This window comes from Lonchura striata, chromosome 4, assembly GCF_050655825.1.
Source record: "Lonchura striata isolate lonStrDom1 chromosome 4, ASM5065582v1, whole genome shotgun sequence".
NCBI lineage: Eukaryota > Metazoa > Chordata > Aves > Passeriformes > Estrildidae > Lonchura > Lonchura striata.
In genome coordinates, this window is record NC_140706.1 from 17,603,908 (window position 1) to 17,748,086 (window position 144,179).

General features: G+C 37.3%; 3 long non-coding RNA genes across 5 annotated transcripts; 2 read left to right on the top strand and 1 right to left on the bottom strand.

The window, feature by feature from the left end:
- Nucleotides 1-15,423: 15,423 nt before the first annotated feature.
- On the bottom strand, nucleotides 15,424-58,106 carry LOC146767550 (uncharacterized). 3 transcript variants are annotated; one of them, XR_014954747.1, is made up of 8 exons: nucleotides 58,060-58,106; nucleotides 57,802-57,888; nucleotides 21,902-21,949; nucleotides 20,798-20,928; nucleotides 19,904-20,151; nucleotides 19,705-19,753; nucleotides 19,307-19,367; nucleotides 15,424-16,281 (listed from the first exon to the last, which is right to left on the bottom strand). It is a non-coding gene; the product is annotated as an uncharacterized LOC146767550 (long non-coding RNA). The 3 variants fall into 3 exon arrangements; XR_014954746.1 differs by having other exon boundaries at nucleotides 15,424-19,367; XR_014954745.1 differs by having other exon boundaries at nucleotides 15,424-20,151.
- LOC110484030 (uncharacterized) lies at nucleotides 52,564-85,537 on the top strand. The gene is made up of 3 exons (XR_014954748.1): nucleotides 52,564-59,416; nucleotides 77,703-77,793; nucleotides 79,691-85,537. It is a non-coding gene; the product is annotated as an uncharacterized LOC110484030 (long non-coding RNA).
- An 8,922-nt stretch (nucleotides 85,538-94,459) lies between these two features.
- LOC146767551 (uncharacterized) lies at nucleotides 94,460-101,756 on the top strand. Its single transcript, XR_014954749.1, has 2 exons — nucleotides 94,460-98,499; nucleotides 98,781-101,756. It is a non-coding gene; the product is annotated as an uncharacterized LOC146767551 (long non-coding RNA).
- The last annotated feature ends 42,423 nt before the right edge of the window (nucleotides 101,757-144,179 follow it).

A 144,179-nucleotide genomic window follows, 5' to 3' on the forward strand; every position in this document is an offset into this window, starting at 1 on the left:
GTGGTATGGCCAGCCTCATACTGGAGGTTGGGCAGACAGAGGTGCCTCCCAGGCTGTATCATCTATCCCACTCCAGCCACTCTCCGGGGCAGAGCCACAGCCAGCATGGGTGAGCTGCTGGTGAGGGGCCTGAACTGCACCTGCCTCTTACTTTCAAATCATGTCAGTCATTTCTTAAACATGATCCTGAGTTCCTCCACTGATGTGCTGCTTGGTTTCTACCTCAACATAAAGTGTCCTCAGAGCTCTCCTCTAACCTTACAGGGTGTCTAACTAAATAGCTTCCATTAGGTGTCTGATTTTAGATGATGAGGTTTAGATGAGTCTCATGCTAAGGCAACATTTTTTCTCTCCATGAGAAATGTGTAGTGGTTTTCTCCACAGCTTCTGGAGTGGGACTCATGGTTTTCCACTATGATACTTGCTCTATTTACCCATCTTCCTAAGGATCCATTTGTACCTTCCTTTCACCCAAAGTGGAATTACCAGGCCCCAATGGCCACCAATAAAACAGCTGTTAGCAATCAGGTTTATATGGATTGTAAAACTCTTGGGGAAAGACCTGGGGCAATGGAGGCTACCACTCCAGGCTGAGATGCCTCAGCTCTCTTTTTAGCATTTAGAAGCATCAGTCTACCTGGCTACAATGCATAATTCAATTAGCATTATGCCTTAAAATACCTGTCTGTTATACAAACTATTCTCTGTTTACTCCTGTGATCCCTTTATAGATGCATTTCCTATTGCCATCAGTCTACATCTTTTTATGTCATTTTACTTCTCTGCTAGAAGCCATATAATTCTTATCAGCTCCCATAGTACAACATCCAATCCTCCTTTATATTATGTGTTGCTATCAATATTCCATTCTTACATATTTTAATCTCAGCTGAGAATATAGTATCATCTTTACTTTGCTCTGATAAAGAAATGTTATATTTTGGTAAGAAAACTAGTCTGTAATCCACATGAATATACAAGAGATTTGTTTTCTGTATTGAAAAGTGGTCTTTTTTTACAATATCTTTAAATCAGAAAAGATATTATATTTTTTAACATATTTTTCCTTTAAAGGATTAATTTAGTGCTTGTGAAAGCTTCCACATTGACAGTTCTGAGAAAAGAAGCCTATTTAATTGGCCATGGAAGAGATAAGTAGCAGCAGCATAAGATTCCTAGACTACTTACACATTCACCTGAAAAAATCTGTGATCCTGCTTCCATTCAAGTCAATAGTAAAATTTCCTCAAACTGGTACTTCATTTGGCTTCTTAGTCTGCCCATGAAAATAATCCTTATGACAATGGTAGATGTGTTGTATTCTTAAAACTCTTCTCCAACTGGAGATACTGTGAGTTTGCTCTGAGAACTGAGCCTTTCATGCAGCCACCTCTATGGCTGCTATCAGTCTACACCAGGTTCACATCAGTGACATACAGAAGAGAGGGACTATAGCTCTTCCCTGCTCTCTCAAGTCCCCCTGATGATATTAAGATTGTGATGGTATTAACTGTGCATGATATATTACAAATCTCCTTCAGAGTCACATTTTAGCTCTAAAAGAAGCGAAAAACTTTATCAAAAAATAGATGTATGGTGTCTACCACTGTGGTTTGTAAATGTTATGCCCAGAAGAAATCTTATTTTATAAACAGATGGATCCTTTTTACTTGATTCACTAATGTTTTACAATTAACTAATTAACAGGTTTATTGCCAAAATTAGCAATAAAAAGTGTTAAGGAGTTTTGACCAAAGTGGTCTGGCAATTACATAGATACAAAACAATCTGTGTGATAGTTTGAGGCTAAACATTCCTCTGATCGGAATTTAACCTGCTGTTTTCAAATAAAAGTTGACAAATAGGAAACCAAACCCTGCAGATTTTCTCAAACGTTTCATATTTGAGAGCCTCAGCCTTAATTAGTATTAATTACAGGTAACACAACAAAAGTTTGAAGGGCTGATCATGCATTTTCTAGACAAACAAAGCTGTTTAATATCTTAACTTTGATAGGCTAGCTTCTTTCAGTCTCCTTTAATGATATAGTTCTGGGTCAGGAATCTGTGCTTTTTGTGCTATAAATAGTGTTTGGTTTTAAAGGGCACGGTATCATCTAGAAAAATATATCACAAAGGACATTTAAAATCTAATTATTTAATATTACTGGAGGTTAGTAAGAGAAGGGGGAATTATTGTAAAAATAGACTACTGACTTTTGAGTAATCAGTTGTATAATTCCTATGGAAAAATCCACTCCTTTCAACTTCACACCACAAAAATGTAAATTAACAAACCCTATATAACCAGAGTTTTAAAAGATCTTACTCATTTTGTAGATTTATCTCTAGGATTGTTTAATAGATGGGGATGAGTCACTCCTGACTATGAAGGTTTCAAAACAAAATATATACAAAAATACAAAAGTAAGTCATAGTCAACCCAGGAATAGCACTTAAGTATATCAAGCTGGTGTGTGTGTCCATATACGCACCAATTTAGTAATCACAGAATGGGTCAGATTGGAAGAGACTACAATGGCTTGGTTATCTGGTCCAACCTACCTACACAAATAGGATCATTCTAGAGCACACAGTACAGGATTGTGTCTGGGTGGTTCTTGACTATTTCCAATGAGGGAGACTCTACAACCTTTCTAGGCAACCTGTTCATGTGCAGTCACATGCACAGAAGTCTTCACTATGTTCAGGTGGAACTTCCTGTGCATCAGCTTCTGCCCACTGCCTCTTGTCCTGTTGCTTGGCAGCACTGAGCAGAGCCTGGCTCCATCCTCCTGCCACCCTCCCTTCAGATACTGACAGACATTGATGAGCTCCCCTCTCATTTGTGTCTTCTTGAGGCTGAACAGGCCCAGCTCCCTCAGCCTGTCCTTGTAACAGAGATGCTCCAGTCCCTTCAGCATCTTTGTTTCCCTCCTCTGGGCCTGTTCCAGGAGCTCCACGTCTCTCTTGTACTGAGGAGCCCAGAACTGGACACTGCACTCCTGCCTCTCACCAGGGCTGAGTAGAGGGGCAGGATCACCTCCCTCATCCTGCTGTCAAAGCTCTCCTAACGCACCCCAGGGTACCACTGGCACTCTTGGCCACAAGGGCACTGCTGGCTCATGGACACTTGGTGTCCACCAGGTCCTTCTTTGCAGAGCTCCCCTCCAGCAGTTTGGCCCCAAGCATGTGTTAGTCCCTGGAATTTATTGTTCCCCAGGTGCAGAATCCTGCACTTGCCTTTGATGAATTTCAAATGGTCCCTTCCTGCCCTTCTCTCCAACCTGCCCAGGTCCTCCTGAAGGATTGGCCAGCACTCAGGGGGATCAGCCCAAAGCTTCTACCCACTTTGTGTCATCAGTGAACTTGCTGAGGAGGCATCTGGACCTTCATCCAAGTAATAATTGATAAACAAGTTAAACAATGGTTTATTATCCTATCTGTTGTGACCTATTATGTTTTCTTATTGACATTGCATCTTGCACACTGTTTATATTTTTGTTTTGGATTAGATCTATCTTCTGAAGATAACACTTAAACTGAATTTGCATTCAATTTTTAGTGGAATGGAAAGAAAAGTAAGTATGTAACTCTGTTACCAAGAAAGGAAATTATAAAATTCCTTTTTCCAAAGAGTACAAGAATACATGCTATTACTTCCTCACAGTATCTAACAAAAAATTACAGCCTTGTTTAAATTTCTGGTAAGGAAAACTGTCCTTTAAGTGACCAGAAGAATAAAATAATAATTTTTGTTTTGAATAATGGTATAAAGGCTATATAAGATGGATTTGATTAGACATGGCTTATTATTTGTTTGAATGTGATATACATACTGGAAAGTTTGTTGGGACTGGGAAGGCTATTATACTTAGCTATTGTCTTAAATGAAAGTTAAGGTAATTTTTTTCCAATGACTGCATTTTATTTCATTGTTATGCTAATTTTTATTCATTTCAAAGGAACGGTTCCTTTTCTGACTCATAGTTATATGAATGAAATATAGACGTGCATTCAGTTTGGTTTTAATGATAGCCCTTAATTTTATATTTAACAGAGTCAATGTATTTGTTTATCTTACTCTGTATAGTAGCTTGCACTTTTTAAGAAGTTCATTTTATTATGGATTCAATTAATGAACTGAAGCATATTTGAAGTAATTTATTCACAATGAGCCTCTGTGTCTATCTGAGGACACTACAAGAGAGGTTATTAAGATTGGAGAAGTTTAGAATTGCTTCAGATTGTAGAAGTTTTCTTCCTTGAAGTTCCTACCATATACACTGGTCGGACTATTACACAAGGAGCAGATGTACTTAAAGGGAAAATCTCAGTTTATATCACTTTTTTTAATTGGTGGACGCTATCATTCCTTTAGAAAGGGGTGTTATAATAATCGAAACACTGAAAGACTTAAACATAGCAAAGCTAGTAGACAGTGCTATAACATACAATTTATCCTATTTGATACTTGTTAACTAGTGCAGTGATCCATGAAGAAGATTCTTAAAGTTTTGTGTCTGAGTTTAAATTAATGTTTTGGGAGTAGAGTCTATTAGTGTGTGCCACATAGCTAGCAATTCTTTGAATTCAACACAAACCATGGACAGGCTGGGGTTCACAAGGTGCCTAGTTATGGGTGTGGCTGGAACTCCTGCTTTCTTCCATGTTTTCATTACAATATGTCATTGAAACACAAGTTTGTAAGATGCTCCTTCTGTTTACCATATGTTTGATGTTCATGTCCCCAGGTGCAGGAGAAGACGGGGGGAAGAGAAATGGTACCTTAACAATATTACTACCTATTTCAAATATGAAATAAGAACATTCATAATTTTTCAATCTATTTGACCTTTAAGGATTAGCAAAGGATCCTCAGCACATCGGCATCTGTAGGGGCAGCTAATGAAGTCATATGGCAGTGCGGCCTATGGGGCTGTGCAGTGATTCCAAAAAACAGTAGAGATATTATGTGAATGAAACAGAAATCATAGAATGATGATCAGAGAATCAGAAAGAAGTAAGGGTTTGACCTTGAAGAGGTTTAAGAGCACATTCTGAACAGCTGTCTGGGACATAATTAGAGGCATTTTAACATCATAAGCCCTGAAGAATGCAAACCATTCTCTGTGCACACGGAAGAGCAAAAGATATTGCTTTTATAGCTGTGGCGCTTATGGTCAGAAGTGATATGAAATATTAGAAATGTGACAGTTTTATAATAATTTTATACTCACTGTAATAATTTTCATTTGCGGCTTTTTGCCAGTGAATCTCTGGAATGGCATTAAGTATTTCTCACTTCAGCTTACCCTGCAATATTGGTGTGTCTCTGTGGGCTTTCTTCTTTCACATATCTGTGTGCTTACAAGTTGCAAGCAAACAGGCATTAAGATGATGTCTGCTACTCGAGCTAAGAAAAAAAGGAGGAACAAGAGTTCCCAAAGACATTCTTTTAAGTGAAGAATACACTCCCAGATCTCCAGAAGTCTGTTAGAAAATCACAAGTGTGGTATTTAAAGCAAGAAAATAAGTCTTGTTGACTACTGCAAACTAATTATTGCCACAAAATGGAAAGATGAGAAGAAAATATGTAGATGAGGAAAATCAGCACATAATTTTTTTCTTCTTCTTCAAACTCTGAAGCAGTTTAATCAATATCCCCTGGACCACATGGAGGGCACATTGTAATTTAGCTTTTCTGTAAAACACAGGATGGACTATGTAATTCACCCTGTGGGTTCATCATGATGAAATTGAAAACCAGTGATACATTACACATGAATTTATCTTCTCCTGAGAAGTATGTATAGGTCCAGAGCAAAGAGAACTCCATGTAGAAGCGCTTTTATTAGTACCGGGGAAGTGCCACAGTTTGGCTGCTGGTTTATGACTGATAGCTTTGGCTGTCTGAATGCCTCTCTTCCTTTAGTTAGGGGATTGTTTCTCACAAGCTATCTGGTTCTGTATTTAAAATTCACTAATCAGTCTGATATATGACTGTAGACTTAAACAGACAAAACACCATGCACTATGCAATTAAAGTATTTGCTTTGTCTCCTTAGACAGTTACTTCTACATTAATTTAACATAAAATTCATCCTCTATATATGCAAACCAACTCTCCTTTTTATAATCGTTCTGATTATTTATCTTAATAATCATCATAGCACATGTAGTCTAGATCTGTCTGTTGGGAGAGATTACATTTATAAATGTCACATGCCTTTCCTTTCGGAGTATATGTGGCAAAGCTGTGCCCAAAACTATGCATGCAGCACAATAAATCCATGAGTCTCAACATTTCTGATCTCCCACCTGGTCAATTAACATTATTTAAACTTTCAGAGTTATCAGGTCTAGGGCTAAGGGTAAATATGGTGAAGTTAATATAAAATATTTCTTAGAGAGAGGTATAAACAGCTGGATGTCCATGCCTCAGTTGAACTGTGAAGTTTTGCAAGCAACTCAAAGCAGCATATGATACCTTAAAAGCTCTTATTCTGGGTTGGATAGTGGAAGCAATGGTTGCCATGTGTAGGATGAACTCATACTATCGTGTTCAGAAATTTGCCCATGGCTCTGACACAGAGGGGCCCAATTCTGTTTGGAGAAGGAAAGCCTTGCTTTTCACTCTCTCAAGAGCTGCTGCCTCACCCTGATGTGATACAATAAGTACATCTTGTGCCACTGGACTTCAAAGGCAATGGGACAGAAGCCCATCTCAGGCACAAAGCGGGGTCCCTGTGCCTGGGTCTGTGGCAATAGGAGCCATGGGGGCAGCCTTCAGCAAAGAGAGAGATTCTCAATCCTTCACTTCCCCAGATATGAAATTCAGCCATTTTATGTTATTGATTTTTTTGCATCAAAATTATACTGGAGATTTATATAACTGTTGTTGTCAAATATTTGTAAGAACTCACAGCTGCATCACATCATTCAAATGTTTACGGCATGCAGGCTGTACTGAGATGAAAGCTACTGCCTTCATTTCCACTCACTAGGAATCTCCAAATTGAGTCACTTCCCCAAAAGCTATAATGGATTCCTAAACTGCTAAATTAATCTGAAAGATACTGTAGAGTCTTGCATATAGATAATCTGCAACAAGTATACTATAACAACTGTGTAGTCCTCTGAGATGAGAAAGATCACTTACCTCCATCAGTTTTTTATTGTTCTCTGCTGATAAGGACCTTTACTACTGTTAGGGTGCTTCCCTTCTGTTTAAACAAGAATGAAGAAAGCTTATTTTAATCACTGAACAATACTTAGTTCTGCATAAAAATGTTCCATTTTTGTCATGTTTGTAATGCTTTGAGCTTAATGCCTCCGTGAAAGAGTAGCTGGTCTCAGTGCAGCTGTTTGTGACACTCAACAGAAAATTTTTGATTTCCTTTCATTTATTAATCTTTACATCTATGCTTTATACTGAATGCATAGCAGCATTTGTAGTTTTTATTTATGTCTGCATTACCCCCAACACTGATAGACATTGCTAATTAAAGATGTACAGCATTTATTTGATGCCATGAAAAATGCACTTACAATTTCCTGCCTTATAAAATGGAAGGGTAGAAAACATTGAACCACATTAAAGGCACCAGTAAGAGTTTGCCTCCTTCACACAGGTTTCTCACAGCACCAGAAGTAGGGGTAAAGTGCAGTATTTTTTCCCTGCATAAATGTTCTTCAGCATTTAATCTCTATTCAGAGTGAGGAATTTTCAGAGTAAAACGATCTTCAGTTAATTGTGTTGTTTTATGGTTTCAACTCACCTCCTACTAAAAAGGCTAACAGTTTCTGACTGCCTACTGACACTATTAACCAAAATTAAATAAATATTAGTTCAAACACTGTGCAAGTAAAGAACAGTAGATTTTGTGCCTGTATAGTGCTGCTTACATAAGCACTATGCTAACTACCTCACAGGCATTGATTAGCATGGTATCTGTGTAAGACACTCCAGATACAGACAGATTAATGAGCTCCTCTACATTTAACTGCCTTTGCCATTAATTGAGGTTCAGAGGAAAGGAGAGGAGAGGTATGCTCTGATACAAATCTATTTATTCTGTCAAATCTCATAAAACTTCAGTGCTTTATATTAAGGTTACTATGTACCAAAGGCAAGTAAAAGTACAATGGACTTGCTTTACTGTATTTTAGTCTGCCATATATTAGTGTATTTTAGTCTTCCATATATTTTTGCAATTCTAAATCTCTAGGCTTTTAGTAAAATGGAGTCTGAAGCTTGCTAAATTCTGGCTACATCAGTGAAAAAAAGGCAGACAGTATTATAGGTTACAATAATTTTGCTCCCTTTTACCCATTTCTAAGGTCTTATGGATTTGTGGTGTTCTGGTTTAGTTTTGCTGAGCTAAAAAATCAGTGCTAAAACTCAAATATATTCTTTAGATAATCTGTTTTATTTAGCCCCATGCACAACTCATCTGTTCTTCAAGAATGGAGAGAAACACAAGCAGTTTCCTTGACCCTTGAAACTTCACATCACTTTGTACCAAATAAGATCAGTCTCTTTTCTTCCACCTCACAACCTTTTTTCGTTAGGATTTTACTTGCAGCAGGCTAAGCTTAGATTCCAGGTCACTTCCTTTACTTCCAGGACAGAAGCTTGTAACTTTGTTTGAACTACTTGTATGCCCACTTCTCTCAGTTGCTGGTTCAATGACTTTATTCATAAAGCAGGTTAATTGCTTCCACTGTGGGTAAGAGGACAGCCATTGATGAAGTCACAATTAAAAATAGCAAGGATGAACTATCTGGGGAAAAGGTGTTTTGATTTACTGTTAGTGACAAAATAGCATCCTTTCTGGTATTCATTAAAGCTCAAAAATTCACTTTAAAAACAAATTTAAAAAGAATACCAGTAACTTGCTTTCAGAAGAAAATCCTAATTCTGGCAGGAATGAGCACATCCTTCAGACATAAACACTATCTGAATACCTGAAATTATTAGTTTGCCTTTTAATGCTGCTGTGATAAGCTATAAACATGATAACAGGCAACATTCATTTTTGAACACTAAAGAAACCGCTCCCGAAACATTTAGACATTGAAAATATGGGAAACTAAGTACAGGAAACCTTCTGTATTTCTACACCAAAATGCTTTGGGAGATGCAGATAATAATATTCAATAGATACCTGCCTAAATCCCATTGACAAAGAAAACTATCAGTTTTTTGGAAAGATGTCTCATTGATATTTACTGCTTTTTTGGACTGATCTCTTGGCTGAACCTTTTGTACAGATGAAATGAAGAAACAACATAGTCATTATGCTCCTTGTAACACTTCACAGTTAAGACTCTCCACAGACCTGTCCAGGAAAATCATGCAGTCTAATGAAAAGGGTTTGACTGTCACTTTGTTATCCAAGTACCTTTTCCATGCTTGAATTAACATTTATCACTAATCTGGAAAAATTTGGGCAGTGCAGGACCAAAGAGAGAAATGTATAAAATGTAACTTTTTAATTAAAAAAATCAAAATGTTGAGGAGTTATTTGTATTTTTTTCATAATATTTACTTCTAGAGGAACAACACCCCCTCAAACCTTTCAAGAGCAGAATCTATGAAAGGATTTGGTAGAATCAGTAAGATAATGCCTTAAAACTAGTATAAAAGGGAGTTGCTTAGAATAATAATCAAGGTTTTAAGAAGCATCTCATTTAAAGGGTGGAAAGGACTTCCTTCTTCTGAAATTAAATGGGAAAGCATTTGGCCTTCTGTTTCACAGAAAAGATGAAAGGTAAAATAAAATATCATTCTTTATTCTTAAATTGTGGTACGAGACTGAGATAATGTTCTTGATGTTTTGCCCTGGTCAATAATCCTCCTGGGGAGCATTTATTATGTTTAATATTGTAATGCAAAAAGGAAATTTTAGCTGTATTAACCATAATAATGCCTTATGTTCCTTCAAGAATAGTCTTTTGGCTTTAGGTTTGCAATCCCCCCTGCTATCTTCATCTGCTTGATCTGAACTTTTGGAGCCAAATTATCCTAAATAAAGATTTTTGACTAATGGAATGGACTTGATATTCCTGCTGTCATGGATAAGTGAGAAATTAGAAGGCTGCATGACTGCAGCTCTCATACCATGTCTAAAGGAGAAGACAGTAGGGATTGAGTTAAGCAAATTTAGGAGCTATATTTGAATTATGCAAGCTGCAAATCAGTAATAAATTGAACTGGCATTATTCAATTTTCTTTTAACTCATCCCTTTGGTTATTTGCTGCTAAACTGATGGCTTGGAGAGAGTGAAAGGAAAGTTTGTAAATATTTCAAATGTCCTCCTAAAGGTGCAACTCTGCCAAATACTGATGGCAGTTACAAAAGTCAAGTATATCACATTTCACAGCAAGAAAATAACAGGCCTCTCTCCTCCCCACTTTACATGTCATGCTCTTAAGATTTAGCAAAGTAAAATAAGTGCCCTGGAATCATTAACATCTGCTTCCCACAAATAATTGCTCTTAAGTCTGTTTTGAGAATTAACAGATGATAGATTTTTTTTCAATGAGGGGATTGTAAGGGTCAAAGAAGAAAGAAAGGCATAAAAGCTACTCAGGGACAGATCAGAGTAAGTATAAATGCAATGCTGCGAAATCTGATGAAAAAGGAGTATTTTTTCTCCCTCCTCTCGACTAGGAGTTGTATTAAATATATGTACACCTTGTGCATAACAAGGTCTGAGCTGTGGGCTTTGGCACTGAGACCCTTCTGCTGTATCCAAATTAGGACAGAGACATCCCCAGTTCAGACAGGGAAGAAAGCTGGTATTTCCCAGCTGACTGCAGTGTCCATCCCTGGGTTTTCCCCTGCTTTCAAAAACAATCCAGTGGGACAGCTGACATTGCAGACGACTTATCCTAATCTGCTTGTCTTCACACAGGAAGGAGAGAATCTGTTTCATGTCTGGCAGTGGCTGGTATTCCAAGGTTGCTTTCCCCAGCTCCTGCCCTGTGATGCAAGCAGAGATTGTCTCAGGGGGATGCCCTCTCTTCAAGTAATGTGGTGTGAGCTGGCTGAAGGCTTGGGAGGGGAGGGTTCATGTTCTTTATTTCTTTCTAGAACACATCATAAGAGAACTACATGTGCAGACAGCACTATCTCACATGGGACTGGTGTGCTTTAGCTACATCCCACAGAGAGTTGTTCACCAATAATGACCTGAGCTTCTAGGTTCTCCAGAAAGATGGAATTTTTTTAACCTATAAGCCACAGGGGTCTAATTAGACTTAACATAATTTAGGCTTATGACTTCCCTTGTGTGAAGATGTGACAATTGCACAATGCACAAGCACAAGCTCAGTACCAGAATACGTAGCAGATTTCTCTGCTGACCAGAGCAACTCTGGCATGTCACTTATCTCTCCTCTCTTCTGAGTCTGTTGTCCAAACCTTATCAGGAACAAACCCAAAATTGGAAACATGTACTGGCTCTTCTTATTTCAGAAAAGTTCCATTCCATTATTAAGAAACAGGCATCCTTATGTTTTGTCTAAAACAGTACTTGTCAGATTCTTGCTTTCCTTTGTCAATACTAGCCTAGAGTATTCCTGAAAATTCTTGAAGGAGTCACTCACTGCTACGGATTCAATTCTCAGAGACTCCACTGTAGATATTGAAAACGAGCCACTTACCAGAGTCATGTCCAGAAGAGACTTATTTCCCTCATTCCTCTTGCTGTGTCCAAGCTCTGTTAGCTACACATCATCCTTCAGACACCCGTTTGCCTGGCAGAAATGCATTTTTTCCTTGTGCTGATTTCCCAACAGAACTACAGTATTTTTATCAGCATCACCATGCACTTACAATTTAATTAAACCCAAAATTATGTAAATTATACTGACCAAGCTGGTTTTGCCAGAACTCAGTACCTGAGCCTCTGTAACAGAGGGTGCAGTGGAATCAGTTCTTTTCTCCTCTGATCCTTTGGCAGTAGGATACACTAGCATAAGGATGTGGAGACTTCAAAATAGAGAGAAGTGCACTGAGAATACAGGAGAAAGAATACAAAAAACTGTGGGGGAAAAAAGTGAAAGCTGACAAATTAGATTGTGAGGCCATTGGGCTTGCTATGTTTGTACAGGGTATGTTATTGGGGCAGTCAGGATATGAACAATAATGAGAATTTAGTTGATGAGATGCACAGTGGTTAGCTGAAGTAGTACCTTTTATTGATTTTTCAAACTATTTAATTCTTTCTTTTTAGCTTACTCAGATATCTATTTAGTTGGCATCTGTCTTAACTTCATATATCATTGTAACTGTTTTCTTCCCAGACTGACTGCTACTTAAGGGCTAATAGGAGGGATGCTCTGTTTTACTAGGCAATAATATGGTTCCTGCTTGAATCAATTACAAGGCTGAAGGGAACCTGATTATTGCCAGAGAAAATGGGGCATCCCTCCTATTGTGCTTAATATACTAGAAGTGAACCAATAAAGTTGATTTTTGGATACAAAGTTAATTACACTGAAAAATCAGCTGTAATCCATCTGATGAATACTGCTTTTAAACACGCAGAAGTATACTCATTTAGGCCTATTATTTCCTATTTGTAGGAATTAGGGTCTCTATAAAGTTAGCTGATCAATTTAATTTTAATTGTTCCCTTATTATGGAAAGAAGTATGGTATGGAGATGATACTCATATGCCCACCTCTTAAGGGTGTCCTGAGAATTAAACAGTTAATGCCTTTACAGCATTTTAACATTTAAAAGGAAATACAAGTGCTTTGCATTATTAAGTAATAATTAGTATTAAGCAGGAATAGCTAAAGAGAGGTTACAGATTGCTTCCTATGCCCTTTCCAATCCCATCTGCTCATTAGGAGGAATCCCACCCAGGGTGTAGAGAATGTCCTGCCTTAGGAAGACAATTTACATCTGTCTGCATTTGTTTCAGTAAATCAAGCCTTCTGGTTCTCCATTTTTCTACTCACAAGTGAAAGGGATGAGTTTACAGGCAATGCAAAATTGCACCTTTAAGCAAGGCTGTGTGTAGGCAAAACATATTCCTACAAGCCGCTAGAGGACATGGAACATGTTGGAAAATAGGCCAGCTGGCTGCCCATTTACTCTTTATGGACTTTCTCCCTTCTAAAATTGGGCCCTTGGTAATGCTGAGATTTTCTGTGATAGCCCTAAGCAATAAAAGCAGAAAGGATGACATTTGTGGTAAAAATCTACCAGTGGCAGGAAGGATACACTGCAATACCAGATTTCCTCAGCTCTCAGGTCCTTTATCTACTCTGGAAGAAAATTCCTAAGAAAAAAGAACTGGGTGTGCTTTAGGTATTTACATGTTCATAAACTTGTACTTCTGATTTGCAGTTCCTGAGCTCCATCCAGGAAGCAACAAGCACTCCTTGGCACAAACGTGGTAATGTGGAAATGTATGTCAGTTCTGATTAACAATCACCCATATGGGTTTGCACAAAAGGATCATGATGGACTCACAGGAATTTCATTGCCCATCCTCCTGTTTTTAAACCATAAACATGTGGAAGAGGGAAGTTGTTGTGTGGTAAAGATTAACAAGGAGGAAGCCATGATGGCATAATTACATCCTTTTACCCACAGGAGTCCTAACTTTGAGTGAGACTGTGTGACAATAACTCCATGTTAGTTTCTCTGGCTGAGAGTCTGCATTTTCATGTAATATTTTCATGTAACCTTTCCAGAAATTTGAAGGGAAATACAGCAATCTCCTGTGTTCCTGCCACATTTGTTTATATTACTTGAGCATAAGCTTGGTAACTTGGTAAATTCTGTAAGCAGTTTCAAAATGCTAAAATTGGTGGATAAGGCCACTCCACCCACAGAAAGCACCCACTGTCCCCTTCCAGGGAAGAGTTGTCCTGTTTCAAGACCCCATTTAAATAACATGTAGGTCAACATTATTCATTATGCTAAAGGTGAAACTCCATCCCTAATGAAAAGTGAGAACGGAGCTCCTGCTGCAGCCATGGAGGAAGGATGTTCCTTCCCAGGCTGTGCAGCCACACATGCTTTGCTCTCTGCTAGAACCATCCTGTCACCAGGACAGACCTTATCTGACTTGTTCTGCACAGAGGCAGCAGGGTTCAAGGTTGCTGTGTTGCATAGCCAAACCCTACCTGGCTGTTTGACTGGCAGAGAAATGAGGTGATACTTCCATGCAGGTTATTTTTAATGTGATCGGCTTTCCTTGAAAAAAATAGAAACAATCTAGTATGTTTAACTGTGGGTTAATTATATCTTCATTTTTGACTAGGGTTTATCCCATCCCCATTATATTTCTGTAACATATTTTGAATGAGCTTTCAATCCTGCCACATCAAGTGCTTTTTTAATGCAATTCTTCTGCTACTCAGAAATATTAGTAATTAAATTCTCTCAAATACGCTAGTGTAAAGCAGAGGGAGAACATCCCAATTCTATCAGCACTGGTGTTAATTATTTTAGGCAAGCTGTCATTTATGTTTTCTAAAGTGGATTTTGTTCTTGCAGTCAGGAACATTGCTTAGTGCAGAATTAATTAATCATTATAAATATAAAACCTGCAGTATCAGCTTCTGTGTTCAGTAAGGTTTCAAGAGGCAAGGTTGAAGGTGTCAATAGGCTGCTGTGGGGAATCATGGTTTTTTCATCTGATACAAGGACAATTAAATTATATGCCTAATCTTTACAGGAATATATATTTAAAGCATCATCACAAAATTTTAAAAGAAGAAAAATTTACAATTTATTGTGATTGGCAGCGTTTACTAATGCAATATTGTTTTAAAAATGCTGTATAAAACAAGATTAGTGAGGAAGAAATTGAAAAGCTAAGTTTACTATAAATTTGAAGAGTTATATTTAAAGGTGTCTTTCTCATTTTATTGCTTTGGAAAATGGTTGAGTCATTAATTTCCTTGCCATAGTACAAACACCAGCATAAAGATCTACAAGACCACAAAAATAAACAAATAATAATCCAACTTTGCCTAGAGCACACTGTGTATGAACTGAATGCCAGCACTTAAAACTATGGGGGTGGTTTTACTAGAAGAGGCCAAGCAAGTCTGACAGCTCAGAAAAACTGGAATTAATGATGAAATAAACTAAAAATTTAATCTTGATATTTGGTGTAAGAGATGTTTGCTTTTTCTTTACCTGCTCCCTTATTTTCCCCTCAGAAAGCAATTAAAGCATATTCATAATAAAAAAGGATGTGATTTCATTGTCCAAGACATGCACTGAATTTGCACCAGCAGAGAATTGGCTGATTATTTTCTCATACAGGGATCAAAAATGTGGTGTGTGGCCAGTAACTTTACTGAGTTTCTGACCATCATGTTGCATGTCTCATTATTTTACAATATGGATATGCTGGCATTTAATCTCCAAAAGCAATGGTTAATATGGAACTTTGAGGAGGGGAGGGAAATCAAATCTATCTAGAGATACCTGCTCAGAATCCTATGAAATACATGTTGACCTCCTGTTGAAAATGCACTCTGTGCTTTCCAAAGGCATTCTCTTTACATACATGTTGTGCTTGATTGAAAGGTATGGGTCTATCTGTGCAATAGATAGTATTAAATATGTAAGCTTCCTCAGTTTTATAGTTTATTGTAAAAGATATTATTTCATGATTTGTATTACTACAATTATGTTTGTAATGGGATTTTAATTGATTTTGAATCCAATTTAAAAATCCCTATTTTTAAAGCACACCTCAGCTGCTGCCACTTTGAATCTGTGCCAAGCTGGCAGACTGTAACTCATTGTGTCATCATTGAAATGTCTTGCTGCAGTGCTGGAGTTAGGGATTCAGAAATGATCTGCATTTAATACAGCCTCTTAACTTGCAGCCATTTCAGAACTTAGGAATGCAGAAATCTTCAATGAGCATGCTACTGACAGTCAGCAGGTATCTGGTAGGATTGTGTTGTTTTACTTACTCTTGACACTTGTTGAGCTGATAATCTTTTAAATATACTTTTATTAAGGACTACAATTATTTTCCTAATGCATGCATGGAGTTTGGTTTTTCCTCAAAACCTTATTTACCCAGATAAATCTAGGATTTGGAAGGCATGCAGTTGATCAAATACAATTCACAAACATCTTTCCTTGTCTTGGATACAGCATAAATCTACACCCAAACATCCACGTGACTTGAGGTGGGTAGAAATACCAATGATCATTCCTTCATTTGGGCTTCTTGTATCCACTCTGTTTATCTCTCATGAAGTTATTTTCTGACTCTCTTATACCTGTGATGATTAAAAACATGTAGAATTTCAGCTGGCATGTTTTAGATAATTATCTGTTGAGATAAGGTACCACTGTTATAAGATAAACAGTGGTTATTTTATACATTAAAAACCCTTCTTAGTATTTGAGATAATGTCACATAAGTTCATTTGACTACAAACAGGGGGTATTATTGCCCTCAGGCTGAAGCCAGAGCCTAACAAGCACTGAAAACTGTGGTTTGTCTTCCAAGATCATGTATATTCAGGTATTGCAGATGATCTTAGTTCATGTTTCAATCTGTGGAGTTTTCCAGAGCAAACTTTCCATTAACCCAGAAGATTCTAAAAGGTTAATTAATCACTGACTGGGTCTGAGGGAAATTGCAGCAAACTATTGCTCAAAAGTATTAAAGTGCTCTTTACAATTGGCTTCAGGCAATATTACCTAATCCCAGGAATGTCTTTAACCCTCAGGCAGGAGTTCATTGTGGTTGGCCTCAAGTGCAGTCAATAATCTGTATTTGCTATTAGGGCTCTGCTAGTAATTGAACTTTGGTTTAGTGGAAGAACCAACCATTTCAAAGAAAACCAACCAAACAAACAAAAGCCCAAACCATAACTACCTTTATTTTAGGTTCTATGTTTCTGTATCTTTTGAGAGCATTTTTGTTAACCACGAAGAAATGAACCTAGAAGAATGTTACCTACACTTGCTTCTTCTGAAAACAAGAATTTGATCTGCTTTCCTCCCTCCTTATAAGTGAGTGTTCTACCCACTAAGCATTGAGACATTGATTTTTTTTTTCCTTCTTGAAATTGTTCCACATTTCATAAAATGTTCAGACACCAATTAGTGCAGAAGCTGGTAGGTAACTACCAAGGTACACTTTTCTTCAGAGCTGTGCAGGTATTCACATAAATGAATGAAGACGATATCAAGCCAGATAATGAGTCAGCTCCAGGACTGGTATGGTTATGTCGGTGCAGGGCTGTGCCCAGGCTAATTAGCTCATTTGAAGAGAAGAGCTAATTAACTCTGGAAGAGCAGTGAGCAGCTGCTTCTTATATGCAGCTACTATTTCTGTTATTCACATCTGCAGTACCTGTGTAGTTCTGAGTCTACTGTGTAGACCTCTGGATGCAACACTCCTCACTGCAGACCATCCCTATGCTCTGAAAATGTACTATGTGGAGCTGCTTAACTCCAGTAAATTTGTGGTTGGTCTGTTTTTTTTGGTTCATCCCTTTCCCCATTTTACCTCTGCCTTTGTTTGTCATATATACTATAATATTCAAACCTGTTTAGCAGCAAAGATTATCCCTCTGAAATAAATTAAAAATATTTGGGGTATGAGAAACATGTGACAGAAGCCATAAAATTGTACAGACAAGAACAATTTCTAGTGACTCCTCTGTTTTGAATGATTGTTATTAAGAACTGCTTAGATGACATATCCTAACCATGTGGCAAGGCTGACAGGCACATGGGTAAATGCACATGTGACTTTTCTAGCAGATACTAATTGGAATTTCTCATTGAAAACTTGTCCTGCGTTTTCAAATAGCAGCACTATATAAAAGATGCAATTCTATTATTCTGCAGTTTAATTTTTTTTATATAAACTCTGAATACAGGCTAATACATCTTCTCTCCCCATGATACCCTGCAGTGTAACCCACTGAATAAAGAATAGCTCCCTATGCAATTGAGCATTATGTTATAACGAAGAGACTCAGTTATCAGATTATTAATATTTCTAAATGAAGCAATCATTCTGAAGCAAAAAAAGGAGAAATATTTCTCTCTATTTTATATTTGAATTAGGGTGTTTTCAATCCCATTATTATAAATTAGTTCAATAGAGCTTGCACAAAAGAGGTCCAGATAATAAAAAAACTGTTGAATTGTTACATATGTTAAGTTTCTGAGTACTATTGTTTGCCATAACTCACCTAAACAGGCAAGTGAGACATTTAGACACCTGATGGCAATCTTTCATTAAATTTGGTCAAGTATGATTTGTGCCTCATCCTGTATGACAATGTCTCAGACATAACAATACAATTTAGTTTTGTATAGGACTTCAGTCAAAAAAAACCCCACAAAGTCTTATGATGAGATGCATAAGGGAGAGATAACACTACTTGGATGTGGGTTCAGTGGTTCCCAGTATACAAAAAAATTACATTAGCTGAAAAAGTTAGAGGGGAAAACCCAGGAATTTTAAAGCAGCAAAGACAGTTATGCATTTTTGCAGCCAGCTGGAGTGAGAACAAACTGGAAAAAAGTGGCAAAGGGAGGAAAAGGTAAGTGAGGTTTATGTTGTGTTAAATGATGCAGCATAACCTAATGCCATGCATGAATTGTGTTACTTCAGAGACTTAAACAGATGCTGTTCACTATTTCTTAGGGCTGACTGGCCAGCTAGCCTGGCTTTCTTATTGCTATGCCAAGTGCAATAAACTTATTTTTGCAAAACAAATGTAGTCATCTGTGACAAATTCTACTTTCCTCACTATCTGTAGTCATCTTAAATGTACTAAACTTTGCATCAGCTCCATATTTGAGGTTAGGAGGAAGACAAGCTGAAGGAAATATGCGTTCAAACCCATTTGGTAGCTGATGTAATAAATAACAGTCGTAGTGTTTGTCAGTTTGTCAGTGTCAAAGACTCTGAAATACAGTTCTACAGAGCTGGACAAAAACCTATAGGAGGGAATTGTAGTTGTCAGTCCCCTTTGGTTCCTGATACAGTTTTGTGGCAGCCAAGGAGGGACACAGAGTTTTGACTCTCTAACTTCTTCTGGATGCAAGGATCATTTCTGCTCTTTCCCTTTGATGGGGGTTAGTTTAATAGTGCATCTGTCTTCCTTCTCTGTCTTCTGGAGAACCCCAACACAATTATTTACACTGGTTGCACTGAAGAGATACTTTATGTGCATCCAATTCTTCTGTCCCTGCCTGAAGGGCTCAAGCACAGCTGGTGAGGGGAGACAGATGGAGAAGGGCAGGTAAATTGTGAGACAGCCACGGTTTGCTCACCAGACAGTGGTTTCATCTTGACAACTGCCCAACTGTGGAAGCATATTGTGAGTGCCAGGGGCTGTGGCAACAGAGAAAAAGACTTTGATTAGTTTTCAGGAGGTAGAACAAGAACCTGGCACTCTTTTAATCCTGGAAATATTGTGTTGTCCTAGAAACAGCTTAAAGAAGGGATCCATTTAGTATTATAAATAAGTGTAAGCACAAATGGGTGCTTGGTCCTGGATAAATCTTAAAGTGACCCATTTATTCTAGAGGAGTCACTTTAGTGTGTTATGGATGTGAGACAAATTCAGTGAAAATTATTGCTTTCTGAAACATCTTTCTTTTTAGGGAAAAATGTTCCTTGGATTGGGCTAAAATCTGTAATTTTGAAAACCTTAAAAATAAACAACTACCTGACAGAGAGCAACCAGCCACTTCAATTACTTTGGAGTGACAGAATCCCTGTAGGAAGGAACAAAGGATCTCTCTCATTATTTTTGTACATATCCCTGACAGAAAACATTGACAAAAATCAAAGGGGTAAATTTTACCCTTCCTTCACAGTTCACCCACCACAGAGCATTACAGAGCTATTCAGCCACAAGGCAATACCTGGTTACTTGGGAAGTGCAGAGAGGATGCGAAGTGCCACCTCCTCTTCAGTGCTAGAAGCTGATATTCTTCATCCGTGACAGCTGGTGGGCAGTCAAGATGCAGTCAGACAGCCTTTGTGTTTGAATCCTCTTTGAGTGTTTATCTCTCAGATACAACATACATCAATCTTACCTTTCAAAGATTTCTTTTTTATCAGCATACTACCTCTTCATGAAAGTTATTTTATTTTATAGAAGATGAATGAACTGTGTTGAATAGACAAGCAAACAAACAAATCAAATACTGGTTTTTACTTTCACCATTGCCTCAGAAAAAAGGTTCCTTATGGTAATGATGTAAAAATGTGCTAATGCCAAATTAATGTCTCTACATTCAAATCTATTTAGCACTAGAAAAATTGAAAGCAGGTCCGAAAATTCCTAAAATTGTGCTAATAATTGAAATAGGACATTCAGCTTCTGCTCCAAGAAATGCTCCTTGAGCAATACACTGGTCTGAGGATAAGGGCTGGAATATATAAATTTAACCCTTAAAAGAACAGAGTTTAAAAGGCTATAGATAATGGTTTTCCAAACATTGTCTTGAGCTCTTCTTTTAATCCCCATGGGATTGAAATAAAACTGTGTTTATCCATGTAAGCAATACTCCTTTCCACAACAAGTGAGTATATTCTCCCCACCCACTTGCCCTCCGAAAGGTTATAATCTGCCCTTACCCCAAATAAATTTGAAAAATCGGAATGAATGCCAAAGGAGATGACATAGGTCATACTGAGGAAACAAATAATGAATGAGTAACCACCTAATGGATATATATTAGTCTTCCAACTCTGGTGTGTTTTGGAAGTAGATTTCCAACAAACTTTTACTAGATAGGCCACTTCCCACTCACCTTCTAGTGACATTTACTGTCCAATCAACATTTTCCTGTAAACGTGTCAGCTGTAGTGGCTTTTTGTTGCGGGTGTAGCTTAACCCCAGCCAGAAGTCCCACGCAGCCGCTGGCTCACCCCCTGTGAGAGACTGAAATATTAAAGATTAATGACTCAAACAATTGTCCATTTGCAAAAGCAGCAGGTGCTTTGCTGAGGCCAGGTTTGCACACACACCTCCCCGAGCTGAAGGGGATAGAAGGTTTCTGGACGTGGTGAAACCTCAGCTCTGCATGAGAACAGCCCAGGAGCAGAGGGGGCGCGCGCATCCACCACCAGAGGTTGGCCATAACAAACCGACCTTTGTTAGCAACAGCTGAGTTTTGAGCCAGATAAGGGAAGAAGCCAATAAGAAGGTCTTGAAGGTGGGATAGTGCTTTTTATTGTGCCTGTAGCTTCCTTAACACAACTGGTTCAGGTGTAAAACTCTTGGGGAAGGTATTGGGTCATTCACACATAGGCCTAAAGTTCTTTAGGGGGCATAACTGGCTCAGCTATACTGATATGAGAGACAATTGTCTTGTGTTAGGTGTCATAAACCATCAAAGACCCCTGAAGCTTCCCCAGACTTATTTCTGGAGCCTCCCACCAGGGGACTACACGTGATCCACAGCATTAGATCAGAGAGTGTAAAACTCCCCCGCCAGAGGAGGTGCCTGGGCCTTCCCTGAGCATATATTAATCCACTGAAACTTGTTTTTTGTAGTCTCCCCCACCCTCAGTGGATCAAGACTGGGCAACATTCCAATCAATAGACACCAAAATTGCAACAATCAAGTCTCATCTGGACCAATCCATGGGTGATGATACCTTTCTACTCTTATCCTTTCTTTCTCTTTCTTTCTTTTCCTTGTAAATTTTCTTAAGTGTTATTTTTATGTTTTTATATTGCTATATTTCTACAGATGGTAACCAAACTGACTACATACTTCCTTTCCATTGCAACCAAATTGTTCTGAAATAAACCTTCCATATAGATATTTATAAACTCTGGTCATTTAGCATTGTTTCACTCTAATTTGCCCCAAGGGATCTATTATTAGCAAGAACCTTAGTTAACCCACCTTCAGGGGCAGGTCATGCTTCCCCAGCCAGCATGATCAGGAAGAGAACTGGAAGGGTGAAAGTCAAAAAACTCATGAGTTGAGATAAAGACAACTTAGTAAGAAAAGCAAAAGCCACACATGCAAACAAAGCAAAACAAGGAATTCATTTACCACTTCCATGGACAGGCAGGTGTTTAGCTGTCCCTGGGACAGCCAAGCCCCTCCATGCACAATGGTGACTTGGGAGGACAAATGCCATCACACTAAAAGTCCCTCCTTCCTCCTCTCATTTTGCACACTGAGCATGTTGCCACATGGTCTGTGCCAGACTGGAAAGGTTGACTTCTCAGGACATTCTGGGATGCCTGTGGAGCATGGCAGGGAGCAGCTTGGGCCTTGGCCTGCCAAGGTGGTGAACTGCCCCCCATCCCAACACCCCTGGAGCTTGTATCCCAGCCTGGCAGAGCTGCCAGTCTTTGGCACACCACAGACAGGGCCAACCCCACTCCTGAGAGGCCGAGTGACGAGAAGTCCCGCCTAGAGGGTGGGCCCACAGAGGCCATTGGGTATTTAAAGCTGAGCATTAGTTGACTGTGTCCTGATCCTACCCTCTGCTGGAGGGTGTGTCTGATCCATGCTGGAACCCAGGAGTTGGTAGCTATCTATGTGTGTTTCTTATCTTTCTCTCCTTCTCTCTTTCTTCTTCTAATTCCCTTTTATTGGAACATTTTGGGTAACTTAACATCAAACAGCTTTGTACTTTGCTAAGTTGAATGGGCCAAATTAATACTGTGTGAAGTGTTTTCTGTTAATTGGATGTTGTGCTAAAGCTTTTGCCAAAGTTCCTTGATTTTCTATATTTTGCTAGTAAAATAATTTTGACCTCTTGAGAACATCTGATCTGTGTTTGTTTGGTCCATTTAACCACAAGTACCTTGTGTTTAAAGGACCTTAGTCAACCCCTTATGTTTAAATGTTGGGGCTTTAGAGTCTGGACTATCCCTTTGGTGAGTTGGGGTGCCTATCCTGACTCCAAGCTGTGTCTACTCCAAGCTTCCTTTGCCAACAGGGCAGTATAAAAAGCAGAAAAGTCCTTAGCTTTGTAAACACTGCTCAGCAATAACAAAAACATCTCTATGCTATCAACCCTGGGCTCAGCATAGATCCAAAACATAGGCCCATACCAGCCACTGTGAACAAAATTAGCTCTACCCTAGCCAGCACACATGGTGAAAGTGATAACGGTTGCTTAACTACAAGCTTACCTTTTAATGGGAAAGCAAATTTTTGAAATATTAGAAATGCAAACAAGACGTGGACAATTTGGTCTTTCCTCATTATCCCCTTTAATATGATCCCCTGATTGATTTTGGTACTGTCAGAAATCTTCCTCACCTTTGCTTACCTAGTGTTTCAAAGCAGCTCTGGACTAGTCTTCTTCCTATTAAACTTAATGTGTCAATAGTGAACTCTTTCTTTTCACCATCACACTCTTCAAGGATTAGGTAAGTAAAAAAACAGTCATTAGAAGAATTATGTAATTCCATATACCAGCTACAGGTCTATGGATTAATGATTATTAAATTAAAACACTTATGCAGACTGTGTGAGTGGAACTGCATTGAGGACTGTAGCAGAGATCTAATCTGCTTTTTTAAACTTTCCTTTGTATTTTTGTGTTGCTGTTGTTTTTATCCTAAAAGATTTAATTTATACAAAGTTTAAAAGCTGTTTAAAACATTGGAAATCCAAACCTGCTGCTTTCAGGAAAATTTCTTTCAGATTTTCCCTGCAGAGTTCCCCTTTCTTTGATGTTTGACAGGGACTTAAAACCTGGGATAGAGTGACCCATATAGGAAGAAAGAAAATAGGGACACTACATTTTTTCTAGAAAAACTGGGCTATCTGGTCATCTCATTTGTTACCAAAAATAATATCTTCTGAGAATGAGATCTGTGGGTACAGCGATTTGATGATTTCTTAACAGTGAGAGTAAAACAGACTCTGTTAGATAAAAGTTGATCTAAATTCCTTTTGTAGGTAGGAATTTTCAATTTTTGAACAAGAAATTGTTATTTTTGCTTACTAAATATACACTAAAAATAGATTCCTTTAAAAAAAAGGAAAAGCTCATTCATGTACTTAGCATCATATATTATTAGTTATAATAAACCCAGATACATTGAGCCCCTCCAACATTAACATTATGTGCTTCCCAGCTATATACCTTCTTTAAACCTGTTGAAAAAACCTCCACAAAAGGTTTATTTTATAGTCTGTTGGTCTGCTGAAATAGAGTGTTTTATAGACAGAGAGCAAATCCTTTTCATGGGCCATACATAATCAGGCAGAGATACATTAATGATGAGAACATGAAACATAACCATGTCAACTCTGAAGGAGAATGTCATTACAATAAAATATATCAGTGAATAAGGTTCACAAGTACACTACAAAAGCTTGAAAGATAAGGCTGAAATCTGAACTCTTTCTAAAGGATGATGTATAGAAAGAGGGGATTCTCTTACATTCTTAAAATGGGAAGATTTTGAAATTAGTATTTAGGGAAAACAATGCGTCATTAAAACCATGTTGTTTTGAGCAAGTTTTATTATTGGTGGGAAAGATTCCATGTGTAGGTAATTTTAAAGCATTTTCACTCTGACATCAGAAGTAATGTAATCTCTGATCCTTGCATCACCAAACACTTTACTGCCAGGGGATGGTTCACAAAACATTGTTTCACAGCTTCATCACTGCATAACACAACTGCTTACTGAGCTCCATAGTGTTTGGTCTGAGGCCCAACTTTATTCTTTCCAAGGTTCTGTCTTAGCACGGTCACATCAGATTCAGTCAACTATAAATGTTCCTTAGCTTCTTGAGTGCCCCCCTTACTGTTTCTTGACAGGTTTGTTGCTCCAGGGACACCAACACCAATTTGCAGATTGCCAGTGAAACAGCAATAATTTCCATGATACTTTTGCCTCCTTTGCCCACTTCCACATTCCCTGTTGTACTGCAGCAAATAACACCCAGAGGATGTCCCGTTGTCATCTTATTTCCTAGCATCAATCTCCCCTTTCTTTCACTCTATTTGTAGTACTCAAACCAACATCCAGCTCAGCCCTCACAATCTCCAGCCATTTCTGTATTTCCTTTCCATCTGTAAGGTACAATGTAACTAAACCTTGTTTGCAGAAGGCGCTGAAGGACGTTTTCAGCAGCATACTATCTTCAATTCTTAAGTTCTCAGCAAGGATTTCCATTTTCTTACTGTTAATTAGATATAATCAAGACAGCAGTGGTTTCAGGTGATAGCTTCAGTCTTTGATTAAATGTGATAGATCACATTGTTTTGCTAACTGGCTTCAAAGCCTCTTGTTTGTTTTGTTTCCAAATGTTTCTTCAGGGCTCTGCACATGCATGACACGCGGTTCATGGTCTGACTGCTGTCTCTTCTCTCTGCTGCTAAATCAATTTATGGTCAGTTTGTTATAGATGTGCTTTTTTCATATTTGTACTCGTGTTACTAATGTTCTGGACCATGGAAATGAAATTCAGTAACCAAAGTTACCAAAGTGGCCTTTTGAAGGAACCTTAATTTTGTTAGCTCAGGAGGAGTATGGAATTTGAGCCATGCTGAGATAACATCACACAGTAGGTCACACCCAAGGGCTGCCATTATCTCTCAGGGACACGCGCTCCTTGGGTGTCTTATTAATTATAGTTAATTGCATGGAAATTAATGAGCTTTTTCAGTGGCTACTGGGCTACTCTACAGCTGTGAGAAAAACTACATTAACTTTGATTTTTGTTTCTTATTCTTTGAACAGTTAAATGCTTTCAGTTTATCTCTGCTCTTCTAGTGTATAATTATTTCATAATTTTTATTGCTTCCCAACACCACTGCTATGTGTGCTTTCAGTAAGAAATTTTCTCCACTATTTTTATTACATATAATCTATGCCTAGGAAAGGAAATTTGCCTCATTTACCTTAAAATTCCCCTTGATTTGAGAAAGGTTTAAGAGCCATTTGCAAGTATAAACGTCTTAGGGACGTTTATACATGATTCTCCATGGTCTCCAGTTCTTATTTAGACAACATCCAGACAGCAAAGCTATCTATAATAAAATATCTAAAGAGGATCATGATGTTGCTGATAATTAACTTCAGAATTCTGGTTAAACAGCTATATCAAAAAACCTAGTATCTTCCTGAAACTAAAGCACTAATGTTAGAGAACATGGGTTATTTCAATGCTGGAAGTGAAAAACACAAACAAGAACCTGTATTTCTGAAGGAATTTGGTAGCTTGGGAACAGATATTTAGGTTTTCATTTGGCTTGACAGATCTTGGTCCCTTTTGGATATTTCTCTATTCTGTATGATAAACTCATGTATTCCATATTCATGGACCTGTAATATTTACTAAACAAATTTAACATTCAAGGCATTTCTATTTTTGATAACCTTTTTGTTGAATATAGAGTGGAGCTGATTTTGTGGAGTAACTGTAAGAAGCTGAAAGACATGATGAATGAATTGAGAAAAACTTGCTGTGAAGGAATAAGGATGATGCTGTGCTATCACTGCTGAGTGTTATTCATTATACACTATAAGCAGTGCTGCAGAATATTTAGTGGTGAGTACTTACAAAGCTCAGTATATCTTAAAAGCCCAGAGGAATTAATTAGGCCTTAAATAACCCCTGTTAATTTTTAGCACATACTAGTCATCTTTCCACTGACAAGATTTTACAAAAATACCCTTTTCTCAAGCCTTCCAAATATTTCCAACATCATAATGAACCCCATTTCTAAAATCAGTATCTTTTCATGGAAAACACAATGTTGAACACTTGAAAGCTCTAATGGAGCCTATATTCCTATAAAATTTATTCTTTGTAATAATATGGTCTTAAAGTTATGACTCATAAAAACATCATTTTATTGAAAATACAAAAAGTGAAAAGTTTTAAATGAGCATACAAAAATGAACTTAAGACATTAAGTACTTATTCAGTACTATATAAAGTTTGATATCATTTTCAAAACAATTGCAGGCTTGATGCAGAAGAAGGAAAGAAGAGAAGTTATAACAAAGTTCAGTTTACTTTTGAATTAATGTTGGTGATTCCAAGTACAGCTGTATTTGATGACGTTTAACTTTTTCAGTTTGAACAGAATAAAAATATTAAGAGCAAAAATTTGCATAAAACTTTAAATTTATCACTCATATACTTCAAAATGGCTGTTTCAAACTCATCTCTTCAGTTATTTAAGATATAACTTAAGGCAGTACCCACAGGAAGCAGACCTTTTAACAGCAGACACTAATCTAAGAGACAAAGGCCCTAAAACAATCCAACAGTTGCAAGATGAATTTTGACAAAAATAAGTCTGGCACACTTTTTTTATGAGTGAAAATGTTCAGCTGCTGCAGAAAGATACTAAAAGATAGATTCTCTAGTCTATAGGCCTTTAAATCAGTATAAATTATCTTTTTTAAAGGAATCCTATAGTCAAAACAGTTGCTGAATACATAAAGTTTTGATGTTCTACCCCATGTTAACTGCAAAAGTATCATAATAGCCCATTCTGGGCTTAGAAAATATTAATTCATGCATCTTGACCTACTTCAGAGGAAATTTTTACCAAATGAAACTTTTCTTTGTAAATTTTTAATATTTCATTAGAATTTCATCATTCTAGGCCACTGGATGCTGGTGAGCTGGTGACTGATAAATTACTTCCTGCAGATTAAATTAGCTGTGGCATACTCTTCTGGAAGTCACTAAATTTACCATGGGTCAAAAATGTCTCAAAGACTTCTTTCACAAACCAGCAGCATGACTAACTTTGTCATACAGGTCTAGAACAGATGTTTTTAATTCAAGAACCTAAATGATGCATAAGGATGTGTTTCTGTAGCCACTGGATCTGGAACTAGATTATCTTGAAGGTCCCTTCCAACCTGGGCGTGGGGGGCAGAGAACTATATCAACAGAACAGGGCCTGACCTACACCCTACCACACATTCCAAGAACCCAAGATGTCTTGGAACAGACTCCCTTTTCCAGTCCTGACAATATCTTCCCATTTTATCTTGACCTCAGGAACAAGTGCACTGTATTTATTTTATCCCTTCCTTTGCATCTGTTTGAATCCCATGTTTCAGAGTCATCATAACATGTTGGTCTGTAAAGACAGCATCATGTGAGCTATGTGGCCTATAACAGAAGCTTTAAATATGAAGTTTTAAATGTGACCTATAAGGAAAAGCAGTATTTGTCTCATTTTCTTGGAAGCACTTTCAACTTTTTAAATGTGACAGTGTGGTATAATGATGTAGTTGAGAATGGTGGTACCCTGATACCTGTCCCTTACAAAAGGCTGTAGTTCTTCAGCCACATGCTTTTTATGCCTCATTGGGATGTCTTGGAATGTCCTGGCTGCCAGGGTATAGTGGACACTGCTGGACTTAGTGAAAATTTGTGTAGAAAAACATCATTCTTCATTGAATAGGAGTTTCCTGATTGCAAAAACCTATAATCAGATGAGCTCCCCACCCTAGGTGTCTTGCAGAACAAAAGCAGTTTTTAATTATTTTATACCAAGTGAGGCATAAGACCAGGTTGAAGGTGTTTTATTTCCTCCATTTTGACCTCATTATCAGGTGGGAAAATTCTAAACATCATGTTTCTGGTTTGCAATAGATACGAAAATTTGTCACAAGACATGCCAGAGAGGACATATTCAGTGCAAGGTGTAGGATGTATTTTGAATTAATGCTGGAGCAAAGTACCCAGAATTTGATCCCTAAGAGGAGATTAATTGGGCTGGTTATTTGAAATTATGTTGTTATGAGAAAATGTACATAGGTGTGAAGAGAAGGTTTGCATCATTACAGGACTTTTAGACTTAAAGATACAATTGGAAAAATATTTTTTGATACTCAAAGAATTGCAGAATGGTTTGGGCTGGAAGGGACCTTGAGGATCATCTAATTCCAAATCCTATGCCATGAGCAGGAACACCTATTGCTAGACCAGTTTGCTCAGAACCACATCCAACCTGGCCTTCAACAATGGAGCATCCACAGCTTCTCTGGGCAACCTGCTGGAGTGTCTCACAACCCACACTGAAATCCACACCCTTTTCCTATGGAGGACCCCAAAACTGAGTGCAGCACTGCTGGTGGGTCTGAGCAGAGCAGAGGGGCAGAATCCCTTCCCCCACCCTGCTGCTCATTCTGCTTTTGGTGCATCCTGAACATGCTTGTCCTTCTGGGCTGTGAAGTGCACATTACTGGCACATGTCCAGCCTCTCATCCACCAAACCCCCCAAGGAATATGAAAGATAAATCCTTTCTTCACAAGTAATTTTCATGCAGTACTGGTCACACTGGTGTGTGATAGAAAGACCTCTTTATGGACAAGTAGCTCTTACAGGAGATAGTATTTATAACTGCCTATTGACAACATAGAATGTTCTATAATGACAATGCCTAGAATTGGCTTTTCCTTTCTTAAACCATCATTGTATTGAACCATGTAACCAGAAAATCACAATGCAGTGATCTTCCTCTATGCTAATCCTTCTGTGGGAGCTTAATGACTTGTCTGCTCATCTTGGAGATAATAAACTCCACAATGGAAGCAGTAGCTCCCTTGGTGACTTTGCATAAATCATTATTGGTAAAAGTGAAAGAAAACCTATATACAGAAAGTAAGAAGCAAGATAGCTCACATTTTTTATATTAATTATAATAGGCTTTAAAGCATCTGTAATCCAGTGAATAAATAGATTAAAAGCAAAAAATGTAAATATTATCCCAAAGTACAATCAATAAGATCCCCTACATACTCAGTGAAGTCATTTAATATTTCAGAATGATCGACCTTCATAAACAAAACCATACTATGTGCTTGTAAATACCAGCATGTTGTTCAAGGACCAGAGATAATACAACACATGGTAGAAAGAAACAGACTTTAACAGTTCAATAACTGAAAACTGAGGTGCCTTTAAAAGTTTATCTTACAGAAAAAATAATGGGAAGTCTGAGCCTTTTTAAGTAGGAGACTTGAACACCATGGATTATAGGTTTGTGATTCACAAACTGTCTGTAGAAAATGGCGCTGAGGATATGTCCTGGTTTTCCCAGAGAAAACATTTCTGTAATTAATAGAGCAAATGCAGCAGAAAGAGCACCGTATTCTCTCTGTAAGTAAGAGCTCACAGCCTGTAGAGACATTTACTCTGGTGTGTGAGTTGTGAATTCTTGAACCTTGATTCACCCTGGATTTGAACAGCAGAAAAAAATTGTCTGCAACTTTATTTTTTAAACACAAGAATGAGAAAAAGAGTGTGAAGAGTAAATGGGTCTATTCTTTTTCTTGTGCTACTGGCTGATTTAGTCCTGCATTCCTCAAAATTAATAAAGATATCAAAATTTTGGTCTTGTGTACCTTTATTCTTTAAAAGGGGAGAGGAAACAAACTGCGCACAGAGAAAGTAATACAGGTATGTTTAGACAGGGTTGTTCTTAGCCTTTGCTCCCCTTATGTTCTGTTATAATCTTGTTGAAATTTATTAAATTAGAGTATAAGCCCTTCAGGGCCTGGTCTGTATCTTCAGTAGTGGTTACACAGAGGTAGGGCTTTAAGCCGAAGAGGAAGAAACAGAAAAAGCAAGCAGGAATAGAAAGAGCCTGGGCTTAAAAAAGGAAGTATAATGGATTCTTTTAATACTCTTCTAGTTAGTACTTTAGGGAGCTAAACAGCAAGTTTGATTTGTATTGGCATATTTGCAGCACTTGCATCTTTTATCAAAGACATGACGATGTCAAAAAAGATAGAAGAAATATTAATACAATTCTGAATTATGCAATGAATTTACTTTGGATTCCTTTGCAAAAAAGCCTCTCTTCCTAATGATTCCTATTCTTCTCTTGTGTAAAAATAATTAGGAAATAATTTTTTGCAGGTGCTGTAGGTGATTTGCTTCACTTCATATAAATGTGTAACTTATATGCTGCCTCTTGTTAATGGCTTGAGTAAAATTACTTTTTATTAGAAATGGTGATCTAATCTTAAACAGTCACTTGACAAATTATGTAAAAAGGATGCAAAGCTGCTGAAGCATTTCCCTGGATGGCTGACTGCTTTAGGCTGGGTGAGAGGGCAGCAGGGAGACCCAGCCCTAGGGCAGCCCTTCAGGCAGGCAGATAATCTTCACGTCTTTAACTGAAGCTTCCCCAAGTAGTCAAGGGTTCAGTATGTTGTACATAGTACACTAACACATTCTTATTCTGAGGAATATAAATATGCTTCAGGAAACAAAATTACTCTGTCTCCAAATGCATATTGTGTATCCTGACATGAAGACCAGAAGTTTTCTCTTTACTAACTGCTGTGCATGAAGTTCAATAGGTTTAGTGGCAGAAGAGAAAAACATTCATGAGGAGTATTACTAATATAGAGAGGGATTTTTTAATTGGAATTGAATTTTGAAATAATTAATCATCTTAATTTTACTCAAAATATATCTGCAAAGTCACAAAGTTGCAAAATATATCTACAAAGTTACATTACATATAGACTGAAAGAATTCCCAAGTGTACAAAGCACTTGCTTTTCTCTTGAGTGAATTGTAATGAGTTGTAGTGCACTCAGTAACTATATCTGGAGAACATACCTAAAAAGTTATGTATCACACTGGATAGTCTGTTCTTCCTTTGAATTTATTAAAGGTTATTTTACACAGTGAGTAATGCCTAAAAATATTTGTTGCCTAACTAATTGCTGCGTGCAATGAGTAATTTAAAGACTGAATACTTCCTGTGGATACTCACTCCACACTTCTTGTGGCATCCATTTTTGATTCATGTGTTTGTAATATCCAAAGGCAAAATTTATATCCAAAGAATTGAGTTTCCCAAAATGGCTTTGATTTATTTTCCTCATTTATATTGCCTTTGCATTTGATGTGTGCCAGGCCATTATGGAAGGGCTGTGGAGGTAACCTCTCTATGAAATGCACAAAAGCAAATATCCCACAAACTGCTCTTCAGAGAAGACCTGTTCAGACTGAAACTCTTTTGAGACATATCCCAGGAATAAGGAGCCATCTCTGCAGGACTTTTTTTTTTTTCCTAATTTCTTTTTTTTTTTTTTAATGAAGAAGGCTGAGGAATCAGGAAACCTAAATAGGAAAGATTTTGTAATTCAGTTATCCTCTACAGTTCATTTCTAAATTATGAAATGTGAGACAGATGATAAATATCTTCAAATATTTGATAAATGCATAAAAATGCAACTACCTAATTCCAATTATTATAATTACCAGAGCAAGCCTGTATTTAAAAATAAGTTATCTGTGGTGCAAAATGAAGCAGGCAGACATGTAATCAATCACTCTATCTTGAGTCTGTTCTACCTCTGTGCACACACAGGGCTGAGAGAGGCAGTTCTCTGCATATAGCTTTGCATGTCATAGCACATGGATAAGGTCTGCCTCAAGGACATTCTGTAACCATAAATTGGCATTCTTAAACCCTTCTAGGACTTGACTTCCATGAACAAATGACAGCTTTTTAACTTTAACTTTTAAAAATTCTCATTAGGTACAATTGCAATGTTTTTCCAACAGCTCCTTAACCATTGCAACAGAGATGTAAAGGATGTGGGCCATTATACTGCTATGAAGTCAAAAAGCTGCCATGGAAAGGGACTTGTAGCACCTGGTATCATTTAGCAAAATTTCCTCTGCATTCTCCTCATTGTTAATCATTTTAAGTAGCACACTGATTATTTTATCTAGTGTTATGTTGGTAATAGGCTGGATTTAAGCCTTTAAAATATTGACAGCCAAAAAACACCTTTGCAAAATGCTAAATTTTGCCTTAAAGACATAGTGACCAAAAAATGTATGTTGATACTTGAGCTAAACACAAATGGAGTTTTAAGAGATGAGGAAAAGGTGATTCCACAGCTTGAAAAGTTTTTTATTGTATTCCAAAGACTTGCTACAAACAGCACAGGTGATGTCTTTTTTAGGAATGCTTCTTATTGTTAAAAAAAAATCCTTTATAATAAAAATGTTGAGAAGTATAAATATGAGTTACTACTGCCGTTCAAATGCATTGGACCTTAAAAACCCAAGGAACAGTTTCCTCAATATAGAGATTCTGTGGTAACCTTAATAAACAGTCACATAAGGATTTTTTTAAGTCTAGGCAATTCACATGTTTCTTAGCTATCTGTAAATATTTAACCTTTAGTTTTGTGTTTTACAACATATTCACAGTATCCATCTACTAATACATGAATTCTAGAAAATTACTGATTTATGCAATAATAGAAAACCAGTTGGGTTTATTTACAGCTGCATAATGCAGGGCTTTCTCTAGCTGCTGTTCTCTAAGCCTCATTTTTTTTTTTTCTGTAAAGTTACATAACCTTCCTCTACAGATACCCTTAATGGGGACTTGTATGGGTGAGAATGTTCTACTTTACCAAGGCAAATTTTAGTCTCCTACTTTTTAGTGCACATCAGCCTCTCCTTTACTCATAGCTGTACCAAGCAGTCCTCACACCACATTGCTGTTGGCAGCCATGTTTCACCTTCCATTTTTGTTTCAGATTAAAATAAGACAATAAATATTTACTTTGAAAAGTGCCTTGGCCTTTGTTCCACTGGAAAATTTTGGTTACTACAGGACCTCAGGTGGGGGTTATTAAAGATTTCCAAGTAAATGGCTTAAAAAGGAGGTGAATTCACATTGACTGTTGACCGCAAAGGGCGGCTCCACCATTGCACTCAGGATAATTCAGGGACACCTTGCATTAGGTATTATGCAGAGCAACTGTTGTTTCATAAATTCAGAGTAGACACATTTTCAGCAATCATCTCTAGGAATGACACTAAAAACTGCATTTACTTGCATTTATTTTTGTAGTAATATTACTGAGAAGGATTAAGGAAATGTATTTAAGTGGAATGTTTTATTTTCTGTATTAGATCAATTTCAGAAACAATCTGTGAAGGATTTGATATCTAAACTTACAGAGGCTTCTTGTTTCCAAGCTATAATCAGTGTCTCTTCATGACCTTTTGTGAGAGCCAAAACACATTGCTTAAGCTGGACCAAAGAGGCCTGGGGCTAAGATGTTTTATGGCCTTGTTCAGAGTCCTTCAGCCAGGAAAGGAACGTGGTGGTGGCAGCTAAGGATATATTCATTCCCAGTCTAGATTGTTATATTTTCAAGGACTTGCAGTGCTTAGCAATAATTCTCTAAAACTTTACGAATTACAGTAAAGGAAGAGTAAGTTGTTCTCTTCCAAAAATAAGCTGAAAAGAGGTCTTAAAATGTATACTAGATGCCCTTTTCCACTCAGTTCTACTAGAAGGTTTGCATTTAAGTTTCACACATTCAATTTAACATCCAAAATGCCAACATACCAGCCTGAAAGCTTCAGCTCAAACCAATTATTTTTAGTTTTTTGATCACTGAATTTAATTTTTTCCTAATGCCAAAGAATATCTATCTATGATTATTTAGAAATGTAAAAGAAGGCGTAAGTTATAGCAAGCCTGAATTACATACACATTTTCAATGATGAGCTTAAAACATAAGATTAATGGCTGTACAAATCTCTTAAATTGTCCTTTGCATTTCTATATAGATCCCATTATTCCTAGAAAATTTTTCAAGACATTTCAGTTTTTGTCAGAACTCACACAACCTTTCTTATCTATGAAGCTGGGGTTCCCAGCTGTTGGATAGAGGATGTGCTTTTCTTATAACTCTCATCTGGTACTAAATGATAAGAAGGACAACAACACTCCATTTTAAAACTAGCTGTTGCAAAGAAAAGCTCCTATTGTTACAAAGGATGCTGTCATTTTTTAATATTAATCTCTAAGAATCTAATAATCTAATGAAATCTTTTACATCATGGTTTATTTTTGTATGCTGTTGCTTGCAGTACATTGCCAGTAACATGAAAAAAGGGCTTATTTTTCATAATTTAAGCATCTTGTAGCATGGGAGTATTCAGCCCATGCAAATGAATTACTTTAAATAGTGAGAAATATTGCACCTTCTGCAAATGAATTGGTTCAAACAATAAGAAATTCATTGATTCTTGAATGAATCAATTTGCAGGGTACTGCAAAATTCTCAAGTGCTTGTATTTTTAATGTCTCACATTGTGTTTAGGAATTTCTAGAAGATGAAACAAACCAATCCTCATAGCATTATTTACCTTTTTTCTTGTCTTTTAATAGATATCCAATACTCAATGCCAGCTAAACTCACAGATGACAAAAATCCAGTCTGTGATCTTTAAAGATATCTGAGAAATGTGCTGGGTGACTTGCTGTCTGTAGTCCTGTCTTCTTTGCATAAACACTCCATAGTTCTTACAAATCAAACTTCCAGCCCCATTTTACAACATTTTGTCCTCATATTTAATCTGAATCTACCCTCTTTTATTTTAAAACCATTATCTCTGGTCCTATCACTACAGATCCTTATTAAAGAGTCTGACTCCATCTTTCATACAGGCTGCATTTCCTTGGGTTTATTCCAAAAAGGCAGTTCCTGGATCCCGTTATTCAGCAGTTAATGGTGTCTGGCTGAGAATCACAGTCATAGTTTTGCTGCTTCTTTTATAGACCAAGGCCCTTAAAAATGCTATTGCTTCTCTCCACTGGATTTCACTGTTGCTCAGCGCAAAGCTAGCCTCTATTTGCATTCATCAACTAGCAAGTCATCAGCCACTTCAAGCACAGGCCTTGATTTTGGAAAAACTTAAGTCCTGTCCTAATCTTATCTGATGGAGTAAAGTCTTATATGTAAGTCATGTATATTGCCAGAAAAAGAATTCCATGTACATCAAAATATATAAATATCTTCAGGATTTCTATAGAAATGTGTGTGTGTATGTATATGTATACAATATGTAAGCAAAGATGGATGTGCATTTAAAACTTTTCAAATGGTATAGTTTCATTTCTTAAAAAGAAAGATGAGATTTAAATATCTTCAAGGATGAAAAATGTGGACAACCTGTTCCAGTGTCTGATAACCATCACAGTATTTTTTTTTTTTTAATGTATTTGGTGTTGGCCACCTTTGTCACAAGGACATATGGCTGGCTCGAGTTTATGGAGCGTTTTTTTGTTGGGTGGTTTTATTGGTTTTTGTTTGGGTGGGTTTTTTTTGGTTTTTTTTTTTTTGGTTAATATACCCATGAGAACTTTTGTAAAATATAGAACCTAAAAGGCATACTAAAAAGTTTATCAATATAAACCATTCATTAGTGCCAACTTCTACACGAAAAAATCTGGAGGGTCTCAGGTCATACGTTTTTCTTCAGACAGTGATAATCTGTCCGATTGAGCAAACTGACCCACTGGAATGTTCATGCTCAGTAGTTGCACAGTGAACATTCCTCACGCTTGGTGAAATGTGTCACAGTGCACATCCTTGGGTGCAGTATTAGTTTTCTAAGACTATCCTCAGAGGATCTGTGCAGGAGGTTACCCCACTTGCTGAAGCTCTTCAGTTGGGACTCAGATCTGCTCTCTTTGACATCAGGATCAGGTGCTCCACTTCAGTTGATGTTGATAGATAATTTGTAAATTGTGTTGTCAATGCAACATTTTATCTGCTCCAAATAGCTCATAAACAAACCTTTGATTAATTCTTCCAGTCTATGTCTTCTGGACAGGATTTTCAGCATTCTACTTATTTGGATGAAAAATAGAGAGAGACAAGTTGTCACCACTGAGATAAAGAGTATTTTTTTTCCTTCACTTTGTAGCTTAAGGAACATTTTATCATTACTTTACTGTATGAAAATGGCAGAAAATTTAAATTTGTGACTGATGATACAGAAGCTGTAAAACTTGATGAAATCAAGAGTGTTCATACTAAATTACCACAAGCTACACACATTTTAGGCCAGTAACATCCAGTTCACAATGCAATAGAAACTTGGAAGCATTATTCCATGATCAATGCATAGGATGATGTTAGCCAATGACATTTGAAAGAGCTGTTTATTTATAGCCTCAGCTGAACATTGCAACACAGCTGGAGGAAAAAATGAGTAATTTCAAAGACAAATAATTCAGAAGGAGATCTGTTGGGGGTGGGGGCACTGAGTTTATTGTGTCCAGACATTTAATAGCATTAAAGCAAAGAATCTGAAGGAATAAGGCTTACTTTACTGACCTTGTCTTTTGTTATAACATTAAATTTAACTCACAGCTCAGAAGATCACATTAGTTTGGCTTTGAAACATTTTTCATTTATGTGTGCTTTTGAATCAGCACACTGCTATCTCTGTTGATTTAGTCCGGTCAAGATGTATGTATAGTTCTGAAGCACTGTTTATGTAAGGCTCTTATATCACCCTCCAGCACAGCTACCATCCAACAACTTGGGATTGAAAATTAGAAATTGAATGCCACTGGAATAAAATTAAATTCCTTTCAAAATTAGTATGATAAAACATATACAAGCAGTTTGTGGCTGATATGAAAAGATTAAAGCAAATAGCTATCTATTAATTTCAGGAGTATCAGAAATGTAAATAAGAACCTGACACACCAATTCCTTTTTGAATGCTAGCTAGTTTCTGCCATCCAACCTTCTGTTGGATAAAATATTCTTTTGCAATCTGCATTTCCAAGTTTGCATATTTGCAACTTTAAAGCCAACTTTTTTCTGCTTTTTTCTTCTTCTTTATTTTTTTATGCTGAACCTTCTGGGTTTAAAAAATATGGGGTTTTTTTAGTTCTTATTTTGGCACATGCATTAAAGCTGATAACGTGAAAGTGAAAAGTCTGTTCCTGAGGAAGGACAGCAATAGATTGATGTTTGTAGATAGTTTGTATATAACACCCAGGGTAATACTAATCCAAATATAGAAAGTAATTACCCTGACCTTGATATCTGTCATCATTATCTTGCTTATTGCACAAATGTTTTGCTAAGAATGTCATCAAAACCACAGTTTTAGATCTATTTCCAGCAAGAAACTCCTTCTAATCATTTCTCTCCAAGTATTGTGGTTCTAAAGATACAAAAGTATCAGTGTATCTAATTGCCATGATTGTTCCAAGAAAGAATTATGATAAACCTCTTTCATAGACTTCATTCCAATGGCTTTTATGTACTACTTGCAGTGCCAAAGTATTTCAGAACACTCTGTAGATTATCTTATACCTGGGGAAAAAGAAAGGAGAACAAAAAGAATGATTTTAGGGAGTCAAAACACCTGAAGTGCACTTGATTCTTTCATAGGAAAATATGTCAGAAATTGACAAAACACCTTAATGTTTCCCAACTTGTAGGAAACATTTCTAGTATATAGGGTACATACCAGCAGCATGGCTAAATGTAACACTAGCCCCTGAGAAACAAGAGGCTCATACATCCACACAAAGAGAATAATACAGAGTAATTCTCAGTCTTCTGAGGACAGCAGTGGACTATTTGGCTTATTTCATGATCATAAAAGCCTCATAATCTATGATTGCTGCAAGCAGAAGTGATTTATTGGAGTGCTCTCACATATGTGAGATAAAACTATAACTTGCTGGCAGCTATTATTTTTAAAGGAGGATATTAAAGGAAGGGGCAACAGCTTGCTTACTTCCTAGCCTCAGAAAGCAATGTTTTGCAGCTCCAAAATATAAGTTTTGATGAATAGTTGTGGTGAAATTATAACCACTGTTTAACAATGAGATAAACTTCCACCTCCATGAGGAAAATATAGACTACAAAATCTGATTGTAAACAATCAATGCTTTATATTCTTTCCTAACTGAGCAATTTTTGAATTTATGCCAGTCTGACAAATGCATTAATAATCTTTAGCCACTAGGTATTTGTGAAAGAAATTGGAAATTATTTTTAATTTGCTTGTGTGGTGAAGCGATAAGACACTGATTCAGGGAGGAGGAAGAAATGGTAGTATGTGTTTGCTATTTTCATAAGAAAATACAGAAATACACATATAAACAAGTGTGTGTCCTTTTACATATATACACATTCTACCATGCAAAGCAAGTATAGTGAATAGAGAGAAGAAACAATAATTACTTGCTAAAGAATAACGAAGGAAAGTAACTCAAAAGCAGAAGAGTCTCTAACGAGTTATGAAGCTCATTTCCTAAGTATCAAACACATTTTAAAGATTAAATTTATACTTGATATATCATTTTAATTAGTATTACTTTATATTCTTATTGGGTTTTCTTCAACTTTTTCATCTGTAAAATATAGTGTAAACCACACAGCCTATTTGCTCTGTATAATCCATGGGAGGAGGTCTGGGAGAGAAATTTATTAAGAAATTAAAGATGACGGTGAGCTCCATTTTAAAAGCTTTGTCCTTTCCACCTTGATTTCAGAATCAGTGCAAGAATCCCATGCAATACAATCAAGGAAATCAGTAATAAAGAAAAGAAAATCAAAAGATCTACAGACAATTGCTTGAACAGGACTCTTGGTTTTGCCAGACTTAAACACAAGAAGCAATGTGTTACACTACTCATCTGAGAGCCACAAAAATTCTTCATGCAGAAAATTTAAACTGCTTTGAGATGCCTTATTTTAGTGTAAATAAGTCTATAACCTCACATGCATGAGTACTTACTGCCCATTTAAATCCCTCCTATTAAAATGGTGGGATACCATGTAGTTGTATAGGAGTGTAGGTAATCTGGGGACTGAAATTTAACAAGGAGGCGTTCTTGTTCTAAATCCCCAAAGACAGTCTCTTTGAAAGAAAGAGTGGTGAGTATGAAACAAACAGCCAAGCAAGAGCCCTGAGTAAGGTTTATGCATTGGGTAGTAGTACTTAAATTATCATGTATATCAAGCAGAAGAGTTATAGAATTTGAAGAATTAATCTGCATTAAGGTAGAGTGTGAATAGGCAACAAGCTCTGTGTCTGGAACACTCATTGCTCCTCAGGTGTGTGACTGGTATCAGCAGTGCCAAGGCTAGGCAGGTTCTCCTACCTTTTTAATAAAAAAGGGGGGAAAATTTGTCTCTCCTGTTATTTTCAGAGCCCTTCAAACTTTTGGTACCTTACAGAGTATATGTTCATTTGTTATGAGATCTGTCACAATTCTCCTACACATAAATAATAGTGCAGAGTACCTATTTGTTCTTTGATGCTGTGTTTCAAGCATATAGCATTTGGAAGTGACTCAGCTGCCTTAACACAGGTATCTAGTATTATGCTGGGCTACTGACAATATCTTTGTGGAGGTGGCAGCTGTGACCTGGACTCACAGCAGGCTTTTCTGGACTGACAGTTGGAAACCACCTGAAATGTCTTTGTATTCCTATGTTTGCACAAATTCTTTTTTATCGTGGGTGCCCAAATTCATCTGGATTCACTGTAGGGGTTGTTTGTTTGTTTGTTTGTTTTTCATTAATTGAACAAGATTTTGGTGCTGTTTTATGTAGTTTGATTGATTTCAACATTTACCAAGGAAATCTGAAAGCTCAGTGGCCCCTGCTACATGATAGGTATTGAATTAATCCAATTCTTCCCAGAGGACACCTTTTTAGATGCAGACAATAAGATATTTAGGACAGGAGAACTCACAGGGCTCCCTCCTCTACTGCACGCAGAAACTTTGAGATTTGGTTTTATGTTGAGAGAGAGCCAGGGAGAGGATGGTTGAGGGCCCCAGGCTGCAGGGGCAGGTGGAGTCTTTTCTGCCAGCTGGAAACCTGTGTCACCACAAAATACAGAAATGGTCCCAGGAGCAGGATCCTCATCCATAGATCTTCAGCTCATGTCAGCAGATCTGCTTCCCCCAGATATGGCTCTCAGCCTCGGCTTTAGCTCACATGGTGGCTTTGTCCCAAGAAGAAGCAATTTTGAAAAGTGCCTTTATCACCTTTTTGTGAATCTTCTGATTAATATTTTGTGTCAGAAAAGTCTAGTTCAACTTTCACATGAATGCATTGGTTGCAGTGCAGTGTTCTTGGTGAAGGATTTCCTCAGACACTGTTGCTGGTGGGAAGCAATGTGTCCTAGAACAGGCCATTACTTACTAGAGACATCATTAACTCTTCATCTGTATTGACTGCAGGATGAATTGGAACCTCTGCATTACTATATCCAGGAAAATACCTTAACCACAGAGCTAGTAATTCTTCTGCTATTGGCTTTTTTAGCTTTTCCCAGCTGATGCTGTTCTACTTGATATGATTGATTGAGTTTTGACTGCAAAGGAAGAACTAACTCTAGACTAGAGTGTACAACACTCAGACAGTGGTAAATGACATCAGGAGTACTGAAGAATCACCTCAAATTGAGAAGTTGTATGTATGATTCAGTAGGTTATTCCAGGACATCTTGATCTTTGACACTTTGAAAGGTATTTGAAATGTCTTTGTTCTATATGAATGCAGAATTGTCTTAATTCTCTCTGCTCTTTTTCTTTTTTTGTTGGTTTGTTTTTTGTTTTGTTTTGTTTGGGTTTTTTTGTGGTTTTTTTTTTTTTTTTTTTTGGAAAGGGGGTGGAAATATGTCTGGTACATCTCAAATTATTGGTATAAATGAAAATTACTATTTTTCACACATATATTAAAGCCTTTGCTTTACTCCATAAAAGAATTTAGAGTTCTGCATAAAACAAAATTAACAATAAGGAAAACAGAAAGTGGAAATCCTACAAAATTTGATTAAAAGATGAAAACTAAATAATTTCTAATAATTGAAGATCAACATTGTACATAAACCAAAATAAAAGAACACATTCCAGTATTAGGTCTAATCAAGCAAATCATTAAACAGTAAAACAAGGTGAAAATTAAATGAAAACTGGAGAGTGACTGAATTACATGTTTTCTAAAGATGCCATCAAATTTTATCTTCAGTCAGATTTAGTATCTGATGTAATTTGAATTTTTTGTTACTTAGTCTCTTACTGCAAATCTTACTGTTCTGTCATTTGATTTCAAAGCTTTTATGATTTCCAAATAAATTATTTTGAAATAAATTAAATCACAGGCAAGTTAAATAAAACATTTGTTAGTTCATTCTTGTTTGTGCTCAGATGCTTTAGCTTAATTTTTATCAAAGCACAGGATCATATACTATGAATAGAAAATCCTTCACAGCCATCAATTGCCCTCTCTTTTGGTCAGAAAACAAAAATAAGGTTAATTATGTGAGTTTCCAAAGAGAGATTTCCAGTAACACTTTAAATGAAATGCTCCCCCCTTAGAAGGATTTAACTCAGACTTAATGAGAAAGTTATTGTATGTTAATTAAATACACACTGATTACTATGAATATTTATTGAAGTGTAACAATAATTTGCATGAAGATAGATGTTGAACAACTGAATTTCAGTAAATATGTTCCTAATAATTATTTAACATTCACTAAATTATGCAACTAAATGATTTTTTGGCAAAGATATTGAGTATTTATTATATATTATAGGCCCAATTGTATCATTACCTACACAGGTGCAATCCCATTTAATTAAAGGGGAAGTTGTTGTCACATAACTGAGGGCAAGATGCAATCATATGTACGAACTGATTTCTGAGCATAATTAATGACACTGAACAGCAGTTCTGAAATCTAGAGAAGCCATTCTATTCACTTTTTTTGAAAACTTATTGAAAATTAAGCTGAATGATTCAGCCAAAGTCTTTCCTTTGTAATACATCACATACTCTTCAACCAGTTCCAGTTTCAGGATCCTTGCAGTCTGTGGAATTTCTTGCTTGCTCACTCTTGAATCCTGTTTTTTACAGTTGTACAGCCTGTTTGGTTGTACAGGCAGGTTGTACCCTACCTGTACCACAGCACCAAGCCCTCATAAAAAGTGTGAGGGAAAATAACCCTAACTCTTTTCTTTTCTGCTGCTTCTCCTCTATGGAAGACTCTTTATGTCCAAATCTAATCTAATTTTCCTATGGAAATATTCAAAGCTTATTTTGTACATTACTACTCTTCCCCCCTCCAGACACAGTATAGATGTTATACATGGCATCCTGAGTTTCATAGTCTAGCATCTGGGTATCCTTCTGAGCTGGAGGAATTTTGACATAATTTCTACAATTTCTTAGGAGAAAAGAGCAATCTTCAGGCTACTGTCAGGACTGCCTCTTATTCTGTGCCTCTTGTTCAAGGCAGTTTAGACAATGATTCAGGAACTAAGATGAAGCATAATAGACACCCTGTTTCTGTAGGTCAGTGATGACAATATTCTATTGGGACAGGAGAGATTCCTGCCCCCATTATAATTTTGAATTTCTCTCTAGTATCCCTTAATTGCTTATTCAGTCCTTGAATCTTTTATCAGGAGAAAGATTTTTCATCCTTGGGCTTGCTTGTAAACAGTAGAGAGAGGAAATGACACAGATGTTTCTGTAGGAATGGCTTAATTCAGAGCAATTTGGGAGCTTGCTGCACACCACTAACACTAAAAGTTTCAAAGTAAATCAAACAGGACAGAGACAATAAAGCCTGCAGTTATGCCTTTTGCACTAATTTGTCACTCCACTTCTATATTTACTTCTCATGCTACATCTTTTGAATCAGCACAGTGTCATAAATTCTCTCCCTTACATGTGACAGTGAAGCATTGGAATGGGTTTTGGGATTTGCATGCTCACTGCGCATGCAGTGCACTTCAGCCAGAAGTGGGAAGGATATGGCAAGGGAAGCCACACTTCTAAAGGAAAAATCTGTCAGTCATGGTGCCATGGTCGTCCATCTCTTTCCTTGCTATCTGTCAGTACTACAAGATACGTGGAAATAGATTGTGTCTTTGAAACCTCAAGGTCTTTCTAAGAGCTATTGGAACACAAAAAGCTCATATTCTTAGCTGGAAAGTCCATCTGGAATTTTCTTCTCACTCCAGTGCCAAATTCTTCAAATGGCTTATTCTCTTAAAAATAAGAAATTAATGCCATCCAACAGTCCTGTTTTCATGTTTATAGAGCTCAAGGAATTGCCTTGCTTTCTGACCTTAGTCTAATTTTTAAAAGGCTACAAATGGAAAATATAGGTGTAAGTCTCATTAGAACATGACTGAATTATGGAAAGGTACAGGATATTTAAAACTGCTAATGGCATTATCCACTGGACAAAAGGGAAAATAGAATTATGAAAAGGGTTGCATAAGAATATTACCTGTGTTTAAGAAGTCTTCTACAAGGTTAGTATTTAATTGTACTATCATCAGTGTAGATGACAAATGATGATATAGCTGATGTATATTTAATGTGTGGTTTTTGTCAGCAATAAAAATTAGAAATTCTAAATTTAACCATATCTGAATTAGGACTGCCTGAGAAAAACATTAGTGCCTAAAGCAAATACAATAGAACAAAAAGGTAAACTTAAAAGGACTACTTATTTGGAATATTCTTAATATTTGTCAGCAGCATTAGGATACTTTACTCTTCTTGATAGTAATAGAACTATAAACAAACTTTTAAATATAAACACAAATAACAAACTCTAGTAGGCCTTGTCTCCCAGGATGCTTTCATGAAACATTTCAATAATATATAAAGGTCAAAACATCTCAATAATAATGTCAGTGGCTGACTGCTTTTAATTTTTTTTAATCAAATGTCTAGTGATAATCCTAGGAAAATTAACTAGTTTTACTTAATAGTAACTACTTAGATTCTGATACCTGATCTGTCATCAGAGCTGTACAATAAATAAGAGGAAGACATAAGAATCTACGAGCTCTGTCAGTCTCCTTGATGTTACCCTCTCAACTGTATTTTCCACACACCATATCCTGACTCCAGGCATTACTGACAGCCTCTCACTCCTCAGATTTTTGGCTTTCTTTTTGGCACAAAAGAAAATCTTTCAAACAAAATCCTCGATTGTTTGCTTCCTAGCCCAGGAGATGAAAGGTGTCAGAGTTTCCAGCCAAGGGTTCCCAGAAGGGTTTTTAGCTAATGTCCATTTCTATTATTATCTTCAGCACTTCAAACCCTCCAAGTGGGAGGAAACCTCTTCCTGACTGCTATCATGCAGCCTCTCAACTCCTCATAAGAATACCCCTGTTATTGATATATTCTATAGAAAGGTTTCAGCCATACTTTTTCTAAGTAGCTGAACAGGCCAGGCTTCTGGTTTGGGTATTTTTTCATGAGGGAAATGTTAACTGTCCATGTGTGGATTTCTCTCTCAGGGTTCCTAAGTGAGGGTGACCCCAAGAGAGATCGTAAAGAGTCTTTGCTTCCCTTAGCCTGAACGCAGACAAAGAAGGAGCCTGGAATGCTTCTGATTATGCTTTCAAGGTTGTTTATTCTTCTAATCTAAACATTCTTTCTCTGACATGCTGAGCTCTAGCTAGCAAGGAGGCCATGGCCATCTGCCCTCCCCTGTTGGGTGGTGTTTACCTTTTATATCAAAAGTTACATATACTATGTTTACAATTTGTTACCAATTCCCATAATCTATGTTAAACTGTGAATCTCTAAACCAATAGAAACGTGCCACCATCACACCAAGACATGGAGGATGAAGAAGAAGGAGAAGAAGGCTAGGACACACTCAAATTCCTCCATCTTGTACCCCCTTGAGCCCCATTCTAAAAATCCCAAAATTCTACTTTTCCACTCTGTGTTAGTTCAAATATCATGCTACTAAAACCCTTGTGACTTATAATTCCTTATCCAGAGTTGGCAGTTTTCCATGGGCTAAAATCGAAGCCACAGCTGTTTTTGACTTCATGCCAAGGTCTCTGAGACCCCTGCCAGGGTCTTGAGACAGCCAGGGCAGCCAGAGGGATGTCCTGGACTCCAACATCCATGCTCCTGCAAAGATCCTCCTGCACTCTCCAAGTGAGGATGCAGAGAGAAACAGAAAAGAAGAAAGAAAGGTATCAGTCAAGAACTGAAGTGTTTTGAGCTGTGCTGCCATTCTGCCCATCCTACCCTTTTACCTTCTTGGGTAAAAATATCCTTCTTTTTGAATACAGGTATTCTGAGAGATAAGCAATGTGAAGCAGCACAGCCATGCGTAGAAGATCTTGGAATGGGTTTTAGGTTAAGGTTGGGCCTTCAAACAGAATTGCAGCAAATGACAGACACACACTCCTGATTTTCCTAGTTTTGGGAGACACAGGACTTTACAAGTACTGATGGATGTATTGGCTAGGGACTAAACAGATGCAAATATAATGGTCTTAAATGGCATTGTATCATATTGTATGCATTAGAGAGACTAGGGACTTCCTAGGACATCTTAGCAACAATTTTTTGGCTTCAGTTGAACAGAAACAGAGAAAAAATTACTAAGCTGGTGACTACAAGAGAGATTTAAGCCTGTAGATGCTATTTCCTTCTTTCCCCCATCATCCCCACTTCTCATCTCCCTTTATTTTAACTACTTGATGTTTTACAAACGTGGAGATGTGTTTTAAAAGTGGAGAGGTAATGGGAGAATCTTTCTCTCTTAACACCAATCTTTCCATGTGTTTTTGTTCAAGAAAGAGCACCAGGCTTTGACTCCCAGTGAGGGATTATGATTCTCTCTGACTGTAAGCAAGGTTTTTGATTCTCTCCCTTGTGTATTGGAGTCTACTGAAGAGGATCCAGACACATAAATCCTTTTATGGATTTGACCTTAACCTTGTCAAGTTCTGCATCTTAGTTTTTGTCAGCTCCCAGACGAGGAGGACATGTTCAGATGTGTTTATTCTCTTAATATCTGTTTTCTATGTAATATTTCTTTTCTAAATAAGACAATTTTGGAGATTTTTACTTTATGCTGTCATTTCCTGAAAGAGAGAGGCTGGATTTTTACCTGATCCTGGACTTGCTGAGTTGTCAAACTGAATAGAAAGATCCCAAGTACTTAGCATTTTTGTCACTAGTCTGCAGAGAGGAGACAAGAGATGTCTAGGGCAAGAATGCTGGACCCAGAAGGTTGATGGCCAGGTGTCTGAGACTGATTGGAAAAACCTTACTGCAGTCAAAAACAAGGCCAAAGGTGCAATTAACTCAGAAACTGCACTAATTTGTATTTCATTATAAGTTGTAAATCAATACAAATAGTCTTGCCAGACAGAGTCAATTGCAATTTTAATAAAATAAAATTAGTAATGAAAGGGAATGCAGAATGTGTGACAAATATATGTGAGGGAAATTTTTCATAGTGTCTCATGAAACCTTAGCCTGACAGGATTTACAGAAAAAAAATAAAATAAAGGTCTTTCCTACCTTTTCTGTACTTAGATGAAGTGGAGCTTCCATACAAATAACTGATGTGTGTAGTGAGTAGTATAGTTTAATTTTAACAAGATATTCCTAGTGCGCATTAGACTTCATGAACATCTGGAGTAGAAAAGAGTCTGTACTAAAAACAGCAATTAATAAAAGATCCCAGTAGAGTCAGATCATTGCAGGGATCTCCCAGACTCATAAACTACACACTGAGTAAGAAGAAAGAAAAGGTAAGCAGCTGGAGGGATCATCCATTTATACTCTGATTTCCTGGATCAGAACTTCAGTGCACAGGAATGAGAGGGTACTTTTTCTTAAGCACTGTGATCAATCATTTTAGCCAAAAATGTGCTGGCATTCAACCAAGAAGATATTAATAACATTAGATTTTAAATGTCCTTTATATGAAGTAGTGTTAAACAAAGTATTTCTTCTCATAAAATGCCCTGGAGTTTTATGTTCTTAAAATAGCCTTTTAAAAATTAAATAAAATAGCAAAACATTTTAATCACTTTAAAAGTCTTTTTAACATCAATCTCCATCACTACAGGAAAGCATTATTTCAAGATGCTGCCATGGCTGTAACATAGTCCAAGGCAGGATGGAGGCAGGAGTGTCCCTCTGGTGAAACATCAGCTGGGATTTGTGACACAGAGGGAGAACAATCCCATTGACTGGAAGGAGCCCTGATGTCTGCCCTGTGTAAGCTGTCCAATGTAAGTACTAGAAACTCCCAGGACAAGCAGCATATACATACTGTAGATGACAAAAGCAAGTTAAGAGATGAAATAGTAGAAGAACCTGAGCAGCAAAGCAGCTGTGGATGCTCTGGAAGGAGCCCAGACAGTGCTAAAGCTATTTAGAAGCACCTCTTTGTCTTCCAAAATTGCAGAAGATATTTTGTTCTTCTATCCCTTGAGGTCTGCATGCATAAAAGTAATTAAAGAGCACATTTACCTGTCTTTATCCTGCTCTACTTTAGTCATTCTAAGGAAATTTTTTTCTTTTTTAGTGTAGAAGTGTAAATTTCTGCAAGGTTGAAATAAGTTTATGAATACAATGCTGATGTTCATAAACATTGAAAAACCACCCAGAGTTTGTTACTGCCATTGTGAAAGATGTCTCACTCTACTATTATCTTAACTTTATGATATCATGTTTTGTGTGGGATGAGACATTGCACATATATTAAAGAAACAAAGACAATAATTATTGAATCGGCGCACCAAGAGCAAGAGTGGTTCTTTAATCACTCTCTATTCCATGAATACTGAGTGGAATACTACAGTAAAAAACCTTGATATTTTGACTGAGACATAGCAGAGCTTTAGTGCTCATAATACTCTACTTTTATGGGGTCATATTTCTGTCTCAGATATATTAGTAGATTGTGCCAAGATTTAGGCTGTGCAGCTGCAGGAACTTGAAAAGTTGCCTCTAGTGTATCAGATACAAAACACGCAACATTAAATTTTGTGAACTATAGCAGTTAGCTAAGTGTATGATGTCCCTTTAAGGAAAGAGATTCAAATCAGATTTCAACAAGGGCCCACTGAAACAAATGCAGATTTTGGTAGGTTGTAAAATGACCAGTTTTAGGTCTTTACCAGAAGAATGACAACAAGACCCAGATAAATCATTTGATGGTAATTCCCAGATGTTCCATGGAAGAAGACGTTGCCATAGAAAAGATGACCTCTGTCCAAAGGGAATTAACAAGATAGAAGCCTATTAAGGTTGTAGATATCAGCTGTTGATTTAAATTCTATGCCATATCATAAAATGGATTATTAAGGAAAGAAGGAAAATGATTATTTGGTATTTTAATGGGATATTCTAAAAAGCTGATTTAACTCAACTTCATATTTGCAGTTTTATTCTGATATCTGTTGATTGCTAATAGGAGACCCAACAGGCAGAGATGGGCTATAACGCAGAATTTAAAATGTCCATGTACTCACTGTACTTGTTTCTTTATAAATTGAGCTCAAAGAGTTTAGAAATTATCTGGGGATGCTGTAGGCAGTCATAAAATAATAGAATCATTTGGGCTGGGAAAAAGCTTCAAGATCATCAAGTCTAACTGTAAACCTAATATTGCCAGAGCTGTGTCCCCTGGGCACATCATCTACATATCTTTTAAATACCTCCAAGGATGGTCACTTAGCCACTTCTCTGGGCAGCTTGTTCCAATGCTTGACAAACCTTTCAATTAAGACATTTTTCCTAATATCCAGTTTAAACCTCCCCTACTGCAACTTGAGGCTATTCCCTCTCAAACTATCATTTGCTACATGGGAAAAGAGTAATTCCACTAATTTAAGATTTTACTAATAGCATGCATTACTGCTTTTTGTAATGATGAAAGCTGCATATTTAGATAGCAACACATAGGAAAGGAATTTTAATTTGCAAAAGAAGTGTACAGAAGGTACAGAAGGATTTTAGACCACATCTCCTTAAAGTATTTTTAAAATAGGAACCTAGAATCTTATAGAAATTCTGATATTATTACTGACACCATGTGTTCCAATACCAAGGGCCAGATATGTTCAGACCATTTTGCTTTCTTTGTGCAGTTTGTAGAATGCATTAACTCCTTTTGCCTAGGTCATTTAGATGAAGCCTTCCACTTGCATCCATAGTGTGCAGAGGAGATGAGCAGATAGCATTTCATTATTCATGGTTTTGCTAAGTGTGATTCCCAGGAAAGTACTGGAGCCAAAAAAGTCCTGAGAAGTGAAGTAAAAACCTAAGAAACAGGACAAGATACAAAATGTTTGATCATTTAATAGGAAAGTACATTTTGTGGAATAATAAATCATTTGGTCTAAGTGCAAGTCGGTTTTCTGGAAAGAGATACTCAAGTACTCAATGAAAAACATTGTATGGAGAACAGATCATAGGTGAATATTGCCTTTTTGTGCTGTTTGTTGGGTCGATTCTACCAACCTTTACAGATTCTTTCCAACTTTACACTGTAGAGGATGTTAGTTATGCAGGATAAATTCAAAGAGCTGACAATATAATTTGGAAAGAGGCAAATGTCCAACATTAGCTGGAACATACATTGGTTGTAAATAACAGGATCAATATTTTAAAGTCCTGATTCTTCAACTCAGTTTCATTTCTTAGACAACAAACAGTTCATATACCTTCACATTTGGTTAACTCCTCTTGGCATAAGCAGATAAAATGGTTGAGAACATACTACACAATCCTGGTATGCCCAAGAGAGCAGTGGTATCTCTGAATGTGGTAGAAAGGGCACAAGATGCAGAGAGGAGATAAATATTTAGTTTGAGATTGTCAAAGCATGAGGGAATTAGAGCCCTAAAGCCTAATAAAATTTAACAGGAGCTGGAGACCTTAATTCCCTTAGGTGCCTTTGAAAATCTCATTTGTATTTTAATTTTAAGCTAGAACAATGGTTCTATGTAATATCAATTTCACTAAGAAGACACCAGTCTATTTTCCACACTTTTCATTTCAAAAGGTATGATTTTCAGCATTGTAAACATACCAAATCTAGCTGGTCAGTGAGTCGAATTTTGACTTGAAGGATCGGGTTACTTTTTGTACTGATTTATCCAGTGAATAGCCACACTGTTTTCTGCTTTGCTTTTGTTAACTAGCTGTATTTAGAATATTCCCCTGATGTTTCCTACTCAATCACTTTAATTATGAGATAAGGACTTACTATTTCCTGCTTTGATAGGAATTGCTCACCTCTGAACTAAGTTGGAGTTAACGATGTTTTTCTCTATTTTCCCATTAATAGTCTTTCTTTATTAATTCCTTGGTTTAGTGCATTTCAGTGCATTGAGAAAAAATAAAATTAAATTAGAGCTATACTGTACTAAACCAAAACCAAAAATCCTCAGTGTTATGTAGCAAGTCCATAATTATTTCTATCCCTGAAACATATTTGCTTATTTAGTGTAGCATTTGCTGTATATTTTTTCTATTCAAAGTAAATACTTTTCTGATTTATAAAGTAGAAATTGTTGCATTAGTTAAAAATTAAAAGAAATATCAGTTCTTGTATAAAGGAGAACTAGGTCTTTCCTCTTCCCCCTCCCATGTTTATTTTCATTTTAGCTTCCTGAGTTGTTTCACTCACCAATATATTGGTTTTCCCCCAAACTGGGAAAGCAGTAGTTTAAACTTATTTGGCCTTGGTGGATAATCCATCCCTCTGGCTCTTAGCTTCTTTCTGTATGTTTTCACACATGGTTACAGAAAAAACCCAGTTCTATTAGACAATACTTTTGGGGATGCAGCTGTGTACTAATTACCTTTCCAGCTTACCAGCATAAAAATGAAAGCAATATAGTGTAGTCCATTAATTTTACAAACATTGGGGCAGATCTTCAACTGATGTGAGTGGACATATCTGATGGATTTACTCCTACTGGGGATAAGGCTTCCTTTATTGACTTTTCAAAACATTTCCAGATTTCAGGCCAAGCATTGCAGTACATTTTGATTAATTTCTCTTAGCCTGTGTAGATCTTGCTCATCTTGTCTGTTGTGGAGATTATACTCATCCTGTATCTGAGGTGTAAGGTTCCTATTGTATTTTATTTGCTGTGTTCTGTAAAGCTCTTCACTGATTTTTAATCCATGGATCATTCTTATTTAGCATTACAAGTAGATTTGCAGGATCTTAACACAATAACTCCAAAAATAATGAACTGCTGTCAGCTGCAAGCTTTTCAGTTTAATAGTAAAATAATTCTGTGTTATTTTTATTTCAAACAACACTGGATGACCTTAGATTTTGTTATGATGGAAAGCATGCTATTCTTTTTAATGTTATTTATGTGACTGCTGAGAATATTGAACAGTTCTTGGACACATTCAAACCTTTCTTTTTCCTTCTCTTTCCCTTAGCTGTAATGAGCTAATCTCTGAACACTATGGGCTGAATGCAAAGTATGAGGAGGAAGGTTTGCAGAAAGAAAAGGAATAATATTCATTGTTGATGTTTGCTAATTTGGAGTTGCATAAAATCCATCACTTAAAAGTACTTTTAAAATATTGTTAAACTGAATATGTTTCCTAGAAAGAAAGTGAAATTCAAAGGAACCTGGACCAGCAGGGATACTGTCCTGTGAATAAGTATTTGATAAGCCCATCCTGAAAAAGCTATGTAGTGAAACCAATGTTGTGAAACAACATTTCTCATCCACATGGTGCCACAAAATCACCAGACTCCAAGCTGAGTTCAGAAAAGAGGAATGGGGTGTTTTGTATCAAGCCACATGAAGGATAATCTAGAAAGGCCTCGTCACCAGAAGAGGCAGTAGCAAGCTGAAGCACTGGCAGCCAGTACCCAAGGCTGTCCACAAACATTCTGTGCTCTGAAATGGAGATGAGCTATAAAGAAGAGGATTCACTTGAAAGATTCCCAGAAAAACCACATTAATCCTTCCAAAACTGGCTCCAAAGTCACCTCTTTAACTGAGCAGCCTCACGTAAATAGACCTTTTAATAGACAACTTGTCTCACCTGGCCTAAGGAGCAGCCTGGAAAAAAGGTGGAAACACTTTGGTAAAGGAAAATAAGAGGCAGCAAAAGAAGCATAAAATAACTGCTTCATTATAAAAAAAACCCCTCTTATTTCATGTCCCAGGAAGGGAAGAACAGGAGAATTTTTTGTACCTGTAAATTTCATAGAGATGGCAAAGCTTATTTCTTATATTGTTCTTTAAAAATGAAAAAAAAAAAAGAGATTCATTCAAACAGATAATATATTTTAAATACCCATGGAAATCCAAAACAAATGCACTGCCTAACCAAGATGAAAGACCAAGAATACTTCTGATGTTTTAATCTGGAAAATAAACAGTTCTGTATATTGATAGGGCTTAATTATATCCTTTCTTACTTAAATGACTTTCTATATTAAAACTGTAGATATTAAATTATGCTAAAGTAAAATATTCTTTATCATAATTTAAATTTATTTTATACTTGTGAAACTTTTGTGAGGTTAGTTCATAAATCTACATCAAGCATTTTAATACAAAGAATGTTGACTTAAACTCATCATCCGCTTAATCAACAGTTTTAGTTTATTATCAGAAAGCATCAGTAACCTTGATGCACTTTATCTTAATTTATGCTTTCATCAAATAGAGAGAGAACTAAATAATAAGGGATCACATTAGAAATGCATTGGAAAATGTACACCAGGAAAAGAATTCAAGAACATTTGGCATCCATTACTACCTCCATGCAACTAAACACTGCCAATAACATTACACATTCCTTATCAGAGCCTTCTTGTGTGCAGGTCTTGAATCATGTATTCCATCTCCAATTATGACTATAATTCGTATATACTGGCAGTACCACTAGGTTATATTTGACTCTCAAAGTCAGTACTATCATTCTAAGGCATCTTTTCATGAAGACACGCTTCCCAGATTCTTCAATGAGTCCTTGTATATAGAACCTTCTATATAGCCCTTGTAACTATGAGACAATTTTTGAAGTGGTCTACAGCACATCAGTCAGATGATCTTGAAGGTATATTCAGATTTACATTGACATATCTGAAGACAATATCCCTGTGCTAGCGATGAGTAAGTACTGAAGGCAAAATATCGGGGCTAACCTACTAGCATGCTCTCATGGAATAAAGAATTACTAAGTGGGGCTTGTTTGTGGTTCTTGCAATCTTCCCAAACACTTCTGGAAAGTTTGGAAGGGAAAACTGCAACAACCATCCACATAATGTCTATTAAAGATGCCTTCTTTACAGTTCAAAATATCCAAAACATTGAATTAACTGTGAAAAGCGTGGGCTTTTCCCCCCCACGTAACTACACACAACAGAAACACAGGGGACCATTAGCTTACATGGTAACTTGTTTGTCTACTTTAAACCCACTATTCATCCTTATAATATATTGAACATACCAAAACCCAGGGGATGTTATAACAAGCACCACACTGGTTTTCTGTTCTCTCTCAGACACACTTGTGGCAGAAGCAAATCCTGGGGGCATGGGTTGTATTTGAGGTTTCTCAGCCACTTTGCATGTTTTGAAAGACAGTTCTCATAAATGTGTTTCAAAAACTCATGTACTTCAAACAAAACATTAAAAATGTTTAAAAAATGTTGTCATCACCGCATCCTCCATTGTCAAGAATGCCTCATGGTGTGGCAATTATTTCCAAGGAAATTATTTCAATAAATATATGGAGTAAATGTGTATTTTTCCAAAAGCATTAGACATTAAACAATTCATCCAAGGTTGGACATTTTCTAGAACTCATAACATATTTTCTGCCACTCTTTAGTTGTCTAGAATTCTACATCACTGATAGTGTCCTTAGTTTTGTTTTTCTGCTTTCATTTTCCCTATTTCATTGATATTTTCCTTTATCAGTTTTCCCGATGAAAAGCAAAGAGTCATTTACAAAAAAAAGTTATAAAAATAATTAAAATTATTAGAGAAAAAATGGTATAAATTAATGGAAGGATTACACTAAGGGTAGTTGTACCAAAACTCAAAGTAGGAAGAAAGGTCAGATGACATTCTGGACTCAAGGAAGATCAAGAGTCAGATCTGATGTTTACTTTGAGTAAAACCAATTTCCAGGCACAGAAAAGTCACAGCCCAAATATTTTCAGCCAGAATTGGGTTTCTTGAGACTCATTTAGTAAAACTGCTTACTGGGGACCTTCACTTACTCGTTTAAGTGAAAATAGTTTGTATGTAATATTAATTCATACTATCATTACATGGAGATAAATAATTAGATGTTTTCATGATCCTTCCACAAAGGCTGCTTATGCTTTTTATAGAATAAAAGCCAAATGAAGAATTCAGCCAAAAATAAGCAGTAGATTGCAATTTGCTCATGTTCAAGCCTTACAAAATCCCAGCCAAGGGCTGGAAGAAACAAATGGAAACAAACATAGGCTGAACATTGGATGTCCAGCTCTTTTAGAAGTCAGATGCTTCTGTTTTGAAATTAAACTCAAACCAAAAAGCTGATTATCTTCTACTATGAAATTAATTGTAAGGTCTCTTCATGCCTGTGATATTTGCTTAATGTAGTCTTTGCCTTTACAATACTTTTTACACTCTTGGATAGTGAACTCTGTGGCTTTTAACAGATTATTAAATTTTTTTGCCATTCCCAAAAGAATAAAGTAGTGGTCTTGGTTTTTGCGTGTTGTACTTGATTAATGTGTCTTTCTCCATGTTATTGTCTTTTGCACTGAGAACATTTTCAGTAAAAATCTTGTTTAGGAACCACATGAAACTGACACAAAGCATATGCATCCCCAGATTTATTTGTCTTATTGCAAAGTGAGTTTCTATTACCATGTGTACCCTTTTAAAAGCTGCTGAAATATAAAAGCTTTTACCATTTGGTGAGTAGCTATTTTGCATTACTACTTTATGGAGTCGCATCATAATCCGTCAAACTCCCCTTTATAATTATTAGTGAATTCTGAACGACAGAGTTCATTCCTCCACACCTTGTATGACAGTGAAAAATAAGGTTTTTCATGTAAGTTCCTTGCAATGTAGACTAATTGGTGTACTAATTGACTTTTACTATAATTTAAGTTTATTGCTTTTAGATTGTTAGCTGGCATTCATTTTTCTACTAGAACACAGTAGATATTGTCTTTGTAAAGGCAAATATGCTTTAATTGAACTATACCAGTGAGATGTCTGGGGTTTCTTTTTGAACAACATATCTGTACCTAAAAGATTATTTTCTTCCATGAGTTTTGTCTCCAGTGAAGAACAAATTGTATTTTAGCCTGGTATGTGATCAACGCAGTATATTGTCATTATACAGGTAAAGAAATTACTATAGACCAGATTTTGCACTTTTTGCTGAATGTCCAGTCTAACCTGAGCTAGTATATATGCTAGCTGTCATATATGCAGCTGTCAGGAGCTTTTACATTCCAAGTACTATAAGTCATCATTTGTGTGTATAGTTACAGTCCTTCAGATCATGTTTACCATGTTAATTAGATTCACTAAATACAAAAATGAGCTTAAGTAACATTAAGGATCTGTCTTAGGCCAAGAAACAGGAAAAAAGTGTAAATCAAACTTGGAGCAGTCCTTTGTAGACATATGCAGATGAGAAGAAGACGTGATAACACAACTTAGAAACAGTCTTAGGTTTATATCTATATTTCTGTATTTTACAATGCTGACATAGATCACTGGTTACATTTTATTAAAAGCAACTTAATAGTTATGATTTATACATATACTCTGTTGAGGGATCTAGTTTGGTGCATTCAAATGCCTATAAAAAGTAGCACAGATTTTTGTATTATGTACTAAATTTCCATAAATTTCAGGATGTACTGCTGACCATTGCCTGGGCTCAATTTAGATTTTTCATCAAGAAAGACTTACATTTCTTTGACACCATCAATAAAATTAGCTTACTTCATTTAAAGCATGTTTTATTCTGTGGTGTACACAAGTATTACATCATCTTTATTTTTTAAGAATCTTTTTTACAATAATGTTATTACCCATAATAAGTTTTATACTGATAGTGCTGACTGCACTGAAAATTGGCCTTTCTTCATGTACACAGGCAAGCAAAGTTAATTTTCTCAAAATTAAATTTTAGTGTCATGCAGATAGCAACCATGATCTGAACCACATTTTTACATATTTGTCTAGGTATCCAACAATAAATGACAGTGATTACTATTATATAGTATGATTACTATTATACAGTAAAAAGGAGTAGGTTTCTTGATTGTTCCATTGTCACCACAGGCCCACCCCCAGCTGGGTAATGATCAGCATTGACTCCATGATTCTCAGAAGGCTGATCAATCACTTTATTATACTATACTTATTAAGAAACCCATCGCCCTTACAGACAGTCTGATACAGTTTGACCTAATTGGTCTTTGATTCCAAATACAATCACCACTGGACAATTAAGAAATCACCCTTTTCTAAACAGATCTCCATAACACATTCCACATGTTCACAACAACAGGTGCAGCAAGCTAAGACAAGAATTGTTTATCATTTTTTTCTCTGATCTTCTCACAGCCTTCCCAGGACAATGCCTGGGAAAGTTGCATGTTGCTTTCTGCGGCCAGAGAGCTGCTGCCACATTCCAGGAACAAAAATTTCGTCATTTCTTATGAACAACATGTAGTTTTCACAAATGTTTTAACAACTTGTGGAGGATTTGAGTGTGATGAAAGAAAATGTAGGTTAGCTTCAGAACATGACAAATAAGAAAAAGGGTAACTTCCATGTTTAGATTTTGAATATTTAATCAAGAAACAATCATTCCAACTTGGGAACATATATCTCACTATTAATTTTTTGTAAGCATTAACATTCAAATTTTTTAAAACGGAAAAAGAATCAAGGCATAGATGGACAGAGTACTTTTAGAAATGTTAAATGGAACCTCACTTAAGAAATTATTGACCTTGCCAGAGAAATATGATGCTCAGAACTAGATATTTTATCATCTAGTTAAACCTGGGAAAGCAGCAGGCAAGACAGAGTTGCCAAGGAAATGCTGAAAACTAGTTATGACGACTCCCAGTAAAATTCCCCAAAGTTTCAGTGAAAAAAGGAACCAGAAGAAAACTCAGAACAAGATGTAAGTCTTACCATATGGCTGCTGAAGTATTACATGTCCTTAGAAGACAGAAAAAGTCCCCTGTATTGTCACATTAAGCAGGATAAAGGCAGGAGAAACTATGAGAGAATAAAGATACAAACAGTTCATTTAATAAAACAAATCCTTAACATATGTCAAAACAAAGATTTGCAAAGTCTGTGCAAACAGAAGACAGAAATATGTCTGGCAAGCGTAAAGTATCTAGGCCTATCGTGCCCAGGCAGCTGGCAAAACAGGGAGCAACTTACTGAAAGAGGTGAACCATCTGAACTATTTTGGGAAGGAGGTTTAGTTTCATAAGTGCTCCAGTTGGGAAGAAGTACACAGAAATCACTGCTGTAACAGGGCTGGAGACCTCCCACTGTGGCTAAGTTCAGTGGATTGTCTTTCAAAAAGACATTTTACATTATAGTGAAGTTACTTAAATAAGTCAACCTTTTAATTTAACTGATTAATCAACAAATTGGAGTAACTTTTAAAACTCCTCGGAACAGAAAGAAATCTTTTGCTCTATCCTATTACAAATTAGAAAAAATGTTCTGTCTTATAATCAAATATATGTAGACCTTCAAATATTCCAAAGACAATGAAGTATCATTGTTATGTTGTTATAAAAGTTATATTTTAACTTTTATAAATTATAACTTTATAACTTCAATTATAAAGTTGTAACTTTGTTATATTGTTATATAAGTTATCAACCACTTTTCTGTTCTTTCCAAACATACAGTATAAGAGAAAGAATAGTTTAGTAAAACATGTATTTTTTTTTACTATCTGCATGGCTGAGTCACTTTTTTACCCTCTAAAGTTTGATATTTTACTGTGAAATCCTTAACTCTCACCCCATGAAAAATGGGGTTTTCCTACCACAGTGTAGAATGAGAGTAGCCTTGCCTAGGAGGTAGGGTTTGGAGTTGCTGAGGAGCAGAAAAATGCCAGCATGCAGAAAAACCTGTTCTTGGTGATGCATGCCAGCTCCTGGGAGTCCCAGAGAGAGGAAGCAGTGATAAACTGCACAGGAGAAGCACCTGCTGGCAGTGGGGAAACTGAGGCAAGCAGAGGGGCAGCTGAGGCACCTTGTCAGGTGTCAGTGAGGCAGATCTGACGGGGAGCAACTGCAAGCAGGAGGTCACTGAGAGAGGAGTAGTGGGACCAGGAAGCATGAAGAGAGAGAAAGACTTTCCAAAGAGGAGAGAGGAAAAGCTTCAGAGTCCTGGCAGGCAAAGTTGCAGAAGTGGGTGGATGGGGATGGAGTGGGACGGCACGGGAAGAGGTTAGAGTCGATTTCGCAGGACTTCAGGGACATGGCACACAGAGGCAGAAGTATTAAAATGAAAGCCAGAAATGCTGAATAGGAGGAAGGGAGTATAATATGAGTGAAGCTGGGATTTGTGATGACTTTTTAGGACCAAGCAAAAGTATTTGAAGAGGAAGAAAAGATTGTCTCCCTTTCAGGAGGAAGGATGAGTTAAAAGGTTTGGAGGTCAGAGGGGACACAAGCAGATAGAGAAAATTCTAAGGAAGGAAAGAATGTTACATGTACAGAAAAGAGAAAGTGATGCATGAGGGACTTCTGAGAACAGAATTCTTCAGGGCAAACAGGTAAGGTATAAGTGATTCAAGAAAGATATTGATAGGGAAAATATATCTTGTCTCTCTTCTGATATCACAGACTACATAAATGTCTCTCTTCTGTTCAAACAAATAGAAAATTACCCACTGGCTTCAGTGAGGAAATCAGTTCAGCTGTATGGATGTGGATTCTGAGTAAAATGTCAACCTAGAGAACATGAAGAGGATAGATATTTTTCCAACAATTATATTCTGTGTGGACATATTCTAAGTTTATGAAGGTATTTTGCTTAGGGAGAGGGGTGTGTGTGTGTGTGAAATTCACCAGTTTTCTGTGTGGCCATACAAAAAAGGAGAGTTGAATCTTCCTGAGAGCTCATCCCTTACAAGTTTAACACCTTAATTACTCAAACTGATTATTCCTTACAATCCTAGTTTGTCCCATTGCAGAAGTCTTTGTCAGGATTTAAAATTCACCTCTTAAAACTTCATTTTGATGTAATGAAATATATCTTGTTAATGTTAATTGAAGTTTGCTATATGAATCCTTGGAACACAACCTCAGGTTTTATTCTCATTTTTAGTCCTAATTTACCATTGAGCTCACTGTGAAAGGTACCTCTCATTGTCAGGCAAATACTCCTTCTATTAATTAAAATTTAAAACTTCTCTTTTGTTATATACCCAGAGGCCTACTTACTTAGCAGAATGCCCCACTTTGTTTATAGGATATATGAATCATTGATTATCAGCTACAGAATAGTTCCACTCTGAGATACCATTCATGAGTTGTCTGTGTGTCTACTTGCCTTTATTAAACTTTCATTAACCTTTCACCATTCATCTTCTAATTTCAGTATCATGTCAACTTTCTGGACTAATTAATAATTCCTCCTGCCTTGGGACACTAACAAAAAACAAGAACACACTTTATTTTTTTCCTTCTGCTTAGATCCCACATATTTGCTTATGACAACAGCAGAAATCTTTTGCAAATTGCTATGTATTTTTGAAATTAATTCATCCTCCAAACATATTACTTGAATGCTTTGTTGAGGTTTTTGGTGGAAATTCTAGTTCCCTCAAGCACAGGCCAAGTGCCTATAACTTTTGTGCACTTGCTGTGTGGAATATTTAAAATTCTTCTGACTTTGGATATTTTTTTCCTATACTTTTTCATATAGCTTGTACAATTTCCCTCATATAAATCTTTAATCCTACTTTTGCTATCTCTAATTTTAGATTATTTTGGTCCTTTTTACCCTCAACACCCTTGGCATTAAACAAACTTCTTACAGGCTTTATGGAGGACTCTATTGTCAGCTGAAAGACTTCTCTGAATTGCCAGGTACTGACAATTTCAAAAATTGGTTTTAATTTTTTTTTTTTGCTGTCTTTATGTTTTCCCTGATTAGTCATAGATCAGGATTTTCATGGTCTCTCTTTTGAGCTGCTATCTCCTTTCTGACTTGCTCTGTCTCTCATTTCTGAATCATCTCCATTGTTCTTAATTTTTTTTCTTTTGTCCTAATCATGCTTCTTAAAAAACCAATTACTTAGCTGGGACAAGAACTGCTGTAGAGGTAACACACTTTTATAATACACTATACTGATCACTTTTTGTATGTCATGTTTTAGTACCACACTAGGAGTGGTTTACATTGACTGTATAAATGATGTGCTTGCTCTCAAAAATTTCACTTGACTGCCAGGTTAGTGATGGCAGCATTTTATTAATATCAGAATGCATCAGAGTGTTCTAACCAAGTCTCTAATTTTACTAAAAATACTTACAAAATTGAATCAGTACAGAAGTCTTCAGATTTTCACTGACTAGAAGTGGTGAGCCATATGTCACAAGTGTCCGTCTAGGCATTTTGTACTCTGCTCACATAACATGGTATTTAAAGCAAGCATTTCAAGTACCTACCATACATAGTTCAAAAGCATAAGGCTAAAACAATAATAATAATAATAATAATACTATATCTAATATAGAATTACTTTCTCATTGGTTCTGTTATGTTATTACCTTTCCTCCCTGATATTAAAAGCATGCTTTCTTCTTTATTTCCCTCTATGCATTTCTTTATCGACGACGTCAATGATATCCAGCTTTTATAACAAAAGTCTTGAATATGCCAGATTCAAAATGTCTGCTCTTAGTTTTCAGGGTACTGCCAACAAAATAATTTAACCTAAACATTCATTTCACGCTGCTGAGCCCTAGGTTTGCGGCTTCATTTGCAGTCACTCTTCTGTCTGAATGCATCTCCTCAGTTCCACCATTTCATCATTTTCTTCTCCCTGTCCCACTTCATTTGTGCTCATTTCATGAGGCATAGCATATCTTGTAATGCTGTATATATTCTCTGCATCAACTTTGTTTTGTGGTAAGCATGCAAATGCACTGGTATTGGTAAGGTTTCTTGATATCTTTGAAGCTATCATTGCAGTTGTGATCTGGTCAATTTATATTTGCAGAAATTTAAAGGTTAAGGAATCAAAACTTCTGGGTATTTTGTAATTTAATTGAAACCAGTAATTTTACCAAAACAGGAAAGCAATATGTTTCCACTTAAACTCATTTTACTTGCTTAATGCAGGTGGTAATTTCATATTAGAACACATTTTGCAGTCATGATTATTTTGGTATATGAAGACTTCTATGTCACAGAGAGTATTTATAGTAACCTTTTTATAAACATCTATTGAATTATATGTCCTTAAGCACATTTGGATAAAATTGCCTATTTTCTTTTTTTGCTTGTGGTAGGATGAGGTATGTATTTTCTTAGTCTTTAGGATGAGTCCTTTGAAAGCATGCTGATATGATTTTAGGCTTATGGAGGGGCAGTCATTACCAGTGCACTGCCATTTGCCAGTGGGGTTATGTACAGAAAAAAATAATTTTTCTTCTGTCTTCCTTCAGTTTATATATAAATTCTTCCATGTTATTTCCCCCTCTATTTTAATAGTATCTTTTTTTGTACTTTTTTTTTGAAGACTCAGCTACAACATACCAACCACCTTTTTTTGTGCCCAGATTCTGTTTCATTTCCTTGTCCCCTCTAAGTTACCAGTTTTTAACAAACCTGTAAATTTTTTTCTAAATGTTTACTTGTCCCACAGGAATTTAGCTTTCATTTTGCTTTCTCTAATACACATTTCATACTTTGTCACTTCAGTTCCATTCGGGCCTGTCATTTATATTATAATAAGTCATTCCTGAGTTAATCAACATTCCTACTTACAATGCTTATTAATGTGACACATTGTGGTGTTCCTTCTTCTGTGACCACTAAATTTTAAACTTCACTCATATCTCTCCCTCTTTGAAAGTGATTTTTTGTATTTTACTCTTCGTTTTTTCTTTTCCCCACCCTCAATGACATTTTCTTTTTCCTTGCATATCCTTGTCAAAGAAGCTTAGTATCATGGTACTTGCTTTCAATTTTTCTTTCTTTCTTTGGAAATAATTTTCTCAGATGCCTAAAAGTTCATTTATCCTAATGGCATCAATAATTATTTGTATGAAAGTAAAGCCTGTGGGACCCAATCAGGTGAGCTCCTGTTATACTGAGTGCTGTGCAAATAAGGCTTTGCCAGAGGTCAACAGGACACAAACTTATGATTTCAGTTGCACATTTAATTTAAGAAAATATGCAACAAATATGACAACAAAGGACAGGACAAGGAGAGTGAAGGACACACCCCACCAGGGCAGTAGATACACTTTGTCCTGAGCTCATTAGTTTTCCACTCCTCTCTGGGACATTCTGTTGAACCCAGTTACCCCAAGTGCCTGCAGAGTCTATAGAGAAACCAGGTGGAAAGGAGCACTTTGGGAGCTATCCTCAGTATGCTCCTATTGGCAGCATGACTTGACTTACTTCAACCCCTCAGAACACCCAGAAATCCTGGCAATTTACACTCAGACTTCATAAAACTTGGTGTCTCAGTGTAGGCAAATATGTGCATCAAACCCATATCAAAATTCCTTTTTTGTGGCTAGTACAATTTATAAAGCCTATTATTGAACAAATCTGATATGAGGATAGGAAACTCGGTGCTCCCATACTCTTGACTGAGATATGCAATGGGAAAGGTGGTGTTTGTCATGTTTATCTTGTCCATGCAACACACAATTGTGTTCAAGTCTCACTTTAGACTTAGTTGTAAAGGCAAATTGTCAAGTTTTTTATAATTTCTTGTGGAGGGTCATTGTCAGGATTATTGCCTAATACTGACAATACTAATACATTTGCCTGAATTATCTTGTGAACATGCACAACAATGGAGTAGTACCACCTAAAATAAATCTTCAGTGCTTTTCTTCTACCAATGTTCTTCAGACATTGGCAGAATATCAACACATCTTTTCTATACTTCTGTATCTCAGCATACAAAAGTATACTTAATGGTTATAATACTTCATGCCTTTTAACCTTCTTCCTGGAGAAGTGGCAACAAGAAATTTCTGGTTTAATTCCCACTCAACCTACATCTTCAAACCACACCAGTACCCCAGCTTGGAAACCCTATTAGCTTGGGAGTAAAATACCATGACCATGCCTACGTAGTTCTTTCTTCACAGGTCAGTCCATCCACGGTACTGGTATCTTATTACTTGTCTCTCAAATGTCAACCACTCAATGGCAATTTTTTCATAATGCAGTGCTTATAAATAAATATATTTCAAGAGTTTAAAAAATTCACAAAAGATACAGTTGCATTTGCCTTTTTACTGACATATGCTGTAGATTTGTCTACTTGACTTGTTTCTACAAGTAAAGTCTGTACTTGAAAGTTATATTGCTACAGTTTGGATGGTCTTGTGATTTAAAAAGAGCATGCACTACATTCACTAATATATTCATTAATAATATGAAGAAAAAAGTGTAGATGCACTTTACATAGAGATTGCTTAACTCCAATATGTGTGGGATATTTATACATTATATAGCAGCTTTGTATCTGTGTGATCATGAGTACTCAAAGAAGATTGAACTTTAAATATATATCTTATTGTAGGAGAACTTGCTGTTTAAGATGAGCTTCTTTGGTTCTTCTAGTAACTCAAACCTTTTTCAACCTTAAAAACCATCCAAGTTTTCTCTTCTAGCTAAATATTTGTACTGCAGATAATTTTTTTCCCTGAGGTATATTAGCTTGCATTTATCCCATGTTAAATCTTGTGGGTAATTAGTCAACTTCTTTATTACTCCTCCTATGTCCCCTTTAACCCTCCCTTCATTACCTGCTTTCTGAACTCTTCGTGTTAGAAGCAAAGCAAAGACTGGAACGAAAATACACACAGCTATGTACACTTTAAATTCCTAAATGTGCTTTTTTTCCCCCCTGAAAACTGGGAATACATTTTCTTTCTTCATAGCTTTACATTGATGTAATATTTCTATAAAATTGCTTAATGTGAGTGAAGAGTAAGGCAGCAAGATCCTGATTTGAAGTCTTTCATTAAAAGACCCTTATTGACTTCAGTAGGCTTGAGATTCAGCCATAAATCTCTAAGACCAAGTGATAGGGTCAATGGTTTAGTACTCTGTAAAATTCACTTAATAAATGAATGCAAAATTTCATCCAAAATGTCCCCATAAATTTATACCTCTCTTTTCTCATTCTTTAAATCAATAGAGATGCAACACAAGGAATGTATCAGTGTCAAGATATCAATAGCTCTGCCACTGTTGTCTGTTGGTTTATATGCTTTTCCCTTTAAAGCTAGGAATACAAATATATCTATATTGTTCATTTGTTGTAACTATATAAATTCAAATTAGAATTATTTTTCTGGTTTCACTTCAAATATAGCTTAAAAAAAACCCAAAACCAACTAAATTCAGAATCCCTCACTGAGAGAAAAAGAATCTGTCTGCTAAATTTTAACCCAATGTGATGAGACTTAATGAAAGGACTGTGTTAGAAACCCAGAGAAAGGAAGCTCTGTAGCAGCAGCAGCAATGACAGTGTTAATGGTGCTACTCTGTCATATAGAGCCTGCAGAGGGCATATAGACCTTCTTCAGAAAGATACAGAAAGATGTTGATGGATCTCATAAAGCTGACAGGTCATTGCTATCCATTCTCTTGCAGAACAGATTAATAGATTCATTGGTTCTTACTAGACAAAACTGCTCACAGAAGATAGAATTTATCCTGAAAAGTTGCTGCATTTCTGCTTGCTGGTACAAAATGCTCTTTGGCTTTCCATCTTTCAGTTGTTGGCAGGTACTTAAATAAGAAACACAGAGAACCCATTTACAGTTATGGGTCTCTGTCCTCACTCATAATTATAGTTATTAAATAGATTTTAAAAGCTCATTTTGTCAATAATAGAATTCTACATAGACTCTGGTGGCACAATTAATCACCCTCTAGATATGTCAGCAGCATGATAGAAGAGTTGGTAAATTTAATACTACTTTTTTGTGTTGGGTGGAAATCAAAAAGAAACTATTTGGCAATATGCCTCGGATCATTAAAAAGTTGTCACTGTGGCACTCCAACCTTGACAGCCACAGATCAGCTCTGGAGGGAATTAGCAGAGCCAAAGGGAACCTGTAAAACCAAACTGATCTGTATTCTGTTATCCTGAATATTTTCTTTGATGCATTTGCTTTAAAAATACAGGAAAAGGTGTGGGGGGGGGGGGGGAGGGGGGGGTGTAGGGCAGAATCTAATGTCTTTTACATCAGTGAAGCAAAAAGAGCAGTAATTGGTGAAAAGTTAGCATTTGTGTCAGCATTCCCTTTGATGGGAGTGAATGATGGCTCATCAAGGGCATGTGTAGGTGTTATAGTGTGGCTCTACAGGATCTTGGAACTGGTCAAACAACTGTTTCATCATAATCTATGGGTACACTACCTTTCAAATTGCAAAATCCAAAATGATGATAGCAAACATTCCTAGTTTATACCCTGCTCTTATAAAACAAATGTCAGAAGAATATATGTGGGCTCAAAAGTTAATGCTTTTTACAAGTGTGAGTTTATATATGACTCATTCAACAATACTGAGAAATGGTCTGTGCTAACTCTCACATGGTATTACCAGTCTTGCCAGTGTTATTTGAGATACTGCCTGAAGTAGGCTTGATTACTGTCATTTGATTGCTTCTCATTCTTATTGGAGCTGTATCTATCTCCTTTCATTTAACAGAAGTGTGTTTGCAAGCTAGATCTGAAACTATTTCACCATATAGCTTTTTTTTTGATCCTTGACTACAGGGATTCTACTCTTGGGTTAATAGATGCTCCTTGGTTAAAGACAAGCCAAAACAGTGCCAGATGTATTTCATTGTCTTTCATGTACTAAAGCAGAAACATGCACATATTTGCAAAAACAAAGTAGTAATTTGGTTTCTGGACTTTACTGCCTACACAAATGACATCCATGGACATCATATGGGAAAGCTGGATCTTGTATTGATTACAGCAAATGGAAAGGTTTTGTGACAAAACTAGTACATCAAAAACTGTTGAGTTTATGGATTTTCTGGGAAAAAAAAGAACATTCATCCTAAATTCTCCTAAGGCTATTGGCAGGTGACTAGCTAAGTGGTTGTAAACCAGGGTGAAAAATGGATTATGTGGAGGCAGAAGGTACTTTTGATGTACTTTGTCTCTCTTGAATAGTTCCATTTTGATGCTTTTTGATTGCTTTGAGCAATTTTTAAATGCTGTTTCTGTTTTAGTGAGAGATCATGGTCAAACTATGGCCATGCATCAATGAATTGGAATACAGTATACAAAATTTATGAAGACAGAAGATTTTCAGACTGCCTTTTGCTGTTTTTCTTGTAGGTGGTGGATGTGAAGAAAATAAGACATCCTCATTCATGAGGGGTTGGGACAGAGCAAAGAGTGTCACAGTTGTGTGCCTCCATGTCTTTTATATTAAGACATATTTGCCTACATACCCAATACAAAAATTGGAATGGGAGTATCCCTCTGATACATAGGTGTATTGCAATACTAAATTATGATAGTCTGCACTGAAGTGTCATAGATAGGGGACAAATTAATAGTAAAAAGGTATGAGGGTGGAGTAGAATTTCTAACTGAGGTGTTTGATGCCAGTCTAAGTTTTAGGTCAAGCAGACTTCAATGCATACACACTCACTTTCCAATCTGCCAGTTCTGACCAGTGTTCATTTTCCTCATCAAAATACACTATGGCTAGTCAGAGTTCTCAGATTACCTCAGGCTAACCTTAGGCTTTAGTGCTACTTTTTTTTATTTTTTTTTTTTTCACTCCCTGTGCTGCATCTTGCTCTCTGCCTTTAGAAAAAGTGAATATATGATAATCAGTTTACTGTTTCAGAAGCAGAGGGAAAAAAGGGAGAGGATGACTATACCTTGGGTCTTCTCTAATTCCTTCTCCTACCCAGAAACACTAATCTTTTAAACAAACAGAAAAGCCCAAGTTTCTAATACTGGAGGGTAGCACCTCTCAAAAGGTCTTACACTGTCAAAAATATACTCTTAGTCCAAATGTTTAAATTTAGAAAAGAAATGTAAAATCTCCTTATTCCTGTACTCTAGTCTTCAAATTACTGTACAATAGCTCAATTTTGTGTAAGTGTTTCAGGCATTTTGTAGGGATCTAAGTGCTCTTTGGCATAGCTTGTCCATCAGCAGGCTACATACTTCAGTCTCTCTAATTCAGGTTCAAGTAATGCAGAATAGCTCATTCTTCCCATTTGTTCTCTTTCTTGCTTTTCAGTCTATAAGGTGTCAGCAGGGCTGTACTTTGTTAAATATCTGTTGGGGAAAGGCTTTTAGAGATCTCACCTCGTCCATTATAACTCTTCTACCTGAAAATATTCCCCTTGGATCAGCTTTTTATGTCATTGTCCCTCACAATTGGTTACAGCAAGTCAGATATCTAAGTGAGCCTTGCTATTTAAATAGTGTGAACCAGTCTGGCTCATCTTCATGAAACACGTCAGGGAGTGATTAAATGAGCACCAGAGCCAGGTGATGGAGGCTGAGTCGAGGGGGAGGAGGAGGAGGAATAACCTCTAGGTCAGTAGTGAGCTGCTGTGGACACAGTGGTTGCACTGGCTCAGCTGGGGCTGAACAGCTACAGCCACCCAGTCCTCAGAGGTCACTGTGCAGAGATCTGAGACAAAAGATGCAAAATAGATACAGGGGGATACCAAAACAATTAACAGCACCCCTAGTTTTGATACCAGGTAATTCAGGAAGGGTCCTGTGGTAGGCTTCAACTCAGCTGGCAAGAGCATGCAGTGAGGGCAGGTGGTGCCTGCTGTGGAGCCAGGAGGGGAGGCTTTAGCTGGTTGCCTGCAGTGGCACCTTGCCTCAGCTCCTGGTGCTCTGGCACAGAGGCTCACAGCACACCACAGGGAATGGCCTTAGTGCATGTTACTGATGGACTTTGCAAAAAAAAGGACATTTAAGGCCAACCAGTTGACTTTGCACTGAAGCATGTAAGAAATGCCTGCTGTTGCTTCTAGGAGGCTTGTGTTCTCCTCTAGATATAAAAGAACAGGAGGTGACTTTTTAAATGTCCTGTTGGTTTTTGTTGGGGATTTTTTCAGTGAACACCTGACTAAAGCTTGACCCATTTATTTTTAAACCGCTTCCCTGCCACCAGTGCAGTGGTGCAGCTCTTTGGTGCAGACAAAACTCAGACTTTATGGCATTTACTGCTGCACTTCAAAGACTCTTTCTAGAAAGAACTGGAAGGCAACTGGGGTGCTGGCAGATCTGCTGATGTCATGCAAAATATACTTTTGCAGAGGGTGATATGAAATGAAAACACTTGCTCAGAGAAGTTGTATTTCAGTCCTCTGTGTTTCCTAGTGCCAAAAGGTGAGCAAACATATTGCAGGCCTTTGGCAGGGTCTAATCCCAGGCAGGTGGGGACTCAGATCATTCTCTGGATGAGCCACAACATTCTTGCATCATGAATGAGGTATTGCAATGCCAGGAGTCTGGCTATGGCATGCCAGTGTTTGAGATTTTATTTTTTTTAGGGACAGAATAAAAGGAAATATAAGCTTCTTCATTCTCTCCACATCTCTCCCCTTTCCAATATTTTTAAAAATAGGAAAAAAAAAAAAAGCAAGCATTTCAATGTCATTTCAATGTATTAAAATATGTGACATTGAAAATATGTGACATTGAAGATATTATTTTTTGTCTCATTTTCTTAAAACTTTCCCTTTGCCATATCTCTGTCCTTTTATTAGTGTCCCCTTTGCTTCCTAATTTCTTCATAAGTCTATCATTCTCTTTTCTCTCTTGCTTCTTTGCTTGTCTTTGACACATAACCTTTCTATTTTCCTTTTCCTCTCAATGTATGAAATTCTAGTTTTCTGCAAAATTTGTCATATTACAGTACTGTCTAAATGCAAATATATAAGACAAAACAAAAGAAAAAATTATTTCTCGCCAAAGTGTGCCTTCTACATTAAGACAGTAGCAGCTAGCAAAACACCTAATAGTAAATCTTACTAGAAATTCTTTTAATTACTAAATTTTGATCAAAAAGAAAGTTTTTCTTTGTATCTCCCTTATGAATTGTCTTTTTCTTATTGCTTAAGGGAATATATTTTAATATTATATGTATTCAAAAGGTGTCCAATGAAATCACAGTAAAATACAAATCATCCATCTGTGAAGCCTCACTCGATCAGACACTTGGAGTGCCAAAGCTTCCATTGTCTACTCCTTTACAGATCTCTCTGTTCAGGAATTTATTTATATCACCTGCTTATGAAATGTATTCAAAACAAAAACATCATAATTAGGCCTTTACGCCAGAATTTCAAGATAATTAAAATTCAACTCTTCTCTATAATTTTAATCTGGCTAAAATCAGAGGTAATTGCAGAGCTGATAGAGGGGGTTTTTTGCTCCTAGGATCTGCTTTTGTTGAACCCTTTGAAAACTCATGTGAGATGAGTTGATTTTATAAAGAGATTTCCAATACAGGGCTGGTAGTGACAGTGATAGGCACCTGGAATTACCTATGATAGATGGACAGAGAGGTAGGATAAGCATTTTTAAATCAGTTTTTTTCTAGGAAATGAAATCCTTCACTCCTACAATCTCCAGAGTAGTTTAATTTAGTTTTCACTGAGCAACTCATCTCTAACAGCACCCTCTACTTCATGGGCTGAGATTTAGACAGGAAGCATTTTCATGGGAAGGAGTGACACCCTTACCACTTGTATTGCAGAGCTCCTCTGACACCCCAGCCTGGCTGCACTCGTTCTCACTCCCTGCCCAGCTCAGGCAGTCACAGCCCCCGGGTTCAGAAGAGCACTTCTCCTGTGGCAGCCTCCTGCCTTGCTGCCACACCCTGTCCCTGCCGGTGTGCCATTCCTCTTTGGGCAGGTGCTCCTGAGCAGCTTCCCAGGCTGCAGCAGTGCCACAGGAGCATCTGTGCCAGCTCAAAGATCACACGTGCTGGAAACTCACAACCTGACCCGAGCGCCTTCTGCTTCTAACAACATATCCAGGCTCCAAAAGTTCAGTCAGTAAATTGGAGATGACTGTCTCTAAAGGTTCAAATCTTTCATGTTTCGCTCCACCTTTGACTAGTGGATTTGCTTTTGCAAGAAAACTTCACAGTGCTTCTGTTCTCCCATTCCTGTGAGTTTGGAAAGTGTGATGGTCACATTTCAAAGATAATGATCCAAGGCAAAGTTGCACCATCTCAAAAACTGCACTTACCTTGGTAAAGTTATCTGTCTTGGCCAGTGGCTCCTCGACCACAGACTGAGTGAAAAGACTGTACATTTCACATTGCTCCCCTCTAGAACAGAGAGGGATCATCTAACAAAGGGAGGGATAATCTAACCAATAATCCCTTGTACCCTTGGAAAGTGCAAATTGTAGCCTTAATGCATACATCTTTTTTTGTCTCTGTTTTTCACTTAAAATTGCCTCAACCTGAGAACTGTCACAGCTCACTAGAGTAATATTTCTGGCATGCCCCCAGTGTTTCTGTTCCCAGGCATTACATTTATTGCCTTGGATATTCTACATGGATTCATTAGCAATATTTTGTAAAAAGGTATGAGGCAAACCCAGTAGCTGTCTACATGGCCTGCAGTGAACTGCCACTTGAGGGAAGCTGTCTTACGTTTCACCCAAATTAGATATTAAAGAAAAAATACTGAATTAGTCCCAAGGAGTAATGCAAGGGCAAAATAACAGAGACAAGCAATGTTTGTTGATAATCAGTGGCCCAGGACCTGCGAGTGAACCAGAAAGCCAAGTGACTTGAAAGTGTAGCTGCAATGCAGGTATTAAGACACTTTAATTCTGTGATTCTCAATGGGAACCTTAATCCACATAAGGATATTGGTCTAACTTGTCTAAAGCAGTGGGCAAGTTAGCCTGCTTTTCATGTGCAAACTGTGACTTAGAGTCACTACCTAGCTGAAGATCTGGGGTTTATGCTAGTACTCTATTTCATTGGAAATACTAGGTCAAAGATCAGGTTCACAGTTCTGGTGTTTTGCATGATGATTTGCAATACTAAAGCTGGCAAGAAATTGAGGGCTGTGCCAAAATATCATCTGAGCACACTGTACCCACATGAAAGACTAAAAATAACAGTCTCACTTGTACTTCTGATGGACAACAGGCACTTGTTTCCTCTTTTTCTCTTCTCCTTATATCTATTTGAAATGGAGGCAGATCAGGACAAAGAAAGCAGCATAACACTGGAGTACTGCCTGGCATCTTCCCCAACTGACCTGCTATGACTGCCATCATCTTGGAATATCAGCTTGGGATTCTTAGACCCTCACTGAGACTGAACTTTGAGACCCTTTCTGAAAGAAATATTCTCATAAAAAAGAAATTTCCTTCAGTTGAAACAAGGAGACTGTGGAGTTAAGCAAATGTTTCAGGCAGTGGAGGGGAGAACAAACTAAGTCTTGTCCTACTTTGCCAGTTTGTAAATCTAAAAATATGTCATCAACACATGTACTTGAATTATGGTCACAAAGTGTTGCAGCATTTTACCCACTTATGGGCAGAGTAGAAGCTAACAAATCTGTATTTTAAGCATATCCTAAATCAATAAAAAGTGGCTGAAAAAGTACATTCACAAGTGAAAAACCAAACATAAGTGGGCTGACCTCAGGATATCATTATTTATTGAAACATTTTTCTTTTCCTTCTGGTTTTAGAAACAAATGGCAGGTGCAAACAAAGAATAAATTTAGTCATCATTAGTTCTGCAGAGTATTTTTAATCATGCAGCTGAGATCTGGATAAATAATTCAGATTTTACTCTGTAAATATAAACCCAAAATCCATTTATAAACTGAGAATTCTTATTACTCTGTAGCTCTCAGGTTAAAAGTTTTTTTCAATTACCCAAGTATTCCTCCATAGCTGGTAACCACAATTCATGTTTCAGTTCCTTGGTACAACAAGGCAAAGGTAGAAACATACAATTTGTCTGTTTCATGCTAATCAACTTCTTTACTAGAATATTTGTGAAAATAACAAGCCAGGGGCTGAGTTGTAAGAACTTTCCTTTAAAATCAGCATATTTTCAGAATTTGGTATGTCTTTCCTGATACCTGGGCTGCTGTTTGAGGCCCAACACATTTCCAAGTGCTGTCTCATAATTCAGCACCTAGTTTTTGACTTCTATTTTAATTTCTGGCAAGTTCTCAGATTTTAGATCCACATAACACTTGAAGGTGTGGGGATGTAAGTGTACTGTACAGTCTCAGCTGAGTCAGCCTGGAAGCCCTTGGGGATCACTGTGAGTGTGTGATTCAGATATTCTTGACTGGGGGGGCATACCTTAATAGTGATATGACGTATAGAGGGGGGCATGCTGTGCTGAGCTCAGCAGCTCTTTCCTCCTTTTTGTGATATATTCCTCCTTCAGAGGAGATGAGGGGATGGCATGGGGATATCCACTGGTCAGGTAGAATAGACAAAGGCAGTGGATACACAACCACACCCAAAGCTACTCCTCATCCTCTCCACTTAGGTTTGGTGAGGACCACATCTCCAGAGCAGCATGCTTGGTCCTACTATCTCCTCTCAGCACTGGGAAGCCTCTCCTCTTTCCAGCTGAATATCCAGGATCTTCATCCAAGTCCTGATGCCTTGACATAGATCAAGTTAAGCTTCATAGACAAGCTCCATTTGCTGATTTGCTGAGCTATTTAAAGCAACCAAAAGGAGTTGCTGAGCTGCTAAGAAAAAGCAAGCCAGTGAGAATGTAGCTCACTGACAGAACCAATCAGCTGTGCTGTATACAATAAGTAGTAACTAATAATATTTGTGATAACAAATAAATTTACTTGCAAACAATTTTCCTTGGTAATTTCCTTGGTAACCTTTAAATTCTTTCTCAACATATCTTTTACCAGGAAATTTGCTCGTGGCATTAATACTTCAAGTGAGTGAAATGCCACAAATTGGCAAAGTATTTCACAGCCTGATAAGTCTTAAGGTTAAAAAAGCATGCACTAACTCTTCTTTATATTCCTTTTGCTGTCAGTCATAACCAGTGCCTTTGCACATGACATTTTGTGCTCCATTTCTAAAGATCAGAAATAACACTTCTCCTCTTACATATTTGTTGAACACAGGTAAGTCACCTGTTCATTTGAATACAGAAGGTGGGCTAAGCTTCCTTAATTCCCTGCTAAGTATTTTGTATTTTCAGCTCTTTGAGTGCTTTTTGTTTCAAACCTTATTTAATGTATGAGTCTCTGTCTCAGCCTCTTTGTTTTCTCTAAAGTTTGGGCCCAGGTACCAAAGTACTCACAGTAACAAGAGGAGTAAGGAATTATATGCATTGGCAATAGCACTTCCTGCTTGTCTCTGCAAAAGCCACATTCAATGCTTACAGCTTGCCTCATCCGTTTTAGTTTTACCATCAAACTACTACTTGGAAATTCCACCATTAAAGATACAGTTCTACCTGCAGGTAATGGATAAATACGCGGAAGAACACCAGAATGAATATGGAAATAGTCTTTAAATTAGATATTCAAAGAGGTTTTTGGTGTTTTGAGGAATGATAGACCAGGAAGCCTTATGGGTGAACACTATGAATTAGTTGAAATAATAATTTAAAACAAAGTAGCTAAACACTTGGGAGACCCTGACCAAATAGGGGCCAATCAGTGCAGTTCCTGCAGAGAGAAATATTATTGTGCTAATCTCCTAGAACTAACTCCTTGAATATGTTAATAAAGAAGAGCAGCTAGCATAATTTATTCTAACCTCTCTGGGCCACTGACAAAATTCTTTGCAAGAAGCTATGAAGGAAGCTAAGTAGTGATGGATCAAGAAGTGGTGGAGGAAAAGGAGGTGAAGGGCAGGATTAAATGGTCAATTTTGTCATGTCAAAGGATAACAGCAGTGGGCCCCAAGGTTCCAGCTCATCCACTTACTTATTAATCGTCTAGGAAGTGGGAATTGCTGTGAGGCAGCAAAATTTGCAAGGGATAAAAAATAGTTCAGCATAAGTTCAGAGATGTTTGTGTGCAAGTTCTGAAACAAACAGAACTGTGTGACCTACTCACTCTGACAAATGAATTATCAACAAAAGCAAAGTAAGGTATACCAGGTGGAAGAAATATGAATTACTCAACACCTCACAGAGCTCTAAATTAGAGTACCAACTTTAGAAAGGGACCTAGTTATCCTTGTAAATTACTTCAGTAAAGACTTCTGCTTAATGTGCAGCTGTACAAGATAAGCAAACATATTAAGATGCATAAAGAATGAGAACTAATAGAGAAAGGATTAAACTGCCAATGCTATAGTCTGATCTGAAATACTGTGTGCAGTACCAGTGACTCCATCTTATAAACAATAATGCTGATTTAGAGAGGGTTCAGTGAAGGACAATAGGAATGATCAAGAGCATTAAAAAGTGCTCTTATGAAAAAAGATTGAAGTCACTGGGGCTGTTGACCATGAAAAAATGGATGTCAAATTTACAAATTATAATGAAGGCTAAAGTGAATGTATGTCTTACAAAACACACACACAAAAGGAGGCAAAGCAACTAGAAAGAGGAAAATGGAAAAAAGATACACTGTTTCGTATAATTTGCAGTAAGAATGTGAAAATGAGAAAATCTTTGGGGCCAAGAATTGAAGGGGATTCATAAAAAGAGTGCTAGACAAGCATAAGGAGAGTGCCAGACAGAGGTACCCAGAGTTTTCAGGGGTAACAACTGATAGAAACAGCCTTTATTTCAACCAAACTCTGTTAGGGAGGGATAATGTGTCACAGTTTTTCAGACATCTCTACCCTTAAGTTTTGCTGAGCACCTCCCACATAATCATCCTAGAGTCCAGAAGAATACAAAGTATCACACATGATTAATTCCAGATGATTCCTAAAGTTCTATGCAATAGTTACAAATGCCTTCATTTTATATTGGATCCCACTTGCAATTCTAACCATGCTTTATGCATTAGGAGATTTTTAACCTATTTTATTAGTTTCTTACACTGATCTGCACTGAATTTATACACTGCTATTTTTAAAATTTGTAATGTAACAAATGTGGCGAAATAAATCAGAAATCTAAGTGTATTATGTCAAAAATTTATCACCCAGAGTTAGCTGATATTATGAAAAAATGTTAGCACATTTTCTTGAAAATATCTATTTTCCATAAAACCACCGTAACTGGCATTATTTATGCTAAAAATTGAAACTTTTTTACTGATTGTGTCCAAAATCTTCCATAGTTTTAAGAGAAGCTGATATTAGACTAAGTAGCCTTTAGCTCCTCTTGTAATCTCATTTCACTTTTAAAAACAGCAGCACTCTTTACTAGTCTGGTGGAATATTTTCCCCAGAAATAAAGATTTATTCAAAATCAACATTAATATTCAGAGAGCTCCTAAACCAATTCTTTAATACTACTGGGTGCAAGTTATTGGGCACAGTAGATTCTAAAATGCTTAATGGTTTTTGTTTCACATCCTTCCCAGTTACTAATAGAATAGAAAGTACTTAATTAATCACTTTAAGAGATGAATAAATCATGCTAATGATGAATACTTCTGTTTTTCCTGCATAGTGATTGACAATTTTGCAGTCCTGGTCAAGTTCTGGATCTCTGCCATTTGAAGGATTTCATTTACTTCTGATTTAGTTAAAATATTCCTTCTGCATCCCATCAGTAACACATTCTTTTTATACCCTTTTAACTTTCCTTGTTAATTGCCTGCTTTTTCTGACTGCTAACTTGGGCCCTTGGGTGAAGTGTTCTCCAAATGCACGTGCTACTGGTCTGTGGCAGCTGCTTCCACCTTCCACAAAGAGTTCTGTACTCTTCTGGCTATGTCACGAGAAACAGGTAGAGTGATACAACTAGAGCAGACCTATGAGAAGCAGCAGCAGGCACTGAGTACCTGGCATTCACATGGCATTTCTCAGGTGTCCTTCCTTGGGACTAGTTCCAGCCAGAACTCCTGGACACAACAGGACCTAGGTAGGTTTGGTGGATGGGAATGATCAAAAGGCTCATTTCAGGAGCACATTACTGACGTGGGTTGATATACTAACACAGAGAACTTCATAATAAATAAAATCCTTACTGATTTTTACAGGATCTGCCTGGCTGTCTGTACTGGGTCTGGCTGAGATGGAGCTTATTTTCTCATAGTAGCCTTCACAGTGCTTTTCACTGGTATCTGGAAAGGTGTTGGTAACACACTGGTGTTTTGGTACGGCTGAGCAGGCACAGCATCAGTGCTGTCTGTCAGCATTGCCCCCATCAGTAGGTTAGTGGTGGGCAAGATCCTGGGAAGGGACACAACCATGCCAGCTGACCCAAATTAACCAAAGGGATATTCCACGGGTATGGCAGCAGCTCATACATAAAAGCTAAAGGAGGGAGGAGGAAAGGGGGGCATTCCTTATTTACAATATTTGCTTTTTGGAGCAACCACTGCACGTGCTGAAGCCCTGCTTCCCAGGAAGTGGCTCAACATCACTCGCTGATGGGAAGGAGAAAAAATGTTGTTTTTTTCTCTCTGCTTGTGTGCACTCAGCTTTTGCTTTTGCTCTAGTAAATTGCCTTATCTCAACCTATGAATAATTTCCTATCTTATTTTCTCTTCCCTGTCCATCTGAGAAGGGGTAGGGGATAAGGCCTGGGGGGCATGTGGCATTCAGTGAAGGTCAACCCACCACATTCTCCCTTTCCAAATAACCATTAAAAATTAGACAATTTATCTTTTTTTTTTCTTAGTTGCACATATGGTGGAGATACCTTACATTCCTTCTTAAGAAACATATTTGTTCTTGCAGAATGAATCAATGAACCAGCGCTTTTTTCCTACTGAATCCAACAGAAATCAAAAGTATCTGCTGAAATAAAGGCACGAGAATATGGCCAAAGGTAATCTGCAGAGAAAATATACTTCACTATCAAAATTGCAGTTTGGGGGGGTTATATTTAATTAAGAAGCATGAGAGTTATCAAAAGAATCTAAGTGCAGGAAAAGTTTTAGGAGGTTATAATAAGCAGCTTTTGAGTTAGAGGTAGCAAAATATTAAATAAGTAAATTTTCAATCAGGGTAATTTTTAATTGACCTCTAAATTAAAAATAGTTTGATTATACACTGTTTGAAGAAAATTAATTATCCTTCTTTTCCTTCAAAGTATGGAAATTTTAAGGCCAAACCAATTTCTAAGCCAAAGTTAAAGAAGGGCAAATATAGGATTTTAAAAGCTAGGTGCAACCTTAACAATTGGGATAATACTGCTGTTCCATAATAAAGAGAAGGTAGACGTGACAAAACTTCCTGAGACAGCTACAGATTTAATAATGAGAGGGGCAAACTAAAACTTTAAAAAATCCATCACTTAGAGAATTTAGCTGAAACTCCCTTGATGTGTGGTATTGAGTAGTCTGAAATGGGACTAGTACAGGGAGCTGCTCCTGGGATGTGCTGCATATCCAGAGGAAACTGCAATGTGCTGCTGTTAGCTAGGAAAGCATCCTCCAAAATGGGACACTGCATTTCCTTCTCTCTGAGACATTACTCTGTAAGTAAAACAGAAAACTGAATTTCTGTTATTATAAATTCACCAATGCAAAGCCTGTTTCACACATGAAACCACTGCGTCTCAGTCCAGCATCTTAACTTTCTCTGTCGGTTGGTGGGGGACTGTTAGATAAAGATAAGATGATGAAGATTCAGTCAAGGTGAAATAGCATGTTACAGCTTAACTCAGACTTCCCTGATACCATCAGGGCTGAACTTAACTGTTGGTTGCACTTTACTTTCTGGATGTAGTGGTGAAATACAGTCATTGAATTACCTTGAGTTACCCAGTTGCTGGGCAGTTCAGGTTTCTATAAAATGTGATTATGTAGCTGAAATACTAGAGAAAGTCATATATCAGCAACAGAGCTGGGTACATAATAATTAATTTGTGATGAGGGGCCTTTTGCTTCATTTTCTATTTGTAATTTTCACATGCAATTATCTGGTATTTTTTGTCAAATAATTTCTATAAATATTTTTCATATGCAGGTTATTGGATTGCAGTTTAATCAAAGTATCTGATATTAGAAATTCAGAAGGGACTTTTGCTATTGGACATATCAGTCATGTGGGTTTTTCCTAATTGGTTGAGGATATCTCTCAGAATCTGCCTGCTAGTAAAAATAATAATAATTACAAATGCAAAGTCATCACTGCATTGATCATTCATGCCAATAAACCAATATGCTGGAATATTTGTGGAAAGCAAACACAAAAAGGATGTGAATAGTTAATTACAGCTCATTCATTTGAGCAACTATTTGCAAAAAATGCTTGGGAATGTTCCACAAACAGTAGCCACTGTTATCTTCTTCCCTCTCCTGTCTTTGAGCCTCTTTGTCTGTTGAAAGGCAGATGCTGGCATTCAGTTGTCTTTTCAGGACTCATCAAAAAGCCATATGCAATGTGAAAATTCAGGTAATAACACTTAAACAGAAATATAAAATAATTAAGTAGTAATCCAGTATAGAGTTCAGAATGATGGTTTGCACTGCCCAGTATATACTATTTGCTTGTAAAAAAATATTTTAGATTAATGTAATATATACATTAGCTAATTTTACAAGATACAGATACTCAACTCTGGATAGATTTTCCCCAAATCCCTGGTGACTCCTTAAATGAATCACAAAAATTAAAGTGAGATTTATAGTAACTGTCTTATAGTTTGGAATTCCTAGTAGAAGACATATATCCCTTTATTTCAATGTATAGATACATGGCTTCTCTGATCCTTTTTACAGATGATTTCCAGTTACCACATGGCCTGATTCAGAGAGTTATCCATTCTGCTTCAGTCATTAAAGTAGAATTGGAAGAAAAACTACTTGATCTCCATCCATACCCAAACATTTCTGCCTCGCCAGCAAGAATTCACTGATTCCTCTCGATAACTATATTATAAACCTGACTACATTGGGCATCAAAAAACTGAAGATACAATCTACATGATATTTACATACATTTGCATACATTTGCCTAGCCAGAATATATAGCTATTCTGATTTTCACATTATAAGAGAGCTAATGGAAGTATTGTCTGTTCCTTTGGTGCGCCTTTAGCTTTCTTTTTTTTCTTTTTCAGACATCAGTTTTGTGCACAAACTTTCTAAGTTGGCCCTGTGTCCCAGCTCTGCTTTTACTCAGCCATCTTCAGAGATTTTTTTTCAGTTTTTGTCCTCACCTTGACTTTACCCTCACTACACAGCTTTTTCATCCCAGCAGGGTTCTTTAAAACATCCCACTTCACCATTATTAATCCATGTGGAGCATTTGCACTGTTAACTTGTAGTGGACTCACTCAGCTTTGTCCTCCACAGTCCAAGATCTCCTCTCCAGTTCTTCCTCCACAGCTTCTTATGTGTTTTACCATCACTGTGAAGGCAAAACAGAACAGCAGAACAGAACGGGAGGACAAGATTGGTGCTGCACTCCCTGGACTTTGGTTGGCTCCATTTTGATAATTTCAGTAGTTTTTCCATTTTTTGTCAACACAGCCATCAAAAAAGGTGTGGTCAGTGACATTCAGCTACCATCCCAGGTTTCTCTGACTAAGCAAAAAAGCTACAGAACTTATCAAAGAGTTGCTGGAGAATAGAGTTTCAAGTTTATCTGTGTAGTCAAATTCATTCCATGCAGTTTTCACCTCTTAAATTTCCTAGCAACAGTCTGATCAGATGAAGAGGTTACTACAAGAAAACCAACCAGGAGGACAGGTTATTAGAGGGGGGAAAACAGGGAAATGTTTCTTCTTAAAAACTAGGAAAACCCCCCTCAGGATTTAGATATATGAAGTCTATGCTAAAATAAGGAGAAAGTTGTTAATAAGTAACTGTGGTTATTGTAACCCTCATAGGAACAGAAAGGCAAAAATCAGCCTCTGAGTCCTTTTCCTTGGACTCAAAATCACACTGGATAAGACTTATAATTTCTGTAGGGACGTCCATACCACAGTTAGAGGTGTGCTCTGAGTTAGGCTAAGAGCAGTAATATTCTTTAAGGGAATCTGTTTTCTTAGTCAGGCCTTCAGCTGAGTCTAGCTGCCAAAGCTAATCATGTTGTTTTTCCCCTAGAGCCCTGATTCAGTCAATTCAGGGGCAAAGATTTTGTATAGAATTTCTTCCCCAATTAGAGATTTCCAGAGACTGGTTTCAAGTGGCTAATGAGAATGTACAGGGATTATAAACACACTTTCTTTTGGTTATTTGGGATATGATTAATCCTATTTCCTGACTTCAGAGCACTAATATGTATATAATGAATTCTTTCTACTGTTGTCCTAATTTTCTTTAGATTTCAGGTATGAAAAAGGGGGTAAAAAAATGAAGTTGAATTAGAACTACATTTGGCATTAAACAATTTGGTTGGAGTCAGGAAAATGGCTTTGAAAGGATTTTTCTGTTCACAAACTACTTGAGCTTACAAAATAGCCAGTGAAGGCTTAAGAACCTTATGGCAAATTCTCTGCTGAAAGTAGTTTTATATATTCCTTTTCTCATACTGTCACCAAAAGTGAATGTATGTATTCTTGCATTAACAGTTTAAAGGCAGACTGAAGCAGAGCTGCAGGAGAAGCAGTTATCAAAGTTAGGGTTAAGTAGCTCATTGCTGCGAGCTCTGCAAAAAGATTGTGCCTAGTGTTTGTTCTGTTTCCATTTTTAAATTGTTTCTTAATGAATTTAGGTGAAATCTAACAACAGAATCCCATATAACCCTTATCTAAAGAAACTAAACCCTGAAAACTTGTCATTATTGGTAGACTAAAACCTCTGAGGGGGAAAAAAATTATTGCAAAATTACTGAACAGTGTATAATTATGGGCTAGCCAGGTCAACAGAAGTACTGGAGGAGTGCCATAAATTCTGCTACTTGTGAATGTATCACCTAAGTATATATCTATTTAGGAAAGAATTAAAAGTAATTTAAGTGCCTATATACAGATAGTTCCTCCTTTTGTATGATAGGCTTTCTTGAAGATAATTTAGGAAGAAGTCTGTAGGATTTAAAAAAATATGTTTTCCTTTTAGGAAATGCCTTGAAATCCTTCTTTGTATTATTTTTGCTTTGGGAAAAAAAAAACAAAAACCTCAAAACCAATCAACCAGCCAACCAAACAAAAAAAAACAATTTTTTGTTTGTATGGATATGCTCTGTGCTGAGACAAAATCAGAGAACATTTTCTGCTACTTATTATACCTGATCTTTTCTTCCACCGACCTATAACATCAGCTGGTGTCCTCTCCCAGTCTCTAGTCAGGACTAAGTGAAGGACAAAGAGGTTGTAAAATGCCTTACTAGCTAGAGCTGTTAACTTTTGTGCAAGGTAACTGTTCTAGCAGATCTAAGACTTCAAGAACAACTGTTCTGTTTGTGTGCACATATGCTTCTATTTTTCTCTGTATATGCAATACCACAATTATGAGCCTCAATTACTGTTACTTTAAAAACTTAAACTATGGATCTGCTCCAATTTTTCTAAGTCTAAAACTGTCAGCCAGTGCTTAAATTGCAGACTCTTTCTGACAAATGCCCATTTATGAGATACATTACAGCATGGTTCACATCCACCTTCAGTGAAACAGAGTGAAATAATCTAACTGATTGCAGAGGTTAATTTGGTCCATATACTTTGTCAATAGCAGGTCTGAGGAAAATTAGCACCAATAATTACAATACTGGTGTAAGTCATTAATCTTATTAGAGTGATTTTTAGCAATTTAAGGACTGAAGGATCATGTATGTCAGAACTTCAGTAATATCCTTGGCTTTTAATAAATGTCAAAAATAGAATTTAGAATGTTTTTGCTTACAAGTTTATTCACTATCCAAGAACATAGAATATGCACTGATCATTTTCAAGACACTGTTACAAAATTCAGATTCAAGCCAAATTGGATTTGGATACTATTAGACTGTATATTTTATAAAAGGCAAATATGGTCTGATTTTCTCTTCAACATCAATCAGAAATAATTTTCCTTTCTTTTCCATTTGAATGTCTGTATATGTGTACTAGTTCTGTCTGTTTAAGTTTCTCCACAGCAGCCCCCATGTCTCTGTGCCATGCATTGGTGAAGGTGTTGGTAACACACCAGTGTTTGGGTACTGCTGAGCAGCGCTCCCACAGCATCAGTGCTGGATCCCCAACATTCCCTCCTCGCCGGGGGCTGGGGGAGCAAGCTCCTGGGAGGGGGCATAGCCAGGACAGCTGACCCACAGGGACCAAAGGGATATTCCATGACATATGGTGTCTGCTCAAAAAGAAAATCTAAGAGAAGGGAGGAGAAAGAGGGGCTTTTGTTATTATAATTGTCTTCCAGAACCACCATTAAATGTACTGAAGCCCTACTTCCCAGGAAGTATTTGGACAAGACTTGCTGATGAGAAGCAGAGAATAAATAAATCCTTTGCTTTCCTTTGCTTCTGCACACAGACTTAGCTTTTGTTGCATTAAACTGCCTTTATCTCCACCCATGCGGTGGAGCTCCTGCCCCACCCTGCTGAGGAGAGGAGTGAGAATGGATTAGTGAGCACCCGGCATCCAGCCGAGATAGATCCACCACCATAGGCTACCAAGGCACTGGGATTGCTGTTTCTCATACAGAGCCCAAAATGGGGGGTCCATTTTTATTATACCATAACATGCAAGTAAAAGATTATTCAACTACCAAAGAACCTATTGCAAAACTGATATGTCAGAACACAAGCTGTCCAGCAGTCCATGAGTACATTTGTGAGACAATTTTCTACATGGAAAAACATAAAAATAATGGGAAGGATGGACTTCCTGAAAATGCTTCAATCAACAGAGAACTGAGATAAGCATTAACATAAAATAGTAGAGTTTAAAATGCTTGGGATGGGATAGCACAAGTAAAAGCAATAGATTTCAAAAAAGACACTAGTGTGATACTAGTGCTACAGAAAATGAAGCTCAAGGAGAACCAGCAGATGTTTCAGACACAGTATTAGAGCAAAAGCACAGAAGGAAGCTAGCAAGGGCACTAGAACATACATTTCACTAGAACATAAATTTGAACATGAGATTTCAAATCAAATATACAGAAGGAGAATTTACTTAGAAAGTATAGAAGTGCAGCAGAAATTTTGGGCCAAAAATGAGAAAGGCATGGAAACAAACTGAAATTCACATTGTAAGGAACACTCCCAAGCAACAAGCAATAGGACAAGAGGAAATGGCCTCAAATTGCACCATGGGAAATTTAGATTTAGCGTAGGTGTGGCAATGGACTTGGCAGTGCTGGGTTAATGGTTTGATTAGATGACCTTGGAGGTCTTTTCCAACCTAAACAATTCTATGATTCTACAGGGTAAGGAGATAGAATTCATTAAAGATGTGAGTATTTGAAGGCAAACCAGGTAAAAAAAGCAGTCTCCTATTGAGTATAATAGAAAAGCTACTTATTGGATATACCAAGAGGACTGACCACAGGTTTCCATCTTCTTAGATGGTCCTTCTACTTATTTCCAGGGATAAAGGTATTCACAGAATCTAAATAAGATGGGTATTTTTGAGGAAATGTCAATTGCTTATTGCAATATTAGTATTATACTTCCTATAGGATTTGTTGTCAGTCCAACATCACTCAACATTTCTATTTACTAGTGTCTAGAAGTATAGAAAAATTATTCTATTGATATGGTACCAAGTAGGGAAGGACTTCCAGTTTATTGATGTCTTGTTTAGAATCCAAAATCTATTAGACCTGAGTTCAATAGTATAGAAATTTTCTAAAATAAATTTAATAAATGAAATGTTCTAAATAAATGTGAAACTTTTATGAACGCAGGTTTCATAAAATTAGTGTTGCAGCTGCCAGCACTGTAAGTTGTCATGAACAGATTAAACAAAACAACAAACAGGTACCACTGAGCCTCCCATCCAGTTGCAAAAAAAGCTCATAAAGTCTTTTCCAGGTATGTAATTTGTTTTAGTCTCAACAGTAGATTTATGGAGACATGAATGGAATAAAGATGCTGAGATCCTCTGCTTGCTGTCAGCAGAATCCCTGCAGGCTTTATAGAGTTCTGCTAAATATAATAAACAGCTTCAACTCTTCCAAAATCAGTCCTTCAGGCACAAATGGTTCATTAGTACACTAACATTTACCTTCATCAGCTATCTGTGTAGCCTGCCTCATGCTCACAGCAGGACCCTTGCCTTTCTTCTACCCTTCCAGGATTTCTATCTATTAAAGGATAAGAAAACTGATCTATTTTTATTCTGAGTTTCAGGCTTCTATCTTACTGGCTTCTCTAGTTTACTATTCCAATTTATAGATGAACTTGCTGCTTCTAAATACACAAACAACACTATTGTAGACATATAGGACTAAAATTTACATGTATACCGATGATGGTATGTGTGATGTCTAGCACTGGGTTTGATTTGTGAACAAAAGATTGATTTCCTAGTTTCATTTTCATAGACAAGATTCACAATACCTACCCATAACTTCTATATTCCTGCAAATGTTAGTTTGATTTACTGTTACACTTGAATTTCTCATTGTTTTTGTTTTTAATATATATCAGCTCTTTTAATAAACACTGAAGTCAAATCTTCCCAACTAATGTTTTCTCACATGTAGTTATGATATATAATTTGATACTTTTCTGGTATACAGACCCTAAATTTTGGCTCTTGACTTTGAACATCTCTAGCATTCTCTTAGTCTTACAGGATTTTGGCTTATCCAATTTACACCTGCTCTTCAAGGATTTGTATTTCTTTTATTTCCTGATACAGATATGATGTTATCTCTAATTTGATCTTGGACTGATGTCGGATCTTTTCTCAACTGCTGTAGAGTATATCTGCAGTCGCTTTAGTTCAGAGCTTTCTTATAGATAAGACATTGAATTCTTTTGCTCTTTGATTTCACTGGACTCAGAAGTGTTTCAGTAACTACTAATATTATTAAGCTTTAGTGTGATTTCTTGAAACAAAAAGGATTCCTTAGAGAGACAATCCCTTTTATGTGTATAAAACCAGAATGAAGTGGTTTTCAGATATTTGGTGCAGTTGTGGGAATTGCAGGAGAAAAATGGAGACAATTATTCATCTGGCTGGAATCCACGATGTAACCAGTGTCTGACAAACATTTTAAAATCTGCTCTTTTTCTATTTATTTCTATTTTTCTTCCAAATAATACAGTTTGTCTCGGACTTATGGATCTTCATTGAAAGGGTTCCCTATCAGAGAGCTGCACCTGTACTGTGAAGTCACTGCACTAAAATTCTGTGTGAGTATTAATGCTCTGTTTTGGAAGGTGCTACTGCAGGAACAAAAGTTATATGGAAGTACCTGTAGTAAGAAGAAATGAGATAAAAGAAGGGGAGGGAGGGGAGGGAGAGAAGGAGGGGGGGGGAAATGTGGGAAAGGTGGGAAAGGTGGGAAGGAAGGAAGGAAGGAAGGAGGGAAGGAAGGAAGGAAGGAAGGAAGGAAGGAAGGAAGGAAGGAAGGAAGGAAGGAAGGAAGGAAGGAAGGAAGGAAGGAAGGAAGGAAGGAAGGAAGGAAGGAAGGAAGGAAGGAAGGAAGGAAGGAAGGAAGGAAGGAAGGAAGGAAGGAAGGAAGGAAGGAAGGAAGGAAGGAAGGAAAGAAGGAAGGAAGGAAGGAAGGCATGATCATCTGACAATACAGGGTTGCTGTTATGAAGTATCCTGACAATGACACTGCCATTTAAATTTGCCAAGATACTTGTTAACATGTCATACCATGACATCTTAAAAAGCATCATTACAGATTATCATGATAAGATTTGTAGAAAAATAGTATGTGGCAGTCATTTCAGTGGAGACCATCATGACCTTAGTGTCAATGGGAAAATCACAAACTATTCATGACATAAACAAAACTTACAAAATCAAATGGGAAAATGGTTTAGTGGACTAATACATAAACCTGTATTCAGAAATTTCTTTGTAACACCCCACTTCTTAGAAGACACTTCACATGTGTGTGTTTGTGTGTTTTTGTGTGTTTTTGTGTGTTTTTGTGTGTGTGTGTGTGTGTGTGTGTGTGTGTGTGTGTGTGTGTTCTCAAGCATTTAGGATAGACACAGCAAAATGGATCACTGAAGTCTGGGTTGAACCAGACCTATTATATCACTGAATTTATGCAATTCCCCTGTTAAGATATTTACTCATCTGTTTGTCAAACCACATCACTTTCTGTATTTATGTCCCTTGGGAATTCTCATTATTTTCACTTCATATTTATTCATTGTCTTGCAACCCCAAATTTTTCTATGGGTTATTTGACAAATAACTAGCTTTAGTATTGCATGCTTCCAGTTTTTCCTCCTTCAGAAGTCCTCTGTGTATAGAACGAGGTATGACATGCGGTGTTGCTCCTGAAGAGGTGCTCCAGAAACATGCATCTACTGGATGCATTTGGGAGTAAATGCATTATTAACAGATCATTTTGAGTTTGCAGTAGTATCTAAAAATTAGGCATTCTACAGGCTTCAGATGCCTCCAGTTTCCCTGTGTCCTGCTCTGAGTTCAGTGGAAGTGAAATAAAATTTTGTTCACAATCTGCATGTTACAAGTCTGAAGCAGACACTTTAATGAGCACTGAATGCCTTTATTTTGTGTTTTCTGGAACACTAAGCTGGCTTTAGTACCAGCTCTTAGGGGATAATTTGTTATACATAAGTTTTCTCATAAGAGTAGATTCACTGCCTTTTTTCATCATGTCACATAATCTTTGAAAAATGTTAGTCTTAAGGAGCCACAATAGGACCAAAAACCCAAAAGTGTCTGATTGAGATATGCTCTTGAACCAGCCAACAAAAGTGACGTGAAAACCTAGGGCTATTTTCCTGGTCAGTTAAAACAAGGCTTTTTAATTTGGAGAAGCATCTGTGTACTACCTGTTTTGATGCAAGTTTCTCTGGTGTGAGCAATGTTATCTCCTATTTTTTTTTAGCTTTTTAGATAGTGATGTTGCTGTCTCTAGCTTTACCTAATGCCAAGAAAAATGTTCCAAGAACACAGAATCAAAGCGTGTGTTCAAATGCTGAAGGATGTGGGCTAAGCCAGTGGCGACAAATAAAAAGAGGAGAAAGTCCAGGAAGGAATAGACGGAAAGAACTTTTTGAAAAAAAGGCAAAGGGTGTATTCATTCTGCATATGATTTTCACTTCCTTACTTTATTCTATTAATTTCCGTATTTTCCATTTCTTCTATGGAAAAGTACCCTGAACCCATTTCCTCAGACAATAACCTTTATAAAAAGTCTCATGCAAAATTATCCTTTATTATTGCTGAATTACATTAAATACTTTTCAATTATTTCCTTGTCATTAACCATCTGAATCCAAAAATTCTATGTGGTAAAATGTAAACAGGGATTTTCAGCCCATAGACTGCTTCTAAGGGGCCCAGAAAACTGAGAACAGACAAGATTATTGCTAAAAGGTTGGAATTTGTCATCCAGCATCCTTCACCTGAAAATATGCAGAATAACATCAAATATAATTTATGTATATATAATTATTAAATAATATGTATATATCATATATATAAATAATATCTAAAATAATATATAATATAATATAATATAATATAATATAATATAATATAATATAATATAATATAATATAATATAATATAATATAATATAATATAATATAATATAATATAATATAATATAATATAATATAATATAATATAATATAATGTAGTATAATATAACGTAATGTAACGTAACGTAATGTAACGTAACGTAATGTAACGTAACGTAATGTAATAGAATAGAATAGAATGAAATAGAATAGAATAGAATAGAATAGAATAGAATAGAATGTAATATCATTAATATATAATCTATTTCGTATATATATATGTATGTATGTATGTATGTATATGTGTGTGAGTACGATTATGTATATATATATTTTTTTAGTATAGAAAAAGAAAAAAAGAGAGAGAGATTAAAATCATTGATGTAAATTGTACCAGAAGCAGCAATTGTCTTTTTGCATGGCCAGGGGCATATTCTTTTTACTTATTATTCCAGCTTCTTTGTGAAATACCAATAGCTGTACTTGGCATTGTACAATGCCAATGCATCCTCTAGGGAAAAGAGCAGGCATTGACAGGGAGGCAGGGGTAAATAGACTGTGCCTTGAGCGGCACAAAGGCAGTGGAAGCAGGAGCGCTGCTGTTTTTCCCGTATCTTTCCCGGCCATGGCGCGGACGGCGCTCGCCGGCGCGCCCGGGCTGCAGTGCGCGCACGGCCCCGCTGGAGGGCGCTGGAGCGCGCCCGCAGCGCGGCCGAGCAGCGAGTCCCGGGCGCGTCCGAAACGGGCGCTCCCATCACCGCGCCCGGCCTGCCGCACTCGCGTGACCGCCCGCTGCACGCCGCCCGCGGGAGCGCGCCGAGCCGCGCGCCTCGTGCTGCCATTCCACCGCGCCACCTTCGGAGCTGAAGGGCTCCTTAGGGGATAAACTGGGAGATCTGCTGCAAGAATCGTGATGTTAAAGGCAGGGCTTTGAGGATGCCACTTAAAGGGACTTTACCTGGCACTAGAAGCATCCCCGCAGAAAGCAAGGTGATTGAAGTGAGCACAGCCTGCCTGAACATCTGCACATGCAATAGCTACCCAGGATACCACAGTCAGGAAACGCTTCTGATCACTTTTAACTTACAGTGTTTTAAATGGTGCTATTTGCCTTTAGAAAGCTGTCAAACAACCCTGAGTTCATAATTATAGCTTTGCTTTGAGAAGCAGTCAGTTATACAGCAGCCTAGTAGACAAAGAAATGCTAACACTCTCTTTGTATTTGGGGAAGACGTGGGATACGGACCCAGACTTCCTCTATTTATTCCCTTTGCTTTTCCTAAGCTGTTCTTAACGGGACACCTGCTGCAGCAAATGAGAAAGCATCAGAGGAAGAGCAAATGGAAATGTTGCAGTGCAAAGTATGGTTAATAATATTTTTTAATGCATGCGGAGAAATATTAAATTAAAAAAATTAATGGAGGTCAAAAGCCAGCTTCTAATTCTCTTCAGGCAAAAGGAAGAATTTATTAAAAAGCAGAAAAGGTATCCACAGAGAAAAATTCCCCATTCACTTTATGTACATGAAATATAGACATCATCTTGACATTCAGCTGATGAAAGAGAAGGAAAGACACTGAAATTACCACTCACAGTAGCCATATTTTTGGAGGAGGGACAATCTCAGCACACTGTGCTTGACACAGGATGTTCTAGAGATCTGTTAAAGTTTGCAGAGTGCCATTTCCTAAGAAATCTTTCTACAGAACCAGCTTTCATCATGCCGTATCTTCAGTACACATAATCTTGGCATGGCATTATTTTACACAGTGCAGTTAGCTGAAAATCTGAAGATAGGATATCCAGATCTTCTGACTGTATGGATTTGACACAAAAAAAAATGGGAACATAGAGGAAAAGAAGCATGCATCAAATGTGCCTTTTGTTACTGGAGGCATCTTTTCTGCTGACAAAAATATTTGTTTAAGTTTTTGCATCAAGATAAGATCCAGGTGTAGCTGATCAAATAACCTAAAGCTGCCTGATGACTAAAAAAATTCCCCGAAAGCACCCTAAGTATATTTTCATTTTCTGTGTTCTGTGTGCTGAAAACATGGTTCTCAGTATGGTTCACCTGCATGACCTGTGAGAGGACAGAAAAAAGAAGATTATTTGAATCAGTTGATATATTTTATAGAGAGAGTTTTCAGAGGGAAAAGTAATATGTGTTTTTAAAATGTCACAGTTCTGCTGCTGCTAAAGGCAATTGCAAACCTCCATAGTTTTCTCCCAGAAACATGCAAAAAAAAGGTTGGGCACTGCTTGGATGTTCCATAAGCTTTGGAAATAAGAGATCTTGTAGAGGCTTTGGACAGGTGCCTCTGCACATGGGTGAATTTCAGGCAACAAATCAGGACACTTGTCTCAAACACAGGATTTTAGGTTTTTCTGGTTCTTTTTGTATTTTTACATGTAGTTTTTTTGTATTAAATTCCTGTGCCTCACCAGTCTTTTAAAATCTGACATTATTTCCCCTGGTATTAACCCCCAATTTATAATTTGCTCAAGACTGCACAAGGTTTCATCCTGGGAGTAGGTTTTTTCCTTTACCCATTTCCTTAAAAACATAATTATTTTTTTGTAGGACTTTTCTGTGATCAGAGGTGTTCCTGGCTTCATGAACACACAGGAAAATGAGTATCTTACATTATAATTATAATTACAAACAATTAAATCTGAGATTTGAGACTAGGACCAGACCTTTAAGAGTCAAGAAACAACTGCCAAGAAACAGAAGGAATTGCAAGTAGCACTCCAAGTTCAGTCATGAATAAAATTTACAATACGACTGAAGGGCAAGTCTATAATTTTCACTTTCTTCTTTGGCTTGTATTATTTAAAAAGTTATGTTTTAAATCTAAAAGGATAAGGTCTGCATTCATTACCTTACAACATCTTTAGCAGGACCTTTTGTCTCTAGCTCAGTACTGTGCCAGCACAGTTACACAGCTCCTGCCCTGGAGCTGGCTTCTGCTTTGGCACTTCAGAGTGCAGAGGGAATATTCCACTATGTAGGCATCTCATGGAGGTGTATGCATTCTCCACCACCTTTTCAGTCTCTGGATAGCCTCACCCCAAAATACTGAACTGAAGGCTATTATCTAGCTAATCGGCAAACAGACGTTTCTCCACAAAAATTATCTGAAGAGGTATTCATACCAGGCTCCCTGCAAATATTCTAATGCAATCTGTTGTGTAAATATTACAGCTGGGGCTGAGAGGGAACGCGTGTGCATTGTAAGCGATGATAAAGCTGGAGCCTCAGCCTGGATGTGTGCAGCTGTATTCCCAAAGGGAGCCTTGGACAAGGGCAGTGGGAAGCTGGGAGCATCACCAGGGATGTCATGGGCATTTTAGGGCACAAGGAAGTGATCTGAAATCACTCCTCTATGGCATTTTCCAAACAAACAGTAACTCTTGATGGTTTTCTGCTTCTGCAGCATTGCACCTCACAAAAACTCTAGACTATACCTAATTTTTATGTACTGAGTGCTTTTTCACAAACAAGGCACTTTTGCACTTTCATGGTTTATCAGTATCTGAAGGTGTGATGTCAGATTAATAACCAAAACCAGGCTAATTTTATTTTATGTCTATTTTCCAGCATCAGTGGAAATGTGTCAGACAATGAGATGAATACCATATATGCCAACAATACAATTCATTAATATTTTACTTGGCTTTTGTGTAGTTTCAGAAAGCAACGGCAAAGTCTTGCAATCTGCTTTCTGCATAGACCCTCTGTCAAGCAACTCTAGGTTGCAGAGTGAAATGGTCCAGGAACAAAAAGTCAGGCAGCAAAAACAATATAGAAGAGGAATGCACTTTGTAAAGGAGCTACTTTTGTCCCACATAAGAGATACTCTTCCTGGCTCCAGTCCAGAGACAGGGTGCTCCTGCTGCAAGACCCAAAATATTTTGTGTATCTCACTTTTTGCACATGGCATTGAGAGCAGGAGGGACAGCTGTGTTCTGCTGCCAGTGATACAGAAAAATATCCAGAGAAAGGAAATGCCAAATGGGTCACCTCAGGGCCTGATGGTGCTGTTGACCTCAGGAGTCATGATTATTTCAGTGGGCCCTGTGCACTGAGGTAGTGCCAGAAGCAAAATGCATGTTCCAGCTTTGGAACATATGAGAATATAAAACCTGAGTTTCATTTCTGAAAGAGGCAAGGATGTCCTTGGTTTGGGCAATGTGAAGAAAAAAGAAAGGTAGAGTAAATCATAGTTACAAACTAATTGTGTCTGCATGTGCATTGATTTTGTATGTGTATGAGTGTGTGTACAAGCTTTCCTGTTAAACTGCAGGCTATGAAACTGTCCCATTTCATTACCCTGGAATATTATTTTAAAATACTGTCTTGTCCCAGTTTTGAATTGTATAACTCTTATCAATCAAATAGAGGCAAGGAAGTCTTTAACCTTGAAAGTTGTAAATATGAAGAGGAAGCATGCTTAGTCATCTAACCCAAAATCTGCAAATACAGTATTGGTGGGGCATTATTGATACTCATCCTTTTCCAGCTATTGGAGTGCCTATTTTCCTTTATTCTAAAAAAGTAGACATATGGAGTGTTCTGTCTGGCCTCAGCTATTATCACATTTCATTGCCTCCTGCATCAGCTTTTCACCCTCTCAGCTGGGGGTTTTGTTTATTTGACAGACCCGCAACAAGATCATAAAACTTATTAGTATGGGAAGAGCCCTAGATATCAGTGCTGCACCTGAACAGGGATGGGTTACTCTGGTGTTAAGTAACTTGTGATAAAACACTGGACCCATTTACAGCATTTTTATGTATGAAGGTCACTGAACCCCCCCCCAAACTAAAGTTATAGTTTTGGATATTTGCTTTATATTTCAGTAGCCTAGCTTCAGAGTGGAAGGTTTTGTTGCCGTTTGCTATTGGGTTGGTTTTTGTGGACTGCTTTAGATCTTTGTCATTTCCTCCCATGCTAAACCTGTTTTCTCAATAAGAAAAAAGGTAAAGCACATAATTTTAAAAATAGTTTTCATTATAATGTTGTCGTGATTTAGTCCCAGCCAGCAACTAAGCCCCACACAGCCTCACACTCACTCCCCTCAGTAGAAAGGGGGAGAGAATTGAAAGAGCACCAGCAAGAAAACTCATAGACTGAGGTAAAGACAACTCAACAGGTAAAGAAAAAGCCACACACCGAGCCAAGCTAAACAAAGAATTCCCTTACCACACCCTATTGACAAGATGTTCAGCCATCTCCAGGAGAGCAGGGCTCCACCTCAAATGATGGTGGCTTGGGAAGACAAATGCCACTCCCCCAAGTGTTCCACCCTTCTTGCTTCTTCCTCGAGCTGTATATGCTGAGTATGATGCCACAGGGTATGGAATATCACTTAGGCCAGTTGGGGTCAGCTGTCCCAACTGTCCCCTCAAACTTCTTGTGTATCTCCAGCCTTCTCACTGGTGGGGTGGAGTGGGAAGCAGAAATAGCCTTGGCTGTGTGTCAGCCCTGCTCAGCAATTGCTAAAACATCCTTTTGTTATCAACCCTGTTTTCAGCACAAATTCAAAACATAGCCCCACACTAGCTACTATGGGAAAAAATGTAGAATTCTTGAAGAAAAATTATTCCAACTTCTAAGTATTTCAAATAACATTAAAGGTGTTCCTCTGTTAAACTATGTAAACTAAAAATTATTCCAAACTTAATGTCCAAGGTGTCCAAATTATTTTCTATTTTGGAAATGCCTTTCTTTTGTTTTGAGGTTACAAAATATTCTGAAGTACTTCAGGAAAAAAAAATTACTCTTTTCCTTCCAAAGCCCCCAGACTGTAGCTTCATTCTGTCCTAGGCTAAAACAGTTGCCCATGACATTTCCTTGGCAGTTCCTTCCACACCAGAGGTAAGGAGTTCCTTCCACACCAGAGGGAAGGTTCCTCCCATGGGCACATCCCAGCAGCCCTCGGTCATGGGAGAGTCATATCAACAGCCCTCCTCAAGGTTTAAGTTGAACACCTCTAACAAACTTATATACACCTCAGTCTATCCCTGATGATGTTTTATTTTAGTCTGTATAACCCTGACCATACTAAAATGAGTTTCCCACTCAGAGTGAAAAAGACCTTATATTTTGTCTTTAATTCCTGACCTCCCCAATAGTTTCTCATTTTATGTTATTTGTCTTTAATGTTTTATAATCTTACATTCTATACAATTATTATCTACTGATTATATAATAGACTATGTTCAAAGAAGGGCAATGATCCTGATAAAGGATCTGGAGCATAAGTCTTTTGAGAAGAGACAGAGCTGGAGTTGTTTAGCCTAGAGAAAAGGAGGCTCATAGGGGACTTTATCACTCTGTACAACTGCCTGAAAAGAGGTAGTGAGGTGAGGGTCTCTTCTCCCAGGTAACAAGTGATAAGACAAGGTGAAATGGTCTCAGATTGCACCAGGGGAGGTTTAAATTAGATATTATGAAAATTTTCATCACTGAAAGGGTTATCAAGCATTGGAACAGGATGGCTAAGGAAGCTGGGGAGTCACTGTCCCTGGGATATTTAAAAGATGTGAAAATATGGAGCTCAGGAACACAGGTTAGTGGTGGACTTGACAGTGCTGATTTAATGGTAGGCCTTGATGACCTCAGACCTCATCCCCAACCAAAATGATTCTATGAGTGTATGATTCTATTATGTACAAGGAGTTCCAGCATTTTTTTTTTCATTATTTGCTAGTTAAGTATTCTTTTGTGCCTTTCTTTGTTATAGGCAATTATGCGGCCTTTGAAGCCACACTGACTTGACTGTCTTTCTTTAACCCCCTCTCCCTGAACAAACTGCCCACACACATGCACACAAATACAAACCCTTACCTTTAGTCATTTCTTCATGTCTTGAGGTCATAGATTATTTTACTTTGGGGTTTTTTTTCCCATCAGCTATTGGTAAATGAATGCTATTAATGTCAGGTGAAATACCTTCCTCTCTCTTTGTAAATTGGATTGCCTATGACAATAGACTCATGGAAATTTCATCTGTTTTATTTCTTTTTCATGGTAGAGTCCTTTATCATATTAGCACAAAGAAGGAGTTACAGGTTAATTAGGTAATTTTGTTGTGACAGTTTAGTCAACTGCATTTGGATTTTGGCATTGCCTAGTGAGTTTTATGAATTTCCCTCTTTTGTTCTCCAGGGTAGAATTCTATGTTCTTCATGTGTGTCAATTTGCTTTTTATGATCTCGGCAGGTAGGCAGCACCAGAGAAGGGAAATAAAGTGATTTGGGGATATTCTTTTTTACCACTTTGCAAAAATGGCTGCCTAGCATTTATTGCCCGCCCTGCAACCTACTACTTACATAAATGACCTAATTTTAAAATAGTAATTATTACTGTTGAATATCTAGAATCTTCCACTAAGTGGAATTATCTTAAATTCTCAGATCAAACAGAATTACATAAAAACTCCAAGGTAAATGCTAGAACTGAATCTAAGCAGGAACCTCAGATATACATATAAATTAGCATCCCTTGATTGAGTTCTCTTACTTAGACTTCAAGTAAAAAACCTTTTTTAGTAAATAAATACTTATACCTCCAACAGCGGTGTGTTAATATAAAACATTTCTAAATAAGAATACCCATGTCCAAAATGCCCATGTCCATCCCAAGGAAATTATAAAATTATGTAGCTTAAACCTTTGTCTGTATCCTTTTGCAATGACTTGTGATTTCATTTGGCACATTAATGTTTGTTTTTAAAAGCTGATTGTTTCCCATTTATAAGAAATAATAAGAGTGTTTCAATTTGACTCATTTTTATTTATTAGGACTGTCTTAGCTTCTCAATTATATCCACAGTTCCTCTTCAGATTTGAAAAAATACTGATCAGGAACACAACTTGCCCAATGCAGCACAGGAAAAGAGACAGACACAATATGAGTTCATAAGTGATGGCAAAAAAGAAACTGTAGGATGTTTTCCCTGTATACCTGTTTGATGACACATTTGTTGAATTATGTTTACTTAGCTTGTTGGATTTGTTTGTACTTTGTGTTTTGTTTTGGTTTGTGGTTTGTTTTTGTTTGTTCGTTTTTTTTAGAAACTGGCTAAAATTTCAACAGGAAAAATAAGAGCAGGGATTTTAATAAATTGCATTGTTCATATGTAATCTTACAGGCAAAGTCCTCTAAGGTATTTAATAAAGTAGGCCAGAGAACTCTCCTTTGTGGATAAAACTGTGTTGCAAGTTCCAAGATGTTGGTGAGATAGATCTATTACATTATTAGCTCTGGGGTAAGGTTTCCCAGTGCTGCTAAATATGCTCAATTTAAATTCTATATTATATCACTCTGTCTGAATAATTTTATATCTATATTTTACTTTTAAATGCCTAGCTGACTCATGTATTTTAAAGAATTATAAACATATTTTTACAAAAAATTATATACAACTTTATGTTACCTTTGTTGTTTATTACATTTAACTAGAATAAAAGTGGATTGAGGCCAAGGTTAAAACCAGAGGTTGCACTATATTTACATTTTGTTCAATACCAGCACTTAAGAATAGCAGCCAAGCATTTAAAAATAGGCTGAAGGGGATGAAGAGATTTAGAGGGGAATGCCTGGCTGTCTCAGAAACTACCAGGTGAGTCATGGTTCTGCTGCTGTGGTGAGCTCTGGGCAGGGAAATTGGTACGACTGAGCTCAGGGAAAGGAGACAGCAAAATACAGAGACAGAGGAAGGCTGTATTTCAATTGTGCTAAGAAATCCTCCCCACTCTGAGCTGCATCTACAGAGCCTCCCAGGACCTCTGCAGATCAATACAGGACGCTGGCACAAGCCTGCAGATTTCCCTGGCAGCACTAGGACTGTCAAGGTCAGAACTGGTCAGTGGCTCAGACACTGCCTCCAAATCATTTATCTCCCCTGTCCCAGAGGGTAGGGACAAGGCAAACTCTTCTGTGTGGCCATTTTCCAATACTCTTGCAGACCACTGAACATAGCAGTACTCAGGGAAACCACACGGTAAGCAATTTGTGTTACTTGTCCCCAGAAGGGCAACAGGGAACAACATACTGTAGTTGTGCCAAACCACCATGACATGAAGGCAATCTTATAAATTCATAGGGTTGGATTTAGGAAATCTTAAGTGAAATATCTTTCTTTGCTTTTGAATACCAGTGGAATTGGTGCTCATGGAAGTAGCATTGGTTCTGACAGTGGAAGCTTTTTTCCTTCAATATTTTCAATGTGAGTTATTCCCACAGAGACTATTTTCTTCAGGTAAAACTCTAATCTCTGTACAGTAAACTGAGTAAGATGGCATTTCTGTTGAGAAAAGACTATATATAAATTTAGCATTCTAGCAAGACTTGGGCTCTGGTAAGAATACTGCTTTCTTACCCAAGCTGACTCTCACTCTCAAAAAATACACTCAATCTCTTTTTCTGTACTGAATTATTTCAGATTACTGCCCAAAGATGGTTATGCTTTTGCTGAAAACAAACAAAGAGGCTGACAGCTAAAATACGTGTTCAGACTGGTCCAGGTAAAATGGCATCTGCAAGAAAATCCAGCCAAAAACAACCCCCCAGACTCCCACCTAAGTCTCAGAAAAGTGCTTTAATCCAGCTGCCTACATCCAGGGTCTTGAATAATGATAAATGTGAGTTCCTTCAGACACTAACTTTCAAGTCCAAAATGACCCCTGCTTTCTAAGTCTATATCAAATGGAATAAAGGGCATCTTATACTTGAGTAGAAATTAAATAAGTTCCCTCTTGCCTTATACTTCATGTTGTTATCACATAATAATTTTTCACTTCCTAGGGCTGCTAGTGGTTAATTCAAATTTTTTTTTCCATCTTTGTCTTTTTTCTCCTTTGTTCCAAGGGGCTCATTCCCCTCAGGTAATGCCAGTATCGAGTCAAAGTGTCATTCAAGCTCACAGAGTCACACATCTTCAGCTGGGAGGTGGGTGTGATTATCCAATTACCTTTTGACATTTCCATCATCTCCTTTGCTACCTAGGTACAATAAGTTGGGCATTTCAATATCTGTCCATCCTCACTTTAAACCTGTTTTGAAAATACAAAAGAACCTTAAGTGATCTGTCCACAGCATTGAAATACCAACTTTAGTGGACACTTTGAAAACTCAAAGGCTTTATAAGATGAATAGCAAACTGGGGATGACAGCTCCTGTGGAGCCATTATTGAATTACAGCAGTGACGACTGCGTTGCTTTGGATTTAGATAAAAGACTCCATGCAAGACAAATGGTAGGAGGACATCAAACAAGACTGTGTCCATGCAGTGACAGAAGTAATCCAATTGAAGAAGCTGTTGGTTTCCTCAAGGTAACTTACTATTTCTTCTTAAGTAATCTATATTAAGGAACTAAAAATTGTATATTCATCTTCCATTTACACTTTTCTCTAAAAATACTGCTTCTAGTTGTCAAATATAATTTTTGCTGGAACTATTTGCCAGAAAGGAAATACCAGTATCAGATGTTAATTATTTCTGCATTTGTGTTTTATTTAACCATAATGTCACTGTACCTAAATGTTATAGATTGAGAGTTACAATCAATACTGACCAGGTGAAGAGATTAGTCAGCAAATGAGTAACACAGATACCAGCAGGAAGCACTGTGCACTCAAGACAACAATGAATACAAAGAGTGCAGATAAACATCACCTTCATTTAGATGAAAGCTGATTCTAGAGCATTTCCACTATCTCATTAATAATTCACTAACCTTTTGGAACCTATGCTACATAAGCATAATAATGTAGATCTTGAATAAGTGTCAAGATGTGACATGAAGTAGCTTTGTACAATACCATAGAATTTGGGATTAACTGACAGCTATACAAGCTGTACCCTGGAAAGATACAGATGTTCATTTAACTTCTTGTAGAAAGTTTACATTGGCATGTGAGTTTTGCCATTCCCAGTTACTGTGCCTCAAGCCTTACGTTCAATGGATCTGTATCACTCGAGCCACCTTTATTAATAAGAAGCTAAAAAGGGAGGGAGATACACCCTGTAAGAACACACAGTGCACTCCAACTGGGAATGGCCATTCAGCCCACAGGGCTGGACTACAACTTTTCTGGGGCAGATCTGACTGAAATGTGTATAATGCTGTCAGCAGGTCTTTAAGGCACACTGGTTCACTCCACAGATCCACTTTTATTTGACTGTTATAACAACTAACAGAGACAAAGAATTATTCTCTTAGAGCACAACCACAAATGAAGGTTAGTATTTAGTGTACCGTAGCTTCTTAAAAGTGTATTTTTGCAAAATGTGGGCATTTTATGGATGTGAAGTGATTAAATACATTTACACACAGACAACGGCATAGAAGCATATAACATGTCTAATAATTCAGATTTTTTTCTATCTGCCTTTCTTGTATCCTATTTTGTATCACTTTGCAACTTGCTATGCTTGCTTTATATTTTGGATCGGGTCTAGTTATCGTCTTCATATTTTCCACTGTTATCCAATATGTCTCAGCATATTTTTCTCTCTGCCTTTCTCTTCTCCCTTTCTTCCCCAAGCTCTTCTTATTAAACATAGAGTAGATTAAATTGATATTAAAATGAATAACCTTCAAAGAATATGTTCCTCTTTTCCTGGTCCTTCCACTTCTGCCTCCCACACAAACTGCCTGACAGACAGATCATGGCCAGCTATCATGAGAGATTTTACCTGGGTTGCACCTTGCCAGGAGTCATGGTCCAAAATCCCTCCTCACCCTGATACAGCATTTTCTGGATGAAACTTTAATCTAAATGCCAAGGCATGTAATTTCCTTAAAACCATACCCAGATTCAAATGACATTAGAACAAAAGGAGTCTTTAGCCTGTCATCCCCTCACAATGAGAAAAGGACTCCCAAATCCAAAGAGTTTTGGGGAAAAAAACCCGAGCAGCAAATTTTTTGCATAATCAAGAAATAGATCCCCTACACCCCACCTTCAAATTCCTAATTTAATGTGTGCATGTGAGTCTCTGAACTCCTTGCAGTGATCTTGGTCTCAAGAGGAATTATCCGCATCTGCTCCTTTCCTTTCAGGATATTGTGAGCAATATAGCAAAGAATCTAAAAGCTGAGTTTGTTCCGAGCAGATTCATTGAAAAGAACAGGTTTCAATAAACTAAACTTAAAAATAGCTTCAATAGTGTCTAATCTGTGATTCCTGCTTGGCACTGATAATTAGGACAAAAAAAAAAAAAAAAAAAAAAAAAAAAAAAAAAAAGACAGAAACTAGCATGATTGATCTCAATGAAAACAGTTTTGTTTTGTTCCCCCTCAGAATTCTACTTTGCATGATTACTTGCAGTATTTTTCCATCTTCATTTTTACTTTCCAGAATTGGCTAGTTTGTCTGAGACCCAAGTAACTACTGAATTCAATTGCCAGCCTAGGGATAAGCTTCAAATTAATTTTTTCTCACTTACTCTTTTTCACCCATGCCCTGATTGGAACAAAGCTGCCATTCTCATTGTAGAGCTGTTACTGTTAATTATCCTCATCCTCTGTCTGATCCAGGCAGCACTTTAGCCCTGGCTGGGAGGGTGGAACACTTGGCACCAATGTGGTGAGCCAGTTGGAGAATGAAGAAACAAACAGGCTCTGTCTCTGAAAATACAGGGTTGGGGTGTACAGCCCCCCTGACTTCACCTGAATTTACAGCTGCTCAGCATCTCAAGAAAGCAGGGCACAACACCTATCTTTATGTCTTGTTGCCAAAAGCCAGAGACCTACAGGCTGAAGCTCTTTTCTCCCCTGTAGGAAATTACACATGCAGAACATCATCCATAGGGAACCACATGGTTTTCCTTAACATTCACATGTTCGCTGCTCCTTGAATATGAGGAGCTGTAAGGAGGATAAAGTCAGGTACCTTCTGAATCCCTTTTCAAATAATCATTTGGAAAGCAGAAATTTGTTTTGTTTCCTACTGCAGAGGAATCCACCTCTTTGCCCCCCCCCCTTTTTTTTTAAATGCTCATTTTATCTGTGACAGTCCTCTTCCTCTAAAGTAAATTTCTGATGTGGATTTATTATTTTGGATTTATTCTTCCTGCTGACTCCTACCTGATTGAGTTCTTCTGATCCAAAGAATGAACAGAAACTCCCTGAAATTCCTCTGCAGTTTTCTCTCTGGGAAACAATATAAAAAAAAAAAAAAAAAAAAAAAAAAAAAAGAAGGAAGGAAGGAAAGAGAGAAAGAGAGAAAGAAAGAAAGAAAGAAAGAAAGAAAGAAAGAAAGAAAGAAAGAAAATAATCAGACCAACATCACTCCACTATCCCCAATTCCAAAAATAAGATAAGATAAAACCAAATAAAATAAAATAAGAAGAAACAAACCACCTCAAAACCAGTGTCAAATGCAGATCTTGAAAGCATATGTTGATTCCACAGTACAAAGTCACTTTAAATCTCCTAGTCCCTCATTTCCACTCCCCAAGAGGAATCAAACCAAACAGAGAACAGCTTACATTGCCAAAACCTGGGAGCTTGTTGTAAGAATAACTAGTTCTTGACATTTGAAATTTCTCTGGTTCAAACATTTTTTGATCTTTCTTATTAGCCCTGTGTCTTGAGAAATAAAAATATGATAATCAGAAAGTACATAATTGGGTTCAGGGTATTCTGTGGTCACCCTTTCTGGCTCTGGAGATAGAGGCACTTTGAAAGATTATGTGTGGATATCTGGAATTTATTCTGCACAGTCCGTGAAATGACAGATCTTTTTTCTTAATTACACCAGCTCTCAGTCTAACACCTGTAGTTAACCATTCAGTCCTAGGAATCTCTTCTGATACCCTTTATTATTCCACCAGGAACACAGCAGCCAAATGGCACGTGGATGCTGAGGGGTTTACTGGCACAGACATGGAGGCTGCCCCGCATCCCCACAATGGCACTTTTCCACCGCCGCCTCCCCAGGCTCCCAGCTCAGAGGGGCCATCTGCAGAAGGAGCCACCACACTTGGGAAGCATTATGGACTGACAGCTATAGTGTTACAAAGTGTTTGGAGAGAAATAAGCGTGCCATAGCCAACCCTCACAAGCTCTAATTAGCTGTTTTTGGGAGCAGCACTTGGTGGCTGGAGCAGCCCCGTGCATCCCCAGAGCAGTCGGTGCCATGGGGTGCCAAATCCCCATCCATACAGCCCAGCCCAGGGATGGGGACTTAAACCTCCACCCTCCTTAAATCTCCACCCAGACCCCTGCTGAAGCAATGAAGCACATGCAGAAGGTTTTCCACAAGCTGGGTTTATTGAGCTGTGTTACAGGAAAATACAGCTCAGACAGCCCCACTGCAGCCAAAACAATCTGTCATTTTTAATTCTTCCTGTCACCTCATTAGGTATATAGCTGGAGTGACAGTAAAAAACCTGAACAACAAAAAAACACCAACATCAAAACCCAGAATACGTTTCCACAACTCCTACTCAGAGTTTAACATAAATATGAAGGCAGCAAAAGATTCATCGACCAAACATATGTGACTTGGTGCTATATATAACAAAGTGACATGCAGAATGGTCTCAATAGGGATATAAAGCAATTAAAATAACTGAGCTTTAAAGCATTGTACTATAACATAAAAGGTCATCCCTATAAACATGAAAAATATGACCGTGGCTTTTTCCTACATACAGGCACACTAATACCTAGCTAGAGGCTCCATTCTGAAAGGTAATCTTTAAAAATCTCTGAAAACATGCCATGTCTTGTATCATTCTCCCTCAGACCATGTCTTTTCATCAATGGTTAATATTCTAAGTGAGCACAATAGGAAACATTATTGAGGCCAACTATCTGTCAGAAGAAAATACTGTACTAAGTACAAAATATTTACCCTGTGCATACACATGATAGTGAAGGAAACCCTGTTAACCTTCTGTGAAAATGAAAAGCCTTTCTTTTTTTTCTCCTAGAGCTTGCTTGTTCTCACATTAATGCATTAAAGTTGTATTCCAATGGAGACTGCAGAGAGTACATTTTGAGGACTCTGATAATTTTTGTAGTAACACTCTGAGTTTGTGATAATAATGTTTATGCACAGATGTAAAGAATGTGCTGACAGATTAAAAAGGAGTCAGCTGGTGTTCGCACAGTGTTCATTTTTATTTAAGGGTAGGACAAAAAAGAAAGAAAAAAAACGTACTACACCTGGCTGTGAACAAACAGCTTTTACAGAAGTGGAAGTAGTTTGGTGTGTTGCAAGTCCCTAAACCCTTCCTGCATTAATTCAAAAATTCAAGTTATGGACACATCAGAAAATCACAAGGTTTTATTTTTACTGCAATTAGAGAATTCACTTTGACTGGTTTTCCTACCAATATTAAAAGGAATCTTAGCCCAGACAGCAGTATTAAGTAACGAAGTGTTAAAAAAAAAAAAAAGAGTTCATTTGTTGCAGATAAAATCCTCACTATGGAGACCTTTCTTCCTTACATATTTAGACTATACACACATTCCAATTGTACTTGTAATGTTGTAATGCCCCCAGAGGTGTCTTGAAGGGTAGTGAATGTATAAATGTAGCATATGGCAATAGGTATCCTCTATTTCTTCATATGCAATTATAGAATTTTGAAGCTAATTGATGTACTGAAACCTCATATTTTACAATTCTGTAGCATGGGAAAAGATGACAGGTAATGTCATTTTCTCTCCAGACAATCAGAGACACTGCCCTGATCAATACCTGCAGAAGTATGCAGCAGCTACCTCTGGAGGAAGCATACTGATTCAGGTAGGAAAAAAAAGAAAACACAAAGAGAAAAGGAGAAGCAGCAAAAAAAAAATATTCGGTTGGAAGAAATACTCATTTGGAAAGCTGAATCATGCAGAAACTGTCAACTTCACAACAGACTCCACAATTGCAATGGGTAACCTGAAGCCATACTTCCCTTTTCTGACGGATTTGCCTTTCAACCTAATTACAGCAGGAGCTGAATGATCAGATGTCCCTTGCTCCTTTTGAAAAATGACTGGGGAAACTCCATGTAATCAGAAGGTATTTAGGATTTCCATTGACTTTCAATTTTCTTGGTTCATCTGTTCCCTTTCAGAACGTTTGATGCTAGTCTGTTCTAAACTGTATGTTGAATTTGCTTTAATCAGATGTCTTTGTAGCAGGCATTAGGTCATTTACTGTTTGATTTTTTTCTCTGAAAATACAGGTTTTCTTAGTTTCAAAAGTGTCCTTTGAAGAAACCTGTCATACTCCAGATAGAGGAAAAGGGGAAAAAAAAAAAAAGAGAGAAAGAGAAGAGGGCGAGGGAGGGAAGTAAGGAGCAGTCCTTTAATTCTGTTCTTGCCTCACAGCGGTGGTGGGGAATTGTGGAATTGTGCAGTTGTGAGTGTCACCCTTTTGTACCCAACACTGCCCCCCCATGCTCCTTTCTCTGGTGATCTGGGCTCATTCACTGAAGCTGATTAGCATGAGCAGCACTCAGTATTCAAGTAGACAATTAAATGCTCCTTCTAGTTTTACACTTTCTGTCTGTGGAGCTTCCCGCAGCTTTGCTGCCCTGGAACTCTCAAACCCCCTTCCTATTCCATACCTGTTCCTGCATTTAGAGACTCAATCTTAATGTCACCTTACTCCCCTCCCCAGATTTTCAGCTCCTCATCCAACCCCACCTTTCAGTTGGCCATTGCAGCCACCCAAAACTCCAGCCTCTTGAACTGCCTTTGTCTGACTCTTGAACCAGAAGTCCTGCTTCTCACAAGGATATTCTAAATTACACATTCAATGAAAAACCACTTAACCAAGGCCTGTGGTGAGGAGCAGTCTCACACAAGTCAGTGAATATAGTTTGGCTTAGGTGGGCTGAATTTCTATTCAGAATGGCGAGCCTGTCTCCAATGCCTGCAGAAGAGCCCAGGATAAATATGCTTCTTAGCTCCTAGCTAGCAAGCCTCAATGAGGTGACTAAAGTCAAATCTCTATTTGCCTTTAAAGTTTATCTTGAAAGAGTATGTTAAACTAGAAAAGTTTGCTGCTATACTTGGCAGTGAGAACTTCTATGAAAATCCTCTGTCCAAAAAAAATACAGTACACTGTAAAAGATGTGTCTGCTTTTTAGGGGGAACTCTCCCTTATATTTAAAATTCAAAAATAGTAGTGTGTTCTGAACACCATCAAAAAAAAACAAACCATAAACCATCTTGAAAATCTATTTTAATTGTTCTAATACACATTTCTAAAATTAATATCTCCTTACTTGGATTATGAAGCAGTAGGAGCTGTGGTACTGTTTGGGACATGGAAAGAATAAATTGTGTAATGCCAACAGAAAAGGTGCTGAGGTAGCTGGTAATTGACAGAGTTAATGAAGTATGTTAAGAAGGTACAATATAGATGAAGTTGTCCCCTGCAGGGTGATTGGCCACTGGGGAAATAATGTGACAGTTGTCTTTGTGTTAAAATAATGTGGTGCTCCTTCTTTGCCAGACCCTATCTGCAAGGAGAGATGAAAGAGGTCTTGCAAGGATACCCAGGTCCTCCTATAGCACACGCTGTGCTTGAATCTGGCAAGTAAAGAACAAGATAAAGAGTGGGTAAGGAGTGTAATGGCTGTCTGTAGGCTATTTCCTACAGCCCACACATGAATTATCCACTATTGAAAAGTAATAATTTGACCCTGTTTTCTGTAATCCTCCCTCATACACTACAATGCATTGGTGCTGTCTGGGGATGAATGGGAACTGAATTTGGCCTGCCAATTTTTCTGGAAGTTGATTATTTTTAGGTATTGTTTTAATAAGTAGCTAACTAGCTCTCAAAGAGTACAATGGATTTAGACAGCAAAAGATGGTTTTGAGAGTAATATAGATTTTGTATTATTATCTCCTCCTATTGAATGTGAATATTATCATTAAAAACAGCAGGGAAAATATCAAATGGAAATAGAGCTCATCCTCTCAATTATACTAAGCTGTGTGGTCAGCACTGGTTCCAAAAGAGGCGTGTAGAGCATAGAGTAATGCAAAATCATTGATAGCATCAGTTTGGTGTCTAAATAATCTATTGTGCTGTTCCAGCATTCTTCTTACTAAAACCATCTTGGAAGATGAGCTAGCCTTCCTTGGTCATCAGATCTCAAAATACCTGAAGCTTTGTTGATTCCCTCAGGTGCTGACAGCATGCTCTGTCATGGACATGAAAATTATATAGTATTTTATTTATTGAAGTTGTAGCTGATGACATTTTCATAGTTGATATTTATCTGCTTATAGTGGAAGTGAGTTAGGTGTTATTGGACCTTTAAGCTTTTCCATGTGGTTTTATTCTTGTCAACATATTCTAAACACAGGAGTCCTTCTTAGGTTTCTAAAGAGAGTAATATTTGGAGAGAGAAGTGATTCTTAGCAAACCTCTGACTGAGAACATAACTTAAGGAAATATTTATAAGCATCACATAGCAAACTATTTTCTAATTTTCAAAATACAGTAAGGAAAGATTAAATGCAAACACTTGTTCATTATAGGAGTTAGGTTTATAATAATCTCTTTGCCTGATCTTTATTATGGCTCTAAAATTTGTATAGCCATTTGTTAGTATGTTATCCAGAGGAACAACCTGCACATAAGAAAATTTTCAACAGAACTTCTTTCTATGGGAATTTGAAAAGCACTTCCCAAAAATTTATCACAGACCACAGTTTAAAATATTTTTGTGCCCAAAGAATCTCAGGTGATGCCATTAAGACAGCATAAAATACCACAAAATACCAGGAGAGTAAACCAACTAGCAATTATCTAATGCATTTTTCTGGTATCCAGATCTGCCTTTTGGGAGTGCTAACTCAATAAATAATCACTATACATAAACAAAGTATGGACTATAACTCTCAAAAAACTTAGGATTGTCTTCAAGGTGTTTTGCTTTGTTTGATAAAATACTCTTTGGGGATGTACTAATGGACAAAGCTAAAGATTCAAAGAGAGGGAACTTGATCCATTTGAAAGAGAATAGAAGGCTGAAGCAAACAAATGCAAAAATATGCTGGTACTCACTCAAAAAGTGCTGACTTCCTGCTGTAGGTCACCTCACCCGCCCACCTTGCACCACAAAATAGGGTAATTAAAAAGTGCTGATTCTCTGTGCTAGCAAGACCTCTCTCTTTTCTACTCTTGTTTAAGATTAACCAACAAGACAGAATACGTTATGTGTGAGGTAGAGAGCTTATTTCTTACCGACTGCCTTAAAAATAAGAGATACCACAAAACCCCACAAAATCAGATCTACCAAAGCACTCCTAATCTGTTGGCAATAATTAACAAAGTCTGAACTTATTTTTTGATCTCAAAGCTTTGTACATATATCCATCCACATGGTACCACTGTAATTAACTACAAATGACACAGGTGCAGACTGCATGTGCCTGAATGAGATACTCAGATGTTCAGGCTCAGAGTGTATCCTACACAATGCAATGCATAAAATTGTTAAGTATAATGACAATTTTACAAACACTAGCCAAAGCAAGAGAGTAGTCATCTCTTCCTCCCTTTCATCCCCTCACTAAATATACTACCTGTTCTAAATCTCTGTGCAAGTATTTGAAGTGCAGCAAGTCTGAGCCAGTTGTGAGGGATTAATTGAATTTACAAGGGGATTGTGCTGTGTGCAACATCTCAATTAACTTACTTGTTAAATAGGTAATGGCACTTGACTGTTAAGTTGTGAAGGAACTTGTTAAATGGATATTGCTACTTATTTAAAGGATATGGTCTATGGTCTGGCTGAATAATTAGGACTACAAAGTGTGTAGGAACCTAAACAGTATAACAGGCAAGGCTAGATGACAAAACGAGCCCTGCCTCCTTATTCAGATACTTTCATTTATTTCACAGTATTTGAATGAGACAATATTTTTTCTCCCATTTGAAACACTGTTGACCAAAGATATGCAGAGAAGGAACAAACCACATTCAGATGAAAATTACCAAATGTGATGTCCTATGAAATCTTTGGAAATTTGCTTTTGGTTTGAGATTTTTTTTGTTTATCTTTGGGGTGCAGTTTTGGGGTGAGATTTTTGTGGTTATTTTTTTTGTTTTCTTTCTCCAGTTACTAACTTTCCAGATCTCTGCTGAACCAAGCAAGAGCAGAGATATCAAATATATTTCTTGAAAAAATCAGCAGCTTCATGCTTCTCCTAAAAGGTACTTTTTTATTTGTCCTTTCATTCCAAAAGTTTCCCTTACATCAGTAGCTTCCTTAACAATAGGGATAACTGAGCTTGAAAGGGTTTTACTCTGAAATGTCAATGCTGTTTACTTCCTCTGCTCTTCATTTCAGCATTTTGGCCTGAGTTTTCAGATCTTGGTCTGTGGGAATCATAAATCATGGGGAATAGATACATAGAAAATGAAATAGTATGGTCCATCTACTTAGTTTTCAAGGAACTTTGAGTCTATAGCTCCCCAGTTGTCAGCACCAAGTTTTTCTGCAATCAATTCTTTATTTTTAAAGGAAGCTAGATCGAAAGATAAAAAAAAAAGAAAAAGAGAGAAAGAAAAAGAAAAAAGTACTACTCCATTACCTCTTTTCCCCAAAGTTTGATGAGTATGTTTTGATTGGGAGTTCTGCTTAAGAACATGTCTAATTTTAATTAAAGCAAACTGTTACAGAATGTACAGACTGCAAATTTCAGTTTGATTCTCCCTTGGTACAGACTATCTTATCAGTGGCATTTTTCTTAAAGTGAAACAGACTCTCTAACATCTTGTAGAATGCATAAAATCCTGCACATATGTCATGTGGCTGCCACCTTACCTTCTCATGAGGCAGAAATTCCTGGCAACCATTTCAGAACTTCAAAGAATGTGGAGGTTTCATGAAGGTTTATCAAATAAAAACAAAGCTTTGCATTGTTAAAAGCATCATCCAAGAGTCTTCTTAAAGGATAAGTCCTTTCCTTAGTACTTAGCTTATGTTTCTCAGCTGGATACAGGGAAAATAAATGGAAGATAAGGAAGTGTTTTCCCTATAGATTGCAAGAAAGACAGTGCTTCTGCATAAAAAATGACATTGCTTTAGTGGTTTCCACTTACTCCATATGAAAAAGATCAGGGAAGAGTTTGTTACTGGGGCAGTTGCAACATTTTCTGCATCTGGAACTGGAAAATATCTTTGCAGAAGATGGAGGCTGCTTTTTGAAAGGCCATTTTCAACAGGTGATAGCTTGAGTAGCAGGAACTCTGCATCCCCCAGCATGAATTCTGTAAGCAGGGGTGGCCCTTGATGCTGCACAGTGTTGGCTCTGAAGCCAATAAAGCTGCACCTGAGGCCAGGAACTCCCACAGCCATGATTGCAAAACTGATGTTACAGTTTGGCTGCTATTTTTGCAAGGGTCTGACATACTTGCCTGCGTGGGTTATGGTCATCTTTTACATTTCTGCATGTGCAATCAGCAAAAGGGGAGTGGAAGAAGAAAATTTCACTCTCACATGGTAACAGAGGCAAGCATTGAAAACACTGTGCATTTCAATAAGCTGTAATTACAAATACAAATTCATCAACTGAATTTGGGCATGCAATTAGTAGACTAATTATGTGTAATTGTAACTGAATACCAAAACAGATGACCATGTGCCAGCCTTCATCCCACCCAGTTGTCTTTGTGTCATTGCTCCTATGCATGGTAGTGTCTATGCTCTTGTGTATCTCCTGCTGAAAATAGGAATCCAGCTGATGGGTAAATGCCATCAGTTTCTCACTTAAGTCACCAATTCTTCCAATTTTATATTTACCATAAGCTTGCTTTCATAATAACTGTTTCTGAGACCACCTTGGGATTTGTTGTCTCAGCAGAAAGTCAGAGATTATTTAAAGGATATGGTCTATGGTCTGGCCATAAGCCCTAAAGCTTAGAGCCAAAAAAGACCCACTTTGGAGAAGTGCTGCTGTCCTTGTTCCATATATCTATGGAGAGATAAGAGGTGTGCTGATCTCCACAGCTATCGAGGTGCCTAATTCTCTCTCATGTTGACAAATTTTTCACTATCAGCCACTAATAACAGATTTCACCAAACTTGAGCCACTTGGTTGAAAGGGCCGTGTTGGTTGCACACTCCCAGAACAATCAATGTACAGAGTCACCTCCATCAGGTGATTGTATGTGGAGCATGGATGAGCAGAGAGCAGCCTGCCTTACTGTGCTTGTGTCAGCTGGGGAAGTCCAGGCCTAAATTAGTCCTCTAAGGACTTCACCCAAGATCAGACAAAGAGTGTGTAGCAAAGAGAAAGAATCAACCCTGAGCCTTTTTTTTTCTTCACTTACAGCAAATTAACTCCTTGTTTTATATGGCTTTTTGTAAGTTTCTCTGAAGTTTTCTGATTGTACTGATGAGCAATGTCTGAATGTCAGTATTTTGATTACTGTTAATATGCATAATTTTCAATAAAATTAATTTAGCTAAGAATAAAAATACCTTTTATACAATATCTCAAATGTTTTGGTAATGTATTGATTTAATGTACTTAGTTCAGTGAAAAATCTGTTGGTTTAAGCTATCTGCCATTAGTTTCAATTAAAATATATTGATCTGAGTAAATGTTGGTTAGCAAGTTTTGCCTGACTGTGAAAAAATATTTGCTTAAGCAAAAATTGTATGAGTATTTAGACATGTATTTTAGGTTGGGGACTCTCCTAGCACCAGTAGAACTGTTCAAGCATCAATAAATTTCTCTAAATAAAAATGAAAATATTTTTCCTGAAATTAAAAAAGCTTATTACAGTAATATTGGGGCTGGTATGCATATTAATTCAAGTAGACTTGGTTTTGAAAGAGTAAGCACTCAGACAAGAATACTGTAACATGAAAACACTGAAAACTCAAGCTCTCTGTGAGGAAATCAGGCTTTCACATGGAAAGCCAGGCTTTCTTCTTTAACCACAAAGCCAAATAACCACAAAACATAATAAAATCATTTCAGGAGCCATGGGTAGCAGGAAAACAGGCTAGAAAATGCAGCTGTTTAAAGTACTGTAAGCACATAATTTGTGGGATTAATTTTAATCCAAAACATCCAAAAATATACATAGAAATAAAAAAGCATGCAAGCAATAAGGCTGATACACCAGTCCTTTATTAGCTCTATAAAGACTGGAAACCTTTGGGACTCTGATCTGCAAGCAGAAGAGTACCCTCACCTTGGGATAAAAGATGGACTTGCCTGCCTGACTCTGTCCTCAGCTACCTGCACTCACACCAAGATGAGAACTACCCAGCACTGCCAGCCAGAGAGCAGGTTAAATCTATCCCACAGTGGTCTGCTCAGAGCCTTGCAGCTCTAGGGTTAAAAGATTAAAAACTCAGGAGACCTAGAATGCTAGTTGTATTTATTCTTCGGAGAATACATACGTGCTGCCTATTTGTTAGCTGCTTACAAAAAAGTTGTTTATTTTAGAGATGTTCCTCATTTTAATCTCATCTATTCAAGTTAAAAAAAAAAAAAAAAAAAGCCTGCATAGAAAGTAGCAGTTTTTTATCTTTGTGGGTTTGTCTGGGGGAACAGTACTTCCAAGTTTCCCTCTCTTTTCCATGTGTGGGTGTGTGCAGAGAAGAAATAATGCATTCATAGGTTTTATACCTGCCACCCATCCTGTATTTCAATGGCACCCTTTATCTGGCAGAACTGCCTTGCCTGGGACCGTGTATCTGTGTATAGACTCCTTTCACAAGCTGGAGGCTGACAAAAGCACCAGCACCACTGTGAGGCACTCTCTGAATGGCAAGGGCAATTGCCACTGCCACAACAGCACAAAGGTAAGGTGCAGTGTTCAGGGGTGTCACACTTCAGGTAGGCACACACCCTCATTTCTTATTTTATCACTCATTTCCTCAGTATTTTTTTTTTTTGATTGTTAATTGAAGGCTTGAAAAGAAAAATCTCTTTAGCTGTGTGGTCACAGTTTCTGGCCAGAGGTTCCTGCAGTTTCAGCTAGCAGTTTCCATAAAGTTGTGGTTCTAAATGAACAGCCCCTACTCATTGCCTTCTACAAGTTGTTCTCTTTTTTAAAATCCTGTAGTAACAATAGTTAAACCCCACTACTACATGCTTACAAAATATAAATAGAAATTCATACCTGAAAATGTGATGTATATAACTTTCACATTGGGATAGGCCTCTTAGACTGTACATCACATAGCAATTATAACAGTCCTTACCCTGCAAAAGAAAAAAAAAAAAAAAAACAAAAAAAAAACCAAAAAAAAAAAAAAAACCAAAAAAAAAAAACTATGCAAGTGTGAAAATGAGAGATGAAATCCAGGTGCATTCCTACAATGGAATGTGTGGATCAGTAAACAAGTCTGAGGGCAAGACAGGGCAGGAGAAGCAGCCATAGCACTGAGCAATCAGCATCATGCACAATACCTGATTACCAGCTGTTACACGAAAGTGAATTGAGAGCTTCATAAACAAAGAAAAACACAGATAAAAAGCTGAACCAAGGCACCCTATGATCCAACACCTTTTCTAGGCCTGGGACACTAAAAAAAACCTTTGTTGATTTCCTTCCACTGTAATTTTAATTCATCATCACAGAGTAGAAAAGAGGAAGGATCATTCTCTTCCTTGATGTTCAAGTTTGCTTTTATTTCCTAATGTTCTTAGACATTCCCAGTATTGCTGAACTGGCAGAGGGATTTGCATCAGAACAAATCTCAGCTGAGAACAAATTTTAACCCAATAATGTTAAGAGATTGCTTCTTTCCCATTTATGTGCCTATTTACCCAGAGCAAGTTAACACTGCAAAACCAGAAATCTTTCAAACAGGCATTACTGATTCAGAATATACAGGGACCTTCACTCTCCCTCCCCCAGTCACCTCAGTGGGAGTTTCTGACTGAATAATTAAAGACAAAGTTATCTTCAGAGGTTAAAGAATTAAGTCTGCTTTTGAAGGAATGAGATAATGGGTACCCAAGAACGCAGAGAACAAAGTTGCTTACAGCATGATCCCAGTCACTTAGGGAGTAAGCCTCAGAGACACAGAAGCACTCTCAACCAAAGCCAGCCCCAGTATCCAAAATCCCAGCAAAACACAGATGAGAGAGCAGAATACAGAAAAGCAAGAATACTTACATTATAGGATTTACTTTAATCCCTATCATAAAACTAGGTCAGATTACTATCTGAGCAGGTAAGAATGAAATGAAGAACAATAAGTGCAATAAATAAGAAAGAAAGGAAAGATAAGGTGAAAGAGCAAGGCAAATACTATACTAGGCCTAAGCAGCAAAGCACATGCACATTGTTGCTGGAAGTGTAATATGAAGCACTACATGTGTGAACATAAAACTTAAGGAAGGTATCCCATAAGGTAGTAGAGGTGGCATTTATGTGACAGATTTATTGTATTTATTTTTTTCATGTTCACAGTAATAATACTTTGATGCCATCTATACTAGTTTCAGACCAGGGATACTGTATTTCCTGACACTGTTCCAAGTAATTAATGGATTGTGTTTTGCCCAGCAAGCTGAGGTGATGTAGAGTGTCCTATTTGCTGAGCCAAGGTTCAGGCATAGAAGTTCTGCAAGGTAAATCAGTTGTGGGATCATCCTGCCCATGAAAAAGGCATGCATTTTACAACAACACCAGACTTTATTCATTTGCACACAGTATTCTATTTTTCCTAAAATTTCAAATTCTAAGAAAATGTTTACAGAAATGGAGAGAACAGAGAGTGGGCAAGCATTCATGAGAAAGGAAAAAAGTTTTTTACAGCGAAGCTGAACTTCGTCAGATAAGTGACTAATAAATGTTTTATTTTTCTCACCCTCTTTCTGGAGAGAGATTCAGGCTTAAGAAATAAAGTCTCTAAATTAAGAAGCTTAATAATTTCTGCATTTAAGATGACTTGGTGGCTTGTGGGAGTGCTTAAGGTTTATGCTGGAAATTCCCTTGCATCCCAGGGATCAAGAGTAGAAGCTGATAAGATAACTTGAGGAACAGGAGCAGCATGTCTCACTCCACTGGCTCTGTCTCAGAGAACATTAGTAGCTGGCATGAGTCTAGCTCTCTCTGAAAATCATAAAAGAGAGCAGACAGCTACGCTATACTGCCTCTAGTTACTACCACACAGTTCCCCTATGTACAGAAACTTATTTCCATTGCTCCAGTGGCTGTTTTCAGGTTTCTTCACCATGGTAGATTCATTGTCAGACAAGGAAAAGGAAAAAAAAACCTTTGTCCTAATTCGTATCGATCATCAAATAGCAATATACCTGAGATGGAATCACAGAACTGGAAAAGCCCTGAAGGCTTTCTAGAGGGGGATATAAGTATATTTGATCTTCCTGGCTTTCTATGTTCATTCCTGACAAGCAGTGACAAGTGACCAGGAGGCAGTAATTGGCTTCAAGGCAGCTTCCCTATGACTCAGTAAGGAAGTGGGATCATATTTAAGGACCAGCCTAACATTTTCTGAGGGCAAATTTCACCTGTTCTATGATGATATCTTGGTATGATACTCTAATAATATAACTACATTGACTTATATTATTCTTTTCATCAATTTTAACCCCTAAATCCTTTCTAATAGGGCAAGTAAACAAGAAACTCCCACACCATTATCCCTTCTGTTTTAGGACTTCTTTTCTGAAGATGGGGAGAAGAGGGACAGGAGATTTCAAAGGCTTCTTGCACCTGTTAGACCACCCTGCATTGCACCTGTGAAGCTGCTTTTCACACAGCCTCTCTGCTCACCTGTGGAAGCAATATCCTAAGTGCAACATAGCAATATGTATTATACAGCTCAGTTACTTAGACACTGCATTTAACTAGAGACACTTATTCCCATCAATTAATTGTTAGCCAGTGTGACTGAACACCAGAAAATACTCTCTATGAACATTTGTTTCAGTTCCCAGTGAAATTTGCCTGCAATCACATTCCTTCTGCCTACACTTCTCACAAATGAGCTATTCATTAGTTTTATGCTAGGCCAGGAATATGCACTAAAAGTGGAGCTACTCAAAACAATTTCCAGTCCAACATTTAAAAAAGAAAAGGAAAGGGTGGGTGGAAATTTAGTCTGTGTTCTCAGACATGAAAAGGAGTGAAAAATAAAAATTGAAAGTGATTTTGAAATTTGTAACTATGGCAATCATAAATGGAAATTTGTAACTATGGCTTTAGAAACTTGTTTCTAAATGGCATAGACTGTGAGCAAGTAGCACTGTCCTTTGTGCTCCACTGAATTAAGGACATCATTGCAGGTATTTAACCAACTGGCCCAAAAGGTGTCTGAGGCCATCCAGGATGTTACAGGTTCAAGACAAAGGCTTGAAGTTCCAAGAACCACAGGCATGCCAATAAAGGAAGTACAGAAGTTATGTTCCCTATTTTCTTTCACCCTTTTCTGCCTTCAGACTGTAAGTGCTTCAGACATAACTGTACATATACATATTTTCAGATAAAAGCAGAAGAGGCAGGCAAAAATTATAGTGTGGATGAAAATAGTTAATCAAAATGTTTGAACAAATACACTTATAAGCGTATCTTTATCTTCAAATTATTCATAAAATGTCTGGCAAGGAGCTCCAAGTTCCTCCCAGGAGGTTTTGCAGCCAAAATTTACCTTGAGAGTTGGGAATAATGTGTCAAGAGAAAGAGATGTAGGAGGAGCATGGCAGCAGCCCAAGGGTTAAGACAGCTGCAAAAAAAATCCAGGAAGATGGTAACACAGCAAACACCTACTCAGCAGAGTGTTTAATGCCAAAGATCAAGTTATGGCATGTAGCTGGTAATATTGCTGAGGTCAAGAGGCTGCAAACTCTTTTATGATGGTTATCTCTATCTTTCAGCTTCCTATATTTTGACTTTATACTCCATTTTTCTTTCCCCAGGCCTCATGGTAAGTGCCTAGTTGATGGCTATTCTGCTTAGCCTTTAAGAAATAAGGGTAAGCCCTAGCCAGCATTTCTGTGGTTTCTGTTTCCTGTGTCAGCAAATAACTCTGAGTAACAAACACATTCCGGAAAATCAGGGTTTGTTCATGGACAATTTGCAAACATAAGAAGACTCAAAAATTCAATTAATGGCTGACTTGTTATGAACTATTATCTCCAGTTCTTCTGTTTGCTGCTCAGCAACTGTGTGTGGCCAGTTAGGCCAATGCACGCCCCCAAAAACATGAGACCCATCACTTCTGACCTTGTTCTTCCTATGACCTTATGGCACTGGCTTGAAGAAAGAATATGTGTATACAAATATCCTGGCATAACTTCAAGAACGGTTGGGTAAGTAGTTCACAACTGCTGACCATCTGGCTGTTAGATCTAAGAGGGATCTATTAATGTTAGAGCTAGAACAGTGCCAAGCTGCAGCAGAAACTGCATGACCAAAGTGCATGCAGGCCACTCTTAAAACCCTGGCAGAAATAATTTGCAATTGTTTTATCCACCCATTTACTCAAGTAATGTCACATTAGCGCTCGTGCCATCGCATCCAGAAGCACTTCACGGGAAGGAGCTCCATTATTTGATAGTACAATAATAGGCAGCCTCTAACAGCTTTAAATCTGGGTTTATGTCTTCATGATATACTGGAAAAGACAAATTTTTGCACATTCTCTTGCTGCTTCCTACCCTTTGAGATGATCAAAAGCAATGGAATAGATAGACATAGGTGCTGTTAACGCAGTGACAAGCCTCGGGTAGAGGCAACATAAATTAAACGGAGCTCTGCATTGTAGGATGGTTTTACTGTGCCCTTGCTCAACTTAAAGGCTGATAGAATAAGTTTGTGTCATCCGCCAGTTTTACTGCATTGGCAAAATATAAAATAAACAAAGAACAAAGAGCAGGGCTTTAGGCGGGGGGAGATACATGAATATATACAGTTTATGGGTCGATTTATGCATCATGGAAGCTGATGTACAAAATCTATACTCAGACATCTCTCCGCACTTCTGTTTTGTTGGTGTCACAAAAGAAAGGATCCTGAGGGATTTGCCAGTATCATCACGCGTGTCAGTTTACAAAGGTCTTTTCATTTACTGGAAGCATCAAGAAGTAAAAGCTGCGAGGATAAAAAAAAGTATTGTAGTGACATTGCTGCCAAGTTTGCAAAACAGTAAGTAGTAATTTTGGAAACAATAAGATTTAATAATAAATTTTGCATTTTTTGTTAAAGAATATTTGGAAAACTGTCCAAACACACATCCTTTCTCTTATAGATAAATTTAAATGTATTTGGAATGTGTATTGGTCTCAGGGGCAAGACTAAAATTTATTTTCCAAATATTTTCTCTTTTTTATTACTTAGTTGATTGGTCTAACTTAAAATCTTGCCTCTAGCTATTTTTCCCTCCTATGTATGCTTCCAAAGAGTAGATCAGTCTATGAAATTAAGGAAGTTGATCTGAACTGAATCCAGTATAAAAACCTTTTGAGGTTTGCCCATCACTGCTTACAATGCTATTTTGAAAAATAACCTCAAGGCTATTTAATTAATTGTTTGTTCTTCTAGTCTCTCAGCCCAGGTAGATTAATACCTATGCTGCCCATGGATCAATGAGTTCTGGAATTTCCTACAGATTAGCACATCTGTAGTTTGAAGCCACTTTGCCTTAGAAGGAAAGAAAGAAGCAAAGAAAGGAACAAATATATTCCCGTGAGGAACCTTTCAGGGATCAATTCATAAGCTAAGGAAAACATGCTATTCTCAGCAAGGAAACAATGTATTTTTTGTCTGCTACAGTGATTAATAATGTTCTATAGCTAGAGCCTGTTTAAAGGGCTCCATCAATCTGTGTAGGCCAAAAGCTGACCCATTTTAAATCCTCAAAATGCAGTGAGAGTTGCCCTCAATGTTTTTATTAAATTATAGGAGTAAATGGAAGCTATAGAATTGCCACCAATTTCCTTCATCAAGAAAACTTAGTATCACTGTTGAGAGCATTTAGAAATAGTGGCAGAAATCCTAGAGCTCTATGGGAAGCAGCTTATAAATTTCCAAATCTCAGGGTAGATAGGGACCACAAAGTATCATGCTGTTGGGTTTTTTTATGTGAACAGCAATTCAGAAGAAGGAATTTTTTTTTCTCCAGTCTTAATTTCAAAATCCCCAAGAAGGTTCTGCCTGTTTTCTGGCTTCAGGATTCATAATCAGATAAAAAAAGCAAAGTTATGTCTGCCTGTTCTGTGTAGCAGAGGTGGTAATGTTTTTCTGGAACTGATGAAATAAATTAGATATCTATAGACATTTAGGAGCTCAGAGATTACATTTTAGGTTTATGGTTAGTAAACTCAATTCTCAGCCTTGAGCGTTCTCTCTTCCACATTAGCTGGAGATGAATATTTGCTGGTCTTCCTGGGTCATGATTCTGAAAAGGACCAAATCCTTGCAGGTGATGTTAGTCAGTAGCCCAGAGACTGCTTGATTGTCACAGATTGGACCCCTGATCTCTCCTTCAGCAAAGTACACATATAGCATCTCAGATGGTGAGTAATCTTGCTGATATTAGTAGAACTACTCAGATATGCAAAGTCACATTGAGATTTTAGTGGGTAGGGGACCTTCTGAATAAATAAATTCATAAATCCTCAAAGCACAAGAAGGCTGAAAAAAAAATTTTTAAAAATCATCAAAATCTTCAGTCAAAATAGATAAGAATCTCATTTTTTGTATCTACTGAAAAAATGCATTTTACTGAAGACAAAAACTGAATTATTAATATACAGCCACTACTCAAACATAAGATAGAGTGTATGCTAATTTCAGAGTTCAAATAGGCATTTATGATCCTAAATTTAGCCTCCTAATAGAAAAAGTACCTTGGCCAAGCTGTTTAAAAACACATCAAACGCTTTAAGATTGCAGCAGAAAAAAACAGTATAATGTCTTCAGTCTCAGAAAACCAGGCAGCAAAAGAGCAAGTGAGCAATGCCTCCACCCTCAGCATTGCATGGGTAGCCTTGCAGTGTGTGTGAACCACCCATCCCACCCGATGGAATGACTAACAAATAAAGTTAGGAAGGCTGATGACAAAACAAAATCCTTGGTATAATATGAAATGGGTGAATAATGAGATAAATTCTTGGGGTCCAAAATCAGGCCAAAATATTTTGCCATGGAAAGATGTGAATTAATGGGTTCACAAGTTAAGCCACGTGCAGCCCAGTTCTGCAGCCTGTGTGTGTATCTGGGCTGTACCTCTTGCTGCTGGGACTGAAGGAGGGCAGCGAGCAAGGCAGCAAACATGGGCTGCTTGTGCTCCAGCATGCATTGGTTTGGTCCCTTTGATTTGTGATTGTCTCAGATTTGTCTTTTCCACCCTCATGGGAGCAAAGTCTTCATGCTTCCTTTGCTCTCTTTTTCATGTGTAACTCATGTGGTGTTGTAGGACTCTGTCTTCAAAGGATTTAGGGCAGTTTACAGCATCTATATGTCAGGCCCACAGCACTTTGAAAATTGGGAAACTTAGGCTTATGTGACTTTAATGTTCCCCCTAGATATGGTCTTACACTGGCAAAATGCACGGAGGTTGACATCAACTGCCTGTAGTACATAATGAAATTCCTACTTGAATGGCAAGTACTTAAAGTGCTTTTTCTGTAGTATATCACCAATGATTTTCTCACTCTAGCTATTACTTATTTCTAAAACCTTCATTACAGAAGAGGTTAAAAAATAACTTTCCCCTTTTAAAATGTTGATTTGTTTTTCTTGTAGAGAATGTATTGCAAAATGTCAAGGTAAGCATTAGTTAAAGGGCTACTACACCATGCCAGCAGGAGCAATTTGCTTCTTATGCATATATTCCTGAATATTATTTTGTTCCCTTTCTTGTTGCGAATGGGAACCACATCCTTACAGCAGCCAGGGCCTTTCCTCCCCCCTCTCCTGCCCTTTCTTCACCAGCTCAACAGCAGGGGCATATTGAGGGCATGGGCAGTGGAGGCACTTATAGCAGATCTGTACATTAAGATACAGTTGCCCTAAATAAATGCAGTCAGCAGGCATCATTTCAGTCTGAAAACTTAACATTTTCTCTGTGTTAAAACTATATTAAGCCATTTAATTGTTTTGTGATTACCAGAACACTTACCTTGTGAGGATATTAATTATCTGAGCATAAAAAGACCAAGTTTTTCTGTAAGGAGGAAGCCATTCTTTTTTTTTTTTAAGTTATTCAAGTTTATTTTACTCATTCCAGCTAAATAGATCTTGCCTGGGAAAGAGGAAAAAAATGGGTCTAAATGCAAATTAACATTACTGTTTAAATATCACAGACCATTTTCTCTGAGCCCAGTTACAATAACTAGTAATTATAAAAATTGCTTGCCTTGGGCTTCTGGCTAAGCCAGTGCTAAACTTGTCCTTTTATTAGATCTGTCAGACTGAGTTAATTATCTTTATGATAATAGATGTGCCTTACCTCAAACAAAACAAATACCCTTATAATTAGCTTTTTAGTTAGAATTTTAATTTATTTATAAAGACTGTTTGTTTTGTTTCTTCTTTTTTCCTTTTACAAAGAGGTTTTGAGCTTTAACAGGTTACTAGTCAGCTTAGTAGTATTTAAGAAAAAACAGATTCGTTAGTTAGACCAAAATGTTTTGGGGTTAACATTGTTCCCACCTAACCAATGTGAAATCTGTTTGCTTATGTGAACATGCAGGCGTATATTTCTGGAAAAGAAAAAGGAGAGGGAGAGAGGAAGAAAGAAGGTATGTTCTTTTATTCCAGAAAGTTTTCTCTGAGCTGATTTTTGAAACAGTGCATTAACCAAATTTAATAGTGAGATATGCTAGCAAACACTAATCCTGGATGCATGTTTTCTTTTGAATCCTTTTTCTGAAGTCAGAGATGAACTTTTGTTAGACTACTGAAAATAGAAAGCACAGTCTGGTTTAATATATCTCTGTCTCCACAAAATCCCTTTCAATCTCTCTCTCTTTCACTCTTCTTTTTTTCCTTCTTATCTTCCTCATATATTCTCTGAACTGATCCTGCAAGCCCTCCAAGCAGAACTCCTGGTAAGAATTGAGGGCTTGCAGAATGGGGTCTGTACTTTCTGCATTTCAGATGCATTTATTCCACTAAACTTAAAAAAAAAATGTTCCTTGTGCATCAGGGCTAACTATTATTTTCAGAAAAAAAAAAAAGTTTTGAATTCTGGGTTGGTGGAAAATGCAATCTACAGATTAATGAATTAAAGAACATGGTTAGGAAACAAGCGCCTTGTGTATTATTTTAGTTCTGTCACACTGATAGGATCTAGATTAGATTTGTCAGATGAAGCCTGTTTAAATCAGAGTCACAGTATAACTTCTCTTGATCTGATTGTCCCCATGGGAGCAAGGCAGTCCTATCTGACAACATTGTCAAGGTCTCAGGTCATTAATATTTCTGTCAGAATTTGAGATCCAAGCATTAGTTGAGGTTAACTAATACCGTTTTATCATCTTATTCCCTCTCCATCGTATCTTATTCCCTCTCTACTGAAGTAGTGGAACAGGCTTGATATGCAATAAATGTAAGGGGAATGTGGATAAAAGTGTGGTGGCAATTACAGTAGGAGGAGACATTACCAATATTTACTAGTTTTTCAATTAATAAAGTAATTTGAAAAGTAAACAGCTTTGCAACCAAATGAACACAAATGCAGCTGTTTGGTAATGAAAAAACCCAACCCATTACTATGCACCTTGTGTAAGCATGCAAAAGGAAAAAAGGACCCACTTGAAATCAACAGACACATATCTTTCTTCTCTCTGTAATTTCTATATAATATATCATTTCTGTATAACTAAACTTATAAGCACCTCAGAATTACAGGAAATACTACTAAACTATGAAAATGTACTATTAAATAAAAAAATAGTGATAGCTAGCATTAAAAGCAACACAATATCAATATATTTCTGTTTGTGATTTAAAAAATCATTTATTTTTTGTAAGTTAAAGTTTTTTGCTGAAAACAAATATTTCAGTGGCTAAAAATTAAAACTATTGTGACAGAAGGTTATGTTAACTTTATACAGTCTATTTGACTCTTCTAAATCACCATTAGACTTATGTTTATTCCATAATTTTGAAAGATGGCGGGAGAAATGGGAAAAGGAGGAAAAGGAGACAGAAAATCAAAATAGAAATGGAAATGTTTTAAATATAAGAGTGAGTGAAATATAAACTCCCTCCAACAGACACTGTCGGAAGTAAGGTTGTGTTCCCAGCCATATTTGATGCAGTTCTGTAAGTGGTGTTAAATCTACTATTTAGGAAGACCGAGTTTATAACTTTTTGTGTCCTTCTGTAGTCTTTCACTAGACCCCTTGCAATTCACAGGGCTATGTAGCCACTTTTTTTTCTGGCCAAGGAGATCGGCAAGGAGACACCCACGTCAGATTTTTGGAGAAGCCAGAGCCCCTGGAGTGAGGTCTGTGCTGATTTCCCACGCTAGCTGACAGCCCCATGGGCAGGGTTTCTGCACACACAAAGTCCTAGTGATCCTCCTCAAAACTGAGCATAATTTGTTTTTCAGCACTTGTACTGCAGCTAGAAAAAGGTATTAGAACTAGATAACTTCTCCTCCCAGGCCTCAATCATACCCAAAGGTGGCATTGTGCTCTTGCCAGTGGTGAAAAGGATTCTGATTCAGTGCTTCTCCTGGAGTCCCAGAAAACCCTTTGCTGCTGAAAATAAAAAGCTGATCTCTGGTTTTTCGTTAGGAAGTGCAATACCACACCAACATTAGCAAAAGTAAGTTGATGTTTCTTCAGTCACTCCTCATTCCCAGCTCAGTTTCCTAGTCCTTTGCACCAGGACTGGTGCCCATCTGATCCTTTACCGAGATGGTTCACAGAGCTGAACTAGCAGTAAATTATTTTGTGATTTAGTCTTATTTTCTGATTTTTAGCAGTAGCATGTTTTTCTGGTTTTCAGTGACTCTCTGACCCACCTCCCTGTGGCATCAGGTGAATTCTGGTTGCAGGACAGGTGGGACTATGAGGCTGGAGGCGAACTTTCAATCACTGCCAGGCATTGCTGCCACACAGCTATGCACCAGCTGGGATTTTTCAGTGATTGCTGGGATTCTCTTTGCCCAAGCCAATATTTTATCTTTCCTGAGTACTTTCTTAAACAAAACATTTTGATCTATCTCTCTGCCAAGCAACATAACACAAAAAAATACCTCACATAACACAAAACACTCTAGATAGATCCCAGCTTTCTGTACATGTTGGGTGGTTTTCTGCTTTCTTTTCTTTTCTTTCAGATCCTGGTTAGATGGGGAGAACACATTGCATGCAGATGAAGAAATTTGGATTCAATTATACAGTTGACACTACTGTTTATGCTTGTAGCAGAGTAAAACTCTGTATTTTCTGTGGCCATATTTGTGCTTTCTTGTACGAAAACCATAACAGATGCTGTTCAAAGAATTTCTATTTTTCAAGGAGATGCTATGCTTCAGTATTATAGAAACCGACCAAAGATTTAGATATTCTATACGTAACCGATAGTAATAATAGAGATTATAATATGCAGTCTTTTTAATAGTCCTAGGGGACTCCACATGAACAGAAAAATATGTTATGAACTCTATCAACATAAATAAATTCTTCTTTCTCTGCAAAATTTTCCAAAATTCTCATTAGTCATGATCGCATTTGGAAGATCCTGATTGAAAATAAAAATAATTAAATTTCCCCACAAACTAATGCACAATGCTGTAGAATCATCTATTATTACAATTATATGATCAGTTAAATAAAAAACAGATAGCTTCTTACCATTGAGCAGACATCTTCAGGAGAAGTCATAGCTGTTGACACTGATGCTGGTCTGATGCTCTGTCACCATCCTGCAAGAACAAATAAACGTCAACATGGGCATGGCACAGTCAGATCATAAAAAGGCTTCAGAGTGGAACTTTAATATTTTAGTAACTTCAAAATGGAATGCTTTAGTTGCATATTTGCTTTACAAATGATGAACTAATCTCTCCAAATGTGAGTGTTCACTAAAGCAACAGGAAAAGAACATTACTCAGTTTGCAAATTCAAGTCTTCCAAAGTTAGAAAACATCAAAGTTAAGGCTGCAACTTCAACTCCACCCTCTTGGACAAATGCATTATGATACAAGTTTTAATTAGTTTCCAATATCTACTTTTCCACAATACTACTGCTTTACTGTATGGAAGCACAGTATGCATCCCTTCTGGCTGCCCATAAAATATAAAATGATGAAAAACATTGTTACACCAGCCAAATATTATTACTAAAACATCTCAGTGCAAGGTAACTGGTGTATATAAATTCTTTGCATTTGTATGTACTGTACATTATTATGAAAGTTACTCTTCTCATGAGAATAATAGTGTCAATTAGGCTGTCAAGGATGAGCGAGCCCATCATGTAAGCTTTGACAGAATGCTTGGGTTGATTAGCTTCATGCAGTTATCATAGCTTAATATTTATATTTGAATAGCTAACATTTTACAAGGTCTCTTTGAATATTTTCTGCTTACAGAAGTGCATTCATAAATATTATTTGTCTTGAAAAAGAAACATCATCACAAACTGTATATCACTTAAATATGTTCATTTAAATAGGTTGCAGGCATAGTTATCAAATCAAGATTAAAGTAACATTTTTCCTTACTATATGTACAGGCAAAAAATGAAGTAAGTCACACTGCTTAGGATTGTTGAACACAAGGATGGATTTCTCATTCCTGTATGTAGTTTCTAGGACTTGTCCAAAATGAATGATATTTACTGCTTACACCACTGGGAAAAGTAAAATCTTCTACCTGTGGAAGAAAAAAAAGGCATTGTCCTGTAGGCTAGAGTGCATATCAGGCTCAGCACTTGCCTTAACCCTTACAAGAAAAGGAAGGATTGACTAAGCCATCTCTTGGACACCATGCCTCTTTACTTGAGGTATCCTTCCTTCCAAGCAGACATCTTTCAGCTTGGGAACTGGATAGGAACTGATCTTCCCCTTCACGCAGCAATAGTGGAATTAGGTGGACATACAAGGAGGTGCTTTATATACCAGAGCTGGCAGCATAGCTTCTGCTTTGCTCTGCAATCCAAAGGCAGAGCAGGAGCCAGCAGGATCTGGAGTGTGCTTTTTCCCAATTCATAAAAGAGATCTTAATTTTTTTAAATGATAATACAAGGTGTAAAAGACAGATTTCCTTCAGAATGTCATATATAGCTCTCAGCAGGGCTTTTACTTTTCAATGATTTCTGTTATATATGCCATCTGCTTTCAGTTGCAACCTGACCAAATCTCCTCCTGGATGCTATTTCAGGGCTGCGTATCTTGGACTTTGCAAGGTCAGAATTCTCGGCAAGGTACTATCACTGTGCCAAAAGATAAACACCTTCTCAATTTTCATTTGGTCTCTAGTTAAATTAACCTCTCATTGACTTCATCTCAGGACTCTGGAATTTTGCCCAAAATAATAGTTCTAATAAAATGAAAGAATATCCAGTATGAGAGAGGATTCACAGATGGAAGCACAAAGGTATGCAATGTTTTAAAACATTGAATAAAACATACCTTGTCCCAAGTGCCTCCTCCACATGGTGGAAAATGTACAGACTAGGTTTTCTATTTGGTAGCAAGAGTTTTCTGAATTCTTTTTTCTGTTTGGTTCTTGTGTTTTCTCCAATGAGACTGTAGGGGATGGATGCTGAGCACCTAAGTGCCAGGCTGTTACAATCTCTGTGTAAACTGTAGTCTTTCCTTACCTGCATCTGTCCATCGCATGAATGAGGACTACCAATGGGCTAATCTAAAGCAAAGTAGTAAGTCATTCTCCCTCATACTGTGACATTGAAGATGTCATGGGCTCACTAAGTGAAGGATAGAGAAGGCTAGTGGCTCTTATGTTGGTTTTTCACCACATCAAATCCTGCTGTGTCAGGGATACTAGATCACTGTTACGGGAATTAGTAACTGTGTGGGAAAAAAACAGGAAGGAGAAGTGTATTTTTAAAAAAGGCTGAAAGAAACACCAAAAGAGCAAATGAATAAAACATGACAGAAGCAATCAAAGAGGTAAAGGAGGCAAAGGAAGCATTAAGGTGAAAATATTAAGTGAATGGTAGGGAGGAAAAGAAGCATGGAAAGTAAAAATGGAGATTTGGGATAAGGTTAGATTGTTAGGGACTTGGCCTGTTCAAGTCACTAGCTTGAACTTCCTCATTTCACATTTGCATTGCAGCCATGTCAGGAGCCCAGACAGCAATCAGGAAGGTGGCATCTGACAAAACACAGCATTTGGAAATGAAAGGATAAACTTGTCTGGCACCTTTAGAAAAAACAGTCAGGCGAGTATGTCTCTGATAAACTGTTCTTGAATATACTGCCAGAAATGTAAACATAGCAGAGATTGATCTGAACTCCTCATTTTTCACACAAAACCTCTTTCCACTTCTCAGCTATTAGGGTCACTAGAGAAATGGTGGAGGAGAGAGAGAAAGGCTCACATTAATTGCAGATTTGCTATGTCAACTTCATTATAATATGAAAGAATGAAAACAGTGCTGTGAGACAAGTAGGGAGAGCACATATAAAAACCAGAAAGGTCTGGGAAGGCACCTCTCAAACTCCACATCCTTTACTGCTCCCTTCACCAAACAGTAACCAGGGCAAAAACTCCAGGGAGCTGGAGGCTGTAGCTGGGAATAAGAAATTAGGGAATAGAATTCTCTCTTCTCTTATTCAGTATTGTGGACCATATTAAAGTAATAGATAACCAGAAGGAGATCATGGTAAAGAACCGTAACGGCATTAAACTCACCCATCCCTTCCCAGCCTGATAAGGGTACAAGGGACATATCAGTGGAAGGTATGTAAAGACACTGTAATTTAAGATCTCCTTGTTCAATTCCCAAGACAAAAAATTACCTACAACTCAAAAATTACTTGAGCCCATCTTTACAGATGAAGACTACCTTCCAGAGGGAAAAAAAAAAAAAAAAAAAAAAAGAAGTCACTGGATTATGGTTATCACAACACCAGAGGGGAAAATTGCACAGTAAAGCAGTATATTTATATCTACAGAACCACAGAGAGCAAGCAAAACAAAATAAAAATAAAATACTCCTAAGCAGCCTAAATAGCATTGCAAACAAAACTTTATATTAAGAGATACATTTGCATACTAGGAAAACTAGATGTGAAACTTACAGTAACCACAGATCAAACAATTAAAAGCAAAAAGAGGTCTGAAGAAATCTTGATGGGGTGATGACTTAAAAAGTACTTATTAAGAACTTCAAAATTTGACCTAAGAATAGGATTTGCATGTTCAGTTTTAAAATTAAACCTTATAGAAGTCATTTTATCTTGATACACACACATATTTCAGTCTAACAATAAAAGGAAAAACATGAACACATTAAGGATGTAATATACCATGTAAGAATCCCAGAAGGACTTAACTGAGTTTAATTTAGATTAATAGGATATTATATAACTACTTCTTGCTTCTTAAATATTTTTATTAAGATATAACCAATAACCAATGTCTAATAATTTTCTATCATTCACACTCCAAAAGCATAAGGAGAATAACAATTCCAAAAGTAATGAAATTCTTTTTTCAGAAAACCAAGACATTCAAAGCTGGGTTTGTTTTCAAGAGTGTAGAAATGTCATTCTTGAAAGGACAGTTTAATCTTGCAGTTTAATCTAGCCTTAACTAGCCATCTGTGTTTCCTCTTCAGTCAGTGAAGAGCAACAAATATCTCTAGCAAACAGTTCATCCATTGTAGAAGAGACTGGAGTAAATGGATTATGTCACTCTCAGATGGTGTTTATGAATGTCTCCTCACAAACACTGATGTCATGCAGATGACAATCTGCAACCAGGCTTGTACATTTACACACCTGAAAGGAAGTTAGATGATCCTCAGCTCACAGTGGAGTTTTCAAAATCTCAAATCTCACATTACCAATTATTTCAAAATTGTAGGCACATATGCACTCAACCACCTTTGGATGGGACACTGGTTCTCTTAAATCGTCTAATTGGTGTATATTGTGTATTTCCTACAGTTTAGAAAAACTATTAAATCAGCATGAGGACTGGAAGATGTTTGGGAAAGAAAATCAGGTCCTAACTTGTCACTGTTTTATGTTAAAAGAAAAGTATTAGTAGACTCCATTTCGTCAATTATTGTGACAAGATATATGTGATTATTACTCTACAGAAAGAGCACACTCTGCTTCTTTACCCTGAGCTGTGAGTAGTACTGATCACTACTCTTTGAAAATAGTGAAAGCTACACATAGTGGGATCTAAGTTTCATATTTGTATCTCATGGATATTCAGGAAATAGCAACTATGAACGAGTGCAGACAGATGATAAAAGATAGAAGGAAAACCACAAATATTTAAGTATTGGAAGAAATGTAAAGGAACAGTGATCACTAGTGGCAGAGAGAACTATTTGCATGTACATTTCTTCCTTCCATAACTGTTGTATCTATACATTTTTTTCAAAATTAGGTGGTTTATCTTACACAATATTCTGGAATGATAACTATTATTTTCATGGTGAAAAGTGAGGTGCAGAGAGATTAGAGACTTCAGCCAGAAAAACATTAATTAGTGTGCTAGACTATACTGCCAATAGGAACCATAAGCTTGACACATGCCTAGAGTTTTACTCAATGCAGACCATAATTCTCTTCTCAGTTCTTCAAGGTAGCTAGTAACTAAGATAGATAAAAATTATTATTTCACTGTGTACAAATTATAGCATTTCCATAGAACTAGATTTATTATGTATATAATCCTATTGATTTCATCTTTAACTCCTTTAGAATGCTATTGAGAGATGAAGAATTCAAAACCAGTTTATCCTTGCATTTAAAATCGACACTGAAACAGATTATTTTTGACACTTGTAAAATGTGTGATAAAGACTTTAAGATACACTTTTATTAGCTCCATAGTTATCTATTGTCACCTTGAACAGAGAAAGCAGAAAACAAAAAACCACAATATTTCTGACATAGCAGAAAGGCAGTGAACTTCCACTCTTGTCCTTTTCCAAATCTCCTGCTCCCAAGACATAACTTAGAAACGGCTAAAACATCTGTCAGATGATATATATTTCCTAAGCAACTGTGAAAAAAATCTGGTTACCTAATTGGAAATACATTATGTTTATTTTTTCCTGTTACTGATCCATAAGTGAAGTATCCAATAAACCTGTTAGAGGGAAACATCATCAAACTGCTTACAACCACTGAGTCTCTGTAGCTAGCAAGTTCCAGTCTTGCCAAGTTTAAACATTTTTGGAAGAGGATCCACACATCTGGATGATTAAATAATTTAAATCTCAGGCTTTATGATACTCACCTATAACTCATTTCTTTGTATTTCTTCTTCATTGTCTTGTTGGGGGCTTTTCTTGAAGTAATGAAAATTCTTAAGGCAAAGGGGGATCTTCCTAATTAGTAGGCTAACAGTAAGCATCTCTTTAAAAAAATGATATTCTATCTGAAATATAGAAATATGGGCTAAAATTCTGATTTCAGAAAGGGAAGTAGTGTGAAACCACCCATGAGCCTGATGTAATCAGTGTGAACAGAATAAAATCTTCATTGTTTTGTACAGTTCCAAATATCCCCTTTTAACATGTATCCACCTATAGGCACAGCCCTTTTGCTTAATGTTAGGGGATGCTTTATCTGATGAGTTTTGGTGATCTCCCTCCAGTTGAGCAAATGTTACTGATTGTGGTAAACAGAATATGATGAAAGCTTTTTGCATCTTTTGGAATCTTCATCAACAAACAATTGTTATCACTGTTTTTCCTAAGGCTCATGCTCCTGCTCAGTATCTTAATGGCATGTGTTTTAATCCTAGTATTTTCAGATTGTGACAGGGTTCAGCTAACCACAGTATCCTCAATTCAACACCACCCACGGTTTCTATCCATTTTGTACTGTCAGAAGCACATCAAGCAGCCTCTGAGAGTAATCACATCAAAATCGATTTTCATGGCTGAGAGAAAAATAATGGAAATTTCTCTAATGTAGAAAATGTATGTGTTCCTTTTGGTTAACCAAAATAGACTATATATCTGGACTGTCAAAATTAAGTTTTCTTAATTCAATGCTCTTCTCCAGACTTGTGTACAAATTACAATCCCTCACTACAGAATGTCTTTAAAATTATATTCTGTTGGACTGCCTCAATATGGTTCCCACAAAATGAACAGTCTACCCAAGTGATGGACTACAGATCATTCTCCATAGCAGATCTACTAGCAAATTAATCAAGGGATTATAAGAAGAATCAAAACCAACTGCTGCACAAAGCCAACAGCAGGGTATAGAGGCCACATGTTACATCATGGGTCAGTTCTGTGCATCTATAACGCCTCAAGAAATGTGACATTCTATGAAATATAATGCAATCAAACTTCAACAAAAATTTCCAGAAGAATACTTCAACAAGGATATTGTCTAAAGGAACAACAGCCTCTTAAATGTAACAATAGTTTTTTAAGTGACAGTATTGTTGGAAAATCATGTTCAAATGTTAGTTTTCAGTTCTGAATATGCTGCTCATCTGTGACTGCTCTAATCAGTTGTGTAATATTATGGTCCAGAGTTAGATTTGCTTACCTCCTTTAAATGGATTTGAAATGTTGAAATGGATGTTTATGAGCTTACTTGTAGAGATTCTGGTAGGAGCCATAAAGAGAGAAAAGGCTAAAATAGCTCATGCTATTTCCTGAGGTTATCTTAGAACTAGGTGCTAGAGAAGAGTCTGGCAGCAGTCATATCCAGGCACACATATTTGGGATGCAGCAAAGGCATTTTCTGTGGAAATACATGGGAAATTTCTGAAGGTAATTACAGATGCCATAAATATTTATTAAATTTTGAAAATGGATATGGTAGTGACCTACATTCTTAAAACAGGATTAGCTCATTAATCTGAAAAGTGGTTTTAGTGGTCCATATGGGAAAAAAAATAGGAGTGGCAAGTTCTGATTTAGAAAGGCTTTTGTTGCTTTGCTAAGGAGACATAGTCCAAATGAAATGATGATGTAATGAGTGAAAACTTGGGTTAGAGAACTGTATCCAGAAAGTAGTTCTCGGATGACATTCTGCAACAGTCTATTCTGGATTTTTTCCATTGTCACTAACAATTCAGACAATCAAATAGAAAATATGTTTATTAAATCTGCAGCAGATGCAAAGCTGGGAGGGATCACACACAGATTTAAGGACAGAATTAGAAATCAAGATGGTTTTCATGAATTGAAGAAATAGTTTGAAAAATATATGGTGCTGTTTGGTAAGTGGGAAGCATTAATGACAAATCAGAATGAGCAGCTGCACTATACAAGAATCAGAGCAGCTGATCAGTTCAGGAACTGAGGGCATAGAGGGTTATAGGGTGAACATGGATAGCAATACCAAGCTGGTATGACAAAGGTTAGTGTCACACTAGGACACATAAACAAAAGTTTAACAGTAAGGGATATAGCATGGTTTTTCCTGCACACCTGATCCTAGTTAGGCTTAATTAAAATAACACCTCCAGATTTGGGTGATGTGCTTCAGCAAGAAGAGAGACTTAGAGAGATGTCCAGAGCAGAGCAATCAGAATGAGCAGAGCCCTAGGAAACATGATCTAACAGAAAAGATTGAAAGCCTGAGTTATTAAACTTAAGAAAAACTGTCAGGAGACCTGACAAGGCTGTTGCACAGTGGAATGGAATAATAAATTCTCCATGATATCTCACAGGCTAAGAAGAGATGATCGTAAATTACAACACTGAAGACTCAAGTTACAATTTAGGAATGATTTTCTAAATATGAGGCAGTGAGGAGATGACTGAGCTTTCACTGTCAGGGACCTTTAAAAACAGGCTGAGCAAGAATGGCACAGGTTTAACATAACCAAAGGGGTGAACCAGAGGAAGCGTTTTCCAGCTCTATTTTTATATGAGCTGATGACTGTGCACTTAAGCGTCTGTGCACAAGTATTTGGACAGGTCTAACCAATTAACTTGGTCATGATGGTATGCAGCATCTCTTAGTGACAGAAACACCTGAAAAAAACATCAGGTGGTGTTGTCAGCTCCTGCAGTTTTACACTGGCTCAGCTCCTGAACTCATACAATAACAAGAAAATCTTTCATCTCACGGAGATGGAAAAAAAGTAAATTTCTAATCTTGCCTTTGTGAAGAAGAACTTAAAAACTTGTCTCCAAATAGCTTAAAAAATCAGATGACAAAGAAAAAGGGACAATGTTTCTACACCATTAAATTCTCATGGTTTGTGGGGGGGCTGACTCACGGTTTTTCAAAGGAATTGGCATTAATGGTAATGGGCTAATTTGAATAGACAAATTTAGAAATTGATATTCCTGAACTTCCTATTATAGAGAAGGCAATACTGCCTGAACAGCAGGTCTATTTCAGGAAATTAAAACCTCCCCATATCCTTTCAGATGACTTGATCGTTTCTACATTTCAGTCAATGTTACACAGGGGACATTGCACAATGCTTAACATGGTGGCAGAAAATTCACCTAGCAGAGAATTGTGAAGGCACAGTGTGCCTGCTGGAAGACTCTCCAGCTGGGAACAGACATAATAGGGGTACAAGGAATTAATTTTGGGGCAATTTCTGTTTGGAAGTTGTTGTCCCATTAACAGTACTTCTTCCACAGGATGGATCTAGATAGAAATTGCATGCAGAAGAGCAGCTCTCTTTTGTAGCAAGCAGGTCCAGACACACACATTCTCAAAAGACACACAAGTTAAAACATAGTATAGATGTCAAATGTGAGATTTGTTTAAGTGAGTGTTTAAGTGATTCTTTCCCCAGAAACACTGAGAGCTCAGGATAATATTTTAAAAATCTAAATTGACCAATATTTAAGATCTTTTTCTCTTGAATAGTTGTTATCTTCATTATAGATTTTATTTTCTTTCTTCCACCATATGTCCTTGCTGACTGTTTCTACTTCTTTCCTGGAAAATTGACAATTCCTGTCATCTCTCAGACAGTAAGAGGTGGGAAAACCAGTGCTGTGACAGATCCCTTTCACAGGATGAAAAGAAAAATAGCAGAAAATACCTTTATGATTAAGTAGTCAATCTCTTGAAGTACTTCCTTCATTATGACTTAGAACAAACGTCATGCACGATTTACAAATCTTTGAATATTTTATTATCATGATTAGGGCATTTTAAAATGCTACTTTGGCTCCACTGGACTTGGTCAGCCTTTACATTATCAAAGCCCTTCTATGGAATCCACTCTTTCCTCTTTCACAAACTTCTATGAGCTCAAGATGCAGACACACCACAGAGATGTCTTGACTGCTGCCAGCTTCTGCCTCCTGAGAGGTTTTTTTTTTTATACTTTTATCTCTACGTTTAAAAGGTCTTCCTGTATCACATATCTTCCCCAGGCATTGCTAATCTGTCCTTTGGCTTCTTCTCTGCTAAAATGAAAAAATGAGTGCTGCAATTCTCTCTAAGTGAGCAGTATTTTTCACACTCTGAAGCATTTTCTGTAGCTCTTTTTCTGAATTCTCACCCAGTTTTTATCATCCTTCTGAAAACTCAGACTTCTCAGGAGACTCCAGCTGAGACAGCCATTCCATTTTGCTCATCTTGCTCCAACTACCATCAATAAGGCCAGAAGCCACTGAAACTCCCCTGACAAGCAATAGCTGTCCTGCTGCTTCCACTGCAATTGCTTGTTTCTTGAACTTTTCAGTTCACCTAAGAAAAGCAAGAGGATCTCTGGAGCATTCAGAAATGCAAAGAAAGGGAAAGAGAGATTTTCTTCCTTTGGTGGAGCAGAGAAACTGTGTATACTCACACAGTCCCTAAGCTTAGTATCTTCTTAGAAACAGCTGTGATCTGAAACCCTAACAGAGAAAGTACAACAGTCAGAATTTGGGCTCCACAACTGCAGGAGGGGGAAATTCTTCCTGAAAATCCTTGGAGCACAGCATTTTCCTCCCAGAACTGGATTTACCCACTGAATGCAAATATGCCCTTAAGTTACATCTAAAAATGAGGATTCTCCTTCCAAATGTTAAGCACAGTTGTAATGATTCGTACATAAAGACTAGAGACCACAGAGAAACATCTATTATTGTTGCTGCAAAACACAGTAGCAACTCATGAGAGTTTTACTTTTATTATTCATGTTGCTATTAGGAGTTGCATTATTACTAGATCCTAGCTGGCACAGATGGCTGCTGTGCTTTGAGGTCTGCTTTAGTCATGTTTTTAGCTGCTTTTTTCTGCAGATTTTATAGGGATTGGGCTGATTTTAGCTTCCTTCATTTGCTTGATAATTGTTTTGGGTTTTGTTTCAGTTTTTTTCTTAATTAGCAGGAATATGTTTATGTTTATAGTGTGCTTTATTCACTCTTTTTGAACTTGTGGTAACCAGAATCAGCAATGCAATTATACCTTCTGTTGTTTTTGTGGGACTGGCTCAGGCCAGATGCTTTGATGGGGGCAGCAGTTTTCCTGGAAGGTCAGTATCAATTTGCTGGTGCTGCGGGATTGGTGTTTCTCACCTGTTGATAAATCTCCACCTTGTAAATCATCTTTCCCAGCATTACTTCTCTTTACTGCTAGAGTGGGAGAGAACCTCTCACCCAAATGTTTCTGCTCCCCTGAAACCCTCTATCAAATCACTACCTGAGCACTGGTGAGGTTTCACACTTGTCTCAGCCATCACCCCCACTGCTGCTATATTTTGCTGGCCTAACAGGTCACCTCCATGCAGAACCTTCGGGTTCCACTTGCCTCCCAGCTATTGACTCAGGAATAATGAGAAATATCAGGAGAGGGTTACTGGCACTGTTGTACGTGGTCACCTCTTGTTGCAGTACGACTGAGCAGAACCTACTGGTAAATGTTTCTGTTAGGCAGAAATTCGGGCTCAGTCGTAAACAGCTGTGCCTGCACTGCAGTTTGCTTTGGCTACATCACCACAGCTCAGTGGTAAGAGATCTGCATGCAAGTTCCAGCTTTCCTCTGAAAGAGAGCATGTGAGCTAGGGAATGAGGTGCAGTGTGCTCCCATATGTCTTCTGCTCTTCAGGGTCAGTATGTGACCCTCAAAGTCAGATACAGACTGGTTTCTAGAGCTGAAATACACTGTTTAATCATCATCATGTAACATTTCCACACACTTGCATGCCATGCTGTAATCTTCAGTTATTTCCCATAGTCTTGTTCTTTAATTGCTAAATGTATAAGGAGGATTCACAAAAAGCTTCAAATACTGCCCGTGGTTGCACTACTTCTTCTCTTGGTTCCTCTGAAGGTCACCACCTCTCTTTGATAGATAAAGAAAGATTTTAAAATACAAAGTTTAGAAGTAAAATGTTTGATTTTTTTAAAAAAAATAAGAGCTTTTCAGGAATATGTGGTAAAAATTAGTTTTGAAAGTCTGAATGTCTCAACTTTCCAAATGTAGGAGGCAAGAAATGAATTACTAGTATCATAGGATAGTTTTCAGTGTTATGACCAAAGGGAAAATATCTCACTTAGGATGCACTAATTTACAGTAATTGGCTCCTAATCTTTTTCCATAGGATTTGAGTAACTCATCTTTAAAGTCCATGGCAGTGGTTTGTATGCTGTGGCAGGGGGCTGGGTCCTTTAGCTTTTACCTGCTCTTCACACTAGCATAACTAGAGTGTGTGAGCTCAAACTATAATCCCAGTTCCAGATGCCCCCCATAATTTGGATCTGGATAAGAATTTAGCAGATCGGGCCATCTCTAATTACATCAGACAAATTATTGGATAATTTCTTCTGCTTTATCTTTGCAATTCACTGGAGCAGTTAATTTCTCCAAAAGCAGGCACATCCTTTCTTATTAGGAATCCCTTTCTGGCCTTTTTCATATGAGTTTCTTATATTAAAAACAAACACACACACACACACACACACACTGTATTTTGTTTCTATTATATTAATGATACCTAAGAGAATATGACATGCTTAACAGAAAGTTGGCTTTAGCCATTAGGTAATCTGCCACTTCATAGAAGAAGAGGAATTATATTAATCCATATGTTTTCATAGGACAGAGCTGGTGGGCAACATGGAAGGGCTAGAAGAGAAAAGGACTGATGGCAACTGATTTGAGTATTCATTTTGTGGTGTCATGGACCACAAACTTCTGGGTTCAGTTTTTGAAGTTTCTGTTTCTCTCTTGCCTGTGATGGAAGTGGTATTCACTGGTTTCTAACTCTGATATTTACATTACCCTTCTCTTTTCCTTTTGGATATTTTTGTTCACTAAAGGTATATCCCAAATCATTATTTCAAAGACCTTAGCTGAAACATATTTCAGCCATCCCTAAGGATACCAAGAAATGCTTAAGATACAGAGAGGTTACAGTCTGGTACAGACTAAATAAAAACAGGAGCAGGATGTTTGTGCTAGGTGAAAGTGCCAGGCTTTGGTTCTATGGTCACCCAGAGGCATGGTCAGACATAGAGCTCTGGATTCTTGCTTCTCTTCAGTGCTCTCTTGCTCTCTTTCCTCCCATCCATTAAAAAAAAAAAATCTGCTGAAATATCCCAGAAAAAGAAACCTTAAATATTATTCTGCTTTGATTTATTGAATGAGCATTGCATTTTTCATTTTGAAATGAGGAACCCCAGGGGTTTACTCTGAGACTTCCAGGGGACTATAGCATCTATACATTTTGAAGTTCTTGACTGTGATTTTCTAGTTTCAAGTGTTAAATCAGCATTATTACTTAGGAAGTTCTGGCCTCTTGACTGAGCTGCAGAAACTTATGCCTCTCCATTGCATAATATTTTGTAAATGCATGCTTCATTGAAGTGTCATTGATTTTCAACTTAAGTGAAAATACCCTCATTTAATGCTTTCTTAAGAGAATCACAAAGGAGGCTGGAGAGGGTTTGGACAAAGTCATTATTAATTGCACATCACAAAATTTGGATTTATGTATTTTTAATGCAGAAATTCTTCACAGCTTCTAAATCAAAATGCTGTTCTAAAATTATGTCTAAATTTATAAATGGAAAGACCCTATTTTGTTCAAGACTTTCAAATTTCTTTGCTTTGTTCAACAAACCCCTATACTTGCTGTGAGGGAATTGCTGATTGCTTTGTCAGCAAGACCAATGATATTCAATCTTTGATTTCTGATTCATTTGCTTTTTCCTTCCCTTTGATGATGAGAATAAACGTCTAGCTTTCCCTCTCCTTTCAAGAAAATTTATCTCGCCTCTCACTTCCTTAGTAGTGAGAGCGTTTTATGTGAAGCATTCTGCCTGCCTTTTGGACTATCTCCTCCTCTTCACTGAGCTCAGAGCTGGGTAAGTACTTTACAGTCTTTCATTAGAGAAAATAGATTTTTTTCTTTTTCTGTCATTGGCTCTGATGTCAGGGTGTCAGCTTTGCCTCTGACCACAATGCTCCCTGGCTTCCCTTTGGCTGTTTCCTCAAGCTTTTGCCTTGGCATTTCTCTCTGAGGTGTCCCAGTCTACCACTGTTCTGGCGGGCAATGGGTAAGAAGTTCTGAAACTGGTTGAATGTGAAGGAAACTGTGAGATTATGGAGGGAATCTCAGAGCAGGGCCTAGCAGTTGCTTTAAATTAGGCCTGTTGACCTTGGTGTTGACATATAAACTCCTGCTAGTCCCACAGGGCAAGGCCACAGCTTTGTTATGAGCACAGAGGAGCACCTTTAGTGTAAAACTCACCAAACACTGAAAGTGGTGATGGCACGCTCAAGAGGGGTATGTGGCAAGCAAAAGCAGCAGCAGTCCACTGTCAGATGAGGCAGCAACCTGACAAAAGCCAAACAAGAGCAGGCTGTTTTCTACCTGCTCCAGCGTGTGTCGGCAGTCAGAGAGCCTGGGGCTGCCCCAGCTTGGCCCTGGGAGCATCCACCCTGTGTCCCAGCCTCTACACTGTCCTCCATGGCTTTCCCCCCAGAGGAAGATGGTGAAAGGGCTGGAGAACCTGCCCCTTGAGAAAGCACTGAAGGAGAGAGGGCCTGTCTCACTGTAAAGGAGAAGATCATCACAATATTCATACAATTCAAGGCCAGCTAAAAGGAGAACAGAGGGTCTCTTTTCACAAGGAACCAAATGGAGAAGACAAGAGGCAATGGATACAAATCGCACCAGGAGAGAATTCATCTTGGCATTAGGAAGGAATTTTTTATGGTAACAACAGCCATTCACTGGAATAGCCTCCCCAGAGTTCTTGAAGGCTTCAAGATATAATTGGACAGGCTGCTAGACATAATCACCTAGGCTGCATTTCCCACAGAAGGATGATATTTTGAGCTCCTTTCTACCCTCTGCTATTCTACAGTTCTTGTCAAGGAAAGGTGATGAGGTACTGGCAGAGGGTGCCAAGAGAAGCTGTAACATATTCTTCTCCATTCCTGGAAGAATTCAAGATCATGTTTAAGAGGTCTTAGACCAACTTTGTCTCATAGGACTTCTCTCTGTCCATTGCAGAGAGGTGGAACAAGATCTTTAAGACCCCTTCCCACCAAAGTATTCTATGAGTCTATGAATCTATATGTGATTCCTTTGATACCATTATCTGTCAATGATGTGTTTTGGTGTCTGAGTCCATGTAGTCTCCACTCTGTTGTTTGGTCTTAGCTCTGACTCAGGCTCCTGAAGTTATATCTTACCAACATTTGAGAAAATTCTAGAAACACCATCAAACTCAGTGCAAAACGAACATGTCAGAAGCCAATACTTGTCTTGCTGGGTATGATTTAAATCAAAACAAGGTGGATACCAAATGGGAGAAACATTCTACCAGCATCTCTGATTAAAGGTGAAGGGAACCTCCATGAAATCATGGAATCATTTAGGTTGGAAAAGATCTCTGAGATCATCAAATCTAACCTTTGACTGATCACCACATTGCCAACTAGACCATAGCTCAAAGTCAAGTCCAATTGTCTCTTGAACGCCCTTTATTAATGTTTAACAACCCTTTCCGTGAAGAAATTCCTTCTGATGTCCATCGTGAACTTTCCCTGGTGTAGCATGAGGCAATGTCCTTTCATCCTGTCGCTAGTTGCCTCAGAGAAGAGGCCAACCCCCGTCTTGCTACAGTCTCCTTTCAGGTAGTTATAGAGAGTGAGAAGGTCCCCCTGAGCCTCCTTATCTGCAGGATACACAACCCCAGCTCCTTCAGTCTCTTCTCATATGACTTAGTCTTTAGAATCCTCAGAGCTTCATTGCTCTTCTCTGGATGCACTCCAGCACCTCAGCATCTTTCTTGAAGTGAAGGGCCTAAAACTGAAAACAGGATTTGAGGTGCATCCTTGCCAGTTTGGGGAACAGAAGGCAAAGAGCAAACTTTTCAAGAATTGGGCAACATGTCTGAGAAAAGAGTTAAAGCACAATGATGGGTTAACAACAATCTTATGATGTTAGAAAAGAGTTAAAGCTTGCTATATTTGGCTAAAATGTTAAAAGCAGAGTTCACATGATCTGTAAAAGAGTTAACTATATTGTAGCTAATATGAATTATCAGATACTAATGGTTTAGCGAATAATAAGATCTTTGACCTGGGAAGTCTTGCCCACTAATTAATTGCTTTGAAAATGTATGGGGTGCTTCCTCAAACACTGAGTACAGCTATGCCCTACCCACCTCAGTAATTACTGGTCTCAACAGAAAGAAAAACATGCCTCATTTCAGAGAGAACATCTTGCCAGACTTGAATTTGCAGCATCTCTGGACAATGAAGAAGACTTCCTTTTTGTCATGCACCTCACTGGACAACACAAATAACAAGCTTTTAGGCACAATTCTTGCACCAGGATTCATTAGCTGCACTCCTATAAAACCTGCTGATTTCATTCAGTCTGTAGAAGTGTGAAGGAATATGGACTCAGAGGTCTGCAGGTGAGGCCAGGATCAAGGATGTATCATAACTGATATGTTTTATAAAAATCTCTGCAGTGTGAGGAAGAAACATCTAAATATTGATTGCAAGGTTTGATCAGTTGAGCTTTCCACAGGAAACTTCAATCTGATTTGTCATGATATTGATTTTTTCTTGCTTTTTGAGTAATTATTTTCAGTTATTCTTAGCTGATTGCCTCACTTTGAACTAGTGTCAGATATCAGATTTAGGGGGTTTTATTTAAATGTGAGAAAATATTAAATTTAAGAAGTATTATAAACTCAGATCTGAAAGAGAAAGCTTGTATGTGTCCTTCCAGGAAAAAAAGAAAACAAAAGCACTTTCTACTTTCCTGTATCACAAGTAAGGCCATTTAAAAGTGTGGAAAACATTGAACAGGTTTTATTGTGTTCAAAGGTGCAAGATAGCTTATCAAGTGTGTAACTCATTACACACTTTAAGTGCTATTTACCTAGAAATCATTTCCAAACATAGCCAGAACATTTGTAAATATGTAATGGTATATCTTTATTGCAATAAGTATTCTGCGTGATTCAGCAGGATATTGGGTAGAATATTCAAAGTTTGCAGCTATATCAGTAACGGTAGGTAAATCTGGACAGATGACATACTGCTCCTTACTATCTTCATATCCTGTTCTTTTTTTTTTTTTCTTTCTTCAAAGAGAGTGCATAATTTATCTTAAATGCGTCCTGAATATTGCCCCCTTAAAAAGGACTTGTTCTGAAATTTGTGTCTATTTCTTCTTGTGCCATACCACACCTATAAGAAGTGCCTGGCTCCATCTTCTCTACAAGGTGTCTAAGGCCAACAGTAAGGTGTCCCCTTGTCTTTGCTTCTTAAGGCTGAACAGCCCAAGTTCCCAGTGTTTATATCAAAACTCTCAGCTCCCTGAGTAATTTGACTTTAGAACTTCTCAGGGTTATGAGGACAAAATATGATAAAGTTATTTTTCATTATGACATAACTAGGATTTCTTAAATGATGCTACAGAAACTGATAAACATGATTGTGTTAAGAGAATTGAAAAAAAATCTTATATTATGCTCCTCTGATTAATTATAGAACTGAGAAAAATAGCAGTTTAAATAAGATTTAATGTATTTGCTTGCAAAAGCATTACTCAGAGCCAGCTTTATTTTTTAAGTATGCAATTTTTCTGTCAGTCTATAATGTGGTACTGTGACTGGGTAATATATCTTGAGGCTTTAAAAACTCTTGGCATGACATACTCTTTCAGACAGTAGATCTTAATAGATCCTTCTGCATTAATCCTGACTAATGAGAAGATGAATAGTTAATTAAAAATGCTTCACACAGACTTCAACACAGTAGACCATTTCAGCTTTGCTGTGTTTTTTGCTTTGTCACAGATGAACACAACCTAACTTTCATTTTTTCCATTAGCTCACTATGGTTGAAAAAGTTCCATTACAGTTTACCAGATCACTGATCTATGAACTCAACAGTATTTAAATATTTCCAGATTTGATTTAATATGGTGTATGATCTCCTGTGCCTTCACTGAAAGCATATAGTCAAAGAGCCATTATGTGATATCTTCAGTCACTCATCTAGCAGTCCACTAAGAAGTTTTTCCTTCTGTATGCATTAGGATTTACGGGCTTGATTTTTTTCTAGCATTCTGATGGTGCTCTGCATGAGGGGAAGCACTTTGACATGGATGGCTCTTCAAGTGCAATATGTATGGCTTGAAACTATATGCAGCAGCCCATATTAGGTTAAAATAGGGTCTTTTCTGTCCTGGTTTATCTCCTGAATTATGCAGCTTCTGGTGATGCTGCACATTTAAAAAATGCTGGCAGGTGTAAAAAAATGCAAAATGACAAAAGATTTGAGCCATACCAGAGGCATGTAACCCTCTACTCCTTACTGAACTCTCAATAAGTGTCACTTGTGAGGCAAACTTCTGCTAATGACCTGTAGAAAACCAGGAAAGAACTCTAAATAGCAAGGGTAATGTCACTGATCTCAGAAATATACAGAATTTGGATTCAATCACATCAAGATCTCAGTCATTGTAAGACTAATGTGTTGCAAGTTAGTATTTAAGACATTTGGTCTTCAGTAGCAAAGGAATGGTCTTTACAGAGGAATATACAAGACTATTTTCCTTTAAAGAAGTCCACTTTTAGGATTAGGGAATAATTACTATTCTGATCAGCGATGATTCCATCTTGTTTCACTTAGCCAAAAACACATTGTCCTTTCTCCAGCTATGCAATTTTAGGCTACCCCTTTAAAAGAAATATGTTTTACAAAAGGGTTTTCTCTAACTTTTCAAATTTCTGTAAACAAATTCTGCACATAAATACATTTAAGCAAGTCTTATTATTTTTAAACCATCAATACTGTATTACAAAAAATGCATCAAGCTACTATCCTTGGTCAAGCCAGTCACTTGGGGTAAGATCATTTGCCATGAAAATGCAAAAGTAGTGACCAATTTCAGTGTTCATGGTTTTGAACAAAAATTCAACCAAATATTTTTCCCTTCAAAATTTTGTATGGCTAGAAACAAATACCAGGTGTTCAAAGAAAACTGAAGGAGATCACAAAAGAGGATGACTGAGGGAAAACATATGCGAACTAGATAATTCTTTTTATAAAACATTGATAAGATCAAATATGTACGTTAAGAGCCAAAATTTACTTCCTTTTTGGTTTAAAAATGTGTTCTATTTAGTATAACAGTATTGTGTGGAATATCCTTCTATACATCCAATGCTTCTCAGTGGAATCCAATGCCCAGGTTATTTTAGTTGAGAGTTCCTTGCGATACTTGATCAACTGTAAAAACATTCACAGAATTACCAACCTGGTGGAAACTACAAAGAAGTCAGTCATGGTAATTAACTTCCTTCAGGACTCCCATGTGTCAGAACCTAAATGTTATTCCTTCATAGATTTACCTCAGGTATAATATTCTACCTACAGCTGATAGAAACAAATGCTCTATTAGTAAAGCAGAACTTTTGTAAATATGATAAAGTTGATGCTCAAGAGAGCTGAACACCCACTAGGAGTTATTGTTGTACTACTTTGATGACCAAGTTTAAGGTTACCTATACAGCTACATTCCGCTTTATTTTGAAACTCATTGAGAAAAATAAAAATGTCTTACCAGCAAGAGGCATTATTTTCCTTCCAGTAATGAAAAAATGCTACACTGGAAAACTACAGGGACACTGACCAAAGAGCAATAAAGAAAGATCAGGAGAACTTCTGAAACATTAATGATGTCCTTCTGTCAAAGCTTATAAAAATGTGCTAAAACTTTGAGTATTCATGAACATGGCAGCTTGAGATTTACCTCATCTCATCAACTCCCTGGGCTAAGTTTTCACTTACCCAATATTTTTCCCAGACGGGATCTCGGTAGGATTATGAGAGATAAGGGGGAAAAACATGCATTCCTGAGCCAAGAGATAATTAAACAGAGTCATCAAGGCCAGACCTCTGACTGGGCTGTGAAATCTACTGCCAGATGTTGCAGATACATCTGTCTAAGTACTAACAGGATCCTTTTTATCACAATATCTAAACATTTCACAAATATTAATGGATTTTCTCTCTGGGAAAGGACTGTTTTTCCATAGTAGTATATTACAGGACAGAGCTGAACAAATA